We start from the raw sequence: 119,450 nt of genomic DNA on the forward strand, positions 1-119,450 counted from the left end.
GGTTTAATGGTGGCCTTCGCTAATCCCCCTTGAAAATAACCCTCCCCCACGGAGAAAATAAAGTTTTCTAATTTTGAGAATTTTGTTTAAGTCTAGTTTTTTCTTCTTTTTTTTCAGTAGGGGTAAAGAATTTTGGTACTTGTGTATTATTTGCCACTCACTGCTGGGTAAAACTCAAGAACAAACCGGTTTCTTTGTTGGTTTCTTTCAGCTTAGCTTGAGACAAGACAAAGACAAGCAACAGAATAGAGGGAAAATATATAATTTGGGTTATATACTTGTACAGGAGGGGGTGAGTAAAAAATTTGGACAGTTTGGAGTCAGAAAACAATTCTTACTTCCTGATATGCAGAATAATGGTACCTAACACATTTGACATGCAGACCCAATATACTTTACAACCCCCCTAATGTGCCAATATACAGCCCAAATATGTTTCTAAGGTAACGAAGATACTAGTTTGTTCTCGAGCTTTACACAGCGTAAACTTGAGTTTGTGGCGTATAATACACAAGTATCGATATTTTTCATGGAGAGAGAGCCGGATTCCCCGGTATTTCCCAGCATACATTAACAGACTTTACGGGAGTAGAATTAACGTAAAATAAATTTAGACCGAATTACATTTACACGTTGTTGTAATAATACTATATATACAATCATTGTTAAATTTGCCTATTTGGGGGAAATTAAAAAAAAAAACGAATGTTTCAAAAAGTTAGTGCACAAAAACACACAAAACTCACACAAGAACAAAACACACAAAAAAAGCAAAAACACAAAAACCACAAAAACTTCTATCCAACAAAAAGACTAAGTCAAAGATTTATCCAATTGAAGTGAAAGTGTTGATTAAAATATTGAAGATAAATTTGGAAAAAAATAAGTCTGACATGTTTCCTCTTTTCAATTTAGGTGTCCAAGGTAAAATAAAAACAAACGAAAATCTATTTGTTGAACACTTGGATGCTTATTTATCTATTTTTAGAATTATTTAGATGATTTGATTTTACGAATTACTGAGATAATCTTGATTTTACTAAACATGCATGGATACAGAATCCCTTTATTGACAAAAAAAATGAAGATTTGAATTGACCAGTAGTGAGAAAAAAAATTTTTTCTCACTACAAGAAAAACACTACAGAGAAAATGATACTTTTTTTCAAAAGGAAATTTTAGGTCTGGTTTAGATCCCAACTGGTTTAGATCCAAAATTACGATTGGATGCATTTGAGGAAAAGAGGGCTTATTGTCCCCCGATCAATTTTGAATCTTAAAATGGGTACTAGCACTTTCGATTTCCGATCGAATGGGTCTTATTCGAAGTCTGTATGACCACCTCTTGAGGGATCAAAATTGAGAGTCTCTGGGAAAAAAAAAACACGTTAAAGTCTTATGGTATTTGTTTGTATTACCACCTCTTCCATATAAAGAGTCTCTGGGGGAAAAGAAAATTAACATTGAAGTCGTATGGTCTCTGATACCTGTTATTAGCTGCCTACGCTAATGGCGAACTGAGGAAGTCGATAAAACTAAAAGGGATCCTTTTGATTGGTAGCTGCCTTATAAATTATTCAATGCAACATAGGTTGATCTACTTAGACACCCTCCGAAGAGGTCTAGTTTCTAAATGTATTCTTTAGTTTTTATTTACCAAGAGGGTTAGAAGGAGCAGAGGCGTCAAGCATAGCAAGGGAGAGAACACCAATAACGTTTTCAGCCACTTGGTTAAAAAAAATTGATTTGGTAAAACAGTGTTACGAAGTGCCAGTGTTTTACTGGCTTAAAGTTCTTTTTATGATGGTAAATGGAAAAGGAAATGGTAAATAGAAATGTATTACGTGAAATCAATGAAAAAAAATCAGTATCAGTCGCTAAAAAAGAAAAAGTAAATTATATAGCACTATCACCCAAACCAGTCGTTAAAATTACCAGATAGTTGGTAAAAGTACATTACCCCCCCCCAAAAAAAAAAGTTTGTGACCCTTTTAAGTAGGATAAAAATATAAGTACGGAGATTATATACATCTAGTTAATGGTTTCGATTGTAGAGATTATGGTGATTCCCTTATTATGTTTTCCTTCTTTTTCACTAGTTCCTGGGTCAATGATCCCGATTTTGGCAGTAAGCGCATTTTCTAAGATTTTTTTTTTTTTTTTTTTTTTTTTTTTTTTTTAAGAGAAAGGGGATTATGTTAAAATTAGTTTATTACCTTTATGCCACTTTAGATTATGAAAGCAACACGAATTAGTTTAACTAAAAGTGCAATCTGGAGAAGTAACCCAGTTTACTAACTTTATGCCATTTTAAATATTAAATTCTATAACAGATTGACTTTTCAGCTCTTTTATTAGTAGAGTGTAGACACGAGAGGATAGGATAAGTTTTTTTGCGTAGGCCTAGTTTATTTGACAATAGAAAACTTGATCATAAATCGGGTGTTTGTTTCTAGTTCGAAATTTCTTTCAAACTTGTTTTGGACTAAATCAGGATGTATTTACGTTTCTCTCACAAGTACTGTGTTTGTTAATTTCAAAATTTTGGCAATGTTTATTTACAAGAACAATAAAGTTCATTGCTTAGAAGAAATAATTTCAAAACAAATTACGCAGAATTTATTTGAAACATTTACGTTTTGTTTACAATGAACAAGTTGCTAACACTTTTATTAGTTCCCAACGGAAATCAGATATTTATGACTAAAAGTTTTTTTTTTTTGGTTCATTTGTTCCGGTAGATAAACAAGACATAGAAAGTTCATTACTTAGGAAAAACAAATTTCAAAATGAATTGCCGAGAATTTATAAGAAATTTTCGCATTGACCTAATTTAGGGCCTTGTTTGCAATGAAAATCTTGTTAACGCTTTTAGAAGTTCCAAACGAAAATTGAAGCTTTTTCAATAAACCTACTTATCAATCTATTACCTATGACCCACCTTGTAAAGCGGTCAAGTGGTTCAATCTTCCTTCAAGGTATTGATTTATGAAAGCACGAGCTTTTGAACAAGGATTACACGAGAATACCAGAAAATTTATTGACAAAAAGAGACGAAAGAAATTTCGTGCACAGAAGTATTTAAAAGGCTAAATTATATGAGGATATTAATAAAATTTGTTCAGGAATGGCATACTTATCAGGTGCAGTGTCCACACCCTCTGCTAGTTTTAGTATCCGAGGCTCCCGTTACGAGCCAAGGAGAGGACGAGTTTTAATTATAGGGCCTACTTCCGTAGAAGTCTTGTAGGCTATCTCCCTCTTAATAAAAGCTCATATATCAATTCTTCCCATCAGGATAAATTCAGAGAAGTAAATTCCAGGAACTTCCGTTCTTCTTATAATAACCAAGGGAATCGAGGTCCCAGTCAGTCCGGCTACTTTAAACGAGAAATTTTTATAATTCGTTTAATTCTCAATAAATTACGCATGGATACCAAGGCGCTATTTTGGAATCAATTCAGACGACCAATGCTAACGATTTAGGTTCTGATTGTAACAATACTGAGATACAACCAAAAAAACTGTTTTTTGTGTGACAAATGCAAAATAGATAATCATCACATTTGCAAATGTGATATTGTTAAAGAAGTCGACAGGCTGTGCAGGCTGAAAACATCGAACAGCCTGTGCCAGGCTATTAATAAACTTCGGTGAGAGTGTGGGGGGATTCCTGACATAAGTTTAAAAACCTCTTTGACCTAATCAGTTTTGTTTTGAGCAATCTCTTAAGAATCGTTCGCCTAGTCATGATACCCAGCTTCCCAAAAGTTTACTATGGAGACGCCACGAATAGCGGTTGGAGTTGAAACTTTCAGGCACTGCTAGAGCAGGGAAAGTGAAGGCTGGTTTAAGAAGAAAACAAGAGTTTGGGAGACAAGGGAGGAAGAAAGGGTTAAACAAAGTTGTGTACTATTATCAGGTTTAATATTTATGCACGGTTAAGCAGCAAGATAGATTCAAAGGCACTCTGTACTGCCGAGTTGTCAATATTTTTGGAAAGTCTTAGAATCCTTGTACGCATTAATAGTTCAAAATCTAACGAGAAGCTGATTTAAAATAAAGAAAATATAATCATTTACAGTTTTGTTAAGTAAAGTACTGTCCCCTGTTCTGGTAAGGTCCTAAATCAAAGCTGTGAAGTCGCTCAAACGATATTTTCTTCGAGCTGATTTTTAGCGCTTTCCTGGCAGATACGTTAGGACTACCCTTAGGGACCGTCTTAATCTTCCTCAACATTCAACATCTCACAACAGTACATTTTTGTTTCTCTCTTAATAAGGATAACACGTGCAGTGAAAATGTAAAAACAGAATAACCGAGACCCAGGATTTTTTTTTTCACAGTCAAAAAACAATGAACGAGTAGGAAGATATAAAAACAATAAGTTGAACAGAAAACTTTCGTAGGCTAATAATATAGGTTTGATACCAGTAATAAAAATAGGTTAAATACAAGTTTCGTAGGCTACAAAAATAAGGATAAGAAGATTAGGTTTTTTTTTACAGACTAAGAATGATAAATTGCGAAATACTGTGGTTTTGGCCTTCTATTTTGGGCGTCGTCAGATCGTCCTTCGATGGGGTGGAAAGTGGTCGCAAAGAAGGAAAAAGGGCATTGGAAATTAATGGAAGAGGATTAACTGTGAAGCTCCGAATAAATTGTTATGAGGAAAGAGTGTTCGTTGCTGCATTAGCAGTTGTCGTAAAAAAAAAAAACGTATTCCCACTCATAGCTCGAAGTGAAAAACCTTAAAATGGATTTTTTGATCATATTTCTCTTCTATATATTTGTAAAAAAAGGAAATAGAGAAAAGGTAAAGAATACGGCATCTTCAGCCGGGAAGTGCAATGGGGGGCTGGGGACCAACCATCTTGTGCTTTCGCACACCCTTCCTGTTCACCTTCCCCCAATTTCTCCAGGTACCCATTTAGAGCTGAGTCGACTCTAAATGAGCTTACAGAGTCACGCCATTGACCCCCCGTCCTAAACTAAATAATTGGGTGCACTAGGATTCGAACACTCGCCCTCTCAGGCACTCGCCAAGTATATACAACAATAGTGTATATTTTGTAATACACTATTGTTTCTATTTTTATATTACATTTTATTTTAACCTAATTTTATAACTCATGGTAAATGTATAATTAATTTCTTATGTAGACTGGATAAGTTATGATATAGCTACTTAATTCTGAGCACTCTATAATGTGCAACAGTTCAAATACCGCTTGTGTAGTTGTAGGGAAAGAGTCCCAAAGTCTTCAACTTGCCTATTTTCCAAACTAAGACTTTTTAAGGAAACATAGACATACAACAACTACTTAAAATAAAAATCAACAAAGCATTATGAATCTGTATGATTAAAAGTACAAAATTTGGACATAACCCGTTTACTAGCTTATACAATTTTAAGCAATAAAATCTGGTCTATAACTGAAGGATTTTCCAGTTTCGGCACAGTTTTTGCAGCAAGAGAATCAAAGAGCCTGATTATACACCTGATAGTTCGGTCACATCTGGGTAATTTTATTTCAAACTCATTGACTATATTGCGATATATTTACATTTTCTATTTCAACAACTATGTGTAATTAAACATTTTGATAATGTTTATACGCAAGGAAAAGACTTCGGTGCTTAGAAGCAAAAGTTTCACAACGAATTCTGCAGAATTCACAACAATAACTGGGTTTGCTTAATTTACAGCTTGTTTACAATGAAAAACTTATTTATCAGTTTAAATGTTTGATTTTTGTTGTTCAATAACGTTAAGAGCAATAAGTTTAAGTTATAGGGGGGGATGTTAAAGGAGGCGTTAAATGTAGGTAATGAAATTGACGAAACTACAATATCTCAGGAACAGCTAAGAATATAAAGTCGAGGCTTTCAGGGAATGTTGAGAGGGATATTGAAATAAATCGAAAGACGCAAAGTGAATTCATGCTGTCAGAATAATATATCTGCAACGTCTCAAGAATGGCTAAGGGTAATAGATTGAAATGTTCAGTCTCTATGTTGAAATTAAGTAAGTTAGTGTCAAACAGGCTATCTGGGACTATCTGGGGATGTTTGTAATGACCTTTGAGCAAAGATGGGTCTATTTTTAAGAGTCAAAAAGTAATTGGACAGCACTCAGCCCCTGTCTTGTCCCTTTTTTGTTCCAATTCCCACAACGCCAGCACCCAATCAAAATGTCAAAAGGCTTGGGGAAATTTGTCTAGGAATGACGCGACCCTAACACTCTCCAGATAAAGAGTAGTAAATTATGAAATATATCGATTGTTTACAGCCATATTTTACAATGGAAAAAGGAGAGGGGATTATTGGATCCTGGGTGTCCTACTAGTTTAAAAATGTAGGAGATCATTTTTTGGGTCAAAGAAATCATACATTTGTTTACAGCGTGGGTCCTAATTAGTTTTATTTTGAGTAATCCTATGAGAATCGTTCGTCGAGACAAGATTGTCAGAATTTCCCAAAAAATTACTCTGGAAACGACGTGTGTGTAAAAGAATTAAATAAAAAACACGTTTTTTTTTAACCAGAAGTAAGGAGCCACATTAAAACTTAAAACAAACAGAAATTATTCCATATATGAAAGGGGTGGTCCCCTCCTCAACGCCCTGCTTTTTGCGCTAATGTTTGACTCTTTGTCACAACTCTACTTTTTAAAACAGTAAAAAACTTTAGCGTAAAGAGCAAGGCGTTGAGGACGGACAACCCCTTTCATATACGAAATAATTTCTGTTCGTTTTAAGTTTTAATGTCGCTCCTTATTTGCAGTTAAAAAAACTTGTTTTTTTTATTTAATTTTTGAACGTTTTCGAATTAATGCATGTTTTGATTTTGGCTCACCGCACAGGAATAAATAACACAAAATTTGTATATTATTTCTTTTTTGCTAAATTGCTTTCTCGTAGTTTTGATAGGATGATTTTGGTAAATAAAGAGGTGTGGGGAGGAGGCCTAGTTGCCTTACAATTTTTGGTTACTTAGGTAGAGTTCTGAATAAGGTTCTCTGATGCGCTGAATCTGACGGTGTGATTTTCGTCAGGATTCAGTGACTTTTAAAGGGTGTTTCCTCCTATTTCCTAAAATAAGGCAAATTTTCTCAGGCTCGTAACTTTTGATGGGTAAAATCAAACTTGATGAAACTTATACATTTAAAATCAGTTTAAATTCAATTCTTTTGATGTAACTATTGGTTTTGAAATTCCGTTTTTTAGAGTTTCGGTCACTATTGAGCCGGGTCGCTCCTTACTACTGTTTGTTACCACGAACTATTTGAAACGACATGTGTATTGGTGGGTTTGAAATAGCATGTCTGCAATATCTTGGGAACGGCTTGAACAACGGAGTTGAAATTTTCAAGTGCTGTTGGTCAAATAGGAATTTAGCTTGCAGGGAAGGAGAAGGGGAAAGAAGCGGTTTGCAGGGAAGGAGAATGAGAAAGAAGGAGTTTGCAGGGAAGGAGAAGGAGAAAGAAGATGTTTACAGATGAGAAGAAGGAGAAAGAAGGAGTTTACCGGTAATGAAAAAGAATGAGTTTGCAGAAAAGGAGAAAGAAGGAGTTTGCAGGGAAGGTGAAGAAAAAAGAAGGAGTTTGCAGGGGAGGAGAAGGAGAAAGAAGGAGTTCACAGGTCAGGAGAAGGAGAAAGAAGGAGTTTACAGGTGAGGAAAAGGAGAAAGAATGAGTTTACGGAGAAGGAGAAGGTGTTTGCAGGGAAGAAAAAAGGAAAAAGAAGGAGTTTACAGGGAAGGAGAAGGAAATATAAGCAGTTTGCAGGGAAGGAGAAGGTGAAATAAGAAGTTTGCATGAGAAGGAGAAAGAAGGAGTTTGCAGAGAAGGAGAAAGAAATAGTATGAATAGAAGGGAAGGGAAGGAGAAAGCAGTAACTACTTTTTGGTTCCAATCTGTAGATAAATTCTATTATTGCGCTATTAATATTTGAGATGCTTATACACTATGAGAGGCTAACTATTTCTGGATAAGTTCAAAAGCAGTTAAAGCACAGTTAAGCACCAGAAAATATGATATGAGAGGGACAGCTTAAGGAAATAAATTGAAAGTTCTAAAGAAATGGGGGGGGGAATAGAAACTGGTTTGGGGTTTCTTAAATCTATCTGTAATTATTGGCAAGAAAAATTAACGACTTAAGGAGACCAGTTGAAGCTTTAAGTATGTATTTGATGGAGTAGAAAGGTCATATAGATTACGAGTTTTGATTTTGGAGAAGGGAAGGGAGTTTATGAATGACAATAGCGGTTTGACAGAAACTACAGGTCATTTGAACCTTAGGCATTTCTATAAAATTGAAGCTTAGGTGATTTTTCAGCTTAGTTTGGACCATGAAGCTTAACAAAAATTTATAACCAAAGAAAACTAAATTGGGAAACAAATCTGATGACATTTATTCTTAAGTATTTATATCATTTTATGTTTTGAAAAGCAAAGCAAGATTAGATAGTCCTCTTTATATTAAATTATCTCGAAATGGCTCTTTGATACGGGCAAGCAGTTAGAACAGAACCGTATGCAATGGGAGTCTAATGTTAAAATGATTGACTAAGTTTGGTCTATTCAATACGATCTATACAAGGTGTTAATCCTCTGTTTTAAATGGTGTAATAGGATTGGGACATGGTGGTTTCAGTCCAATTGAAGGCTGAATTGTTTGTAGGTTTTAATTTAGTTAAATAATGTTCCCTCATCAATCCATCCAAAGCTCAACGGAAAACTAGCATTAAAGTGTGACGAAATGTTGCCTAGAATATAGATGGAAAACAAATATTTTTATTTTAAAGAAAAAACAAGACGAAAAACTTAAAAATAATCCTTCTAATAAAAGAAAAGAACAGTAAAATACAAGTTAAGAGTAAATATTCATTAATATAAAAATATCCATCAGGAGATTTCTTGAAATTTCTAACTCAATACTCCTTAGGTGTTTCTCAATCATGGCAGATACGTTCCTGTGAAAATTCGATTGTATATAGTGTTATGCGATTTAGACAAACGTCTTCCTCGACATTTTGTAAAACTTTCATTTTAAAAACCTTTGCCGCTCGTTAAATATTTCAGATGTCCCGTTTCTACAACATTGATATCCCTAATGTCTTTTGACAAATCAGTATATTCCTCAGCACCGTTTGAACGTTTCAACTTATAACTGATTCTCATCATAACTGATTCTTCTAAAACTGATTCTTCTAAAACTGATTCTTATAACTGATTCTTATAAGATTCTCGAAAAAGAGGAAGCATTCCCTAAAAGTCATATAATCTTAGTGAAATTCACATCATCAGATTCAGCATATCAGAAAATCCAACTGTAGAAGTTTCAAACTCCTATCTGCAAGAATGTAGAACTTTTATTTTTTTTTTTACCAGAAGCAAGATCATAGATTCGTGTTTTTATATATATTTTTCACCAGGGGTCAATGTATCGACCCACTCGTCATATAATATCAGGAGAGGGATTAAAACAGAAATTAAGAGTTCTAGTGCCCTTTTTTAGTGACCAAAAAAATTGGAGGGTAACTAGGTTAATCCCTAATCCCCCTTTCACGTCCCTTTTTTGCAAAATTGCCCGATCAAAATTTAGAGATGTCCATTTTGTTCATCATAAGTTAAAAGCCAAACAATTATGCATTCAGATATATAATGATCTCCCCCCTTCTATAGCCTGTAGGGAAAGGTCTTTAAGTTACAAAGTATGCCCTTTGTTTACGTATGGTATTTGTTATTGGGAAGTATGCATACATTTTTCGGATAGGCGGGATTTTCTGCTGGTGGGATTTCCCATGGGAATTGTTTTCCATGGGGCTGAAAGTCTCCAGGGGCTTAATTGTTCAGGGAAATTTTACACTAGAGAAATTTGCAAGAATTTCTATGCAAAAATCTTCTAACGTCTCGCTTTATCTTTGCCGATATAGTTTTACGCGTGGAGATGTAAAGACGTGGAGAGTTAATGGTAATTGTCTGGGTTAAATTTTCACTAGGAATGAATTGTCTAGAGAATGAATCCATGGGGAGGAAGGATCTTTCCATGGAGTTGTAGTCAGATTTCCTGGCATTATTTAAAAATGATCAGAAATTAAATTAAAAAAAAACTCAACTGAAGGTAAGGAACGACATTAAAACTTAAAACGAATTGGAATCATTACGTATATGAGAGGGCTGCCCCTCCTCAACACCTCGCTCTTCACGCTAATGCTTGAATTTTATCTTAATTCTTCAGGAAATACTCCTAAAACACTATACTCGTTTAATTAGAACAATAAAAAGCTTTTTTAAAGGGCTAAAAAAACTTTACGGTAAAGAGGGAGGTGTTGCGGAGGAGTAAACCCCTCAAGTACGTAGTAATTTCTGTTTATTTTAAGTTTTAATGTTTCTCCTTACTTTAAGTTTAAAAATTTTGTTTTTATCGCTTAATCCACGAGAAAAAAAGAGGCATAGGCGTAGCGGAAAAGATTCCATTTGTAGTTTTTCTGACGCTTAAAAGAAAAAGCAAGAGCAAAATCAGAAATGCTGTGTCAAAATGGGACATTTATGATTTTGTCGTCATCTCTCTTGCTTTCTAAAAAGTCCTATGTTTTAGATATTGGACACTATGTTTTAGTGTCTATGTTTTAGATATTGATATGTTGGTGTAATATGTTGGTGCATATGTTGGTGCAATAGGTATATTCACCATAATGGACAGATATGTGGTTGTTAATAGCCAACGTACGTAGAGGAAGAGGGTATCATAAGAATTTTCCAACCAATCTTCAACAAACAGTTTCTAAGCCCAAACGTAGAGATGTCTGTGAGCTCTACAATTTTTCAATAGCCTTTTTTTATGGGGTCGTAAGAGGGGATTTACCTACATTCACTTATGAATGCAGGCATGAAGAAAATTCATTGGTTGAGAAGATTTATCCGGCAAGGTTCTGCTGATTGCGTAAATTATTTGCGTAAATCACGTCCACAGTTTTGACGGTTAACGCTTTATCTGTAAAGTCTTGTTTACATTTTGGACTATAAAAAGCAACTGCTTTCAGTGAAGTGAGTAGTCATTTTCTGGATCAAGAACATGAACGGAAAACTTTTTATTGTGCTATTTGCTGTTCTCACGTTCGTCTTAGCAAATGTATATATTTTTCGTCTTTATAAACAGAGTGATAATTTTCTAACTTATATTACATCTAAGATGCCTTTCAGCCTAAATGATATGTTTTTTTTTTCTTAGCTTGATTCACTGTACGTTTTGTTTAGCGTATATTTGGGTTATTATCCCAGCAGCGGCAAGGCTCTGTACAAAGTTGAAATATCATTAAAAGTGCTAATATATTATTTAGAAGCAATTTAAAAGTTGGCATATTAATCGGAGAATTTTTTGAATTTAATTATACTAATATAAATTAAATTTTTTGCTTTTTTCAAGAATTTGAAAAAAGGACATTAGGGAAAATTTTTTCCCTAACGTCCTTAAAACTCTTATACACCCTTTTATACCAATCTAATCCAATATCAAACAGTTCGTGGTAACGAACTGTAGTAAGGAGCGACCCGGCTCAATAGTAACCAACACTTTAATGCTGATTTCAAATATATAAATTTCATCAAGTTTAGTCTTACCCATCAAAAGTTAAGAGCCTGAGAAAATTTGCAATATTTTAGAAAATAGGGGGAAACAGCCCTAAAAGTCATAGAATCTTAACGATTTTTTACTGTTTTAAAAAGTAGAATTAAGAGAAAGAGTCAAACTTTAGCGTAAGGAGCGGGGTGTTGATGAGGAAGCAGCCCTTTCATATACGAAGTAATTTCTGTTCGTTCTAAATTTCAATGTCGCTCCTTACTTCCCGTTAAAAAAAAACTTGTTTTTTTTTTTATTTAATACAAAACTAGAACGTAAGAAAATGTCTGTTTAAGAGGAAAGTAGTTGTTATCCTCTACTTTCAAGAAAGCTTTTGCTCAATCAACTTGTTCTGAAAAACTGTACATAAAGAAAGGCCCTTTTTAATAGGAATTTGACCTGAAATGAAGTTTTATTTACGATATATACAACAACAAATATGTGCCATTTGTGACGATTCTAAATAGACAAAGTCTATGAGTTAAAATGTAAATCATTAAAATGTAAAAATACATAATCTTTATGTATAGAGGCGAAATGTGTATAGAGGTGTATAGAGGTGCTGGTAACAGGTGAAAGCTAGTTGTAAAATCATTGGTTTTGGAAGAAGCATAAGCCTTAAGTACTCTTTCATTCAGTCTGGATTCCACTTCTAAGCTGAATCATTTTTATTTCTAGGATAATTTGGAGTTGCCGAATGATGACTTAGCCCCTTCTTCTAGTAAATGCTCTTCTGGAACATATTGCTACAACGGGCAATGGTTGAGCTGCTGTCCACATCCTGGGGTAGGGTATTTCCTTTGTCTAATAAAGTTATTTGTTTTATTTCATCTAACAAAACAAGAAAGCAGACGTTGATTCTACTCTAAAAATGTGGGAAAATAAAACAGAATCAAAATTAGAAATTTGCACTGGTTCTATTTCAGAAAATTTTCAATTCATATTAATGGAATAGAATCAACATTCAGAAAAGAGGGGGTTCAAGCTTGAATAATACATAAAAAGGACAATAAACATTATTGAAGCCTTATTATATATGACCGTGCTGTCAATCATTGAATTTTTTAATTCTAACGATTCTTAGAAAGGAAGCTACGAGGGTAATAAACTTGATTATGGAACATTGCCAAAATTTCTAGTTAGTCTATAATAAACGTCAATGTGTATTTTTTTAAATGATCAAACAGTTTGTGATAACGAACTGTGGAAATGTGGAATTTTGCATTTTTCGCCAGAAGAAATATCATGCGTATTTATTTGTTGTTGTTTTTCTCCCCAGGGCTGAATATATCGACCCAGTGATCCTAAAATGTTACGAGAAGGCTCATTCTACCGAGGGTAACTAGGCCCCCTCCCATGCTCATTTTTTCCTTAATTCGCCAGATCAAAATTTTAAGATAGCCATTTTGTTGAGCATAGTCGAAAACCGAACAAATATGTCTTTGAGGACGACTTAATCCCCCCACAGTCCCCGGGGGAAAGGCTGCAAATTATGAAATTTGCCCATTGCTTACATATAGTATTGGTTATTGACGAAGCATAATGAGGTTTTCAGGGGGTATTTTCTCTGGTGATAGGGGGGGGGGTACGTGAAAGGATCTTTCAATGGAGGAATTTATCATGGAGGAAGAGAATTTTTATGAAGGGGATGCTGGATTCTCCAGCATCATTTGAAACAACAATGAGAAATTAGATTTAAAAAAAAAGTTTTTTCAACTGAAAGTATGGAACAACATTGTTTCCGGTGTATTTGATGTTAAGGCCAATTTGGTTCCAGTGGATGTAAAGACATGTAAGGGACTTGTTTATTTAAAATCCTTACAGATTAGCAGCTTCAGCGTCAAATCGAAGCGAGGAAACAAAACCACAGTGCTGCTCTCGCAACACTTTGCTTGGCGAAGCCGAACAAACGCTGCCACAAAACCTCACGTTACCCATACAACGTAGATCTAGTTCTTATCAGTTCAATACCCTCCTGAGCATTCCCTGGAAGTTGTATCTTCCTACGCTTAGCCTCAATATCCTTAGCGTTAGCTTTGGTGTAGTCGTAGTAACAATAGCAGAACTAGCAGCAGTAAGATGCTCTGAGTGGCTTTTTGGTTACTTTAACATCACTCTCGCTACGCCCTTAAAGTTTCAACTTAATACTCTAAGTTGTTTCTGAATAATTGCTCATACATCCCTTTGGTATCCGCAAGGCACACAGTGTGTTTATTTTAGCTCAAAATCCCCTTAACCTAAGAAAAATTAGTAGTAGTAACAGTCTTATAGTAACAAAAATGGTAATATGCACATAGCGCCTATTGGTCCGTTCAAAATCCTCTCAATATACACTTTAAGCTTCAACTGAATAATGTAGGCTGTTCCAAAACATTGTATCTATGCCCTTTTGACTGCCCTTTTGCATATAGTTTGTTTTAATTTAGTTCCCTGGAGTTTTCCTGAAAGTTTTACTTTAATGCCATTAGCCTCGCTAGTTGCAGGTATCGTATTAGTATGCACATAGTGGTATTTGGTTAGTTGAAAACCCACCTCAGCAGAACCTGAAGGTTTCAACTTAATAATCCAAGCCATTCCTGACACATTGCTGATAACCTCTTCAACAATCTGTATATTCATTTTGTGGTTTGATTTAGTTCAATATCCTCTTAAGCTTTCCTTGAAAGTCTCACCTAAATACCGTTAGCTTCAACAGCAGTAGCATTAGTAGCATTATGCACGTAGACACCCCTTTAACTCAACCTGAAAGATTCAGCTTATTTCTGTTAACAGTTGCTGGGGGCATTACTGATACGAGATTTGACGAAATGCATGCACATAGTGCTATTTGATCTAGTTCAATTCAGTCTCAGGTTCCATAATTAGGAATAAACTGAAATGATAAACTGAAAAGTGACACTTTCGTGACTCTCAATTACGCATGCATGGCATGGGTACCAAGGTTAATGACTAACCAAGATTAATGCCAGTATCCCTAAGCTTTAGCGATCTTATATGTTGAAAATTACAGAAGTTTCGAGAATACGTCTTTCACGCACCTCTGGAAGCAATATTCCAAAATTTTGCAGTAGATCTTACCATGTACTATTGGTTTATTTGTTGTGCATTAACACATTAGCGCCCAACATTCCCATTTGGGAACGTCTCATTGAAATTTATTTTGGCCCAGAAGATAGCAACTAAGGCACGTTTTATGCTTTCAATAGAAATCTAGGGTTAACTAGCAACATCCTCGAATTTTATGTTCCCTGAACTAGGATCGGGTAAATTGTCAGGTTTTTCTGAAATCTGGTTAACAGTAAGATTTTTTAACCAATAGTTTCAAGTGAGATATAGAATTTTATAATACTCAGTATTTTGCAACTCTATACTTACCAATTTTAGAATGTATGGTGCACTTTTATTAAAATCACCATAGAGTAAGGACACAGTATTGGAAAACTAAAAGTGTTCCCAATGTGGAACATTTGGCCTTTCAGTACCTCATATTGTCTTATAAATCTGGTACTGATGGAATATTATTAATTTGCAAATTCCTCTGAAAATACTCCTATTATAGGCAGCTATCATGTGCGCACTATGTATTATTCTTTTTTAGACCATGGCACTTCAGATAGAAAGAGTTGTCACAGAAAGCTCGAAAGGGGTTCGTTCAATTGGAAATTGAAAGGGCCGGAGACCTTTTAAAAAGTTAAAAGGGATTGAAGGTCAAACAGCCCCCCACGCCAATCATTTCCCCAAACACATTTAATCAAAATTTTTAGATAGCCTTTTAATCAGCGTAGTTGAAAGGTGCAGAAATTATGTCTTTGAGAATGACAACCACCCACAGGTCTCAGGGCAAGGGTTATAATTCTTTTTTGGCAAATTTTTTCCACTGGTGAAAAAAGAAACTTAGGTCCACTTTCTTCCGATTTTCTAAATATTTATTTCGGCTTCCCCCTTGGACGAGAAATACTAAAATGATTAAAATGCATAAGATAACTTATCCTGAGCCATTTCCAAATTGATTAGTAAGTATAATTCAAAAGTATAATCCCACTCCTGGAGCAAAATTATCAAAATTTAAGTGTATATATGCGTACGTATGTTCAGTTGTAGATTGGTAAGTTTTTAGATCATAGTTGTTGCTTTTTTTCTTTTGTGTGGAAGTGAAATGTTTTTTTCCCTTTTTTTGCTTTTTATGCTCCGTCTTTTTTCTCTTGGAATGACAGGTTATAAATCAATAAATTAATACAAAGTTTTATAGAAAGGGTGGTCGTACAAACTTTGGAGGAGACTCATTTTACTGGTATTCAGGGGCTATTCTTTTTTTAAGATTCAAGTGATTGGACGGCTGCCCCGCCCCCTTTATTGGATTTTAAACCAGAGCGCCTTTTATAAAAAGATGTCATAGAAACTTCGAAAAGTACTCATTCGATGAGAAATTGCAACGTTTAGTGTTCTTTCCAATAGTTGATTGAAAGTCAAGCAGCCCCACCTACGCCCATAATCTCCCCAAATCCCCTCATTCCAAATTTTTGATGGCCATTTTGTTCAGCGTACTTGAAAGGTACGCTGAACAAAATGGCCTAATCTTCTAAGACGTAATTTTAAAAAAATTGCCTAATCTTCTAAGACGTAATTACGTTATAGAAGATGACACCCCCAGCAGAAATTAAGTCAAATAATCTACCAAGCGCAAAACTGCCACAAATAAACTTAAAAAATTAAATGAAACACAAGATGAACAGAATTTACAATAGAATAACCAAGTCAAACTCATGATGAGCAAAAATTAATAGGAGTAGTGCTGATAACCCACATGCCGCCTGAAAACCAGATCATAATTCACTCTTTACTGAAGACAAAATACATTTTAAATGTTTTCCCTTTTCTCACTTTAATAAACAGAAAATTCTCAAATCTTTAAAGAATAAATATCAGCATATGTGAATTAAACTGAAAATTGCAAATTATGCTCTGATCTAGAGAAGACTGGAGAGTTGTCAGTAGCACTCATGTTTATTTTTGCCCTTTTTGAGTTTGACTCGGTTATTTACTGTAATTTCTGCTCGTTTTGGGTTTCATCTATTCAATGATGCTGATTTGTAGTAGTTTGACGTTTAAGTGTAATCCATATATGTCCTTAAGTTCTGAGGACAACATTAACGCCCAACATTCTCTTTTGAAAACATAGCACCACGGTTGCAACGTTGGTGCAATAAAACATTTGACACCACGAATCTTTAAGTTAAAACCCTATGTCACTGCACTGACGAAACTATCGCAATATTTTTTTATGGATTAAAGATCTCACCTGAAGAATATTTAAACTTAGATGCCGAATACTGCATGATAAAGTTTTGCCTAAGGAGCTTCATTCCAGTCACATAATAAAAATGGACTTTTGCCATCTAAATCTTACATTGCACAAGTTTGGAGTTGCGCCCTCTTATCAAAGTTTCTAATTTGGTAAGGAATGATAAAAGGCTCTGTTCAAAACTGAAATTCTGATGGATCTCTTCTAGTCCTTTTGATGAGTATACTAAACACATTATGGTTGGAGTAGTAGCTGCAACCTAGTAAAGAGCGAACTACAGCCCATAGTAACCTAAAGTTGAAAACGTTTTTGAAAAAAAAAATCACTAGTGAGAAAAAATTGTCATATAACATTTAATAAGGAATAATAACTAATTTTTCGTTTTATCTAAAAAGTACAAGTTTATTGCCTAAACACTTTGTGGTGATTTTGAATAAGAGCCTGAAACCCCTTAAAATGACGACGAATTGAATATTGGAATCAGCATGGTCGAAAACTTTCTGTCGCATAATTACAGTCCCCATCTTAAAAAAGAAAGATAATCACTTTTTTGCATGTGTAGCAATTGTTTTTTTTTTTTTTTGCCAGGGCTAGTGGGTATCCAGAACATATTAGAGAGATGTTTGATGGCTCATTTGAACGGAGCTTAAATTTACTATTGAACTTTTAAGTGACCAAAAACACCCCCCAAAATCGTCCAAGAAAAATTTCGAGATAACAACTTTGTTCAACATAGTTCAAAGGTCCAATAAATATGGTTTTGATGATGATATGACCCTCGATAGTCCCTGGCGAAGAAATATACGTGGTATCAGGCGTATCGCTATCGGGAGTATCGGTATTGCATGTATTGGTATCAGGTGTATTGATACCGAATGTATCGTATCAGGCATATCGGCATCGTGTGTTTTTTTAACGTGGTCTTATGCCTTCTATCATGGTTGCAGCAGTAACTGCAATCTAGTAAAGAGCAAGCTACAGCCCATAGTAGCCAAAAGTTGAAAAGCGCATTTGGAACAAAAACTACCTAAGGAGAAAAAATTGCATCTGACATTGATTCAGGAATAGTAACTATTATTTCAGTTAACCATAAAAGCAAAAGGAATAAGAAAACAAATTTTAGGTGATTTTGAAAAGAACCTGAAACCGTTTGAAATGGCATCTGACCAAAATCAAAGTTGTACCATTAGAATCAGTATAGTCGAAAATCTTGTATAAATTTATTAGATTCCCCCCCCCCTTGAACAACCAAGAAAATCACTTTTTTGCACGGAGAGCACTAATGTGTCCTTTTTCCTTTTTTTAACCAGGACTAGCCAGTTACCAGAATGACATGAAGAGATGTTTAATGGCTCGTTTGAATGGAAAATAAAATTGCTAGTGTCAATTTTAAGTAACCAAAAATACTGTAAGGCATCTAGCTAGAGATTGGAGGCACCGATATTGTTCTTCCTTCTGCGCCAAGATACTTTGACTAACCACCAAAATTTGAGCTTGATTTTGCTTCTAATAATTTCTTTTTGAAAAATAAAATTCACTTTTAGTTTACATTTTCTTTTAGTATTTCTGAGAAAAAAATCTAACTATTCCAATTCGTCTGTTCATTGCCTCTTTTGGTTCCCACAGTCTTCAATGAATGGGGTTTCATATATAGTCTAGTATTTGTTATTCGGACATTTTCTAGGCCGGGATTTTCGTAAGGGGGATTTTCCACTGGAAGATTTTTCTATGAGAAAGAAAAATTCTGGGCGAGCTTTCCAGGAGAAAAATTTACATAAGGGGATGGGGATTTTCTTGTATTATTTGAAAACCATCACAAATTAAATTGAAAAAATCAACTAGAACTAAGGTACAAAATAAAAGCTTAAAATAAACAAATTATTTTGTAAATGAAGAGGGTTTTCCCCAGTAAAAAATGAAATAGATCATAACAGTGTTTGTTTTAGATTAAATTTAAATTTAAAACAGTCAAAAATTAATTTAAAAAGCAAAGCACCAATTTTCTTCTAAGGAAAGTAAAGAACGAAGTTGAAACTTAAAACGGACAAAAATTATTACGTCACTGCCTGTCTAATATATATCAATAAAACCAGTACAAATAAGCCAACTAATTATGTTTCACTACGTTTCTAAAATTATATAAAACTAGTAAATTACTCAAAACACAAAATAAAATAGGAGTTTTGGTACAATAAAAGCAAGCCGATTAAGGACACTGTTTTACAAAATAAACATAAGCCCTTCTAGGATTGCTGTTTTATTCTGTTTTATTTTTCTTTGTTTAATTTGGAATCACTTCTGCACAATGGCTCAGTTCAATGACTGGCTCTCGTTTCGTTTCTGGATTATATGAAAAAAACTAGTTTTTTTAACTGTAAGGAGCGACATTAAAACTTAAAACGAACAGAAATTATTCAGTATATGAAATGGGTTGTCCCCTCTTCAACGTCTCGCTCTTTACGCTAAAGTTTGACTCTTTGCCACAATTCTACTTTTTAAAACAATTAAAAGCTTTAGCGTAAAGAGCGAGGCGTTGAAGAGGGGACAACCCATTTCATATACTGAATAATTTCTGTTCGTTTTAAGTTTTAATGTCGCTCCTTACTTACAGTTAAAAAAACTAGTTTTTTTCATTTAATTTCTGAACGTTTTTGAATTAATGCATGTTTGATTTTGGCTCTCCACCATAGGACTTGTCCAATCTTATTGAATTTTTTGTATTGAATCAGATTAACAGATTATTAAAATGAAATTTGCATATTAATTCCTTTTTTGGCTAAATTGCTTTCTCTTAGTTTTGATCAGACGATTTTGAGAAATAAAGGGTGGGGAAGGAGGCCTAGTTGCCCTCCAATTTTTCGGTTACGTAAAAAGGCAACTATAACTTTTAGTTTTTAACTAACGTTTCTATTACTGTTTATTACTGTTTTAAAATGTAGAGTTAAGAGAAAAAGTCAAACTTTAGCGTAAAGAGCAGGGTGTTGAGGAGGAAAAGCCCCTTTCATATACGGAGTAATTTCTGTTCATTTTAAGTTTTACTGTCGCTCCTTACTTGCAGTTAAAAAAACTTGCTTTTTTATTTAATTATCGAAAAGCGCTTGCATTGCTATACGCTAGTTTTTGCGACCATTCAATACTTTCCCTATCTGTTATTTCCCCTATCCTGAAAAAAAGACAAGATCTGGCTGAATTGTGTATATTATATTTCCGCTATTGTAAGTTTCTGTTTCATTTACCCCGGTCTTATAGGAAAAAGAAAATAATTCGGTATTTCGGGGCTTCTGACATTATTACTCCTTTGCGGAAGTTAGGCTCAAAATTGGAAAAGGATTATATTTTTTCTCTGGGCCCCTTCCACTTCTTAGTTCGTTTATTTTCCCGTTAGTTTTCACCTGTTTTCGCTTTATAGGTGTGTTATCTCTTAGCAGTTCTTTCGTTAGTTGAGTTATGGTTGTGGTATATATGTTTTATCGCTCGTATAGTTGTGTTATTTTCAAATTATACTCCATAATAGAGAGGCTCCGAACATCCAGCATTGTATATTAAGCTCTGAATTTGACGTTTTTTTTCTAACATGACCAGATTCGTCCTGCGCCCTGCGCCCTTTTCATTGAATTTTTCTTCCCCCATGACATATTTCTCCAAGGAAAGATCCTCCCACATAGCCCCCTCCCCTCAACCCTACCCCCAAAACCAAAAAAATCCCCCTGAAAACGTCTGTACACATCCCAATAACCATTATCATATGTAAACACTGGTCGAAGTTTGTAACTTGCAGCCCCTACCCCAGGGACTGTGGAAAGTAAGTCATCCCCAAAGACATAGTTATTATAGTTTTCGACTATGTTGAACAAAATGGCTATCTCAAAATTTTGATCCGTTGACTTTGGGAAAAAATGAGCGTGGGAGGGGGCCTAGATGCCCTCCAATTTTTGGTAATTTAAAAAGGGCACTAGAACTTTTTATTTCCATTAGAATGATCCCTCTTGCAACATTCTAGGACCACTTGGTCGATACGATGACCCCTGGGGAAAAGAAAAAAAAAAAAACAAACGAACAAATAAACACGCACCCGTGATTTGTCTTCTGGCAAAAAATACAAAATTCCACATTTTTGTAGATAAGAGCTTGAAACTTCTACAATAGGGTTCTCTGATACGCTGAATCTGATGGTGTCATTTTCGTTAAGATCCTACGACTCTTAGGGGGTGTTTCACCCTATTTTCCTAAATAAGGTAAATTTTCTCAGGCTCGTAACTTTTGATGGGTAAGACTAAACTTGATGAAACTTATATATTTAAAATCAGCATTAAAATGCGATTCTTTTGATGTAGCTATTGATATCAAAATTCAATTTTTTAGAGTTTTGATTACTATTGAGCCGGATCGCTCCTTACTGCAGTTCGTTACCACGAACTGTTTGAAAGGACACGTCAGTAGATCGTAGACAAGTTCGAAGTAAAGATATCTTGATAGTATAAGACTATAGACTAACTTTAGAATGTGTATCATAACTTGGAATTCACTGTTGTATAGAGAGAAATGACCGAATTTCCAGAGTTCATATTTTGGCTTATTTGATCTTCATTTCGAGCAGTACTAAAGCATATTTCTTACAATTGAGGCGTGTATATTACTCATTAATCGTATTGTAGCTGGCGAGACCAAAATGTTGCCTTATTAATCAATCAAATATTTTGGTATGCTGTTCAGTGACTGCGGCTATTAAGAAAAAGTAATAATTTTATCCTTATATTTTAAGATAATTTTAATTCTATACTGAAAGTTACTGATGTCACAATTGATGAAAGACTATGAATAGCTTTTTAAGTTAATTTATTGTCGTCAGGTTACGTGCTCACTTTCGACTCCCAAGTTAATATTCCTTTTTTTTATGCTTGGTTTTTGTGCTGTAAAGCCCTAGAAACATAAAACCTAGAACTAAGGCCTATGGTCCTAGAAACATAGATAAACATAAAAATTGGTTTATTTGTACTAGTTTAAGTGAGATAGTCTGTGAAGCAATAATATTTTGTCAGTTTTAAGTTTCAACTTTGCTCTTTACTTCCCTTTGAAAAACCTTTTTTTTATTAATATTCAAGGAATAGTGGCCTTGTTTTCATTTTGCTTAATCCTGAAGATTCCCGAACACTACCTGAAAAAACTCATTTCTGGCCTTGGAAGCTATAATAGTCAATTATATAGATTTTTTTGGCGTACTTGAGAACCTTATGTGACGGCAATGAAAATCTTAATCAAGCGTAAACAAACATTGTTTTACTGCCTAATTTTTTCGATAAATGTAGAAAAAGCTGGTTTTTTGCAACTGCTTTAGTTAATTAAATACAATGGTTTACAAATTGAAAAATCCAGCACATCTACCTGAGTAATTTCTCTTCATTTCAGGGAATATGCTGTAGCATGTATACTTGTTGTCCTCGTGGATATCAGTGCGACTTAACAGGAAACTATTGTTATCGTTTCAACCAAGCCAGTGATTCCAACCCCTTTTCAGACGCCTTATCTATGATGAAGTCATACGAGGAGATCAAAGCTGAAAAACTTCAAAAAGTAATATTTGTGATTATTACCAATATGATGGAAAATAAATGTAAAACTGTGACCCATACTTTATGATTTCTCTGCATATATTTTTTCTAATGATTGAATCATAAACATTCTTACAGTAATTGGAGCAAAAAAATCAAAGCCCGTCAAAAACCCAGTGTTTACTTGTAGATGCTGGAAAAAATGAAGAAATACTATTACTCTGTATCCCAGTGTACCCAATTCTTCAGTTTGGGACGGGGGTCAGTGGCGTGACTCTGTAAGCTTAGCCAGAGTCGATCCAGCTCTAAATGGGTACCTGGAGAAATCTGGGGAAGGTAAACAGGAAGGGTGTGCGAAAGCACAGGATGGCTGGTCCCCAGCCCCCCATTGCACTTCCTGGCTGAAGGGCCAAAAAACGGAGATCAGCACCGCCGGTAGGGACTGTAAAGTCTAATGCCGTATTTTTAACCTTTACCTTTTTTTACTCTGATATAGAAACTAGAATGGTTGAAGTAACGTTAGAAATCATAGCCAATGAGAATTTGCAGAACGTTCAAATAAAGGGTACTAAATTAAAACTTTCTATAATTAATCGAATAATAAAAAATTAGTACCTTATTCTAAAAGCAATTAAAAGCCAAGTTGTCATAGTGGCTAACCAGGAAATCAGTTAATATTCTTTGAGCCTCACCTGCACCACTTTTCGTAACATCTACTGAAGCTAGAGCTCCAAAAAACATCAAAATATTTAGTTAAGCAACATATTCTGTCATATTTTACCAATCTTAAATAGCAAGAAAAATCGGAATAGACTTGTAATAATGTATACCAGTTATTATCTTAATTTTGTATTGAAATATGGATCCGCTATAGTGATTTGAGCATCTATCTTGAATCAAGGTTGCAAATCTGCAGAAACGCGCAACCTTAAGTTTGTCATTATATGATATATCAGCAAAATATATACATGAATATATTAGCTGAGGAAAGTCTAATGAGGCAATAATTTGTAAGAGTCATTGACCAGTGCTTGTATAAACTTTGTTGGAAAAATTCCAAGGGCTCACTTTCAATTGTGTGGCAAGCCTAGTATTGACCATCCCCTGAATAGGCAGAGGCAGAGTTTCTTACAAGATTTCAGAGTATTTGACAAATTTCGACTAAGACATTTATTGTTTTTATTTATTTCACAAATTTAGTAAGTCCTTTTTTACTTTTGTATCCTTTTTTACTTTGAAGTCCCTCTTTTTCCTTTTTTCAAGTCAAAAACAGACCAAGACTTTTCAAGTGTTTACGATTATATATTTTTTTTTTAGATCGCTATATTACCAGCCAAATAATGAAGATGAAACTGGCGTCCTTTTCAGCTTTTGCTAAGAACGACAACGACCCCTTCACTTGTTCTTTAATGTATTTAGTGTTTGTTTGTCTTTTACATGTATTTTGTTTTTAGTATTTGTTTGTATATGTACTTTTGGGTTTTGTGTAGTATGTAGGCAAATCAATAAATTATATTGGTCACACTTTTTTTCTATTGTTTTTTACTTTTACGTAACTGTCCAAACATTTCTCCCTTAAACTCAATGCAAAGGATCCTCTCCCATAAAATCTGTAACGGCGACTATAGAGCTAATTTTGAACAAAAAAAGGTCACTATATCTCTTCTGAGGCCCTGTTAAGCTAGCTCTCTCTGCAAGAGGGAGCTAGCTCCCTCTTTTAGAGTAAATCCTTGGAAAATAACCTGATTAGCGGACTCTTATATTGACGAGCTTATCGTTTCAGATCATCTGATCAGCTTGATCAAAATCCGAAGACTCGCAGTTCAGTTAGTTTCTAGTCTCTCCCAAAATGAACCCACCCTCCAAAATTGCCCTAAAGAAATCCTACAACGGCACAAGAAACAGCCGAGGAAGCTGCTTAAAGAGTTAATTCAAAGATAAATTTTTAGTATAAATCCTACAATGGCAGAAGAAACAGCCGAGGAAGCTGCTCAAAGAGTTAATGCCAAAAGGCTTGCGGCTAATAGAGAAAGTAAGACAAGAAAGTGTGCCAAGGAATCACAAGAACAGCGTGAAAACAGGCTTGAGGCTCAAAGAGATAATGCCAAAAGAAAGCGTGCCGAGGAATCACAAGAGCAACCTGAAAATTATCGCCTGGCATTCATGTACAGCCCGGTCGATGATTATAGTTTGAGTAGATTTGTTCAAATCGGGACCATGTCTAAAATTTGTCCCCATTGCAAGGCCTTGAAATTTAATGGTGAAACAATGGGAATGTGTTGCGCCTCAGGAAAAGTTAAACTTCCTCAACTGGCTGCACCACCAGAGCCATTGAAGACTTTATGACGTTACAGACCGGGACACAAGGAATATAAATAATGACCAGGACACTCAAAGAGAAATTACAGACCGGGACACAAATCACGACCGGGACACAGGAAATATAAATGACGACCGGGACACAGGGACATAACTACAACGGGGACGCCGGGGGATATATAAATGACGACGGTGACACAGGGAATGTTCGATTAGCAATCACCATCAACAAAGCTCAAGGGCAGTCATTAGAAAAATGCCGTATAGATCTGAATACGGATTGTTTTCCCATGGGCAATTATATGTTGCATGTTCAAGAGTCGGTAAACCTGACAATCTATTTATATGCACAGACAATGGGACAGCGAAGAATGTTGTATATTCGCAAGTTTTACGTAGTTAAAAACATATATATATATATATATATCTATCTATATTCACAGGTGGGACACAACTACAATGGCAAGTAACAAATATGGCGCGTAACGACTTACGCGCGAGGGGGGCGTAAAGAACCCTCACCAGCTAGGTGTTGGTGTAGCATGAAGCGCCACACCAACAGCTAGTATGTATATGCTTTATATACATATGTATGTATATATGCTTTATATAAATATTATATTATATATATATAATGAAAAAAGAAATCACTAGTGCAAAAGCACAAATACAGAAAAAAACACACTCTATAAAACCAAACATAAAAATATAAACTATAAAAAATAATAATAAATACCAAAAAAAAGAAAATAAACTACATAAGCAAAAAAGAAAGCAGAAGAAGAAAGGAAGACTGCTTTCCTACTTTAGCAATTAATATACATTAGTACTTGAAAGACGGAGCACGAACATATAAATATAAGAAAATATATAAGAACATATCAGAAGAGGCATAACTAGAAAGAGACTCAACTAATAAAAGGGCAAACAAAACAGCACTAAAATGAATAAAACGAAAACAGATCTATCGTAAAAGGAGATTATACCAATCGTGATCTACTATTTTAATATTGTGTCTTTTGATTAAATTTTCAACTGCAACATGAGGGTCGGTTATGTGATACTTTTTAACGAGGATTGAGTTTCTGTACCAGGGAGGAAAACGTAGGAGGTATTTAGCAAAACGGAAGAAAAGCGCACGGATTTTAGACAGTTCAACCTTCGAGAATAGTTTCCGAAATGGTGCCAGGTACAGAATATGAGGTAAAACAGTAGCGTTGTATAGGCTGGCAAGGAGGGGGCGGCTAAAACGGAATTTAGCAGAAACTATGGAAGCATACGAGCCGGAGATTCGTCGATTGAGGTGTTTGATCAGTAGAAGGCGTGTATGCCTTAGAGACGAGCCAATAGGGACTCCGAGGTAATTTATGTGGTCAGCTGTATTCACGAGATTTTCACCAAAAAGCAGTGAAGGCACGAGTGGTGTTTTTTGCCAATTGACGAGAACTATCTCGGTTTTCTCAGTGTTAAAACTGAGGCCAAGTTTTAGATATTCGGTTTTAAGCGTTTCAAAAATGTCATAAGCTTTTTACAATGTTCTACTTAAGTTCAAGACGTCGTCGGCGTAGCATACTAAGGAGGTGTCTATAGAGGAAAGAATGCATGAGATTGGGCATTTATCTTGTGCTTGAAGAACATAATTATTGAACAAATGAGGGGAGGAGACAGCTCCCTGGCGGGCACCTTTCAAAACGGGGATCAATTTTTCATGAGGCCAGGGAGGCAAATTTTTGTCGGGAGGAATCTTTAGGCGAATGGACAGCCTCGAGTACATATCACGTAGGGATCGAACTATGCAGGGATTCAGACCTCGTTGTGAAGCTTTTAATAACATTGCAGTGTGTATGAGTGAATCGAATGCACGGCTGATGTCATGACTAGCTAAGGCAATGCTCTCTCCAGAAAAATCCGCATCGAGTAGCACACTCACTACCGCCGTCAAGGCATCGGCACAACCAGTGCGGCGCTTAAATCCGAATTGACGTGGCAGGGTGTAGCATTTAGTTTCCAGTTCATTAATGAATAGAAGCTCGAATAGTTTACATAAAGATGTGGCGACTGTAATGGGACGGAAAGACGAGCATTTGATGTCATTTTTCCCTTTCTTCGGAATGGGGGTGAGATCCCCTACGCAGAAGGAGGAGGGAACAACACCTTGCTTGAAGATCACCTGCATAAAAAGCGAAAGATACATAGCGAGAACCGAACCACCATGTTTAATAAGGATAGCGCTAACACGGTCAATTCCGCAAGAAGACTTATTTTTCAACCGACAAATTGCTTGAATAACGGACTCTAAACTGACAACAAAATCACCGTGCGGAAGCTTATCAAGGAACTCATCCAATTCTCTCTCGTTCATGTCTTCAAGCTGGGGGTTAGGAGCAGCAAATTCACTCGCATAATAAGAATACCGACCCTCGACAGGGATTTCAGACGGCAACAACAGAGGGGTAGGCTTTGCCAAAGATACAGACTTGAAAAGAAAATTTCGATCCTGTTTTGCACGGGCGGAATAGCTATCAACGAGATATTTGCGGTGGAGGGAGAGCTCCTTTGAGAATCTACGCTTGGTAGTCAGTCTGATGCTATTAATTATACCAGATCTTGGGCGCCCACAGTCTTTCCATACCGAAAACCAGAATTTTGCTCGATGACAAGCGGCTACCAGCGAATGATTTTCGACCCATTTTTGCACCATCCCTTTACGAACTTTTACTTTAGGTATCGCTAACCTCTCAGCATGAAGGAAAGCGTGACAAATTTCAGTACAATAAATATTGAGACAAATTCGGACTTCTTCTTTAGAGATATCTTTCGGTTTTTGGAGGAGATGAAAGGGAATACGGATTTTATTAAGAATTTCTTCTGTCGCCAGAGCAAATAGTTGCTTAAGCCAATCAAGACGAAATTTAGGCTGTTGGGTTTCCTGGCGGGTTTGGTGACAATTCGAAGAGACAATATGTACAGAAGACGAGACAGGAAGGGGGTCAGAAATTTGATAGTTTGTTACTACCCTAACATTTTGAACAGTTAAGTTATGAGAAATGGCAACATGGTCTAGATTTGACACACTGGAGGAGCTGTGAATATATGTAAAATCCCTATCTTTTCCTACCACAGCAAGGTAATCACCAAAAAGATTCTTAATCAAAGAGGTACAAGATGATTGTAGAGAAGAAATCTCAGAAAGGTTGCAGTTGAAATCTCCAATTACTACACAAGAAAAACCTTGGCGCTTAATTTTAGATATACATGAATTTAGTTTCTCACAAGAAAGGGCAAAAAGACGTTCTGAACGCTCATCTTTATAATATGTTGGCAAATACACGTTAATAAATACACAAATTTCAATTCGTCTTGCGAGAAAATTGTCAGACTTTTCGAATAGACTGGACAGAACACATGACCGAACAAACGTAGCTAGGCCTCCAGAAGGTCTTCCTCGGCTGCAGCTCTGTTTAGCTGGAACTTTGTAGGCCTTCGTGGTATGATTCAGTTCTAGCAGATTTTCACTTTGCACGGTAATAAAGTGCTCTTGAATGCACACTACATCATGTTCGATACTTAAATTACTAAGGATCGGGAGCTTCCATGAAATGAAGCTATACCACTTGCTTATGATTTCTGTAGTTGCCTGTTTTTGGGACAACTAATACTGTAGCAGGTATGACCCGGCACTTTACACTCTACACAAAAAGGGAGTTTTGAGCAGGGAGCTTTATATATATATATATATATATATATATAATATTATATATATATATATATATAAATATTGGAAAGAAGGGTCCATTTGAAAGAAAATTTAAAGTTTAGTGCCCTTTTCAGGTCACCAAAAAGATTGGAGGGCAGCTAAGTCCCCTATCATGTCTTTTTTTCCTAAGTTATTCGGTCAAAATTTTGAGATAACCATTTTATTCAATGTAGATGGTAGTTGTAGTTGTAGTCCATGGGTAGACGCCTGCAAGTCAGAAGGTTTTGCCAATTGTTGATTGTGGATTTTCATAAAATATGCCAATTGTTGATTATATTTGCCAATAATAAATGTGGATTTTCAGTATAATATAAGGCTCTAATATTTGTTCCCTAACAACTAGAACTTCTAATTTCCAACCAAATGAGCCTCTTCTAAAGTCAAACATCCATACCTTCCTTAAAAAACCTTAAATATTCCCGGGGCACAACCCTGCCCCCAAACTTTGACATTTGTTTCAACCCCAAATTCTTTCTTATAGGATATTTGAACTGCCTTGATTAAAATGGCTATCTCAAAACGTCTGTTAGATATATTTCAAGAAAATACGTTGTGTTTCTTGAAGGGGGGGGGGTATTTATCTGCCCTCCGATTACTTTGACTCTAAAGACGGCACTAGAACTTATGATGGACAATCCAATGAGGCCCCTCCAAAAAGATGACGATTTCTGTAAAACCCGTCCCCAAAGCATAACTTACAACTCCTGTACTGAGAACTTTGTGTAGGTGAAGGGGTTATTCTCAAAAATATAATTTCCGGATCCCTCAATACGCTGAACAAAATGGGTATCTCAAAAGTTTTGACCGAAAGTACTTGGGGAAATGATGGGTGTAGGAAGGGGGGGGGGTATTTGAACTCGATCACTTTCAACTATTACAATGGCCACTAGCCATCTTAATTTCCGATTTAATGAGCCCTTTTTGATGTTTTTTCATCAATCCCTTCTATACGAAGTGCCCTGGTATAAAACCAAAAAATAAATATATAATACATCGTGAAAGCATCGTTGTTTACTTGGGTTGTTTACTTAAGCTGCCTATGATAGTCTCTTTAATGGAATCTCTATTAGACTCTGTCATTTTCTATTTTTCTATATACTCCGCGGAGGGGCATTTTCGGAGGGGGGGTATTTGACACGGGGGGCTGATTTCTGAGGGATGGGGTGTTTTTCGTGGGGTTATTTTTTCGGAGGGGAGGGGGTATTTGGTACTTATGTATTGTACGAGGAATTTGTTTGGTTTCGGCTCAGTGGAAAAATAAATTGTAGCTATATTTTAATTAAATATTTAGTAAATATTTGGGTTGGGTTAGTTTAAGTTACGTATTTTTAAAATGCACTCTGGGTTGCCCCTCTTCCATATTTCTTTGTTATAGTCTTTATTAGCCCAGGCTAATTGTCTGGTATTAAGACTCTAAAAAAAACGGGTAAAGTCTCATATTTGCGATGCAAATTCTTGAGTGTCTTTCTCATATAATAGATCAGTACTGGGTACTTTTCCGGAGGGATATTTTCTGCGGAGGGGGGGAGTGTATTTTACATGAGGGGTATTTTCTGCGTGTATCCTCTGGGGGGACACAGCCTGGGCGGACATTGACACAGCCCGCAAAGCCCGGGTCAAGGGTTGTAAGTTATTCCCTGGTGGGGGGCATAAGGATGGGGGGCATATTATGGAAGGGTATGGTCGCATAAACTTTAGGACAGGCTTATTTGATTGGAAAGTCAATGTTATCCATTTTAGAATAAAAAAATGATGAGAAAGCAGCAGTCCCTCCCAGGCCCTATTCTTCCTAAATGCATCTGATCAAAAACTTCAAGAAGCTATAGTCTTCAATTTAGTCCCAAGATTATATATTAACGTCTTCTGGGTTGATAAAACCCCAGGGCCTGGGGAAACGGTTGTAAGTTATGTCTTGGGGGCATTCAAGGTTCATGTCAGAAATATGATCATATAAACTTTTGAGGGGGCTCAAATGATCGAAATTTTAAAGTTCTAGTTCTTTTTTTAAATGTTAAAAATAATCGTTTGGCAACTAGCTCCTCAGCCCCAGTTCAACCCGAATGCATCCGATAGAATTTTCTAGATTTTCATTTGGTTTAAAATAGACCGAAGATCATACGACGAGAATCCAGGGTTTATAAAACTCCTAGAACCTGGGGACAAGTGTTGCAAACTATACCGCAGGGGTATATAAGGTTTCTATGGAAGAGGTGTTGCTAAACGTAAGGAACGATGTTAAAACTTAAGAGCTATATCTAAAATGTAAGGAGGGGGCTGCCCTCTATTCCAAATGTAATTTCTATATATTTTAGAAGGTTTTAATTTTACAGGAGAAATATATAAAACCACTGACTGAAGGGGATAAGGGAAAGGCTTATTCAAGAAAATGACGAATCAATTATACGGTTTTTACTCGTTCTCCATGGATTAAGGTTCTCAGATTAAAGTGGAAGCGAATACAAGATATATCAATTAAAAGCTGTGGTTTCCATACAGTGCTATATTTGGATGTCATGACTATAGTCAAAGTGAATTTGTCAGCATTTATGTAGACAATCCTCGACTGAACGATTTTATAGCTGAAGGTATCCGTTTTCTATTTGTATAATGTTCAACAAATGGAGGTTTCTTTTCTTTTATTTCATCTTGGAAAGATGTCAAATTTACATTTTTTCCAAATTTGTTTTCCATGGCTCAAATTTTCTTATGGATACTTTCATTTTATCTTTTGATTCAATAGCTGCAGTTGTTGCCTTTGTATTAATTTCTCAAAAAAATTACCAAATAGGTAAGTTTAATATTAAAATTGCTATCTATAGACGTAGTTATGTTCCTCATCCATATTTTTTTTATGCGAGTACTACTCTGTGGAGCATGCAATCAATAGCGTAATAAGTAAAAAAACACAGTAAAAGTAGAAATATGAGCCATATAGTACCATTACCATAAAGGTAAAGTTACACTAAGGAAAACACCCGTTTTTGTGGATGCTTGGATTATGCAAGCTTATCTTAGATTTTACAAGATTTTTGAATCAAATAAATTTCAGCTGGGGGGGGACTGGAGTCTGGAGTTGGGACTGAGGTCTAGGAGGGGCAGCCTCCCTGTTCCATAGCTAATTACGCCACTGTTTGTGCTACAACAGAGAACATTGGGTATTGTCTTTTTAATTGGTGCTCGATGGCAAGATTTAGGTACAGACATTAATTGGGTACACAACGGTTGTATAAAACCCAGTGTAGCTATTCCATAATATACCGTTCTAGTTGAAAATAAATAAAAAACAATTTTTTTTAAATGAAAGTAAGGAGCAACATTAAAACTTAAAAGGAACAGAAATTTCCTCCTCAACGCCCCGCTCTTTACGCTAAAGTTTGACTCTTTCTCTTAACTCTATATTTTAAAACAGTAAGAATCTTTAGCGTAAAGAGTGGGGCGTTGAGGGGGAACAGCCCCTTTCATATACGGAGTAATTTCTGTTCGTTTTTAAGGTTTAATGTCCCTCCTTACTTTCATTTAAAAAAACTTTTTTTTTTAATTTCTGGACGTTTTTGAATTAATGCATGTTCTGATCTTGGCTCTCCGCACATAAATAATTAAAACGAAATTTGCATATTAATTAATTGTAGTTAATTGGAAGATCTTGAGAAAAAAGGAGCGAGGGAGGAAGTTTAGTTGCCCTCCAATTTTTTGATTACTTAAAAAGGCAACTAGAACTTCTAATTTCTTAAGAGCGTTTTCATTGGTAAAAAAATATGCGTAACTTACGAACTAACTTAAGTAACGAACTTCTATATTCGTATGTTTTTATTGCGTATATGAGGGGGTTTACCCCCCGTCGATACCTCGCTCTTTACACTAAAGCTTAAATTTTGTCCCAGTTCCTTAAGAATGACCTCTGAATCACAAAGACCGCAGAATAAATAGTTGAAATTACTAAAAATACTTCAGCCTAAAGAGTGAGGTATTACGAGGAGGTAAACCCCTCATATGCGTAATAATTTCCGTTCGTTTTAATTTTTGATGCTGCTCTTTACTTTCAGTAGAAAAAAACTTTTCATGTTCATTTTTTCATTGTTTTTTTTCAAATAATGCTAGAAAATCCTGCGCCCCCTTCATTGAAATTCTCTTCCCCCATGAGAAGTTATTCCATGGAAATATCCTCCCACGTAACCTCACCCCCCTCAACTCTCCCTCTGGACCAAAAAATCCCACTGAAAACGTCTGTACACTTCCCAGTAACCATTACTATATGTAAACACAGGTCAAAGTTTGTAACTTGTAGCCCCTCCCACGGGGACTGTGGGGGAGTAAGTCGTCCCCAAAGACATAGTTATTAGGTTTTTCAGAATTTTGATCCGGTGACTTTTGGGAAAAAATGAGAATGGGAGAGGGCCTAGGTGCCCTCCAATTTTTCGGTCACTTAAAAAGGGCACTAGAAATTCTAATTTCCGTTAGAATGAGCCCTCTCAGGACACTCTAGGACCACTCAGTCGATACGATCACCCCTGGGGAAAAAACCAGGAAACAAAAAAAAAAAAAAAAAAAAAACAAATAAACACGCATCCGTGATCTGTCTTCTGGCAAAAAATGCTAAATTCCACATTTTTGTAGATAGGAGCTTGAAACTTCTACAATAAGGTTCTCTGATACGCTAAATCTGATGGTGTGATTTTCGTTAAGATTGTATGACTTTTAGACGGTGTTTCCCCCTATTTTCTAAAATTAGGCAAATTTTCTCAGGCTCGTTAATTTTTATGGGTAAGAGTAATCTTGATGAAACTTATATATTTAAAATCAGCATTAAAATGCGATTCTTTTGATGTAGCTATTAGCATAAAAATTCCATTTTTTTAGAGTTTCGGTTAATATTGAGCCGGGTCGCTCCTTACTACAGTTCGTTACCACGAACTGTTTGACGAACTGTTTGAAAATGTCGACTTTATAAATAATATTTTACTGTGTGTGGCCTAGTCAGGGATAGATCTGAAAAATAATATATCTTTTATTCTCTTCAACGCATCAAACAAATGCAATTAAAGGGGTGTCTTTAGCTCAGGGGCGTAATTTTGTCAAAATTCCGGGAGAGGCAAAGTTGATGCCAATTTTCCCAAATCAAGTAAAAATGACAGTTATAACTAAAAACATAAGCCGTTTGGTACTATAAAGGTAAGTATGGACTAAAAAACTGATCTTTTTCTGTTGATGCTTGAATTATGCAAGTTTATGCTAGTTTTGGCAAGATTTTTGAAGAAACCAAATTTCAGCTGGGAAAGCAAACTGTGGTCTGCGAGGGCCAGTTATCCCCCTTGTCTCATAGCAAATTACGCTCCTGCTTTAGCTCCCGCATTGGCTTCGTCTACTCGTAAGGCAAATTTTGAAGTGTCCGTAGAAAAAAGACCGTCGGATTCATCATAGATTCGACTACCAACTTTGTTGCCAGCAAGCGGTATTTGTCGCCGCCATTTTGCTTACGATTCACCATTGTTTTGACCGCATTAACAGATACTGGCAAGTCTCCTTTTGTATGCTTGTGTTTTGCATAGCTTGTAATCAACTGTTAAGTGTCATTAGATACTTTGCTTAACTTCGTGAATTAACTTGATTTAACTTTTTGTCAATCCTTGTCTAATGTTTGCACCCCTCCCCTTTAGACTAGTCTGTGGCTCCAGGCTAGAAAACACTGCATCAGAGTCATTAATATAAAAAAAAATATTTAGTTCGGTTTCAGAAATTATTCAGGGCCTTTCAAGCCGTAAGAGTCTAACTGCCTTTAGAGTTTATAATATTCCTTGTCCAAATAGTAATTTAGTTTGGTTTCAGAAGCTATTCAGGGCCTTTCGAGCCGTAAGAGTCTGTCTTTAGAGTTTTCTGTAAGGTTTATAATATTCCTTGTCTAAATATTCTTTTTCGTCATTTCGAATAAATCCAACCTCTTAGAACTGTGGCTTCATTTGGGTGGGGGCCTTTTCTTAACCTCCTAAGACTTTTCCCCCTGCCCCCTAGATTTTGAAGATTTTTTTTTGTATTTTCATTGAAAAAATTACAGAAACACAATTACCCCCACCCTACTTTTTTAAATATGAATTTCTCCTCTTAATTTCCCTGAATTGACACCACTCTTAGGATGTTTTATAGTCTTCAGAATCAAGAAGATTCTACAGTCCCTAAAGTGTTTTAATTTTTAGAGTCTTCAGTTTTAGTTTTTAGTTTATACCAAGAGTATTTTAGAGAACACTCTTCTCTGAGGCTGGGCTAAGATGAGTCATACGAGCAAGTAAATTCTTAAATTCCATTGAGTAATTCTCTCCTTTTCTTACAAATAAAATACTTTGAAAAGTGAGCGGAATTTGAGACAAGTCAGCACAAAAAGTATCATGAACGCCATCTTAGACCAAAAGTGAAAGTAATTATATCGATTTATAAGATGCAAAGCTAAATTTTTCCTTTGGGTAATTTCTCATGCTCCAATTGTAGAACTTCAAAAGACATTATTTGAAGCTGTTAGACAATGCTCACAGGGACAGATTCTCTGTTATTGAATTATATGTTTTAACCTTGGACTTGTAAAACTTTAGGGGAGGCATTTTGGTTTAAAGTGTGTCCAACTCCTTGGATTTAGACGTTGAACTTAGAAGGCAAGGTCTAAGTTTCACTTAGACCTTGTGTCTAAGTGAAAATTTTGAATTTTAGGTAAATAACTTTTTAGACAACATTGCCTTTTCGTTGACAATTAGAACAAAATGCAAATCTTAAAAAACGGGTAAAATTTGAAGTAAAACAGTGAAAAAAAAAAAAACAGTTTCATTCAAATAATGAAATTTTACGTCCAAAATGGCCTATCTATAGGAGAGAAAAAACAATAGACTTCCAAAAACTTACCTTGAACAAACTTATAAAAGATGAGAAAAAATTAAATACTTTCGTTTCGTTTTAATTGCGAATGTCACATGTCATTTAGGTACAATAAGCTAAATATTTCGTTTGCATTGAAGCATATACACCTGCACTTCCCTCGGTCATTGGTATATAAATTAGGCGTGTATCAGGGATGATGACTGTTACCAGTAGTGACGATAACCCTGCCCTTGTTTATTCGCCGGTACTGAATTTTGTACAGAGCAATTTGCTAATTGGTGCAGAGCATGACGTGGTTAAAAGGCACGGAGTAAATTTTTGACCCTAGTTCGGTCAAGGTGGCATATACGTTATTGTGGCAGCTATGTCCGGGTCATGAAGGTTGCCCTATTCGGAAGACAAATAATGCACTGAAATCTCTTGACGAAACTGACACTAATGTTCTGACTTCCGTCATAAAGCGTCCTACGGAAGTACCCTGCCACTGCCTACACCTCTCTATTCTCAAAATTTAACGAGCTCCAGCAAGTTGTTTTGGGAATGTCTTCAAAACTTGACAATTATGGATTGAGCTTCCCACAATTACCCGAGCTTCAGTACTAGATTCACATTCAACCGTTATCGTCTCAAAGATGCCGGACGCCTTATCTGATCCTCTGAAGCGAAAAGCTGCTATAGATCAGATTACTGGACAAGAACTAGCACGTAGCATAAAGCCCATCAATGACAAGTGGTATATTAGCATGGAAAAGTCTGCTAATGAGGACTTCAGCTCCTCCAGAATGTAATCTCCAATAATACAAAAAAAATGGTTTCCAAGCGGGTTTTTGGTATATCACGCAATATTCCTACCGATGTAGATATTAAGGTACTCAGAAGCCAACACGGTATCAAAGATGCAAATAGATTGGGCCTATCTAAGTCAGTGAAACTCAAATTTTTGAAATATTTTGCTCAATCTACATTTTTCAAAAATGGCCTCAGGGTGGGCTATAAAGTTTTTTCTGTTTTAAAAGTTTAAGGACCTACCCAATATCAACAAAAGATGAGCCATGCATTGCCGATCCCAACTGCACAAACTGCAGCCAGAAACACCTTTCCTATAGCTTTTCCTGCCCTGTTATTAAAGATCAGATAAAGTGCAGCTCCACCCTTCAACCATGAGTGCATCAGTCTCAGACATTTCGTTTAATATAAACGGCACTAATGACAAGGATTTTATTATTGATGAGTTGTACGCTTCCTACGGTTTGGTATGTCTCCAGGAGCTTCTTCTTACTTCTTAAAGTTTGAATTTTTTGTGTCGAAGTCAGCATCATACAGTGTTCCTGAGTCAAGCAAAAGTTACTGGCGGTCACCCTTCCGGTGGACTAGCCTATGTCTTTAAACGGGACATTCATCGACCCTCCCCAGTACTCTTCTACTCCGACGAATTTTTTTGGCTGTGCGTGTCGGAAGTCTCGTATTTATAAACTCTTATCTCCCATATGAAGGATATTCGATCAGATCCTTGGCTAAATTTGCAAAGGCTTGTGGTCTGCTGAAGAATCTTGTGAATCAGGTACTGTCAAACTATCTACAGTATATAAAAATTGGGGACCTTAATACTGATATTAATCGATCTTCTGTGAGAAGTGATTCACTTTTTGAGTGTCTTCCATCGTACCGCTTTGTGCCCAAATCCCACAAATTTTCATATGTTTGTCACTCTGGAAGTACAAGTGATATATTGACCACATTATTTGCTCACCTGGTATTATCTCTTCTTCTGCTTCTGTTCATGTTAACGAGCAATATACCGACCACATGCCGATTTCAGATGGCTCCAGATATGGAATGAATGTGGTTTGCCAAGTTTCGGGTGTGTGGCTGATCACAAACGCAAAACTAAAATCGAATATAAACGTTATCTGAGGTCGACACGTTACCACGTTATGGACTTCCCTGTGAGTAGGAAAAATTGGCGAAAAGTAATCAATTCTGACAAATTAAATGAGATACGATAAAAAGTAACTGCCTTCCACCTTCAGCTTGGTATAAACATTATTCTTCAATTTTTTCGATGATTAACTATTCAGTGTATTCTGTATAAACTCCCCTTCTTACCCCCCTCTTTAGTACAACGATTCCACAACGTCATATAGTGCCCATATTATTTTCTTCCGTAATTAATGCTGTGAAAAGTTTAAAATCTGATTCAATAGATAAGGATGGTATTTCTAAGATGCATATGCCGATTGATTGCACCCCCCTTATATCTCATTTTCAGCTTCTTTTTCAAATATGTCTATGTACTTCAAGCGAATCAGAGAGTTTTCTGTGTGGCACTGTTTCGTCAATTTTAAAAAGAGGAAAGTCACCGACTGATTGTTTCGGCTATCGGCCTATTACTGATTTTTGTAATATTACCAAGGTTTTTGAATATATCCTTCTACCTTTTCTGACTAAAAATATTAATGAGGGTGAGAACCAATTTGGTTTTAGGCGTGGGGCGGGTTGTCAGCATGCGCAAAAGATTCTGTTTTCTTTACTGGCTGATAATTCTTCCAAGGGAAATGGTCTTTACATTTGTGCTTTGGATCTTTCGAAAGCGTTTGATAGTGTAGTCCATAGTCAGCTCGTTTTTTCTCTGTATAATTCTGGGGTTAATCTCTCTATTCTAATGCTTCTTAGGTCTTGGTATTCAAATTCTTTTCTTAAATTAAGATCTGCACCAGCGACTATTATAAAGGTACGAAGAGGAGTTAGGCAGGGCGGTGTTCTGTCCCCCACACTTTTTAAGATCTTGTATTTCTAATGTGCTGGCTAAGATTTCAGGTACATACCTTTCTGGTCTTACGGATGTTTCTTATCTTGCGTATGCTGACAACTTGCTTCTGATTATCAGTTCCAAAAAGGGTCTTTCCCAAACTGTCTCTATAGTTTCTGATGCTTTCTCTGATATTGGCCTTTCACTTAAAATAGATAAATGTGAGTTTCTTCCCAATAACTGTACTACTGCTACTCCCCTTCACTGCAATAACTTCACTATCCCTCTTGTTGATTGTATTCGTTGGCTTGGTATCTCTATTACTAACAATCTTTTCTTAGCTTACGTCAGCGTACTGTTTGTGATATAAGTAAAAAGATCCAGATTGGCTGTGGAAAGATTGTTGCAAACAGAGGGAAGTATAATAGACGTGCGCTGGCCCAACTTTATTCTACTTTCTGTGATCATTCTGTCCTTTTTGCTTCAGGTCTTTTCCCCTTTCTTAATAATGGTAATTTAAAAAGAATTCGGACAAATTATTTTAAATTTTGCAAACTTCTGTATCTTCCACCTTGGACAAAAAACTGGATTCTTGTTAGAAAATTTTCAGTTCCTGATATAACTTTCGAGATTCTTCACAGAAAACTCTACAGTACAGCTTCTGCGCGCTTATCTCCTCACCACCATCTTATCCGTTTTTTTTCATTGATTTTGTGTGTGTATTTGTTTCTCTCTTTGTGTTTTTTTTATATATATTCTTACTCCACCGTATTTACTTTATGTACCGTGTGGGTGAAAAATAAAATAAATAAATAAAAATACCTGACCTTGTCTATATATATACTGACCTTGCCTTGTCTATATACGAGCTGACGAGAGACAATACAAGTTCTAAAGACCAATAGAATTGTAAGATAATATTAAAAAGGATATATGTAATTCGCAGAAATTAAAAAGGATAACACTGGCACAATGAGCGTTTAATATTATTATACTATCAAAAATATCTAACTTTAAAGTGGTTTCAAGGATTTTATTGTAATTTAAGCTTATGAAATTTGATCAAAGGATGAGCTCAATTTCCATTTTCAATGTTTTCCTTTTGAAATCCATAGTTGTCGTACTCAATCTGTTTGTAATAGCCGAAATTTCCAGGTGCTTCCGGTATCTGTAAAAAAAAAGATGTAAAGAACAGGCATTATATTGTCGCACGAACAAAATGTCAAAATGGTAAAGCAAAATGACAGGGTTATATTTTTATGTCATTTTACACATTCAGTGCCTTTTTTTCTTTTTTTTTACCCAGCCTAGCAATTGATGGCAGTGTTTGCCTTTTTCAATAATAATCAGGATACTTTCTATAGTTCCATGATTATATACTTTTTCATTCGCTTTCTGCTCATTTTTTGCGCACGTTCCTAATTTTCAAATCTGGCATCCGCTAAGCAGGGGCGTCTCGAGCCTCTTTTCATTGAGGGGAGGGGCAAACTAGATTTTACCGAATCACTACGTGATTTTAATTGAATTAAAAAAAAATATTGACCTTTAAATATACTTTAATATGTGACGATCATATAATAAGTGAAATATCATAATTAGAGAGAAATTTGCCGAGTGTTCATTCCTTTCCACTTTCGAGCTATCTGAGACAAGTCACACTGGTCCAAGAAATCAAAATCAAATTAAAAAATCAAAAGACTGAAAAAAAAAAATCCGAAGCCAGGATTTTTGTTGGGGGAGAGTTTCGGGGAAGGGATTACAAAAGAAACTTTAAAAATGATTTTCCGATGGGGATACTTTCCGCAGAGGGGTATTTTTCGAGTTGGGGTATTTTCCGGGGGGAGGACCACACCAGTCACCGCTGGATTACTGGGGGTAGCTTTAACTTTCTATGATGCACTGATGATCTGATAAATTGTAATATACTTGGACAAGAGTATTCTACGAATTGATTGCTAAAATCATAGCTACAAATATTTTTTGCCTGATATCGACGAATTTAATAATGCGAAGTAAATTGATATTAGTATATATAAGAGGTGATGAACAGATAAAAAGAATGAGGAACGGTAAAAAATGGATGGAGATGGCGGAGTCACTGCAATATTAATGCTCCTTTACGTTCAAATTAATTCCAAAGATTTGGGATACCGTCCCTCCATATTTTGCCCGGGGGCATATTAGGTTTTTGCGGAAGGGATGGTCGAATAAACTTTAGAGGAAGGTCATTTGAATATAATTTGAAAGTTCTAGTTCCCTTTTAAGAGTCACACTGTGATAGAAGAGCAATTGTCCTCCCCCTACCCTGACACCCTCTTTTCTGCAAGTAGATCTAATCGAAATTACGAGACAGCAATTTTATTCAAAATACTTTTAAGAGCATATAACAATGACTTCAGTGTTGAAACAACCCCCAGAGCCGAGGAGCAAGGGTTGTAAGTTATGCTCCGGGGTAAATAAGGTTTCTATGGAATGGGCGGGCGTATAAACTTCGAATGGGACTCATTTGATTGGAAATCAGAAGTTCTAGAGCTATTTTAAAAGTAATGCAAAAGAAATTAGAGTCAAAGTGATTAGAAGGCAAATATCCCCCCATGCCCATCATTTCCCAGAACACATCCAATCAAAATTTTAAGATTGCCAATTTGTTCAGTAATTAAGTAATGTTCAGTAATTTGTTCAGTAATTAAGTCTTTTAGAATTACTCCCCCTCATCCCTTAGGGCAAGGACTGTAAGCTATTCAATTCGTCCGTTGTTTAAATAAAATATATGTTATTGCGAGAGGTGGACAAGTTTGACCTTTATTTTCCAAAAAGACGAAGGGTATTCAGGGTAGCCTTTCAGAAAATGATTAGGAGAGTGTTGAACTAAATCAGTACACGTTATATGCATATGGGTTGTCAAGAGGGCTTAATTCTGGAACGACACCAGGTGTTTATTAATTTGGAACTTTCAGGAAATGATAAGGGAGATGAGTAACATTTTCATAAGCCCTGTTTTATAAGTTGAAAGTGATTCCGACAGTAGTTTTGTCGGGGGGGATTTCCGCAAGGGGAATTTTCCGTGGGGGTGTACTTTGCAGGGAAGTTTTTTCATGGGGTCAGAGGGAGGGGTATTTTCATGGCGGTAAACACCTTGACTCGTTCTTCACTAGGTTGCAGCTATCGCTCTGTTGGGTGTTGTCAAAGACCAAATCCATTCCAGAGTGGCAATCATAAATGTTTCACAGCAGGTATGTTATTTTTCTCACTTGTTTGGGTTAACATTGCGGAACCAATCACTTAGTCGCAATGACGACTAATTGCAAAGTACAGAGTGAGGTGAAAGGGAAGCGGGTATTATATTCGTCCATTTTGTCTAGGAGATATAAGTTGACAGCAACCTAGCTAGGTATCTCAACTCCCTTAAGGTCCTTTATACTGAAATTTTAATAGTACCGAGATTTAATTAGCGCTAATTTCAGCCAACTAGATTTTTCATAGGGTTTTCCGATTGAGTGAAAAATTCTAGGAAAACTTCTTATTGACTTAAATTAACACCGACTAATTCCTGGTAATAATAAAATCTAACTTTAAATGAGCTTTTACCAGCAACCTAAAAGAGTCCCTTGTGGCTACACCTGAAGATACATAGTTTATGTATATGTACGTATATGTATGTATAACGAAAATAGAAATCACCAATGCAACAGCACAAACACATTAAAAAAAAGGGAGACAGAAGGAGAAGCAATGATGTATGGATATTTTAAAAGTCGTCGATTACATGAACGATTACATGGTCTATAGTTTTTTTTTCTTTTATGATAAAAGTGGGAAAGTTAAGTTCGAAATTAAAGAGAACAAAATTAAAGAAGAAGTTTAGGACTAGCAACAAAACATAGAAAATACTGTAAAAAGCAAAATGATGATGGCCGGTTACGGAATAAAAAGTTGCATTTCTAGTTTGCCTTGAAGTAGGCAGAAACTGGATTAATTTTAATTAATTAATTTTAATCAAATTTAATTAATTTTTTTTTAATTTTTTGATTAATTAATTTTCATTTTATATTAAGTCCCATTCAGAATGAAATTGTACTAACACCTAAATTTAGCCCAGTACTGATTCCAAACATTCTTAACTTTTAATAGAAATTTTCAGTAAATGAGAAAACCCAGAGAAAAATCTTATTGGCTCAAATTAACACCAGCTAAATTCTGTATAAGTAAAATTTCATTGAAAATGAGCCTTTTAGAGTATCAGCTAACTATTGGAGCTCGCTTCAGGTAGATATTGTATAGCATCCTATGATTGTTCTTGGAGCAGTAATTGGCTGGGTATTACGGACACTTACTTATTATTGAAAGGACAAGACATCCTATCTTCTTATTACGACTTCTACAGAAATCAGTTAAAAAAAGAAATAAGCTTCACGACTTATGGAGTCGAAAATAACACAAAAACACAAAATTTAGGTACTTGATCAATTATCTGCCTAAAATAAGCACTTCTGCATGCAACTTCGATTTAATCTCCACCCAATAAAGAAAAAATACGTATATCAATTACATTTTGGGATTAAATTCAGATATCCATGAAATTTCTAACCAATTCTTAATACTTTTTCGAAATAAATGCTAAATTACACTTATCGAACAAAAAGCTTACATTTAAGGGTATTCTAACTTGTCGACACTTCGTCAAGGTATCAAGGCTGGGACTAGTATGCTAAAGATTATTGAGATCTTATTAAGATAAATTCATGAAACGAATAGATCCCCCAGGATATTCAGGATTTTCAATTCAAGTATTCAACTCACTTCTGAAAATGTTAAAGAAAAAATGGTGGGATTGACATCCAAGTGCGTGTTTAAAACCTAGACAATAACTTTGACGCTGGGACTAATATTATATAATTTTATGTTTTACTTATTGCAGAAAAACTTTCTAATTGCCTGTAGTTAGACTGTTTAGAATTAAACGTATATTAGAATGAACATACAGAATATAAGATATTATATTTCACCTCCTAGAAGGTGAAATATAATATAGTAGGTAGAATATAATATAGTAGAATATTTCACCTCCTAGAACCACCATAAAAGCAATAACAGCTCTCCGAGAAAGGCATGATTTAACAATTTCATAATAATATTTTCTAAAACATGTTTTCAAATACTTTGCCTATGTTTAGATAACCCCCCCCCCATCTAAAAATATATTCCTAATCACACGTCGCTTCAAGGCAAGCATGCTTATGCAAGCTAATTCAGCCCTGAAATTATGCAAGTTAATTCAGCAAGGGTTCTAGTTTATGCCCATCGGGTGTATAAGTTTTACCCCCCCCCCCTGATGTATTTTCCCAAGATGCATCTTATAGAAATTTTGAGATACCCACTTGTTTTCGTAAAAAACTCCGAAAAGGGCTCACTTGATTGGAAACTGCAAGGGCTAGTGCCTTTTTAACAGTCAAACGGGATTTGAGAGGAAAAGTAAGGGAGACAGGGGCTTTTTCGGACGGGGGCATGATCGGACAAACGATATTGCTCGTTCAGATATCGATACAAAAATTTGACAAAAATGTCAGTAGATGGCGAGCATGTAACGCACGTTCGATCAAATTCTGACTAGAATTCAGTAATAAATGTTCCTTTGAGAGGGTCAGATGCAAATTTGGAGGTAAATTTAAATTTCTAGCTGTATGTTCCTTGTCAATTTTCAGGCGTTCTGCAAGCTTTAGGGGAAAGCAGTTTCGGCAGGTAAGAGAGTGATCTATTGGCTACTTTCTAATTATAAAGTAATGTATATAATTTCATATTTTTTTTTTTGGCAGCCATCTTTTTATTAAAGGTCACTGTGGGGCATTTCCGGACACAGATTACGGGGCATGTACGGACATTATTTCTTGCCTGTCCGAAAATGCCCCCATCATGTGAAGTTCAAAGTGAAGTGTTAAAACTCTTGCCAGAGTTTGAAATAAAGCTGCACAGACCTGCACAAGTTTCACTATTATTCTTATCAGTTCTAATACTTTATTTCTTTTCAGAAAATGGTACGAACGTATCCATTAGATCCATCTATTTCGCTAGTTTTAGATCCATCTATTCATGGAGGCAGAATTGTGCTATTTAGGATTTGTTTTTAGAATGGTTTTAAAATGGTAAGGTGTACCTAAATTTGAAAGTTCGTAATTTTTTAAACCTAAAAGAAATTGCACTATTATTTAATAGTGGAAAAAGATAGGCTGTAAGCTATTCTGATATTAAATTAAACACAAGTTATCTGTATTTAATGAAGTCAAAATTTAATGCACATAATAAAGCTCTTCTATTCTTGAGATAACGTTAAAAATACTTTGCATTCTAATCTAATCGCCCCTGTGCAGTTGTTCTTAAAGCTAAAATTCTGACTAACATCAAAATCCTAACATCAATGCAGTTAGATAATTCTTGGAAGAACAACTGGCAGGACTTTATAGAGGGAGAGGGGGGAATAACATAAAAAATAAAATATATTTGATAATTTGATAGTTTCACTATTATTCTTATCAGTTCTAATCCTTTATTTCTTTTCAGAAAATGGTACGAACGTATCAGCGAAAACGAGACAAACCACCCCCTGATCTAGCAACGTTACAAAGAGCAGTCGCTTCGATCGTCAAAGATGGTAGCTCTATCAGAGCAGCTGCGGAGAACTTTGGACTCAAAAAGTCAACAGTTAATGATGCCCTTAGACGATACCGTGCTGAACTGGATGCCCAGCCCGATATTCTGGAAACTGATAAATCTCCGGCTAAGGTCCTGCCATCTGAGAGACGTGGATTTTGGCAAGTTTTTACTAGAGAACAAGAAAAGCAACTAACCGAATATTTAAAAGCAGCATCGCTGATGAATCATGGGCTGACAGGGCTTTCAACTCGTAAGCTTGCCTATGAGTTTGCAGTAAAGCTTAATGTGAAGATGCACTTAACGTGGACGGAAAAGGGAAGGGCAGGCCTAGACTGGTTCTCTTCGTTTATGAAGAGAGGAAATGAGCTATCAATCCGGTCTCCAGAAAATACTAGTCAAGCACGTGCTTCCGGGTTTAATGCTCCAGTGGTCAGCAAGTTCTATGACAACCTAGCAGAAGTTTACAGCAGGCATAAGTTTCCACCTAGCAAAATCTGGAACTGTGATGAAACAGGTATCCCTACTGTTTTGGATCCCCCCAAGGTTGTAGCCAGGAAGGGGGCTAAGCAAGTCTCACAAATTGCTTCAGCAGAGCGGGGAGAGAACACGACTATGCTAGCTTTCATCAATGCAGCCGGACGGGTTATACCTCCTGTTTTTGTCTTCCCTAGAGTTCATGTGAATTGCCGGATGTATAACCTGGGCCCACCTGGAAGTTTAGGTCTGTCTAACAAAAGCGGCTGGATGACGGATGACAATTTCCTCCTCTCTATCAAGCATTTTCAAAGTGAAACAAAATCGACGAAGGAAGATCCTCACTTGCTTTTGATGGATAACCACGGCAGCCATATCTCCGTTGAAATTGTTCACTTTTGCAGAGAAAACGGAATTGTTGTGCTGACGTTCCCCCCACACTGTTCACATAAACTGCAACCCCTTGATATCAGTGTTTATGGACCTTTTAAAAACGGGCTACGTAATAGTTTCAACGAATGGCTTATAGCACATCCAGGTGGCAGAATATCGATCCATGAAGTAGCCGAGCTATCCCGACAACCGTTCCTAGATAAGTTCTGCCCCAGCAACATTGTTGCTGGGTTTCAAAGGCCCGGTATTTTCCCATTCAATCGTCATGCTTTTGGCGAATCAGATTTTCTCCCTGCTCTCGTTACTGACGTTCCACTAGCTGCAACTACTAACTCTACTACAGAGGCAGCGGATCACGGTGAAGTTATCCAGGACTCTGAACCTGAAGGTCCCGCTCCCGGTACATCCGGGACAGCTCCTATCACCCCCGAGTCTGTAAGGCCGCACCCAAGGATTGACCCAACAAAAAGAAATCCTTCGAATGGAAGAAAAAGAGGAAAAACCCGCATACTGACAGATACCCCTGAAAAAGAACAGCTGGAAAGAGAAAAGCACAACAGAGAAGCGAAGAAAGCCAAGAAAAAAACGCCACAAAAGAAAATCACTAAAACCAAGAAAATGGTCGGTCGTCGACAGACCAAGGTGGGAAATAAGCGAAAACCATCAGCTTTCATCAGGCTTTCAGTTTCGGAGACCAGTTTATCAGAACCCGAACTGCCAGATGACATTTGTGATGATGAGTCGGACATGTCACTTGATTTGGGAGAGGATGATGTTGTGGCGAGCGACAGACCGGTTTCTCCCATCCAAATCGGAAAGTTCGTTCTCGTCAAGTTTGAATTAGGAAAAAGCAAGTCCTTGTGTGTGTATTACGTTGGGCTAGTCGAGTCCATCGATAACGATGTTGCTGACGTCAAGTTTTTGAGAAAGATTGGCCCGAAGTTCGTATTCCCAGAGATTGAGGACAAAGCAACGGTCGACAAAAAGTATATTGTCCTAGTCTTACCAGATCCTAGTTCCTCAGGTGGGACAGCAAGATCCATTGCTGGACATGTGTTTTCACGTGATTTCTCAGCCTTTAATATAAAGTGACGGTTAAGTACCAGTACTTTTAATTACTTTTCTTACTTTTACACAAATATACGAAGTTTGTTAACACTTGTGCAGTACTTTTCTTTGAGAGGGGGGGGCATGTCCGATCATGCCCCGGGGGTGTCCGAAAATGCCCCATGGCGGGGCATTTTCGGACAGCATGACCAAACTTGGGAAAATCTCATTTCTGAAAATGTGGTTGTAGATAGGACAATGAGGTTGTTGGTGTGGATTGCCAAATAGTTTACCTTCCAAAAGGAAGTATAAACACAGTGATCGGTCCAGTACGGAAAATGACACAACCGAAAATCTGAAAAACGTCCGGAATAGCCCCGGTCTCCCCTACTGTCCCAACGTCAATATTTTCCCGAAACACATCCAATCAAAATTTTGAGACAGAAATTTTGTTCAGCGTAGTTGAAAGCTCTGAAAAGTATGTCTTTGAAGTTACCCCCCCCTCCAGCCCTAAGTACTTGAGTGGTAAATTATAACCAGATGGCATTTAAGATTCTTATAAAAACGGTGGTCGTAAAAGTTTCGGAGAGGGCCCATTAGACTAGAAATTGAAGTTCTAGTGCCATTTTTAAGAGTCAAAGTGATAGGAGGGTACTCCCCTCCCCCGGCGTATTTTCTCCAAATGAATCCGATAAAAGTTTTGAGATATAGAAATATAATTGCTCCTTTCGGCTAAAAACGATATTGGCAGCTGGCATCCCCCCTCTAACCAAAAACATAGGCATAAGCATGAAGAAGAGGCTTGGAGCTGACCAAAATGAGACGACAATGGAAAAATAAATGAATTCAAATAAGAAAAATAATATTTTTGTTGCCAGGCTTTAGAATTATGCTTTGAGGCAGTTTTTGAAGCCTAATATTCAAACACTATTTTAAGTTCACGCAAAAAAAGTCATCCTCGCTTAAAACGTTAAATTTTTTGAATGGGAAAGACGAACGACTTCAAATTATTGGACCTAGATCTCTGCGTTATATAATAAAAAAAAAATCTTTGAATTTATAAGTTGTACAATTTCGCTTGCACAATTATATCCTTCTTTCTGTAAAAGATGCAGACTATTACTGTAATTTTGAAGCCCAGCTAATAAGGTGCTTTCCATTCTGTTCCAGGTGGGGGCTGTAACTCTCACATATAAGATCTTGACTAATAAGGTGCTAATAAGGCGCTAACAAGGAGCTAATAAGGTTCTTCCCTTTCTGGTGCAGGTGGGGGCTGTAACTCTCACATGTAAGATCTTGACTATGGTGATTCCAACAGTTAATTCAAGTAATGATCCAATAATGGGTTTTCATTTTGATCTGTCGGTATTACGTTAATGCTTCCCAGTTTTTAAAATCCAAAAATGGCACCACAAATTGTAATGTTTCATGCAACGTGGCACTCTAAAATGACGTTGTCGAAATAAAATTACAAAATCTTTAAAATTACACATTAAAAATCTCTGCGAGGTTTCAGTAGCCTCCTAGTTCGGCTAGTTAGAATACTATTTATCAAACTTACTAACAGGTGTGAGCGAAAGTATATATGAGGGAGGATTGTAAACATCCAGTTGAGGGTGAGTGACTCCTGATGGGTCTAGGCACTTACTCATAAATTGGTCTTAAAAAACCAGTTTTAAAAAGCTAAACTAAAAAACTATTTCCCAACCGCTTAAATGGGTCTTAAAATACAGACAGAAAACATTATTTGACACCGTTAGATAAAGTCAACAGGAAGTACTCCCCCCTAGGAAAGCTTCTGAACACGGCCCAGGTATCATATTTTCTAAGGTTTTCTGTAAAATATCCTTCTTAGAGGTTGCGTCACTCTTCCTCCGAAAACCACTAACCACGTGCCTGAACTAAGTCCAATATAAAAAAATACATTTTTTTTAAGGAATCGTGCCAATTGAATAAGAAAGAGAATCGATTGCACTCCTGCCACAAGATGTTTCGAAAGAATAAAATCACTTAAGTCTGACAAAATCCATTCAATTTAGTTTTGTGAATTTTCAAATCACCAGTAATTAGCTATGCTAATTTGCTCATCAATAGTCTATACAGACTATTAAGATGGTTAAAGTTCAATAATCTCCTGCAATCTAGATTGTTAGAATAGCAGCAATGTTTAATCTAAAAATTGAGTTTATTTTCAAATTTAAGATCATTATTTCAGGGGGACTTTCTTATAACATGGCTGGTCGGATTTTTTTCTTTCGCTTCTTCTCTCTCTCTCTCTCTCTCTCTCTCTCTCTCTCTCTCTTTCTCTATGTACTCCTTGTGAGTTATTGAGGTGTAATTCCTTCTTCTTTTCTCTCTCTATACTGTTAAAGGAGACAAAATGAGCTGCCTCCATGTCTCCTTTGTATAAGATTTATGTATATTGTTTCTTGTTTAATAAAGTCAAGTAAAAGTCTAAGGTCTGATGACATCAATACAAGTGGTTATAAGAAGCTATTTTTACTCTTTTTTAAATAAGATTAAATAATGAAATGTTTTTTCAACTTTTTAAGAAAGAAAGAGCAACATAAAAATTCAAAACGAACCAAAATAATATCGTGTGGAGGGGACGGCTGCCCCTACTCAATCAATCGTTCTTCACGCTAAAGTTTATTAGTACTTTAAAAAAGCTGCTGGTTCCGATGAAACGACCCTTGTGATCATTATTTTTAATTTTTTTACATTTTCTATATAATTTCAGTGGCGTAATTTCTTCAAAATCCAGGGGACAGAGCTGTAACGAATTCTCCAAAAAAAGTGAAAACTGAAATATTAGCCATACAGTACAATAAAGGTAATGATCAAACAGTTCGTGGTAACGAACTGTAGTAAGGAGCGACCCGCTCAATAGTAACCAAAACTCTAAAAAATGGAATTTTGATACCATTAGCTGCATCAAAAGAATTGCATTTTAATGCTGATTTTAAATATATAAGTTTCATCAAGTTTAGTCTTACGCATCAAAAGTTACGAGCCTGAGAAAATTTGCGTTATTTTAGAAAATAGGGGGGAAACACCCCCTAAAAGTCATAGAATCTTAACGAACGTTTATCCCCCCCGAAAAAGCAACCCACGGAAAATACCCCCCCCCCAGGAAATATCACCCCACGCAGCTGGTTGGTCTCCAATCCCTTTCGACTTAAAAAAATGACTAGAACTCTCGATTTCTGATCTAATGAGCACTCTTTGAAGTTTCTTTGACCTTGAGATGGAGGTGTGGATAAGGAAAGGGCATCCTGTATGGAATAAATTCTTCTCATTTCCGGGTTTAATGTTATTCTCTACTTTCATAATAACAGCGTTGACCAAAAATATGCCCAGAAATCATCACGGAGTCGATAACAATTTCACATTTTGATGCGCTTTTAAAAGTTCCTTTTGTACCCACCCCTCAAAAAAAATTGCTGGAAAATACTCTTTTGCTGGATTTTTGTTGGGGAGCTTTTCACGGAGGGGACTACCGGCATGATTTTAAAAACAATCAGAAATTAAAGTCTTTTTCCAAATGGAAGTGCGCAAGACACATTTTCACCTGAAATCGTCCACGAGAAAGTTTCTGGTTGGAATTTTCAGTTAGAATGGAATTGTATTAAGGGAATTTCTCTGGAGGGGGGGGGATTTTTATGTGAAAAGAGCTTTCCACGGTGGAATTTTGCCGTGGGGAAGGAATTTTTCATGGAGAAGAGCCAGATTTCCCGGTATTATTTGAGACAACAAATAGAAATTAAATTTTTCCAAAAAAAAGTTTTTTTTAGCTGATAGTGGACAGAAATTATTACGTATGCTTTAGTATAGTTTAGTATATATTATATGTATATAGTTTAGTATGCAGTATACGCATACTTTAGTAAACGTATGCTTTTAATTGATCGTAAGTTTTGACTTTCTGTCCCAATTCCTTAAGAGCAACTCGTGAAACAGAATGGATGTTTAATAAGAGTAATAAGCTTTTTTTAATTTCCAATCAGTAGTTATGAAAGAGTGTCGGTGGATGCAGAGTGGGAACAGGGGATGGTACCTGAAATAACCATGAGGGAGCATGATCTAATTAACCATCAGAACTTAAAAGTTATAAAACAAGCTTTTGAACAAGAAAAGAACAAACAAGATATGAATAAACAAAAGATATGAATAAACAAGATACGAGCGGGACCGCATCCCTGTAAATCTCTTTAAACTAATACTCTTTAAACTAAATACTTTACTTTTATACTTTAAATACTTTACTTTATAAAAAATACTTTACTTTAATACTCTTAATACTACTTTATTAAGAGTATTAAACTTAATTAAGTACTACTTAATAAATACTTTATTAATTAATACTTATTAAATTAAACTTAATTAAGTACTACTTAATAAATACTTTATTAATTAATACTTATTAAATTAAACTTTATTAAGTACTACTTAATAAATACTTTACTTTAATACTCTTTAAACTAAAGTCTCTATTGATTTGACAAAACTTTTATTCTAATTTAGCGCCCCTAATGTTTGTGGAGTCTTTCTTAAAGAATTGAGAGAAAAAGTCAAAATTTAGCGTAAAGAAAGATGGGCTTAGGAAAGGGAAGCCCCCTCATATATGAAAAACTTTTATTCTAATTTTAATACAGGTCCTTTTTTTTAGTTAAAAACTCGTTTTTTCTCATAAAATTTCAATAAATTGTTAATTTTATAAGTGTTACTGTATTGAATATTAAAAATATTTTAATAACAGCTTTGTATCCAATCCTTTACGATCAGCAAGTGAAACACAAGGTACGTTAAATTAGAATAAGAAGCTTTTTGAAAATTCTAAAAAAGTTTAGCGTGAAGAGCGAGGTATTCTAGGGGGTGGACAAAATTAAATATCTCAAAACATTTGGTGGGGGGCAAATTTAAAGTTTTCTGCCATTTTTTTTTAATGAAAATACTGAAAAAAGACATTTTCAATGAACATATCCCAAAAACTATTTTGAAAATCTGGGGGGCTAGCTTCCCCCTGTCTCAGAATTGACGCCAGTGTGATAAGCTATATAAAATATTGGAGATTACGGGAAGGACTTTAGATTAGGGGATAAAGTCACAATACCTCCTCCCTTCTCTACGCGCCTGCTTTATCAGTCCCTTTTTTGTTCCCACTATACTTTCGTAAATGAAAAATAGGCTTAGGGTAAATAATTATTTTCTGAAAAAACCTTCTTTAGCATTTTTAAGGAAAGGGTGGGGATATTTCTGATATAAGAAGGATTCTACATTAGGGTATATGGTTACAATACCTCCTCCCTTTTCTATGCGCCTGCTTTATCAGTCCCTTTTTTGTTCCCACTATACTTTTGTAAATGAAAAATAGGCTTAGGGTAAATAATTGTTTTCTGGAACAACTTCCTTTAGCATTTTTAAGGAAAGGGTGGAGATATTTCTGAGATGAGCTCCCGAATTTTTTTTTAAGTTTTCATTTACTACTTCTTAGCAGTTGCTCAACTGCTTTCTTAGTAGTTCAGCTCGTCTGGAAAGAGATTTTTTATTTTCAAATATTAGGGGTGGCAGAGTATTCTATCAGACAGACTATTAATACTCACTATTTTTTGGATGGCTTTTAACGTGTAACTTGGATCTGAGCCAGTCCGATTTGGGCTATATCGTTCTGCTTCGGTTTTCAAAATATAAAACGGGCTTACAATTATGTTGGCCGCCAGATTTGATGTCCTCTTCTGATCTCTTGTCTGAAAAAAAAATGATAACACCCGTTAATAATTGAAAATCAAAAAAATTCCGAGAGAAGAAATGTATTTCTTGTTTGGATCAAAACCAAACAAGTCACAATACTTGTTTGAGCAAACAAGTACATACATTCCTTATCCAATTTGTGTTTTATGTACTACTCATGGCTGGAACCTGTATTTTATGCAATGAAATCAGTCAAGAATACTGAGAAAGTAAGAGAAGAAATAAACCAATATCTCAAGGATATTTACAATTTTAGACATAACTCTTCATATAATCCCTAATTTTTTCGAAGCCCCCACCCCTCCCGAAAAAATAAGAATATATCCAAGCACACGTACACACACATAAAACTCTGAAACACAAAAGAGAAAAGTTGTACGCTGCTAATACCAAAATAAGCACCTATTATCATTTTATTATATAATTATTATATTTGATAAAAAATCACTCTAGAGAATTATATAAAAATTATGTAATTAAAAATTAAAAATTATAATATAATCAAAAATTAAAAAAAATTATATAATTATATAATATATAATAGATTTATAAAATATCAATCTAAATTATATAATATTATATAATATTATATGCCTATATAGGCATCCCAGGTTCACCAATTAATTTCTTAGATGAAAATTTTGAGAAAATAAAATATCACTCTTAGAGGTATTATTTGCAAAATAGAAGGAATAGAATACATAGAAATAGGAATAGAATGGGATGGAATAGAGAGAATTCAAAGATTAGAATAGATTTAGAATAGATAGAAATTCAAGATTAGTGAAATATCATTTCACTAATCTTTTGGTTAATTTTTCATCTTATTCCTTATACATATATATATATATATATGTATATATATATATATATATATATATATATATATATATATATATATATATATATATATATATATATATATATATATATATATATATATATATATATATATATATATATATGTGTGTGTGTGTATGTGTAATAATAATAGTAATATATGTTAGTTGGCGAGTTCAATTGAGTGTAAATAATTAAAAAAAATGGTTGATATAGCTATTCGCATTATTTTTTTTTCTTTTTGTTATTTTTCTCCTCTCCATTTTTATTTCCCTTATATTGTATTACGAATCTTGATAGATATGACTGTGGTGTTTTTCCCTATGTTCACAGGCCATGGAGCCTTTTGTGGGGATGTTAAAAGAGATGCATGTATTGTTTATTTGATATTAACAAAGTTGAGTTGAGTTGAATAGAATAGGATAAATAGAAGGAATAGAATGAGATAGGATAAATTTGACAACCTCCATGAAAAATACAATGGGGAAAATTGATAAAATAGTTCTGACTATTATAGCGTAACAATCAGGTAGTCAGGAATCTGTGATCCTCTACAAATGAGTTTAGCGCTTTCGTTATCGACAAAAACAATGGTATCAGATTTTAGTTTCTTTTTTTATATTTAATTTTTTTTATATATTTTATATTTGTTTTCCTATCGAGCACCTAAATCTATCCTTCAGCAATTCTAATGAAAAACACCTTAAATAATTTTTCACAACATTCTTTGGTGTTCATGTTTCAGAATCGTACTTTATAACCGCCAATACTGTTGATTTTAGCATGTGAATATTATCTCTGAGATTTTTTTTCCTATTCTTCTATCAATTTTTATCGAGTACCATTCAATTTGGCGTACCAATAAAAAAAAAATATAATGTTTAGAGAATTTTATGCATTTTCCCCGGGCACCGAAAACACTAGCTACGACTCTGCAGCCAATAGTGCCCTTAAACTTATTTTTGCTATCTTCCAAAATATGAACAACTATCTGATAAATCTTGTAGTTTTGATTACAATATATTTTCTTCTAACTAAAAGCTATAGGAATTTCTTATATTTATTTTAAGTTTTATGAATGAAGCTACTTGACTGTGGATTACTGTTTATTTATCTTCGTACTTTGGCACATTTTATGGATCGTATTCTAATGTATTTTTAACCTTCAGATTGTTGAACCTTCAGGTCCCCGTTGCGGATCAAAATAAGCCCTAAGGCATGTACTAAAGGGAAGTTTCGATCATAGATATTTTTATTTAAAAAAAACGTCCCTTAGAAAATGTATATTCATCAATTACAATTCTATTGCATGCCTAGATAAGAAATCATTTTTGACCTGTTCGTCAACATTTTTGGCCTTGGTAGGGAGGGTTCATGTCATCCCCAGAGGAATAGTTATTTGACCACTCAACTATGATGAATAGACTGTCTCAAAATTTTGATTGGATGTCTTTTAGGAAAATGGTACATTGGAGGGGGACTAGCTGCCCTTCAATATTTTTGGTAGTTTAGAAAGAGCACTAGAACTTTCAATTTCCGCTCGAGTGAGCCCTCTCCTGATTTTATAGGATCATTGGTAGGATACCATATTCTTGGATTTCGGATTGTGGATGACATGTTAGGGAAAATGCAAAAATTTTTCTAAGGGCAGGGAAATTTTCTGCAAGGGGATATTTCCATGGGGAGAATTTTGCTTAAGGAGGAAATTTTCCGGGGGGTCAATCGATGTTGAACTATTTTGGCTTATATTGTGGTTTCCATTATTCTCTTTGTCGTTCTATTTTTTTTAGTTAGAGAAGTCATCAAACAGTTCGTAGGAACAATCTGTGAGTAAGTAACGAATCGGCCCAATTGTCGCTGAGGCTCAAAAAAGTTACTTTGATAGCAATTAATACATCAAAAGAATTGGCCTTTATGGTGATTCAAATATATAATAATTTATTAAGTTTTTTCACCCACTGAACGCTACAAGCCAAAAGAAAAATCATGGAAGCTTATTCATTTTTTTTTCCAGGAATATGGTATCGAACCAACAATCCTATAAGATCAGAAGACTGCTCATTTGAACGGAAATTGGATATTCTAGTCCCCTTTCTAAGCTACCAAAAAGATTGAAGGGCAGATAGCGCCCTTCAATGCACCATTTACCCTCAAAGACATCAAATCAAAATTTTGAGACAGTCATTTCATTCAGCATGGTTGAATGGTCAAATAACTATGCCTATGGGGATGACATACCCCCCTCACTAATCCTGTGGGAAGGGTTGTTTAACTTGTGCAATATATCTACTTTTTTATAAATAGTAATTGTTTTTAGGAAACGCAAGAAAATTTGTCAGGAGCGGGAAACTTTCCGCGGAGGGGGGACTCCCACGGGGAGAATTTCCCGTGAGGACGAAAGCTTTTTGAGAAATTTTCAAGGAGAAATTTTACACGAGGGAAAGAAGATTTCTCTGGCATGATTTGAAAACTGGTAAGAATAAAAAAAAGGTATATTATTCTGTGTATGAGGAGGACTACCCCTTCCTCATCGCTCGCTCCATACTCAAAAATTTCACTTTTTGTCCCAATTTCTTAAGAACGACTCCTGAAACACAAGGGCCAATGAATTTAAATGAGAAGTACTTTCGAAGAACTTAAGAGTTTAGCATAAAGAGCGAGGTTTGAGGAAGGGCTAGTCCAAGTCATATACGAAATACTTACTTTTAATTTCAAGTTTAATGTTACTACTTATTTTCAACTGAATTTTTTTTTTAGCTACTTAAGAGCTGGAAAATTTTATTAAATGCATCTTTCAAAAACTTGTCTCTAAAGGATTTTCCGTTGGCGGTTGTCACCCTTGTTAAGATCTGCAACAAAGCTAGTAGATGCACTACGATTATTGCTAGTAATTAATTGGTCAATTTACTTACATCTTTAATTTTTGAACAAAATTTACGCTCAGTTTTCTAAGTCCTCCCGGTAAAAGTCTTCTTCAGCTTCTTTAAAAAAATACTAACAAGACAAGACCTCTTACCTGCTTTTCGAGCGTTTGAAATCTTAATTCAGTTTTTTGCCTCTTATTTTCTACATTTTGTAGATCAATTCCGACGGGTTGGGTTGATACTTTAGAAGAGCTCAAAGTAGCTATTTCGATTAGACTGGTTTTCTCATTTTGTCTTTTCTAAAAATAAAATACAAAGTGAAGGGAAAATTGACTTTTCTTCAAAATTAAACAAAAGGAAAAAAACACATTAAACATACTTATCAAACGACAAGTTTCTGCTATTTTTGAAAATCAAAGTAAATTTCACCACACAGAAATAGAGAGTGCACTTTTAAAAAACTGTCATGGAGTAATATCTTCTGGCCATTTTCAACGGATTATTAAAAAGATCCAATAAAGTTTTAGAAAGGTGGGGTTACATGTAGAGATTTGGGAATATGGTTGGCTTACAAAACTGTGTCACAAAATAAACCAATAGGACTACACGGAAGTGCAGAACAGTTTTTTAACCTCTCTTTTCTTTCTTTGGCTAAATAAAAAAAAAAAGAAAAAACAAGTTTTCCAATTTAAAGTAAGGGAAAGCATTAAAACTTAAAATGAACGGATATTAATCTGTACATGATAGGAAATACCCTTCCTCAGCCCTCGATCTTTACGCTAATGTCTTAAATTTCCTTAGAAATACTTCTCATTCAAATCCAACTTCTATTTAAACATAACATCCAAATTTTGTGTTTCAGGAATCTTTCTTAAAGGATTGGGATAAAAAAGTGAAACTTTAGTGTAAAGGGCGAGGAAGGATGTACGGAATAATTTGTGTTTGTTTTTAGTTTTAATATTGCTCCTTACTTTAAGCTGAAAAACTGTTTCTGTTTAATTTCTGACCGTTTTTCATATTGTTCAAGGAAATCCAGCCCCCTTTCCTCTTGTAAAACTTCTCTCGGAGAATTTCTTCAAAAATTTTACTCCCCACGGAAAAGTACCACCCCCTCCGAAAGATTTCTGTATCTTTCCTAACAACAAAAACCATATGCAAACAATGGGTAAATTGCATAACCTACAGCCCTTTCCCCAGGGGCTGTGGGGAGGGGGCCGCCACACCCAGAGGTATATTTATTGGAACTTCCAACTGTGCTGAACTAAATGGCTACCTCGAAATTTCGATTGGATGTCTTTGGGAAAAAGTGCGTAAAGGGGGAATGGCTATTTGCCCTCCAATCTTTTTGACTACTAAAAAAAGGTACTAGAATTTTTAATTTCTGTTTGAATGAGCTCTCTCCTCACCATATAGGATGATTTGATTGATACGATTGCCCTTAGAAAAAATTAATAAGAAACACATAATCGTGATCTTTTTTCTGGCAAAACACAAAATTCCATGTTTTTGTAGATAGAATCTTGAATCTTCTGCAGTAGGGTTCTCCGATATTCTGGATCTCATGGTGTATTTTTTGTTATGATCGCTTGACTTTTTGGAGGAGTTTCCCCCTTTTACGGTAATAAGACGAATTTTCTCAGGCTTGTAACTTTTGATGAAAAACCATGTATAATTAAATTTAAGCAATTTGCAATTAACCACCCTCTAGTCATCTTAAGCGTTATTATTCAATTTTGTTACTGAAAAACTTCTGTTCCTCGAAAGTTTCTCCCATCTTTTTTTGTGTACAAAATATTATCATGACATAAAAGTAATTATGCGATCCCAAACTTTATTTACATAAATTTGATTATCAAGGTAGATACAAGTAACTACAGGTATATACAATTAAACTAGGCCTTACTATAATACAAGATCAGAATCATTGTACAAAACGTGAACATTTTTTAAAACTAAACCGGTTACATACAAACTAATATGACCTAGCTATGGTTACAGGGACTATATTTCTGCGGATCCCTCTTCGCATAGGGTAAATCAGGTATATTAAGATATTATCGATCTCCTATGATTATGTCATCAGTTTCTATTTGACTAGTTAGAATTCCAGCACTTTGCTACCCCAAGTTGCTCCGTAAATTGTAAAAAAAAACAAGCAAGCTAATATGTACAAAATATTTCAACTATTAAATTAATTGCCGTTAAAAGCGAAAGAAAAATATAAAATACAGACAAAGATCTCAGCTCCTTATGTCAATATGTTCTAGAAACCGATCGTTTTTAGAAATCATATTTGGCTCTCAAGACGCTGACTTTTTTTCCAGATTGCCTTATATTTCTTTTCTTCACTGGCTATATTAGTTGGAACACGATTATAATCATTGATTAATTTTTGTGTTCGTGTTTTGTTTTCTTATGTTGATAGATCCTTACTACTATCATTACGAGAAACTGGGAATGAACAATCCATATTCCTATTTAGAGCATAATTTTGACTTAATGTGCGCCTCACCATCTTTTCTTTTGTGATTTCATTAAAATTTAAACTATAGATAGATAGATAAGTGTATTTTAAAGCCAAATACACAGCCATGAACACACAATAACATAAACGAAAGACACAAATAACATAAACTTTGATCAGCGATGATCATAAAACACTTAAATGAACACTGTATTAACCTAATACTAGCACTTAATACTTCAAAAAAAAGTCCTTGAACAGAACACTTAACACTCAGAAAAAGACATAAATAAAACATTACATTTACTTTATACTGAGATTTTTTTTATTTGTTTATTTATTATTATTTTTTTCTGATTTAACAAATTTCCAGATACCTTGCTACTCTACAAATAATTTAATATAATAGTTAATATATTAATGCAGAGAAAATTAAATGGCACACAAAACTTAAAAGAAAATCAATTGACAATGCTTGCAGCAATCTATGCAGTTTTCACGGAAGCCCAGAAAACATTCTTCAGTGGGGTTCAATTTCTCTTCGTTTAAAGTTTAACTTAGTGTTTATGGTAATTTCAATTCGTTTCGGGATAGATAAATAATAATTCCTTTTCAATTCAAGTTCAGTTTCGTTATAGAAGTTAGTTTCTGCTTGTTTAAAGCGTTAATATACCTTTTTAATTTTCGATGAAAATCTTTGTTATTTATAAATTAATTTCAGTATAATAATAATTGATATATTAGTTAGCTTCCTTACTTTATTTTTAATAAAAAAAGATTAAAACGTTTTAAAGATTTTTTATATATTAAATAAAAAAAACAAGTTTTTTAAAATGAAAGTAAGGAGCGACATTAAAACTTAAAACGAACAGAAATTACCCCGTATATGAAAGGGGCTTTTCCTCTTCAACGCCTCGCTCTTTACGCTAAAGTTTGACTCTTTCTCTTAACTCTACTTCTTAAAACAGTAAAAAACTTTAGCGTAAAGAGCGGGGCGGTGAAGAGGAAAAGCCCCTTTCATATACGCAGTAATTTCTGTTCGTTTTAAGTTTTAATGTCGCTCCTTACTTTCATTTAAAAAAACTTGTTTTTTTTTATTTAATTTCTGGACGTTTTTTAATTAATGTATGTTTTGATCTTGGCTCTCCGCACATAAATAATTATAACGAAATTTGCGTATTAATTTTTTTTTAGCTAAATAGCTTTCTCATAGTTTTAATCGGAAAATTTTGATAAAAAAAGGAGCGAGGGAGGAAGTCTAGTTGCCCTCCAATTTTTTGATTACTTAAAAAGGCAACTAGAACTTCTAATTTTTTACGAACATTTTCATTAGTAAAAAATATACGTAATTTACGAATTAACTTACGTAACGAACTTCTATATTCGTATGTTTTTAATGCGTATATGAGGTGGTTCACCCCTCGTCGATACCTCGCTCTTTACACTAAAGCTTAAATTTTGTCCCAATTCCATAAGAATGACCCTTGAATCACAAAGGCCTTAGAATAAATAGTTGAAATTACTAAAAATACTTCAGCGTAAAGAACGAGGTATTACGAGGAGATAAACCTCTCGTAAGTAAAACAGTTCAAAATAGGGATGAAACCTTTTTATTGACAGTGAACAGATATAAAATTTAACTGGATATTTCGAACAGATATATAGTGTTCATCATCAGCAGTAAAACTGTTTTACTGCTTTTTGCAACCCCTTCCACGGGGACTGCGTGGGAGTAGGTCGCCCCCAAAGACATCGTTATTAAGTTTCTCGACTATGGTGAAGAAAATAGCTATCTCATAATTTTGATCTGGTGACTTTGGTGAAAAAATGAGCGTGGGAGGGAGCCTAGGTGCCCTCCAATATTTTTGGTCACTTAAAAAAGACACTAGAACTTTTAATTTCCGTTAGAATGAGCCCTCTCGCAACATTCTAGGACCACTGGATCGATACGATCACCCCCTGGGGAAAAAAACAAATAAACACGCATCCGTGATTTGTCTTCTGCCAAAAAATACGAAATTCCACATTTTTGTAGATATGAGCTTGAAACTTCTACAATAAGGTTCTCTGATACGCTGAATCTGACTGTGTGATTTTTGTTAAGATTGTATGACTTTTAGGGGGTGTTTCCCCCTATTTTCTAAAATGAGACACATTTTCTCAGGCTCGTAACTTTTGATAGGTAAGACTAATCTTGGTGAAAGCTATATATTTAAAATCAGCATTAAAATACAATTTTTTATGTAACTATGGGTATCAAATTTCTATTTTTTAGAGTTTCAGTTACTGTTGAGCCGGGTCGCTCCTTACTACAGTTAGTTACCACGAACTGTTTGACACCGAGTGAACAACTAAAACAAGGTTGGTCAAACGCGAATGCAGTTAAATATCTCATACAATATAAACTAAATAAATGTAAACTAAATAATATATAAACTAAATAAACTATATAAACTAAATAATATAAACTAATATAATAATAAACTAAATAAATAAATAAACATAAACTATAATATAAACTAAAAAATGACAGCGTCAAAACCTTTTTTCTCAGTGATTGAACAAAAAACTATTTGAGTAAATTTACTTTTTTTCTTAGTTTAACTATATAAAAAGAAGCACAAAACAAGATGAAGTAGTTAAATACTTACAAGATCTTGCGCAATGATACTAGCAAAAATTTCAGGTTCTAAATGTGGCCGTATTTTCCCTAAGGAATCGATGTCGAAGCTTGGTTGCTTTGATGAAAGTCCTGGCAACATCGAAGTTGGACTTATTGAAATCGCTTTTCTGGGAGAGCTAATGCTGCCCTATAATATAACAATGGAATGTAGTGGACACGGTGGCATAAATTAGCTATTTTGCAGAGGAGGAGGGAGCAAACAATTTTAATCTAGGGGGAAGTAAATTTGCCTTTTTTACTAAAACTTTAGACTAAGATTAATTCAAAAAATCATTCACAACCCCTTTAAAAAGATATTTTTCAAAATTTAGGCATCTGGGGTGACGCAGAAATCTCCGTGGGTAAGAAAAGACGGGGGGGGGGAGGGGTAAAATCGTCTAAGTATTTGAAGTCACTAGGTGGATAAAATACAAAACTATATGATATTGACAAAATCAAAAATTTGTTAGATTTTAAATTAACAATATACACCTTTCCTTATCATAAAAAAAGTTTGGTCATTTTTTTTTCTCCAAACCCTCTTCTGGTATTCTAGGGCGATTGATAAAAAAAAAGGTAAATTCAAAAAAATCATCTACAACTCCTTAAAAAGGTATTTTTCAAAATCTAGGCATCTGGGGGGGACTCACAAATCTCCGAAGGCAAAAATGGGCGAAGTGGGGGTAAAATCTTTTAAATAATCATTTTTGCAGATAGGAGCATGGAATCTCTACAGTAGGGTTCTCTGAGACGTTGAATCTGATAGTGTGGTTGTCACACCACACTATTTAAGATCTTTTGACGTTTTGGTGTGGTTTCTCCTCTTTTGAAAATCAAACACATTTTCTCAAGCTCATAGCCTATGATGGATAACACTAAGCTTAACGAAACTTATATGTTTAGAATCAGCATAATAAGCCAGTTCGTATTATATATGTATTGGTATCAAAATTCCGTTTTTAGAGTTTCGGTTACTATAGATCCACATCGCTCCTTACTTACAGCTGGTTACCACGAAATGTTTGAAAAAGTAATCTGGGGATACATTGGCTTCATAGGTCAACCTAGACACAAGATTTTTCTTAACCCACTAAAACTGGAGAATTCCTGGCCTTTAAGAGTGAGAGTGGTGATATATGGTTTTAGAAAAGCCAGTTTTTTAGAGCTCGGCTTTTTAACGCCCTTCTGGCCAAAATGTCACGTCATGCTTGTACAATCTGAGCCACGGGATTGTGCAAGAATTGTAAAAAATGTGGTATCCAACCTGCTGAATTGGTAGAAATTAGCCAAACTGGAAACCAGTACCTTAATATTAAAAATAAAACAAAATATTTGGATTTATAACTTACTGCTTCACAAAGTGCATTGTCATATTTCCTCTTCCCAAGCTGATCAACGTCAAAACCCGCTGGTCTAGTAAAAACTTTTGAGGAACCAACAGAAACAGCTGTTGTTGTTCCTTTTTGCTCTTCTTGCTTTCTTTGTCTTGCTTCTTTTATGGCAACTCCGACAAGGCCAAAAAGGAAGAATGCAGCTATAACACTGCAGAGTACACCTCTGGAAAAAAGCAAAGGACGCTCAAAATTCAGTCCATTAAACATGGGGAAGTTCAACTCGTATTTACAAACCAAATTGCAAATTCGAAGGATGACTGTGTATATTCTTAGAGGAGTTTTGAAGTTTTAGAGAAGTTTTAAAATCTGACACTGAAACTTTTCCTTCCCCGGGGGTACAAATTAACATTCATGATTTTTTTAAGACCATTTTCAGGTACGGAGAGGTTAGTTTAAATAATGTAAATTCTTATCATATTTACCAAGATGATGCAAAAACCAAAAGATTATTTCTCGTTTTGGACTTGCTGACGCGTCAATGCTGTTTGACGAGGGCTGAAAAAAAGATGAGCACAAGTGGTCCTCTTGGTTAATTTTTCCCTAACTTATAATCGGTGCACATAGTTATGCTGTTTAAGTTGTACTTTCATTTTTATTCCTTGCTGGTTATATATATTTGGTAATATATATTTCACTTACTAAAGAACAAATATATATAACCACCACGAACAATGTATATTTGTTCTTTACACACTAATTTTTCGATATTACGGGTTATAAATATATTTTCTTATTACTTGAAAATCACGATTTCCTGAGATTTTCCTTTTGTTTCTTTAAGAATTATTAAATTTTTAGGGCAGTACCGCATCTCTGTATCTGTTTCCACACTGACACGTGACAAAATATAGGCAAAACTAATTTGTTATTTTCTCATTACTTGAAAACCACGATTTCCTGAGATTTTCCTTTTGTTTCTTTAAAAATTATTAAAATTTTAGGGCAGTACTGCGTCTCTGTATCTGTTTCCACACAGACACGTGACAAAATATAGACAAAACTAATTAGTTAAGTTTGCTAAACTCTTGGTCCGTAAGAATCAAGCATGAACAATTTGTTTATTCCCAACACCTTCAAACTGCTTGGTGCCATGTCTTTTACCCACGTTCCTTTTTTTTTAATTTGGCGCTCGACAACAGCAAAATAGTATTATGGCATATGGAGGTCTTTTTGTTAAAATCAATGGGTCGTGGAAGTATCTCCTCTTGATTTGAGGAGGTCATATTTACAAAAACAACAAGGATATGGAAGACAGAGCTCGCATTTATTGGACACGTTTCGATTTTGATTTAGTAAAGTTTTGGTACCCCATAATTAATAGCATTTTCAGTTTCTGCAAGAGACAAAGGTTTGCCACCTCTAGTGATTTATCACTATTTCTAGTGATTTTTTATATTGCCTAAGCAAAAAATCGCTAAATTAGCACAAAAATCACTAGATTATTGAAGAAAATCACTAAATCAACCAAAAAATCCCTAAAACCTAGTTTTTTTTCTCACCAGGTGGCAACCCTGACCAGACTGTTAAGTTAGCAAGGAAAGGAGGATGGATCCATGTCTCTAATTTAACTCTTAAAATTTTTCTCTTGTATTTCTACTAGAATTCACCAACTCTCGTTTCTTCAAAATTATGCTCCGTCTCCTGCATACTTGTTTAACCTAAAGTATGTATGTATAAACTATGTCAAGTTGCTTTTGATGTGTTTTGTTGTAAAACACGTTTTCTGCGCTTACCATTTATTTTTAGTGAATAGTCATATTAATTTCTAATGCCGGATTCACATACATGAGATTTCTCAGCGAAAAACCAATAGAAAAAGGACGGAACTTTTTCATAAGGGAAATTTTTACATTCACCTCTTTTAAATATTATCTGCATAAATTTCCCTTAGTTCAAAAACTATATATTTCTCTATCTATTTCCCTTTGTTCTATATTTTCCCCTTAATTCACAATAGTGTAATTATGTACATTCTTCCTTGAAAGTAATTACATAAAAAAACTAGTTTTTTAACTGAAAGTAAGGAGCGACATTAAAACTTAAAACGAACAGATATTACTCCGTATATGAAACGGGTCGTCCCCTCCGCAATCCCTCGCTCTTTACGCTAAAGCTTTTGATTGTTTTAAAAAGCAGAATTGTGGCAAAGAGTCAAACTTTAGCGTAAAGAGCGAGGGATTGCGGAAGGGACAACCCATTTCATATACGGAGTAATTTCTGTTCGTTTTAAGTTTTAATGTCACTCCTGACTTTCAGTTAAAAAACTAGTTTTTTTATGTAATTTCTGAACGTTTTTGAATTAATGCATGTTTGATTTTGGCTCTCCACACATAAATTATTAAAATGAAATTTGCATATTAATTCCTTTTTTGGCTAAATGGCTTTCTCTTAGTTTTGATCAGACGATTTTGAGAAATAAGGGATGGGGAAGGAGGCCTAGTTGCCATGCAATTTTTCGGTTACATAAAAAGGCAACTATAAATTTTAATTTTTAACGAACGTTTTTATTAGTAAAAAATATACGTAACTTAAGAATTAACTTACGTAACAAACTTTTATATTCTTTAATTTTATTATGTATATGAGGGGGTTTGTACCCTCGTTAATACCTTGTTCTTTACACTAAATCGTATGTTTTGTCCCAATTCTTTGAGAATGACCCCTGAATCAGAAAGGCCGTAGAATAAATAGTTGAAATTACTAAAAATACTATAGCATAAAGAGCAAGGAATTTATCTCCTCCTAAATACCTCGCTCTTTATGCTAAAGTATTTTTAGAGCCCCTCATATGCGTAATAATCCCTGTTCGTTTTAAGTTTCAATGCTACTCTTTTCTTTCAATGAAAAACTTTTCCATGTTTATTTTATAGTAATTTTAGAAAATTCTGCACCCTTTTCATTGAATTTCTGTTCCCCCATGACATATTTCTCCAAGGAAAGATCCTCCCACATAGCCCCCTCCCCTCAACCCCACCCCCAAAAAATCCCCTGAAAACGACTGTACACTTCCCAATAACCATTATTATGTGTAAACACTGATCGAAGTTTGTAACTTGCAGCCCCTCTCCCAGGGACTGTGGGGGAGTAAGTCATTCCCAAAGACATAGTTATTATGGTTTTTGACTATGCGGAACAAAATGGCTATCTTAAAATTTTGATCTGTTGACTTTGGAGAAAAAATGAGCGTGGGAGGGGGCCTAGGTGCCCTCCAATTTTTTTGGTCACTTAAAAAGGGTACTAGAGCTTTTCATTTCCGTTAGAATGAGCCCTCTTGCGACATTCTAGGACCACTTGGTCGATACGATGACCCCTGGGGAAAAGAAAAAAAACAAAACAAAAAACAAACAAACAAATTAACACGCACCCGTGATTTGTCTTCTGGCAAAAAATACGAAATTCCACATTTTTGTAGATAGGAGCTTGAAAATTTTGCTATAGGGTTCTCTGAGACGCCGAATGCAATGGTGCGATTTTCGTTAAGATTCTGTGAAAACTTTTAGGGTATGTTTTCCCCTATTTTCTAAAATAAGGCAAATTTTTTCAGGCTCGTAACTTTTGATGACAAAGACTAAATTTGATGAAACTTACATATTTCAAATCAGCATTGAAATCTGATTCTTTTGATGTATATTTTAGCATCAAAATTCCGTTTTTTAGAGTTTCGTTTACTATTGAGCCGGGTCGCTCCTTACTACAGTTCGTTACCACGAACTGTTTGATCAGGTTTTTCCTTGCAGGGAAGAGGAAAACCAACAACCTTAGATTTTTCTAAGACAATAGCCAAGCTAGATATCCCGTCATGTCTAAAGGGCTGGACATACGTAGCGTTTTTCGGCAACGATTTACAAAATCGGCACCAATTGTCAAATAAAACAGAGGTGATGTAAGATCGAATTTTTTCTTTCTAGTTTTCAGTGCCGATTTATAAGAACGGCGCCGAATTTCATCGTAATTATATAAACAAGAATCCTCAAATTGTTTACTTCTCTTTAGTAGGTTAATCAAAACAACTGAATAATAATAATATTAATTCAATAATTAATAATAAAAGAACTTCGCAATTTTATAATGAAAGAATTTAAAATTAAATTAAAATATTTAACTTATTTATGAAATAAAAATTTAAACATAACGAAAAATCTTAATAAGAAAAGAACTTGACAGTAATAATTAAAATAAAAATAATTATAAGTTGAGACCAGTCATGCAACCTACCGATAATCTGCTGTTGACGCATGGTGTCCACGATTTTAGTTTTGAAAATCCCGCGGAAAGGGCTTTTTTATGGGACTTGGTATTAACCAAGTGACATATAGCGATCGCAAATTCTGTCGGTCTGTCCGCCTGTCGGTCTGTCGGTCCGTCGGTCCCGGTTTTGCTACTTTAGGCACTTCCAGGTAAGCTAGGACGATGGAATTTGGCAGGCGCAACAGGGACAATACCAGATTAAATTAGAAATAGTTGTTTTCCCGATTTGACCATCTGGGGGGAGTGATGGGCCAGTTAATTCGGAAAAAATAGAAAAAATGAAGTATTTTTAACTTACGAACGGGTGATGGGATCTTAATGAAATTTAATGTTTGGAAGGATATCGTGTCTCAGAGCTCTTATTTCAAATCCCGACCAGATCTGGTGACATTGGGGGGAGTTAGAGGGGAGAACCTAAGATCTTGGCAAACGCTTAGAGTGGAGGGACCGGGATGAAACTTGGTGGGAAAAATAAGCAGAAGTCCTAGATACGTGATTGACATAACTGGAACGGATCCGCTTTGTTTGGGGGAGTGGGGGGGATTAATTCTGAAAAATTAGAAAAATGAGGTATTTTTAACTTACGAAGGAGTGATCAGATCTTAATGAAGTTTCATATTTAGAAGGACCTTGTAACTCAGATCTCTTACTTTAAACGCCGACCGGATCCAGAGTCATTAAGGGGAGATGAGTTGGGGGGAACCGGAAATCTTGGAAAACACTTAGAGCGGAGAGATCAGGATGAAACTTGGTGGAAAGAATAAAAACAAGTCTAAGATACGTGACAGACATAACCGGAACGGATCCGCTCTGGCTCCGGTGACATATGGGGGAGTTGGAGGGGGACCTAAAATCTTGGAAAATGCTTAGAGTGGAGGGATCGGAATGAAACTTGGTGGGGAAAATAACCGGAAGTCCTAGATACGTGATTCACATAACCTGAACGAATCCACTCATTTTGAAGGAGTTGGAGGGAGGGTTAATTCTGAAAAATTAGAAAAAGTTAGGTATTTTTAACTTACGAAGGAGCGATCGTATCTTAATAAAATTTCATATTTAGAAGGACCTCGTAACTCAGATCTCTCATTTTAGATCACAACCGGATCCAGCGCTATTTGGGGGGCGGAAATCTTGGAAAACACTTAAAGCAGAGAGATTAGGATGAAACTTGGTGGGAGGAATAAATACATGTCCAATATACGTCACTGACATAATCGGACTGGATCCGCCCTCTTTGGTTGAGTTGGGGGGGAGGGAATAATTCGGAAAAAAATAGAAAAAATAAGGTATTTGTAACTTACGAACGGGTAGTCAGATCTTAATGAAATTTGATATTTAGAAGAATCTTGTGCTTTAGATCTCTTATTTTAAATTATGATCAGATCCGGTGACATTAGGGGGATTTGGAAGGGGAAACCGTAATTCTTGGAAAACGTGAAAATTGAGGTATCTTTATTTAACGAATGGGCGATCGGATCTTAATGAAACTTGATATATAGAAGGATATCATGTCTCAGATGTTCCATTTTTAATTCGAATTAGATCTGGGGACATAGGGGGCTGGAGGGAGGAAACAGAAATCTTGGAAAACGCTTAGAGTGGAGAGATCGGGATGAAACTTGATGGGAAGAATAAGCACATGTTATAGATACGTGATTGACATAATTGGAAAGTATCTGCTCACTTTGGAGGAGCTGGGGGGTGTTGATTTGGAAAAATTAAAAAAAAATGAGGAGTTTTTAACTTAAGAACGGGTGACCAGATCTTAATGAGATTTGATATTTAGAAGGAAATCATGTCTTAGTGCTCTCATTTCGAATCCCGACCAGATATGACATTGGGGGGAGTTGGAGGGGGAAACCAGAAATCTTGGAAAACGCTTAGAGTAGAGAAATCGCGATGAAACTTGGTGGGTAGAATAAGCAAATGTTGTAGATACGTGATTGACGTAACCGTACTGGATCCACTCTTTTTGGGGGAGTTATGGGGTGGGGTTCAGTGCTTTGGCGACTTTGGCGCTTCTGGACGCGCTAGGACGATGGAAATTGGTAGGTGTGTCCGGGAGCTGCATTAGTTGACTTGATAAAGTCGTTTTCCCCGATTAGATCATCTGGGGGGCTGAAGGGAGAGGAAAAAGTAGAAAAAATGAGGTATTTATAACTTACGAGTGGGTGATCGGATCTTAATGAATTTTGATATTTAGAAGGACCTCGTGACTCAGAGCTCTTATTTTAAATCTCGACCGGCATTAAGCATCCGATTTTCCTTTTAAATCAATCTATTGATTCTTAGAATTTTGCTAGAGCTCATGCCATATGAGCTCTTGGCTCGTCCGGCCTCGTCACAAGTGTCATATAAGCTCTTTTTTTGTTCTGCTATCATTTGTCCATTGGGCTAGTGAAATCGATGCCCGAAAACCGCTACGTATGTCGGGCTGTTAAAGGAAAACTAAACGGAAAAATGAAGGGTCTTTGTGAAAACCTTTGGTTTTCTCCATTCGTGTGAATTATGCATAAACGATTTTTGGTTCACATACTAAATTAACCACAAAATGAGAGGTTTGACGTTTCAGGTAATACAAACCGCTTATGAATAAATTTTGTCTTTCCAAGAATCCTTATGGAATTCTGCATCTGATTAGGAAACTAGATCTATGTTGCATGGGCAACGTGGGGTGTTGTGGCAACCTTTGTTCGGCTTCGCCGAGTAAAGTGTTGCGAAAGCAACACTTGGGTTATGTTTTTTTCGCTTCGATTAAACGCTGAAGTTGTTAATCTGTAAGGATCTTAAAATAAAAGCTCGGTACACCAACTCGCAAGACTTGTAAACCCCTCATTGCTGAACATGATTGTAGTCTAAAGCCGATTATTACTTACAAGTCCCCTACATGTCTTACCACTGGAACCAAATTGGTCTTACCATCAAATATACTGGAAACAAATAATAGGTAAACCAAAAAGCAAAAATTGCGAGCCCCTCACTGCCGAAGATGATTATGAGCTAACAGCCGACTGTTGCTTAAAACTCCCCTATATGTCTCACAATTGGTATCGGTCTATTCTTAGTTTCAGTTTGTACCTTACTACTGAAGTTGTTAACCCCTTTAAACTTTTAAAGCGGTATATTTAATGAAGGAATTTTTCTACCGAAAAATGGATGAAATATACTTTGGTTAGCTCATCAAGAAATATCGACAGCCGTCGAAAAAAAACCTGTCAGTCTTAGTCCAAAAGTTGACCTTTTTGCCGTAGGCCAAATTTCTAACGTCATCATTTAGAAAGGAGCAAATGATAAACTCTAATTTCTTTAGCAATGAGAGAACTTTTAAAGTTTAAGAGGCACGTATGATACCATTTCTGTATCGGCATATTTTTGGTTTCAGTGTGTACCTACTGAAGTTGCCAACCCCTTTGAACTTTCAAACTGATATATCTCATAAAGGAAACTTAACATAAACAAAAACTCCAATTTCTTTAGAAATGAGAGAACTTTTTAAGTTTAAGAGGCGCATCTGATACCATTTCTCTACCGTAATTACAAGTGCGAATGATAACAGAAATGATAAACTCAGCTGAAATCACGGACAGAAATGGGTAGAAATAATAGATTTTTGGCCCCAGGCGAGAGTTCTGCGAAGCTTTCCAAATTACATAGTCATATTGATCGATCCAGCCTAAGGTCCACACTTTCTGTAAAAAGTGCATAGGTTAGACACTTATTATTTTCTAGAAATAAGCTGAAATTGCTAGGAAAAAAGCACCCTAGCACCCTAGGGGTGCTAGGAAAAAAACAATATAAACCAAAGTGTTGCACTCACAATACAATAAGCTGGATATTAATAAACTTACGCAGTGTACGGTAACGTGTCAAGCTCTTCAAGCTTAGCTTCGTCAATTCTGACCTTTTCATGTACACGGGCAGAAGGCTGTGGCAGTTTATCAGATAACGCGCGATCTAGAGAGGAATATCCCGTGGCATTTTGCTGATGGACACCTCCAATATAATAGCCACGTGGTGGTATACCTGAGGGTTCAGTTTGTTTTACAGCTTCCATTACGGCAAATATCCAGTTCTCTTACGTAAAATTTCACCTGAAAATCAACCTTTCAGTCATAAATCATATTTTAAAATGTGATTATTTGAAATTGTCAGTTATAAACGAAACTTATTTATAAATATGCCTGAAATTAGTTTTATACTTTGTAGAGTATTATAGTGGGCACTCCAGTGGCGTAATTTTGTCATAATCCAGGGGGCTGGGGACAAGTTCACGATAATTTTCCTAAATCAAGTGAAAATGACAGTGAATAATGAAAAATCAGCTATATTAAACAGTTCGTGGTAACGAACTATAGTAAGGAGTGACCCGGCTCAATAGTAACTGAAACTCTAAAAAACGGAATTTTAATACCAATCGTTACATCAAAAGAATCGCATTTTTATGCTGATTTTCAATATATAAGTTTCATCAAGTGTAGTCTTACCCATCACTCATCACTTACTGTTTTAAAAAGTGAGGTTGAGAGAAATAGTCAAACTTTAGCGTAGGAGGGAACAGCCCCTTTCATATACGGAGTAATTTCTGTTCGTTTTAAGTTTTAATGTCGCTCCTTATCAGTTATAAACAATTTGTTTTCTTATTTAATAGTACCATAAAGGTAAAGATACACCATACACTAAAGAAAACTGACCCGTTTCTGTGGGTGCTTGAATTATGCAAGCCTATGTTATCATTTACAAGATTTTTGAAAAAAACGAAATTTCAGATGGAGAGTGCAAACTGGGGTCGGGAGGCAAACCGAGGTCTTGAAGGGACAGTTTCCCCCCGTCCCATAGCGAGTTGGATAGGGGAAGGGGTCAATAAAATATAAATTTGATCAAACAGTCGTTGAAAAATAGAAAGTATTATCCTTTGCTGTTATCTTTTCCATACAAAAAAAATCCAAAAACATTAAGTCTTTAAGTCCAAAAACGACTTAGTAAAGACTAGTAACTTAAGTTAGACTATTTACTAGAACTCGAAACTGGTATTAGAAGATTAAACAATACGACTGTAAAAAAAATGAGAAATTGAAAGTGAGAGCTGCAAGATAATGTTGGTTGTGACATGACAAGTTTTAAAAAGGCCTGTCAAGGATAAGCTGAAGTTCCTCTGGGAATTTCGAAAGTTAGGGTATCAAACAGTTCGTGGTAACGAACTCTAGTAAGGAGCCACCCGGCTCAATAGTAACCAAAACTCTAAAAAATGGAATTTTATACCAATAGTTACATCAAAAGAATTGCATTTCAATGCTGATTTTAAATATATAAATTTCATCAAGTTTAGTCATACCCATCAAAACTTACGAGCCTGAGAAAATTTGCCTTGTTTTAGAAAATAGGGGGAAAAATCCCCTAAAAGTCACAGAATCTGAACGAAAATCGCACCAACAGATTCAGCTTATCAGATAACCCTATTGTAGAAGTTTCAAGCTCCTATCTACAAAATTATGGAATTTTGTATTTTTTGCTAGAACGGATGCGTGTTTATTTGTTTGTTGTTTTTTTTTCCCAGGGGTGATCGTATCGACCCAGTGGTCCTAGAATGTTGCGAGAGGGCTCTTTCTGACGGGAATATAAAGTTCTAGTGCTATTTTTAAGTGACCAAAAAAATTTGAGGGTACCTAGGCCCCCTCCCACGCTAATTATTTTCCCAAAGTCAACGGATCAAAATTCTGAGATAGCCATTTTATTCAGTGTAGTCGAAAAACCTTATAACTATGTCTTTTGGGACGACCTACTCCCCCCCACTCAGTCCCCGTGGGAGGGGCTACAAGTTACAAACTTTGACAAGTGCTTACATATAGTAATGGTTGTTGGAAAGTGTACATACGTTTTCAGGGGGATTTTTTGGTTGGGGGGAGGAGTTAAGAAGAGGGGGATATGTTGGGGGAACTTTCCATCGAGGAATTTGTCATGGGGGAAAAATTTCCATGAAGGGAGCGCAGGATTTTCTAGCATTATTTAAAAAAAAACAATGAAAAAATAAATCTGAAAAAAGTTTTTTTTCAACTGGAAGTAAGGAGCAGCATTAAAACTTAAAACGAACAGAAATCATTACGCATATGAGGGGGCTCACCTCCTCCTAATACCTCGCTCTTTACGCTAAGGTATTTTAGTAATTTCAATTATTTATTCTACGGCTTTTGTGATTCAGGGGTCAGTCTTAATGAATTGGGACACAATTTAAGCTTTAGTGTAAAGAGAGAGGTACTGACGAGGGAGTCCCCTCATATATATAATAAAAAATGAGAATACAAAAGTTTGTTACGTAAGGTGATTTATAAGTTACGTATATCTTTTACTAATAAAAATATTCGCAAAAAATTAAAAGTTCTAGTGGCCTTTTTAAGTAACCGAAAATTCGGAGGGCAACTAGACTTCCTCCCCCGCTCTTTTTTTCTCAAAATCATTCGATTAAAACTATGAGAAAGCCATTTAGCCAAAAAAAGATAAATATACAAATTTCGTTTTAATTATTCCTCTGCGGAGAGCTAAAATCAAAACATGCATTGATTCAAAAACGTTCAGAAATAAAATAAAAAAAACTAGTTTTTTTTAACTGAAAGTAAGGAGCGACATTAAAACTTAAACGAACAGAAATTACTTCGTATATGAAAGGGGCTGCTTCCTCATCAACGCCCCGCTCTTTACGCTAAAGTTTTTTACTGTTTTAGAAATTAGAGTTTAGAGAAAGAGTCAAACTTTAGCGTAAAGAGCGGGGCGTTGATGAGGAAGCAGCCCCTTTCATATACGAAGTAATTTCTGTTCGTTTTAAGTTTCAATGTCGCTCCTTATTTTCAGTTAAAAAAACTTAGTTTCTTTTTTATTTAATTCATGGTTAAGGGCCATAATTCAATAGGCCACTGTATTTATTCTGAATGACAAAGGTGAAGAATTTAACGGTAATTACAAAAAATAAATGAAACTATGGAATTTGTAGGCCTCTGTAATACAACCAGTGACCTAGATAGGAGGTCAAGCTCCCCCAAAATGTGAAAAATACACGGGTCGACTCGGGGTCAATGTTCCTATTACCTGAACAATTGTTTTGGGTCATGAAACTATTGTTAATAGATGCATTTTTACTTTTTGAACATCTTTTCTCTCTTGCAAAACTACCGCAAACTCACCGTTATGGAGTTATTCTGGCCCAAATATCCTGTATTTACACATATAGAATTGCAATCATTTCCGTTTTCGTTGATCGGATATTTGAAATCGCGAATCTGTAATAGTTTAGAAACAAATTTGGGCTATCTATTTGCACATCAGGGGGGTGGGGGTAAAGCATAGCATATAGAAGAATCTACTATTGCTACTATTGCTACATAGCAAGAATCTACTATTGCTACCTTAATATAGCGGCGCACTCTTCTCAATTTGACAATAGACTAACACGCACCCCCCTGCATAACCAAAACACATATTGGATATTTCGCTGGGATTTTAAAAATTAACTTATGATATACATACCAAAAATGGGAAAAGCTTTCAAAATAGGAACCTACCCAGCTTTGCCCCTGCCATTCAAATAACTAGCTGATGCCCCTCCCCCCCCCAAGGATGTCTTCATATTGGAAACAATTTCTTCGCCGTTGCACCCAGTTTTAAAGGCTCAAAATTAGCAAAAAAATTATAATTTGGGTAAGAAGTGCCAAGAATTGTGTCATTTTGGGGGGAGCCGAGCCCGGAGGCCCCTCCCCCTGCGCAGACAGTATTGTTTTACTCCATTATTTCAAGTGGAAACAGTTCAATATTTACCTGGAATGAATCCAACTCCTCAAATATTTCACTGCCTAAACTACAACTGATCTCAGTTTAATTTGTGGATACTCAATCCCTAGATCACTTCAGAAAGGATGCCAACTCCAAACTCAAATGATGACATTATGTACGAAGTCCGTATTTCTCATCATAAAATGAAATTTATAAACAATTCAAAAGTTACGATCTGAACTTGACCAGAGTTGGACTGAAACTAATCTAAGATGTTTTTTGCCCGTTATTTATATGACCTATTGTATAACTTACTATATGATAGATACTTTTGTTTTTACTTGTCGTACTGGTATGGGTTGTTTTATTATCTTGATGGAATTTTGAATAAGCGGCTGAACCTAGCCATCCAAATGAATTAGTACGAGAACCTTTTTTTTGTCAAAACCTAGTCGAGCTTTGAGAGATTTCTACATATAGTAAAGCTTGAAGATATAAATTGTCTGTCGATTCGATGATTGTTTTTTATAATTTTGAAAATTATTGAAATAATTATTGTTTAAAGATTTTGGTTCTAAAATTACTGTTGATCACAGTAATTTTAGAGCTAGATATCTTTTGGTTCATTTTTTGGTACATATTTTTTAACTTTCATTCTTTTTTATTAAAAATCCCTTTTTTTGGGCCTTGATTTGCATTCCATTGAGACGTCGGCAGCCGGCACCCTAGTTGATAGTCCCATCCTCCTTCTCCGTTTTTTTTAACATAGTGAATATAGTAAAATTGGTCGACCCAATCAGGGGAGGAGCTAAATTCCCCCATAGCCGAAACCATGGACACCCACAGGGGCGGTAGGGGTCAGACTTTAACCTTTGCCTACCTCCAAAGGGCCAAAAATGTAGAGACGGCAATATTCTTCAATATTTGGGAAATGCTCGAAAAAAGTTAAAGCGAAGAAAATAATGTTTTTCTAGCATTTGTACACATATCTCCTCCCTTAAAAAATATTAAAAAGAAGCCCGTGCCTACATTCATTTACGTACGCAGGAACTTCTTTCACAAGATCCAGGAGGGGGGGTATTTATTCAGAAATCTCTATTCAAGTCACCTCGGAAAATTTAATCCACACCAGTGCCCCCCTCCCCGTTGTAATTACCGAAGGTAACCACGTTCAGGGCAGCTGTATTTACAACCTAAAGTTGCGCCACAAGTGACGCAGAATATTGTTTATTTCCAATTTTTTTAATAATAATATAATAAATCATCCTTTGTTTTTGCTGCGGTAGAATGGGCCCCATATCAATCCCTGCGTATATGCGTTTATCTACGTTTCAAATGTTACAAAATAAATAATAATTGACTGCAAACTCAGAGAAGGCCAGGGTGGGGGGTTAGGGGGTTTGATCTCCCAAATGTTTGTCCAACTCGTAAAAACGTAACAAAAATGAATATAAACAAATTTTTGATGCATTTAAAAGTTTTTTTGTAACCCCCTCCCCAAAAAAAATCGTGGATAAAACCCTGGACTTGGAATTTATTTTAGCTTTTGCAAGAAAATCCTTTTAAATTTCATTGGTTGTATCTGTTCGTTTTATTGGCATTGCGTGTTCTCTGGAGCAACGGGGCACCATTTGGTGCACCAGCGAAGTAGGGACGGTTAGAAGGTCAACGAATTTGCAGAATCAGATCCCCTCAGAAATGTAAAAAAGGTGTTCAAAGCTATACTGTCTTATCAAAAAATTGCGCTAAAAACACGAAGAAGGTATTCATTACCTCTTATAATTGATAAATTAGTTACATATTGTGCATGTAACTGACTTTCAGTTCAGTATTTTGCCTCTAATAATGACCAAAAGACCTTATGTTGATACCAGCTTTAGACTCTTATGCTTAGGCAATGTGTATCCCTAGTCGGTTTTACTTAGTCACCATTCGTTAGTTTCTTCTTTACTTAGAAACAAATTTGGGTAATGTATTTGCACGTTGGGGGGGGGGGGTAAATTATAGTGGGTCTGCATGCAAAATGTGTTAGGTACAATCATACTGCATATTATGAACAAAGAATTGTTTTCTGACTTCAAACTGTCTAAATAATTTACCCCCACCCCCTTATGTACAAATATATAGCCCAAATTATGTATTTCCCACCTATTCTGTGACTTGTCTTTGTCTTGTCTCACTCTAAGCTGAAAGAAACTAACGAAGAAACCGGTTTGTTCTCGAGTTTTACACAGCGTAAACTTGAGGTGAGTGGCGTGTAATAGACAAGTATCAAAATTTCTTCCCCCTATGGAGAATAAAAAACAAAACTGAAATAAAATTCTCAAATTGGGAAAGTCTTATTTTCCATGGGGGGCGGTATCCACCGGGGGTATTTTCCACGGGGGAAGGGGGTATTTTGCGCAAGGGGTATTCTCACGGGGGTATTTTCCAGGGAATAAATGCTTGGGGGGGGGATAAACGCCAGCCACCCATTAACAGATAGTTCCAATCATGGAAAAAAAACAGCGAAACTTTATATATTGTTTAGGGCTATGGCTTGACTCTAGGGTGGTGGATGGCAGTTGTGTGATTTCGTCAAAATCTAGGGGGGAAGTTGGAACCAATTTTCTCAATTCAAGTGAAAAATGAAAAATATGTCATACAGTAACATAAAGGCAAAGGTGTACTGAAGAAAACTGATCTTTTTCTGTGGATACTTTAACTATGTAGGTCTATTTTAGTTTTGACGAGATTTTTGAAGAAACCAAATATCAGCTGAGGGACTGGAGTCTGGGTGGGTAGTTGCCCCCCCTCCCTTCTCCATAGCAAATTGAGCCCCTGGAGGGTGGGAAGCAGTTAAACTGGAAATGTCTCTGATAATATAATAGTATATAATATAATAGCAATCAATGCTTCAGTGTGAGGGAGGGTGGATAAACTAGAATGTTGCGTTCTGGTCTCTTGTAAAATTTGTGTCCTGTAACATAAGAGCTTTTGAATTATCAAAAGTAATAATTGGTCAAAAGTGGTCAAAGTAAGTAATGGTCAAAAGACCATTATCAATGGTCAAATTACCATTACCAATTGACCAAAATAATTGGTCAAAAGTAATAATTAGCCTACTTACGTATGCTCTTTGAATGATAATAGTTTTGTTTTTTGGCTGTAACCACCATTAAACATAACTATCGATAAATTCATATAACTTTTTAGTTTATCTTCTAGATTCACAGTCTTAACAAAATTCCTGATATCAGCTTCTCTTGATTAAAGGTTAATAACTGATCTTGACGAATAAAGAACCTACTTATAAAGGGTCCAGGCTCAATAACCCGGATTTACGCAACCAATGATGAAGGACTGTCATTTAGTAAACAGTTCTTGCGAATCTTAAAGGGTTAGAGGTATATCTTTAATGATATCTCAGTTGAACTAACTCAAAAGATGTTACATGACAAAGAAATTTATCCATGACGTAAGTCCAAAAAATGTTTTTTATTCTGATTATATAATTTAATTTTTTTATTATTGCGCCGTACCCCACCCTAGAAAAAGATTCTGCATAATTGCCTGATGAGACATATCTATTAAATAGAAGTTTACAGACTTTCCCTCTGGAAACTAAAACGATTCACTGATTCGCCCATCCACTTACTCCGTATCTTATTTCCTTTTCAAGATACTGTATTTAATGCTGACTTAAAAAAAAAAAACAATAAAAAAAAACAGGCTTCCAGAGGCTTTATCTACTTTTTTCCTCTTTGAAGAACATTTGGAAGTTTGAAGTTCTTATAGCGTGATGAAAGCTTTTCATAATTTGTGAAATTCCACAAAGTATTCCTAAATAAAACTAGACCTACGTTGCCCGGGCAACGTGAAGTGTTGCGGCAAGCTTTGTCCGGCTTCGCCGACTAAAATGTTGCGAGAGTAACACTTTGGTTTTGTTTCTTCGCTATCGATCAGTAATCACATGATCAAAGGCTATTCCTCAGCGTTAAAAAAACACACCAACAAAATAGTATCGAAAGAAGGGACTAAGTCTACTTTGCAGCCAGTTGAACTTTATCCTTTTCAATCGTAGACATTGTGACGGATGAAAACTCGAAACAATATCTTTTATAATCTAGTTGGTATTATAAAGCTATCCTTAACTTTTCAGGATCAAAATACCATAGATGACATTCTATAAATTATTACGAAACTATCTCATTGTTTTACATTCTCGTTTATGCTTGTTGTGCTTGTTTTCACTATCGGTTAAATGATGAAGTTGTCAGCCTATCGAAGTTTTTAAAACAATATGTTCAAAAAAGAACGCAATCAGTTATCACATGACCAAAGGCTATTCCTCAGCGTTGAAACAACTTCAAAAAAATACCGAAAGAAGGGACTAAATTGACTTTGCAGCCAGTTGAACTTTATCCTTTTCAATCGTAGACATCGTGACGGATGAAAACTTGGAACAATATATTATATAATCTAGTTGGTATTATAAAGATATCCGTACCTTTTCAGGATTAAAATACCATAGGTGACACTAATTATTACGAAACTACCTCATTGTTTTACATTATCGTTTGTACCCGTTGCGTAATCACTAAATTCTGTCAGATTTAAAGAGATCGAATACAATGTGCACCAATTTGCACAAAGTTCTAGCCCAAAGTGAACAGATCCTTACTTCCATGTCCCTCTCCCGTGATAGACATCAAAGTTCACCGGAAACAAATAAATGGGTACACCAACTAGAAAAAGTTGCAAACCCCTCATCACTGAAGATGATTGTAGCCCAACACCCGGTTATTACTTACAAGTCCCCTACATTTCTTACCATCGGAAACAGATTGGCTTAACCATCAAATACACCGGAAACAAATAATAGATACACCAATTAGTAAAAGTTGCTAACCCCTCATTGCCGAAGGCGATTATTACCTATCAGCCGACTGTTGCTTACAAGTCCTCTATATGTCTCACAATTTGTATCGGCCTAGATTTCGTTTCAGTGTGTACCTTATTACTGAAGTTGTCAACCTCTTGAAACTTTCAAAATGGTCTACCTCATGAATTTGGCAGTATTTTAGTGAACCTCAGAAACTATCTCTTCGTAGACTATTTTTTTGTCATGCTAAATTGCTTCTCAGTTACCCTCCTTGGAATAAAAATAGTTACTTAATGAATAAATTCCGCCTAGTTTCGCCTATATGCGTTATTGATAAAATGCTGCATGATTTTCGTTCTTCTATGTCGATAGTACCTCATCCTTGGTCTGTATTAAATAGAAAAAAGAAACTATTTTTTTAAATGAAAGTAAGGAGCAACACTAAAACTTAAAACGAACAGAAATTACTCCGTATATGAAAGGGGCTTTTCCTCCCCAACGCCCACTCTTTACGCTAAAGTTTGACTGTTTCTCTCAACTCTACTTTTTAAAACAGTAAGAAACTTTAGCATAAAGAGCGAGGCGTTGAGGAGGAAAAGCCCCTTTCATATACGGAGTAATTTCTGTTCGATTTAAGTTTTAATGTTGCTCCTTACTTTCATTTAAAAAAATCGTTTTTTTTTTCGATTTAATTTCTTGACGTTTTTGAATTAATGCATGTTTTGATCTTGGCTCTCCACACGTAAATAATTAAAACAAAATTTACATATTAATTAATTGCAATTATCGGAAGACTTTGAGAAAAAAGGAGTGAAGGAGGAGGCCAAGTTCCTCTTTAATTTTTTGATTGCTTAAAAAGGCTAGTAGTACTTTTAATTTTTTACAAACGTTTTCATTGGTCAAAATCATACGTAACTTACGTATATGAGGGGGTTCAACCCTCGTTGATACCTCGCTCTTTACACTAAAACTTAAATGTCCCATTTAAGCTTTAGTGACTTTGAGATTGAATCTTTAAGCTTTAGAACTTAAATCACACTCTGAATCACAAAGGCCGTAGAAAAATAGTTCAAATTACTAAAAATACTTTAGCGTAAAGAGTGAGGTATAACGAGGAGGTAAACCCCTCGTATGCGTAATAATTTTTGTTCGTTTTAAGTTTTAATGCTGCTACTTGCTTTCAGTAGAAAAAAACTTTTCATATTTATTTTTTCATTGTTTTTTCAAATAATGCTAGAAAATCCCGCACCCCCTTCATTGAAATTATCTCCCCCATGAAAAGCTCCTCAATGGAAATATCCTTCCTTGTAACCCCCCCCCCCTCCTCAAATCTCCCAACTAAACCCCAAAAATTCCCCTGAAAATGTCTGTTCACTTCCCAGTAACCATTACTATATATAAACACCAGTCAAAGTTTGTAACTTGCAGCCCCTCCCACGGGACTGCGGGGGAGTAAGTCGTCCCTAAAGACATAGTTATTAAGTTTTTCGACTATGGTGAATAAAATGGCTATCTCAGAATTTTGATCCGGTGACTTTTGGAAAAAATGAGTGTGGTGGCCTAGGTGCCCTCCAATTTTTTTTGGTCACTTAAAAAGGGCACTAGAGCTTTTCATTTCCGTTAGAATGAGCCCTCTCGCGACATTATAGGACCACTTAGTCGATACGATCACCCCTTGGGAAAAAAAAACAAACAAAAAAACAAATAAACACGCATCCGTGATATGTCTTCTGGAAAGAAATGCGAAATTCCACATTTTTGTAGATAAGAGATTGAAACTTTTACAATAGGGTTCTCTGATACGCTGAAACTGACGGTGTGATTTTCGTTTAAGATTGTTTGACTTTTAGGGGGTGTTTCCCCCTATTTAATAAAATGAGGCACATTTTCTCAGGCTCGTAACTTTTGATGGGTATATCTGATCTTGATGAAACTTATATATTTAAAATCAGCATTAAAATGCGATTTTTTTAATGTAACTATTGGTATCAAATTTCCATTTTTTAGAGTTTCGGTTACTATTGAGCCGAGTCGCTCCCTACTACAGTTCGTTACCACGAACTGTTTGATTATTTATTTGATTTTTCTTGGCGCTGATTTGATTTGTATTTATTTATAGCTTTTTTTATTTTATTTTTTTATTGCTTTATTTAAGGGCGCTTCGCCCTCTTTTTGTAAAAGATGGGTTATGAATAAATTGAATTGAATGTATTTCAACATCAGAAAACGCTATAGTGGAGGTCACGATGGCTTCAGCCACGTAGAAATTTACGAATATCTTTTTTTTAGTATGTTTCTTACTTTACTAGCTTCATCCAGTTTAGCATTTTTTAAGAGCTTTAATTTATTTCTAATTCGTCTTAGCATAGATTGATTGATGTGGGAAACAATCCATTTCTCCAGTCAGGCTGAATCTTGGGCGTTCAACCCTAGAAAATTTGTTGTAGCTTCACTTTGTCTGCGGTTTGGGCTTGCAGTTTTGGAAATACCCCATCAGTTTGGAATGCATACATATGGCTCTATCAAACCGTTTATGGTAACTAACTGTAAGTAAGGAGCAACTCGGCTCAATAGTAACCAAAACTCTGAAAACGGAATTTTGATATCAATAGATAAATCGAAAGAATTAGATTACTATGCTGATATCGAATAAGTAAAATTCATCAAGTTTAGTGTTAACCTTCAAAAGTTACGAGCCTGAGAGAATATGCCTGATTTTTGAAAAAGGTAGGGAACACCCCTTAAAAGTCAAGGAATCTTAATGAAAATCATACCGTTATATTCAGCGTATCAGAGAACACTACTGCAGAAGTTTCAAGACCAATATACAAAATATGGAATTTTGTATTTTTTCCACAAGAAACTTCACGGATGCGTGTTTGTTTTTTTTTTTTCAGGTGTGATTCTATGGAGCTAACGGTCCTGAAAGATCGGAAACGGATGCTTTCAATCGGAAATTGCAAGTTCTAGTGACTTTTTTAAATGGCCAAAGTAACTGAAGGGTAAGTAACCCCCTCCCACGCTCCTTTTTTCTCAAAGTCGTCTGATCAAAATTTTGAGAAAGACATTTCATTCATAATAGCTGAAAAATAGAATAATTAAGCCTTTAGGGGTAACATGACCTCCCACGGTCCACAGGGAAAGAGTTGTAAGGTAAAAAATTTGCTCATTGCTTACTCATAGCATTTTTATTGGGAACTATACCGACATTTTGCGGAGGGATTTTGTGCTTGGATTGGATTTCCATGCGGAGCATTTTCTGTGGGGAGGAAAATTTCCAGGGAAAGTCTTACGCTGGAAGGGGGGGGGGAGGGTTGAAAGAATTACTGTGTGAAATTCTACTTATTTGTCTTACTTTCTCTTTGCCAACTCAGTTTTTCATATGGAAAAATTCCTGGGGGAATTTTTCGGGGAAAATTTTCAGCGTGTTTAGATTTCCGGGGAAAAGGATCCACTGGTTTTCCGAGTGAAATGATACAGAAAATGATATAGGGGGAGGTTGCTTTTTACACTGAAGGAGCTTTTCTGGGAGGAGTTCCCTTGAGGGGAGGGAATTTCTCTTAGAGGGTGAGTCCAATTTGCCAGCATTATTTGAAAAACTATCAGTAATAAAATAAAAAAACAGGTTTTTTCAACTGGAAATAATGAGCAATATCCAAACCAAAACGAACATAAGTAATATGAAGGAGTTGCTCCCCTCCTCATTACTTTTTTCTTTAGACTAAAGTTTGACTGCTTGTCCCAATTTTTTAAGGAAGACTCCTGAAACACAAGGGCCATTTAATTAGAGTAGGAAGCTTTTCTAAAACTGCTAAAGACTAGTGTAGAGAGCAAGGCATTAAGGAAGGAGACAGTCCCTTCCTTAATGGAATATATAGGGAATAAATTCTGTTTGTTTTGAGTTTTAATATTGCTCCTTACTTTCAGTTGACAAAACTTGGTTTTTTGTTTAATCTATTCATAGATTAAATACTGACAAATCAAACTAATACAGGTTTTACAGCGGTATTATGATTTGCTATACCCTAAGGTTCTTGTTAGACTGCATTATAAAGACCTACGACACTATAAGATTAGGCGATTTTGGGTTTAATCCCTACAACTGAAAATACACACCTGCACCTACAAAAATTGCGCAACATTTTACTAACGTACGTAACTTTACGACATAATAGACAATAGAGTTGGGGCAAAAAACGAACCTACCGATAGATAAGGGGGGTCAACTTGGGGGGTATTATCGACGTTATACGACATATTTTATATGCTTGAAGTGTCTTTCCATGCTTATAGAGGAACCTAAAACTAAGTATGTGAGTAAGAATTTATTTCTGAGGAAGCAATATTTCGAGTGGCCAGAGATAAAAACAAGAGCTAAGAGCTCATATGGCACTTGTGACGAGGCAAGAAGAGCTAAGAACCAAGAGATCATATGGTATGAGCTCTAGCAAAATTCTATGAATCAATAGATTGACTTAAAAGGAAAATAAAAGGCTTAATGCCGGTCAGGATTTAAAATAAGAGCTCTGAGTCACGAGGTCCTTCTAAATATCAAAATTCATTAAGATCCGATCACCCACTCGTATGTTATAAATACCTAATTTTTTCTAAGTTTTCCTCTCCCTTTAGCCCCCCAGATGGTCGAATCTTGGAAATCGACTTTATCAAGTCAATTTCTGCAGCTCCCTGACACGCCCACCAATTTTCATCGTTCTAGCACGTCCAGAAGCACCAAACTCGCCAAATCACTGAACCCCTCCCAACAACTCCCCTAAAGAGAGTGAATCCAGGACGGTTCCGTCAATCACGTATCAAGGACATTTGCTTATTCTATCCACCAAGCTTCATCCCGATTCCTCCACTCCAAGTGTTTTCGAATGTTTTCCCCTCCAACTCCCCCCAATGTCAAAAGATCTGGTTGGGATTTGAAATAAGAGCTCTGAGACATGAATTCCTTCTAAATATCAAATTTCATTAAGATCCGATCACCTATTCGTAAAATGAAAACACCCCAATTTTCACGTTTTCCAAGAATTCCGGTTTCCCCCTCCAACTCCCCCCATTGTCACAGGATCTGGTCGGAATTTAAAATGAGAGCTCTAAAGCCCAAGATCCTTCTAAATATCAAATTTTATTAAGATCTGGTCACCCTTTCGTAAGTTAAAAATACCTCAATTTTCAAAATTACCTCCCCCCCCCCAACTCCACCAAAGAGAGCAGAACCGGTCCGATTATGTCAGTCACGTGTCTTAGACAGGTTCTTATTCATCCCATCCAGTCTCATCCTGATCTCACCGCTTTAAGTATTTTCTAAGATTTCCGGTTCCCCTCAACTGCCTCCCCTTCCCAATTACGTTGGATCCGGTTGAGATTTAAAATGAGAGATCTGAGTCAGATCTCTCAGATCTGACTCTGAGTCAGTCCTTCTAAAGAGATCTGAGTCAGTCCTTCTAAATATGAAGTTTCATGAAGATCCGATCACTCCTTTGTAAGTTAAAAATACTTCATTTTTTCTAATTTTTCAGAATTAAGTCCCCACCCCCCTAATAGAGCGGATCTGTTCCAATTATGTAAATCACGTATCTAAGACTTCTGCTTATTTTCCCACCAAGTTTCATCCCGACCCCTCCACTCTAAGTGTTTTCCAAGTTCTAGGTTTCACCCTCCCAACCACCACCCCCCACATGTCACCAGATCCGGTCGAGATTTAAAATAAGAGCTCTGAGACACGAAATCCTTCTAAATATCAAATTTCTATGAGATCCGATCACCCGTTCGTAAGTTAAAAATACCTCATTTTTTCTAATTTTTCAGAATTAACCCCCCCCCCCCAACTACCCCAAAGAGAGCGGATCCGTTCCGGTTATGTCAATCATGTATCTAAGACTTATGCTTATTTTTCCCACCAAGTTTCATCCCGATCCCTCCACTCTAAGTGTTTTCCAAGTTTTAGGTTTCCCCCTCCCACTCCCCCCCACATGTCACCTGATCCGGTCGGGATTTAAAATAAGAGCTCTGAGACACGATATCCTTCTAAATATCAAACTTCTTTGAGATCCGATCACCCATTCGTAATTTAAAAATACCTAATTTTTTCTAATTTTTCATAATTAGCCCCCCCCCCCCAACTACCCCAAAGAGAGTGGATCCGTTCCGGTTATGTCAATCATGTGTTTAAGACTTGTGATTATTTTCCCATCCAAGTTTCATCCCGATCCCTCCGCTCTAAGTGTTTTCCAAGATTTAGGTTTCCCCCTCCCAATTCCCCCCCAATGTCACCAGATCCGGTTGGGATTTAAAGTAAGAGCTGTGTGACACGATATCCTTCTAAATATCAAATTTCATTGAGAAACCTCATTTTTACCTCATTTTTTCTAATTTTTCAGAATAAACCCCCCCCCCCCCCCCAACTACCCCAAAGAGAGTGGATCCGTTCCGGTTATGTCAATCATGTATCTAGGACTTGTGCTTATTTTTCCCACCAAGTTTCATCCACATCCCTCCACTCTAAGTGTTTTCCGAGATTTTAGGTTTCCCCCTGCTGAATCCCCCCCCCCCAATGTCACCAGATCCGGTCGGGATTTAAAATAAGAGCTCTGACACACGATATCCTTCTAAATATCGAATTTCATTGAGATCTGGTGACCCGTTTGTAAGTTAAAAATACCTCATTTTTTCTAATTTTTCAGAATTAACCCCCCCCCCTCCAACTACCCCAAAGAGAGCGGATCCGTTTCGGTTATGTCAATCATGTATCTAGGACTTGTACTTATTTTTACCACCAAGTTTCATCCCGATCCCTCCACTCTAAGTGTTTTCCAAGTTTTAGGTTTCCCCTACCAACTCCCCCCCCCCCCAATGTCACCAGGTCCGGTCTAGATTTAAAGTAACAGCTCCGAGACACGATATCCTTCCAGGCATCAAATTTTATTAAGATCTGATCAACCGTTCGAAAGTTAAAAATACTTCAATGTATTCCGAATTAACGGGCCCCCTACTCCCCCTCCCAGATAGTCAAATCGGGAAAACGACTATTTCTAATTTAATCTTGTCCGGTCCCTGATACGCTCGCCAAATTTCATCGTCCTAGCTTACCTGGAAGTGCCTAAAGTAGCAAAACCGGGACCGACAGACCGACATAATTTGCGATTGCTATATGTCACTTGGTTAATACCAAGTGCCATAAAAAGGTAAATAAGTGAATAATAACATAAATATGGGAAAACATGGAGAAACTCGTTAACATATTAAATCCCTCGAAAGGAGGATTGTGTGGACCCAAGGGATCACCTGTGCACGTTTTGAAACAGTCCCTCTTATAAATAATTTTTTAATTATAAAAGTATAAAAATTAATAGCTTAATTATAAATGATGTGATATTGTCACACAGTTGTCCTTGCAAATCCTTATACGTCTCAATTATCCTTACTAGTAATCGACGAGTTACACAATATTTCTCTCTGGTGCACGTAGTCCCCCCCCTGCTTACTTATTGTACCTAAAATGTTACCCGCAGTTCTACTCCCTTGCCTCTGGTCCTACATTTGCAGCTTATACGAATGCTGCTCAAACCTTTCTTCTCTGTGGTCATAGCACGTTTATAACTGGGAGCGGGAAGAGGCTTGTGCGTGCGTAAAGGGGAACTTGGAAACCAACACAAAAAAGAGCAATATCCAGCACAAAAGTTATACAAAATTAAATAAAAAATCGTAAAATGTCAACTTTAGTGGAAAGAGGCCTGTTGCCGCCTCCTCCCACGAAAAAAGTCCACTTCATCAACCTGGTCTGGATGTTCATTTCACCGACCGGGGTTTCTGACTTATCCTGTATGAGTGGACGCAAACTTCGGGGAAAAGAGTTTTTATTAGTTTTTTATTAGTTTTTATTAGATATTTTTATTAGTTTTTATTATACATTATTTTATTATATTATTAGTATTATTTTATTTATTAGTAATTTTATTATTAGTAATTATTAGTAATTAGTATTATATAATATTTTTATTTTATTATTAGTAATTATTTTATTAGTATTTATTTATTATATTTTTTATTAGTTTTTATTAGAGTTTTTTAAGACGCAAACGGAGAAATAGAGTTTTTTATTGTCATCAGATTTAAGCTTGTGGGTCAAATTTATAATAGAAACTTAACCTAGACGATATAAGCGCCTACTGTGAATTAATCTGGATACCCCCCTTCCACCCTCGATTCTTCACTACCACACAAAAAAACATTTTTTTATGAAAGTCAAATTGCTAGCTTTACGAAACCGCCTGTGGAACGGGGATAAGAAAGGCAGCTCTGTTGGCTATTAATTAAAATTAAATATAAAAAAACAAGTTTTTTTAACGGAAAGTAAGGAGCGACATTAAAACTTAAAACGAACAGAAATTACTTCGTATGTGAAGCGGGGCGTTGATGAGGAAGCAGCCCCTTTCATATACGAAGTAATTTCTGTTCGTTTCAAGTTTTAATGTCGCTCCTTACTTTCAGTTAAAAAAAACTTGTTTTTTTTTTATTTAATTTCTGAACGTTTTTGAATCAATGCATGTTTTGATTTTGGCTCTCCGCAGATGATTAATTAAAACGAAATTTGAATATTTATTTTTTGGCTAAATGGCTTTCTCACAGTTTTGATCGAATGATTTTGAAAAAAAGGAGCGGGGGAGGAGGCCTATTTGCCCTCCGATTTGTTGGTTACTTAGAAAGGCAACTAGAACTTTTAATTTTCTACGAATGTTTTTATTAGTAAAATATATACGTAACTTATAGATTAGCTTACGTAACGAACTTCTGTATTCTCCTGTTTTATTACGTATATGAGGGGGTTTACCCCCTCGTCAGTACCTCGCTCTTTACACTAAAATTTAACTTTTGTCCCAATTTCTTAAGAATGACCCCTGAATCACAAAAGCCGTAGAATAAACAGTTGAAATCACAAAAAAAACTTTAGCCTAAAGAGCGAGGTATTAGGAGGAGGTGACCCCGTCATATGCTTAATAATTTCTGTTCTTTAAGTGGTTTTAATTCTGCTCCTTACTTTCAGTTGAAGAAACTTTCATATCTATTTTTTCATTGTCTTTTTTTGAATAATGCTAGAAAATCCTGCCCTCCCTTCATGGAAATTTCCTTCCCCCATGATAAATTCCTCCAAGGAAAGTTCCCCCAGCATATTCACATCTTCTCAACCCCCCAACCAATAAATCCCCCTGAAAACGTCTGTATACTTCAAAATAACCATTACTATATGTAAGCACTGGTCAAAGTTTGTAACTTGTAGCCCCTCCCACAGGGACTCTGGAGGAGTAAGTCGTCCCCAAGGAAATAGTAATAAGATTTTTCGACTACGCTGAATAAAATGGCTATCTCAGAATTTTGATCGGGTTACTTTGGGAAAATAATTAGCGTGGGAGGGGGCCTAAGTGCCCTCCAATTTGTTTGGTCACTTAAAAAGGGCACTAGAAATTTTCATTTTCGTTATAATGAGCCCTCTTGGAAGATTCTAGGACCACTGGGTCGATACGATCACCCCTGGGAAAAACAACAACAAACAAACAAACAAATAAACACGCATCCGTAATCTGCCTTCTGGCAAAAAATAAAAAATTCCACATTTTTTGTAGATAGGAGCTTGAAACTTCTACAATAGGGTTCTCTGATACGTTGAATCTGATGGTGTGATTTTCGTTAAGATTGTATGACTTTTAGGGGGCATTTCCCCCTATTGTCTAAAATAGGGTAAATTTTCTCAGGCTCGTAATTTTTGACGGGTAAGACTAAACTTGATAAAACTTATATATTTAAAATCAGCATTAAAATGCGATTCTATTGATGTATGTATTGGTATCAAAATTCTATTTTTTAGAGTTTTGGTTACTATTGAGCCGGGTCGCTCCTTACTACAGTTCGTTACCACGAACTGTTTGATCATTACCTTTATTGTACTGTATGGCTAATATTTCAGTTTTCACTTCTCTTTTTTAGAATTCGTTACAGCTCTGTCCCCCTGGATTTTAAAGAAATTACGCCACTGAAATTATATAGAAAATGTAAAAAATTAAAAATAATGATCACAAGGGTCGTTTCATCGGAACAAGCAGCTTTTTTAAAGTACTAATAAACTTTAGCGGGAAGAACGATGGATTGAGTAGGGGCGGCCGTCCCCTCCACACGATATGATTCTGGTTCGTTTTGAATTTTTGTGTTTCTCTTTCTTTCTTAAAAAGTTGAAAAAACATTTCTTTATTTAATCTTATTTAAAAATGAGTAAAAATAGCTTCTTATCACTTCACATGTATTGATGTCATCAGACCTTAGACTTTTACTTGACTTAATTAAACAAGAAACGATATACATAAATCTCATACAAAGGAGACAGGGAGGCAACTCAATTTGTCTCCTTTAACAGTATAGAGAGAGAAAAGAAGAAGGAATTACACCTCAATAACTCACAAGGAGTACATAGAGAAAGAGAAAGAGCCGGGTCGCTCCTTACTACAGTTCGTTACCACGAACTGTTTGAAAAAATTCCACAAGACAAGTTTTTCAATGAGAAGTAAAGAGCTTCATTAAGCCAAGAATAAGCAAAAATAAAGTCAAATAATCTTCCAAGCGTAAAACTACCACAAATCAGTATCAATTAATAAATAAAACTCAAAACGAACATAAATTACAATAAATAGCCGAGTCAAACTCAAAACAAGCAAAAATTAGCATGAGTATGGCTGATAGCTCCTATGCCTTCTCAAGGGTAGCAGTGTTTAACGCCACAGCGGTTTTCCGCCAACATATGTTTTCCGCCATCTTTTAATTCAGGTAGGTCAGAATATACATAGACATAGGCATAAGAACAGACATAGAAGTAGACATAGACACAGATATAGACAAAAACACAGACATAGACATAGACATAGACATAACCTAACCTAACCTAACCTGTCTGTTCTGACCCCACTAATCCTCTTGATGATGCAAGATTTCCTGGGAGGCGCAAAACATACGGTGGCAGAAAACCGCAGTGGCATTAAAACACCCAATTCTTCTCAAGACTAGGTCAAAATTTCCCTTTGCTGAAAAAAACACACAAACAAATGACCATTGATTGTCAGTTAAATTGAAACATACTGACATTTCTTCGTTACGGTTCTTACAATTTTTCATTTATGAAAGTAAGACAAGTGAAAACATTTCAGACGTGTTTTGTTTTCAGTAAAGCACAAATTGTGCTCTGGTCTCTGGTATCAGGTATTTTACCCTTCCAATTTCCAATCGTATGAGCCTTTTTCGAAGTTTCAGCGACAACAAGTGGTCATATCAAAATTTTTATCAGAAGCATTCCGGGAAAACACGAGGTGTGGGGGCGGGGTATCCACCCTCCAATCACTCTGAACCTTAAAAAAAGCACTAGAACTTCTGATCACCAGTCCAATTTGCCCCCTCCAAAGGTTATACGATCACCCTTTCTATATATACCTTATATGCCCCCAAGGAGCAACTTACAACACTTGCCCTGAGGGCTGTCATCCTCAGAGACATAATTTCCGGACCTTTCAACTATGTTGAACAGTATGGCTGTCTCAAAATTTTAAATGAATGTGTTTGGGGAAACGGTGGGCGCTGGTGGGGATTTAGTGGCCCTCCAATCACTTTCGACAATTAAAAGGGCACTAGCAGTTTCAATTTCCAATAAAAATAGCCCTTTTAGAAGTTTATAGGACAACTCCTTCGATACAAGTGCCCTGGCCTAAGACGAAAAAATAACATATTGTGTCCACATCGCTCTTTACCTAGGCACCGGTATTGCGCTGCCTATGATTAAATAAAAGAAAACAAGTTTTTCCAACTGAAAGTGAGGAGCAACATCAAAACTGGAAATGAATAGATATTATTCCGTATATGAGGGGTGGAGGCTTTCCCTTCTTCCTCCTCGCTCTTTACGCTAAAATCTTGAAGTTCTTCAAAACTACTTCTTATTCAAATTCAACGGACGTTGTGCTGAGCAGTCTCTCTTAAAAATTGTGACAAAAAGTCAAGCTTTAGCACAAAGAGTGAGGATTGAAGAATCAACAGCCCCCCCCCCTCATATAATCCTACTGAATAATATCTTTTCATTTCAAGATTTAATTTTGCTCCGTATTTTCAGTTGGAAAAAACTTTTTTTTTTCAAATTTAATTCCTGGCCATTTTTTAGATCATACCAGGAAATCCCCCCCTCCGCAAAAAAATTACCCTGGAAAATTCTCTCCGATAACTCTCCTCCCCACGAAAAATTCTCCCCGTGGGATCCCATACCCCGCGCAGAAAATATCCCCCACAAATACCGTATATTTTCCAATAGCAAATACTATAATTGAACAATGGACAAATTGCGTCACTTACAGCCCTTTCCCCAGGGACTACGGGGGTCATCTCATATCCATAAGCATTAGTTACTGGGCCTTTCAACTAGGCCGAATCAAATGGTAATCTCAAAGTTTTAATTGGATGTCTTTGGTGAAAAAGTGGCGCGGGAGGTAGGCTAGTTACACTCCAATCTGTTTGATGACTTTAAAAAATACGCTATAACTTTTGGTTTCGGATCAAATGAGCCCTCTCCCAATCTTTTAGGGTTATTGGTTCAGTACGATCACCTCTGGGAGAAAAAAAAAATAAACACGCACCCATGATCTTTCTTCTGGCAAAAGATACAAAATTCCACATTTTTATATATAAGAGCTTTAAGCCTCTAAATTAGGGTTCTGTGATATGCTGAATCTGGTGTTTTAGTTTTCATTAAGATCGCTTGACCTTTGAGGGTTCCCCCTTTTTTCAAAATTGAGCAAATTTTCTCGGACTCTTAACTTTTAATGGGTAAGTTAATGAACTATATGCATTTGGAATCAGCATAAAAATTCTTTTGGTATAGGCCTATCTGTTGTTATCAAAATTCTGTTTTTTAGAGTGTTGATTATTATTGAGCCGTGTCGCTCCTTACTTACAGTACGTGACCATGAACTGTTTGACTTACGGATGTAAAATCGAAATATACAAACTATATTTGCATAATTTATTCACTATCTTGATTAAAAGTTTCACTCGCATTTACATTTTTTTTCTTCTTTTTTTTTAAATGGAAAGACAGTTTTAAATCAGGACTTAAGCAGTTTTAAAGCAGGACTTAAGCAGTTTTAAATCCGGACTTCAGCAGTTTTAAAGCAGGACTTAAGCAGTTTTAAATCAGGACTTAAGCAGTTTTAAAGCAACGATCGATGCATTCAAGGAAAGAGATCTTACCCTTCATCGTCTTAGGTTTCATTGAATTTAGCCCACTCGCAACCGGAGTGAAATTGTCCTACTGCTCGAAAACCCACTTCGAGAAAAACGCGAATAAAGGTTTTGAATCGTTCTTTTCCAACATACCATAGTATAGTTAATAAAATTCTATCCTCTTGACTTTTTGATCACCCGTTAATGATAGTGAAAACAAATAAACGAGATCATATAATTTTGTTCTTAGAAAAATTCATAAAAACTTTCTATTGCTAAGCAACAGAGTAGTAAAGAGCCCAACATAGTCCATTCAGAATAGCAGAAAATACTAGTTAAATTTCTCCAAAATTTTGATTCCTTATGGAAAGGGATAGTTTCATTCCCAGGCCTGGAAATGCTTAAGTTCAACGATATTTCGATGTTTTATTAGCTTATGTTTATGAATAAAAAAAAAAATACTGACCTTTGATTCTAGTTACCAAAAACAGGCTGTATTTTGTAGGAATATCGACTTTGCTTTCTTTCTGGAATCGTTCCAGAAAATTTACTATTTTTATGGGACAGATAAAGATTTCTCGATAAAACAATATCTTCCGGTCAGAAACCGTGCTCATGTTTTTGTGTTTATGGCCTTTTTTTAATTCTTTCACGTCAAAAATTTTTCAAAACACCGATCTCAAAAACACTTATTTTATTTACTGTTGGTTGGTATCGTTCATATACATAACTCCAGGAAAGGCGAATTTTCGCTTATGTATTTTGGCTTTCAACAACTAACTTTCTTCTAGCAAAAACTCAAAGATAATTTTTTATTATTATTATTTAACGGGCAGTAATTTTTAAACAAAATAAAACCCTCCCATTAGATATAAGTTCATCTACTGGAGAGTTTTTAAATATCGCCATCTTTTTTTTTGAAACGCCGACAGATTGCATTTTTAAATATCGTGTTTTTAAACGTGTTATCGTGTTTTTTAAATATCGCGTTTTTAAATATCGCCATCTTTTTTTTGAAACGCCGACAGGAGATTGGCATTTTTTGGCATGCATCGCTGGCATTTTTGGCATGTATTGCGGATACTAGTGATATATCACAAGATTGCATTTCCTTAAAAAAGAGCTTCCACATTGAGTTTCTGATTTTGACAAGACATTAGCGAGGGACTAAAACTCAAGAACTCCATGACATGGATTCTTAAATTTATACATTTTGTACACCACCAGAACGCAAGAGGTAGACGAGACTTGAACTCTGGGATCTTAATCCCCTATTCTCTAATTCTGGAGACCCCACACGAAACCTAGTAAAAACCAAAGTAGCTGTTCTTTTTTCAGGGAGCGTAGCACAATTTGTTTTGAAGATAATGATTTTCAACATTTAGTAAAAATGAGTTAAATTTGACAGTAAACATTTATTACGTTTCATTACTTTTTTTCATTTTCAGTTTCTTTGTTTTTGTTTTGTGTTTTTTGTTTTTGTTCACAAAAAACAAAAACTCTTGGCACTTAAGGCCTCAAATTGGAAAAACATCTTTTCAGGTCTATTTTCAATGAAAAGTGCATTTTTTTTTTAGTATTGTCATTGAAAAATGACAAATTCTCTAACTACACATTGAAAATAAATTTCCGCCCCTCACTTTTGGTGAACGTCCCAACAAAGTTGTAAGCTAACAATTGCGTTTCCATAAAATTGTTAGAGAACGTCAATAACAATACTACTAACGGACAGTCGTCAGGTAAACCATGTCAGTATAAAACCATAAAAATCTTCTCCTCTGTTACCAACTATATAAACACATTAATTGATTCAGATTTTATTTATCAAGACTGACAGTGCAATCATTATAAAAAATAACAACAAAAATACTGCTACAAAAACACACTAAGAGCAATAGCCAAAATTTCCAGAATAGTACCAGAATTTAGGATTTTTATCAATTAAGCTAGCTCATGCAAATTAATTCCAAGGAGTAATTTTACTATACCTCTCCAGGGCATAAAAAACCTACACGTACGATTTAGCCAAAAGGTCTATCATGTGGGTGGTAAAGTCTTTGAACAGATCAATTTTCAACAAATGTTACTTATGACCCTAAGGTGTCATATTAACGTTCTGTCCAAAGAGTACGGGTAGCTTATGAGAGTTGAAACTGGCCCTAGTATCGACAGAAAAAAACTGTCAACACCATCTAACGTTTGGCGACACTTGACAGTTTTTTTCAAGCTCTGTAATCATTTTTCTGTCGGGAACTGAGATCAGATATACTTGTTACTACTCTAAATTTGACCAATTAAATTAATTATTCTTATTGTTACCCTGAAAAAAAACTTACAAGTTACACATACTCTTTGGTTCTGTCGTAGAACAATAAATTCCACTTAATATACATATATATATATATATATATATATATATATATATATATATATATATATATATATATATATATATATATATATATATATATATATATATATATATATATATATATATTAATTTTAGCGCAATTTACAAAAGAATAAGTACTGCCAGATCAAAGGTTGAGCGAAAAACACATATATTGCTGAAAATACAAAATGAGGCAAACTTCAATTCTGATGTACGTTTCCTAAATCATCGCCGAATTAATAAACTTTAAGTTACCCGAAAATCAAAATATTCTCGACGTAGTATCTTAAATTTGGTTAATTTTTTTTCCAAAACCACACTGCCTTTCTATGACGACCAAGTAAAGGTTCAAATGGGTATAGTCCATTTACAAGACAGTAATAACAGATACAAAAATCTGTAAACGGACTTTTGTATCTGTTTTCACTGTCTTATAAATGAACTTATACCCGTTTGAGCGTTTATTTGTTCATCAAAATAGTCTCCATCAAAATTTGAACTACTATGTTAAATAATAAGCGAATACAAACAGTGTATTTAGGCTGGGCTTAGACAACTTTCTCATAGTATATTCTAAAGCAGAACGAATACTGATTAGATAAGAAACCCAATTTGTCTCTTGATACTAAAAAAGCGTTACACAGTAATATCTGAAATTTAATTATTAATATGAAAATGTTACAATTGACTTTTTTATATTTATTCTACATTGGGCTGGAAAATAAAAGAACCACCTCAGGCATAAACGCGCAATACCAACTTAGCCCAAATTACTTTACAGTCAAGAAAAATAGTTTAATAACAAATCCAGGATAATTAACGATTCAGTTTGAACTAACAAAAATAATTAAGCTCACTTTTTTTTTATTCTACTGAGTAAAACCCACCTATCAGTGGCACTAATATTCCTCTCATATTAGTTCTTAATACTCATCGGTTATCACAAAAAACATATGTTTACATGAAACCAGGCGTGACAAACAAAAACATATTTTTTTATTTGGTTTGTGGTTAAACCGCAACTTTTTGTTTGTTTGTTTGTGGTTAGAGGTAGCAGAAAAATTAAATGGAATCTATTTAATTTTTCTGCTACCTCTAATCACAAACACAGAAAAAAACTTGTTTCATTTGACTGATGAAAATCTCGCAATTACAAAAAAACGGAGATCAATTGGTACAAAGAAATAATTCTTGCAATACTCAGATAGTTATCAGAGATTCAAAGATCCTTTTTTATGTAGGCAAATATTTATAGGGAGCAGAGCTACAAAAAATACTCCATTGCTTTTAATAATTTAACTCTATTGGTCCTTAATTTTGTACTTGGACGTTTATTCCAATATTATTTATACATCTTAGACAGTAGTATCTAACAAGCCATTTTACATTTCAAAACCTCTCCCCCTAACGATATTTTTAGATTTGTTCATTAAATAAAGCTGTTAATGTTAGTTGGATTGTAATTTTTTAAGGCAATAAGCAAGACTCTCTGCATTGGAAAATACTGATGTAAAATTGACAAAATATAAAACACAAGTAGCACTAAGCAAATGTCCAACAAAAAAAAAAAACAACAAATTATTACAGATTATTACAGACAAATGTATAAATGTATTACAGACATTATTCACAATATTTATTTAGTTTATTATTAAAGATTATTACAAGAGTTATTACAGACAAACAAATCACCTAGATATACTGACAATAGTTGTTCTTAGTTTTTAATTTTTATATAGTATTTAACCAGTTTTAGAAACAGAATTGAGCGTTTTGTCTTTTTTTTCTATCTATTTTTGTTTTGCTTCCATTCCACCTATCTATTTTTGTTTTCATCTATTTTTGTTTTGCTTCCGTTGTTGTAAGATAATCAATTTATCAATTGATCTAAAATAGTCTCTTAAATAGAGACTATAAATAGAGACTAAAATATTAAAACTATTAAATAGAGACTAAAATAGTCTCTGAAATAGAGACTAAAATAGTCTCTTGCTGGTTGCATTTCCTTGGTACTAACTTTCTTAGGCTCGAAATCCAATATAGCAGGTACGGTGCTGGGACGATCAAGAACTGTTTCTCATAGAGACTAACTGTCTGGACTTTCAAGTTGAGTTTGCCTGGAAGTCTAGGTTAGAAACTGCCAAGGTGCCTAGGTTAGCAAGATTTTCGGAGACTGCCTAAGGCAGTGGGGGTTAGCCTAGCTTTTCCTAGAGACAGACTGTTTTGACTTCGTCAAAAGTTTAAAAAGGCGCTCAGTCTGGGGCAAAACAAGCATTTCATTGACAAAATACAGATTAGCAATGTTTTAAAGAAAATTTTATACTCTCCAGGAAACAATCCAAAGAAAGCATAATTTTTATAAAGGAAAGTTGATTCTCAATTTTTGCAGGTAAGGTTGTTCTTTCTGTCATGGATGAAGAATTAAAGCCATGAAATATGAGAAGGAGGAGATGAAATATGAGGAGGAGGAAAATGACAAGGAGGAGAAGGATTTGTTACAATAATAAGTCCACATAACAGCATGGAATTAGAATTATTTTTTTTAACAATTAATATGATTTTAATAAAAATTAAATCAATCAAATTAAAAATGGTTGTAAATTAATTAAGTTTAAATTATTATTTCAACTTAGCAAAATAAATTATATTGTAAACAATTAATTTGATAATTCCTGTTAAATTTGAATTAGTATTTTTGTTAATACTAAACAGATGCCCCCTAATTTTCAGATCAAAAAGATGTACTACTCTTCTATTTTCTTTCAGGCCTAGGAGATTCACTAAAAACAACACTAAGGGGGAAGGGTATCAGATTCTCCAAAGGTTCAAATATGAACACAATTAATATGTCATATATTTCTATACTAGAAATGACAAATTCTTTGTCTAGACAATAATGCCAAAAAGAACTCTAGGCATGATTCTAGTCAACATCATAGATCGACATAAAACAGTTCGATATTTGCCTTTCAATTGCTTGCAATGCTTGACTAGAACCTATCTCGACAACAAAAATTCCGTTTTTCAATAAAACGGAAACCATTTTTCACACAAAATCCAAAATATTCAACATTGTCCAGGGATTGCCATGTAAATTATTTTAAAGTTAATACTCAGTCCAATTAAATTCCTACCCGTTCCACAAATTACGGCCCATTAAAATAATGTTTCATTACCTTATTATCAAATGACTGCCCCCCCCCCCAGTTCGTGTATACGTTTAATATTTAGGTTACCAAATGTTTTATATAGCTTAATCATATTTCAGCCAAATTGAAAAATTACAGCTACTTTTTAAATTCTAATTAAACAGATCTCCAACGCCTATTGCTCTGTGTTAGAAACAGGAATGTGCAATGAAAAACCGAGCTAACAGCACACATTAAATGACTGTCATTAAACCTAACATAAACGAAGCCGCGATTGAATCTGCATTACAAAGTCGATAGACAATCGGTACCATGTCGAAATTTTGCTCGTTACTGTGTGATTGGTGCTTTTTATGGCAACTGAGCATAGCAAATCGAATAAATTTTGTGTGCATCAGTTTCGAATTCAATATTTTAATGCTGTTTAGTGCTAATTAAGCTGGGGCGTCATTAGGGAGGGGGCGTCGCCCCCCAATGATGTGGAAAAAAATATTATATGTCCATGCCCCTTGACTATCCGGATATGGACCCCTATTGCCCCCCAATAAAAATACTAGAGATTCGTCCCTGTAATTAACCAACCCTTACCTTTCGTTCAGTTGGTTAATTGATTCTATGTTCCTTGGCATTCTTGAACACAAGCAAACATTCATTTGCCGATGTCGTCAAAACACCCTCCAATTTGAATTTGGTCCTTGAATTTGTTTTTATGAAGATAAGGAAAAGAAAAATCGTTTTTTCTTCAACATAAAAGTCGACATGATGCCATCGTTTTGTAAATCGAACGACCGCCACCGTCGACAAAGATTAAAAGAAAATGTCAAAATTCATCATCGTATCGACAGAAATGCCAATTCAACCGCGGCTCTGGAATCGACAAAAGTGATTCACAATTCAGTTGAGAAAAATTCAGATCAAGTTACACACATTGTGCTTAAATTAGCGAGCTATACATAACTACTACACACTGGTCAACAGAAAAGTCGATTAAGCAACCGGGGTTTGGATAGTAACTCCTGGAGGCGGGGCACGAGGTTGAAACCAAGCTGTTTCTTTGTAAACAAACCATAAATTAGATGCCCAGAGGAAGAAGTTTAAGAATCCCAGAAGCTGAAAGAAAAAAAACAGTAAGATACAGAAGTTATAGAAATTAGAAACAACAATTTTAAAACAGCCATCAAAGCTGCATGTGAAATTAGACTTCGCTGATGCTGAATATAAACCTTTACTCATTGTATTTTTTTAGAAAACACTTTTATTCATAAGATTTCTTACCAAACAATTCGCGGTAAAAAATTGTAAGCAAGAAATGACTTGACCCAATAGTAACTAAAACTCTAGAAAGTGGAATTTTGATAAAAATCGATACATCAAAAGAATTTGTTTTTACGATGATTCATAAAATAAAGTCGTTTTTATGAGACATGGAAGATTTACCTGATTTACGATAAAGGGAGAAAGTATCCCCCGAAATCCAAGGAATCTTATTGAAAATATCACCATCAGAGTCAGCTTATCAAGGAGCCCTACTGCAGAGGTTCTGAGCTCTCAAAAATGTAGAACTTTGTATTTTCTTTTCTTTTCCAGAAGAAGGATTACGGATGCGTATTTATTTTTTTTTCTTCTCCAGAGTAATCGTACCGATCCAATGGTTTTAGAAGATTGGGGAATGGCTCATTTGAAGGGAAATAAAGAGTTCTAGTACCCTTTTTAAGTGATCAAAAAATCGGAGGTCAACTAGCCCTCCTCCCACGTCCTGTTTCCCCAAATTCGTTCGATCAAATCTTTGATGCAGTCATTTTGTTCAGCATAGTTAAAAGATCCAATAACTATGCCTTCGGGGATAATATGACCCCCACAGAAGGGCTGCAAGTCATAAAACGTGTCTGTTATTTACATACAGTAGGCTATACTTTTAAGATCTCATAATTATTCACCATACTTTTATGAGAACAACATTAAGAGGATTCAATACTTTAAACTTGTGAGACTCAACGTCGGTTGATTGTCTCAAAGGCAAAGACTCCATTAGCGAATTCTCACAGGGAACACCTTATCATTGAAACCTATTGAGAACTTGTGATTTGATTATGAAATAGGATTGAAAAGATAATGGAATTGTGTTGGCAAAGTTTTTAATCAAAGCGGGTTGTACCACATAAAATTCGAAGGGCTGTCAAATAGATCAAATGAAACTTCTTTTGAGCTGTTTTTAGCCGTTTTCCTAGAAGGGTAGAACGTTTTTAGGGACATCCCTTTCCCGAATAGAAAAAAGTGATTCTGCTCCATTTGGTAAAAAAAAAATAATACACTTTCTAATGATATAAGTTTCTCTAAAACTAAATATATCTATGAACTTCACAAAACAAGAGAAGTTACGAGGTTTTTCGAAAATTTCAGGGAAATATCCATTTTCAAACAGTTCGTGGTAACGAACTGTAGTAAGGAGCGACCCGGCTCAATAGTAACCAAAACTCTAAAAAATGGAATTTTGATACCAATAGCTACATCAAGTTTAGTCTTACCCATCAAAAGTTACGAGCCTGAGAAAATTTGCGCTATTGTAGAAAATAGGGGGAAACACCCCCTAAAAGTCATAGAATTTTAACGAAAATCACACAATCAGATTCAGCGTATCAGAGAACCTTACTGTAGAAGTTTCGAGCTCCTATCTACAAAAATGTGGAATTTTGCATTTTTTGCCACAAGGCAGATCACGGATGCGTGTTTATTTGTTGTTTTTTTTTCTCCAGGGGTGATCTTATCGACCCAGTTGTCCTAGAGTGTTGCAAGAGGGCTCATTCTAACGGAAATGAAAAGTTCTAGTGACCTTTTTAAGTGACCAAAAAAATTGGAGGGCACCTAGGCCCCCTCCCACGCTAATTATTTTCCCAAAGTCAATGGATCAAAATTCTGAGATAGCCATTTTATTCAGTGTAGTCGAAAAACCTTATAACTATGTCTTTGGGGACGAATTACTCCCCCACAGTCCCCGTGGGAGGGGCAACAAGTTACAAACTTTGACCTGTGCTTACATATAGTAATGGTTATTGGGAAGTATACAGGTGTTTTCAGGAGGATTTTTTTTGGTTGGGGGGAGGGGTTGAGAAGAGAGGGATATGCTGGGGGAACTTTCCATCGAGAATTTGTCATGGGAGAAGAAAATTTCCATGAAGGGAGAGCAGGATTTACTAGCATTATTTAAAAAAAAATAATTAAAAAATAAATGTGAAAAAGCTTTTTCAGCTGGAAGTAAGGAACAGCAATAAAACTTAAAACAAACAGAAATTATTACCCATATGAGGGGCTCACCTCCTTCTAATACCTCGCTCTTTACGCTAAAGTATTTTTAGTAATTTCAACTATTTATTCTACGGCTTTTGTGATTCAGGGGTCATTCTTAATGAATTGGGATAAAATTTAAGCTTTAGTGTAAAGAGCGAGGTACTGACGATGGGGCGAATCCTCTCATATATGTAATAAAAACATGAGAATACAAAAGTTCTTTACGTAAGCTAATTTATAAGTTACAGAAATCTTTTACCAATAAAAATATTCGTAAAAAATTAAAAGTTCTAGTTGCCTTTTTAATTAACCAAAAAATCGGAGGGCAACTAGGCTTCGTCCCCCGCTCTTTTTTTCTCAAAATCATTCGATCAAAATTATGAGAAAGCTATTTAGCAAAAAAAAAAAAAAATATGCAAATTTCGTTTTGATAATTCCTCTGCGGAGAGCCAAAATCAAAACATGCATTGATTCAAAAACGTTCAGAAATTAAATAAAAAAAACAAGTTTTTTTAACTGGAAGTAAGGAGCGACATTAAAACTTAAAACGCACAGAAATTACTTCATATATGAAAGAGGCTGCTACCTCATCAACGGCCCCGCTCTTTACGCTAAAATTTTTACTTTTTAAAAAAGAAGAATTGAGAGAAAGATTCAAACTTTAGCGTAAAGAACGGGGCGTTGATGAGGTAGCAGCCTCTTTCATATACGAAGTAATTTCTGTGCGTTTTAAGTTTTAATGTCGCTCCTTACTTCCAGTTAAAAAACCTTGTTTTTTTTATTTAATAAGAAACAAGACAGACAACCAAGCAATGAAAGAAAACTTCGAAAAATATAATCAACTTGCAACTTTAAATAATACAAAACACCCAAAAGGGATTAGCAAAACTACGCCTCAATTTCATTGGGATCTCTTTTTCTGCAACAGGCAGTATCCAATTATATGAAATATTTTTTTTACCTTTAATATATTTATAATTATATCAAAAATAATTTTTTAGAAGAAAGCAAATACGAGGAAATTTACACCTCGATAATTGATTGGCAAAGAGAAACTAGAAAGAGCGATTTTAAATCTTTCGGAGCACATTAATTCTTACGAGCATTACGTGAATTACGTATTACAAGTGATGTTAGCGAAAATTCTTGTGGAAATTTAATAAACAGCAATTTCACTATTCTACTTATATAGTACTAAACAACATTTTAGCCACGAACGGAGAAAAAAAAAACTAGTAGTGGAGATCTAGATACTAGACAACTGAACGTAGAGCCATTTTTATAGTCGCTTTGAAAACCAAACACTTGAAGCCCGATTTAGAATTTGGTCCTCAGAATTTTGCATTAGATTAGAATTTGAATAACTAGATTAGGATATGATTGAAGCAGTTTTATTAATTGGTAATTAATAAATAATAATAATAATAATAATAAAGTAATGGTACTTTAAAAAGTAATTGGTTATTAAAATTATCAAAATAGCAAGCTTGCATGTACCATTAGCATAATTCTCCATCCATTGGGAGATTCCTGAGTAACTCCTTTTCTTTAGATTTACCCTTGTTTCTTTGGCCATAAACGTCTCAATAGTACTTGTATGATATAGCCCTTACCGCTCAAGTTGTTTATCCATTGATGCACTATAGAGCCAGTTTTTATTCGTTAGTTTCTTTCAGCTTAGCGTGAGACAAGACAAAGAAAAGTCATGGAAAATATATAATATGGGCTATATATTTGCAGATTAGGAGGGGGATAAAGTATTTGGACACTGTGAAGTTAGAAAACTATTCTTACTACATAACATGCGGAATGATTGTACTAACACATTAGGCATGCAGACCCACTATACTTTACCCCTCCCCCCTCGTAATGTGCAAATACACAGCCCAAAAGTATTATATTTTTATCTTATTTTGGTACATTTCATTAGGATTGAGTGTCAGAGAAACATATTAGAAGAACATCAGGTAGTAATGTTCTTCTAAAAGTAATTAATGATAATATTAAAGTAATTAATAATGTTCTCTTCCAAAGTAATAAAAAAATAATAAATGATTAGATTAGGATATGAATAAAATGATTTTGGATTAAAATTTTATATCCTCTAGCTTCATGTGATTACGACATTTAATTCACCAGCAGGACGATTTTACGAATATGGTTTATATCAGCATTAAGCAGTAAACCAGGTGAAGTATCAGCGTTATATAAACAGAAGGCACTTCGAACGCCTTCACAACGGTAATGCACCAAATGATCCTGAGCCTTGAAATAATAGCTTTTCTAAGAAAAGCTATCTTAGATAATTTTCTAAGAAAATTGTCCAGGAAAAATATGAACCAGTTTCTTTCAGTTTTAAAAAATGAGGAAAAAAGTAACAAGGATTTCTCCAGTTAATCCTAACCCACGAGTCAAATTTTCCGTCTCGTGCTTTCATCGAAGAGAGAAGACACCTCCCTCCTCTAAATCGTGACAAAATGAAAACGCGTATATTTTCATATGTTAATGCATCAAAGGCATAAAAGCCAATTTAAAATGCAGCCGGCTCTGATGGGAGGACATTAGACTCTCAATTCTGAGGTCAGGGTTTCAGGCTCCTGATGCAAAGTTTTCTGTAAAATATATTCGTTTTTAGACAAAAGTTACTTTGTGGAAGAAAGGACATTAGGCTATGTTTTGTACAAAGAATTCGACTAAAGGAGAGGTGGTGACCTTTTTCTTTCCAAGAGTATCTACGAAGCTTTAATTTTGATAAACCTACTCTATTTTGTCTCATGGCAAGGCGATTGAGTTGAAACGTTCAAGGACAGTTTTTTTGGTAAAGGCGGGAGAGGTGTTAGACAACTTAAAACTTTTTGGGTGGGGGAGGGCAATTTGCCTCGAATACCTACAACAGAATATGCACTACATTTTTATATGTCTGTTTTTCGACAGGCTCTTTGTCTAGTTCAGATGTTTTTATGTTAAGAGGTTTTCAAAAAGAGAAAATTTCTGATTATAATTAGCTTATAATTTCTTACAATTTCTAGCAAAACCCTGACAAGGTTCGACACGTCCTCTTGTTTTGAGACTGATGCTGAGCCTCTCGTATTATTGTGGCAATATCCAAGAAAAAACAGTCATTTCATTAAAAAAAACTGAAAATTCAATAGAAAATATAACAGGGCGTCTCAGCTGTAAGTACACCATGACAGCTTTTCAAAAATTCAATAAGTAGACCCATTATTATTATTTCAAATTTTAGTTCTTCAAAAAATGACTTAGAATGAATTTAAAATCACCGAGGACAAAACCTCGCAAACTTGATAATATATCAATAATATACCTAAAGATCAAAAAGACATTTCAAATAATCGCCACAAACTTAGATAACACGGTTTTGTATTTTAAAGTACACTGCTAGCTTAAATTATTGTTTGATCTTCCGACTTTCAAAAAATAAATAAATGAAAGTCGAATATAAAAATGAAAATAAAATGAAAATCCACTCCGACTTTTAAAAAAAAGGAATAAAAATTACACGAACTTGCACAAAATTTTCAAAATGGAAAAATAACAAGAAAATCGTTAAATACACTTAGAAAATAGAAGTAGTCATAGCAGATAGCAGAGAATACTTACAACTGATATATCCAAGGAGGCGAAGTTTCCATGAAAAACTGTGGCACATTCGTTCTCTTTACAATATGGCACTTTTGGGAGCCAGTTGTCTGGATTCGATGTGTACTTTAGACCCTGAAGCCCATTGGCCCATGCAGAGCTCCCAGAAAGCCAAAACACAGCAAGAACAGTACAAACAATGAAATCCTTAAATCAACAGATCTTGATCAACTTAAAACTCATTACTACTACTACTACCAACAGCTCACCGCAGCACCAAACCGCCTGAAGCCAACACAGGTACGTACGCTTCTCCTCCATCCCAATCTATTCAAAGCCTCCCTATTTACACACTCCCAGGAAGCTCCCATTTCCTTTAAATCTTTCTTTATGGCATCCCCCCAGGCGAGGACGACCTGCTTTTTGTTTAGCCGTAGACGGTTGGCCAAAAAGGACAATCCTTTGGCAATCTGTCATTCTTCATCTGCAGAATGTGCCCCTGCCATCTCAACCTTTCTTTCATTATAGCCCTAGAAAGCAGAACTGAACCAAATTTTTCGTACAGACTACTGTTTGATATATGGTCAGTCAGGCGTGTACCCAGAACAATCTGTAGGCATTGCGCTTTACCAATACCAACATAATATTCATTTTCACACGGATCCCATCTAGCGCACGTCCACCACTTTCCATTACACACACTCAATTTTTCTTTTCTATAGTAAACAACTCATAAAATCATTCCTCATCTAAAAAAAAACTTTTAGTGGTAAAAATAAACAAGAGAAACCCAAAAAAGGCAGAAGTGTTAATTAAGTGACAAGAGAGGGGGGTAGGGAGAGAGAGGGAGAGCAGAGAGAGAGAGATAGTCCTACCTTGACAAAATGGTTTGCTAAAAGTGCGGTTTTTCGAATTCTACCCCATGTCTTCCTACTAAGAGTCAAATATGCATGGATATACGCTTACATGCGTAAATGTAACACAAAAAGAACAGTTAAACAGGCTATGGTCAGAAAATAGAAGCATAGGAGTGTAAAAATAATTTATAATTTCTTCCGTAAAAATACTAATTAACCTTCGTTTATTTGTTTTATCTATTGTCAGCATACAGGAAGAGCTCACTGTGTTTATGCCAACATAAATATACTACTGCTACTAACAACTCACCATAGCACCAAGCCACCCGAAGCCAACATATCTACGCAGACTCCCTCTTTACACCTTCTAAGGAAGTTTCCATCTGACTTAAATCTTTCCTTATGACATTCTCCCACCCCAGCCGAGGACGACCTCCTTTCCGTTTAGCCCTAGACAGTTGGCCAAAAAGGACAATCTGTCATCCTTCATCTGCAGAATGTGCCCTAGCCATCTCAACCATTCTCTTATTTCAGCCCTAGAAAACGACATTGAACCACGCTTTCCATGCAGACTACTGTTTGAAATACATAAATGTGCCTTGCTAATTCAATCCTAAGTAACATTAAATGACTATTTTCATTCATCCATTTATCCTCATAAATGATATGTCATTTCAAATACAAATTTGACAGTCTGGTCAATTGATAGCCATGGCAACACGTAGGTCCAAATAGGAGGAGCCAAAGGGATGATATTTAATCCTGCAGAACAGTTTTGCCCCATAGTTACTTGTCCTGGACATTATGGGAAAACATACCAGCTTATTTTTGGAGGGCAGTTTATTTGACATAAAACTGCGAAATAAAATCAAAACAAGCATGACTTCCTTTTTTGGATAGGAATAGGAAAAAAATACGAAACTACACATTTGAAGTTTAAACCGGCGGTGCTAATCTGATGATTTTTTGAATAGAGTAATGTTCAAAATCATCATTTTCAACATCATTTGCAGCATTCAAGGTCATATGACTTTTCCTCACAACATAGTTTATAAAACTTTATCATAATTCATACTTTAATTATAACTCTATTATATATGCTTTCTATTTGGATGAGTACAATTAAAAATACTGAAACAAATTCAGAATAGTCCATGTCTATACATGAAATCGATATAACAGGGGGAGCGTTTTCAAAACAGAATCTATACCAAGCAGAATACAAGATTTATCATCTTAAAATGCGCCAGTTTTATTACGAAATTTCAAGTACTTAGCTAAGCATTAATCTTTGGTACTCAATAAATCATTTGCACATTTAAACACAAGTGCGAAAGTAGAAAATTGACAAAGTAGTTCAAGAGAAGAATTAACTTTTCAACATATCACCTTTCGATTAATGTAGCCGAGGAGTGAGTGGACAGGGGTCCTCCAACCAATATTGTTCCAAAGTATCTGTTACCCATAAAAACCAGCACTTATGAGAAGTCAAAATTTGGGATACTTCAACTTTAACTTTATAGTAAAAAAATGTTTCCAAAATGTCGCTACCCACCCCTATTTAAATCTATTAACAAACAATAAATTGCTCAAATTTCTAAATAAAACCACATTTCTTTATTTGATTAACTCTATTTTTATTAGATTTTTTGGCACCCTTTGACAAAGGTCAATTAACAGCAAAAGTAACAAGTTGAGGAGTAGAAAATGCATTTTCGTTCTTTTGACTCCTTTAAAAAAAATCTCTTACATTAAAAATCCAGCCAAGCCAAGACTCCAAATGATACTATGGACTACAATTCATAACATCAACTATTGGAATTGGCAATTTAGATGCAACCAAACTACTTTGAGCAGCAGAGGGCTGTTCCAGTGACAATAAAGATTGGTATTTGGCAGTAAAGATTTGGTATTAGACAATTATTTCGGCTGTACTTCAGACATTTTTATTTTGGAGCAAGAGGGCCTTCAAAAGCGACCCTCTCCTGACCAATTTATGTTTTAATGACAACCTTTAAAGATTCGTCAACAATATAGATAGTCACTTGAAAATAATTCTGTTAAAAACATACATTTTTTGTGAAAATAGAAAACATTAAAAGTTTCTTACTATAAGTGGATAAATTTTATTGTTAGTATAAACGTCATCACACATCAAGTAGAAGGCCAAAGAGCCCAAGGCATACAACATTGAGAGAACCCCAGTAGCAACAAAAAATTGAGCATCTGAAGAAAAATCACCAGAATAATCATAAGTGAATGCATCTTTGCATGCTTGAGCTGTGTGAATGTGATCCAATCTAGAAAACCAAAATTACGTTAACCAAAAATAATATCTACCCAACCATGATGAGCACATATTTGCATGCTCTAAATGTGTAGGTGAACTCATCTTTTCATGCTTAAATGGAGTAAATGTGATCCAGCGTGGAAAATCCAAATTATATTTTGCCAATACTAATATATATCCAAGCTGAAGTTCAAAATATCCATTCATACACAACAGTTTTTGTTTGTTTTATTTTTTATGGAAAAAATCACTGAGAATTACTTAAAAGGAGTTACCTGATCTTTTATAATGCTAAGTAAAGTCTTACAGAGGCCCCCCTGCCACCCTCCTAATGATTGCTGCAATTGTAATGACAACAAGAGCAATATATCTAAAGGTTAATATCATATAAATACATTAAAGATGAAACACTAATCATAAAAATTTTAAGCATTTCAGTATATTAATGTGATGTATATATATATATATATATATATATATATATATATATATATATATATATATATATATATATATATATATATATATATATATGATGATTGTATGGATGAGTAGGGTTAAGGCCTCATTCAAGTGCTGGTCTATATTAATCACTAATTTAGGAAAACAGTCTTCCTTTTCTCCTTCTGTCTCTTTTTTTTTTTATGTGTTTGTGCTGTTGCATTGGTGATTTCTCTTTTCATGATATATATATATATATATATATATATATATATATATATATATATATATATATATATATATATATATATATATATATATATATATATATATTTTATTTCTAACCCGTCATACAATACAAAGTAAACAGAGACGGAGTATACAGACAAAACGACAAAAAAAAGGAATATGAGAAAAAAAAACAAAAAAAAAAACATCACAACAATGGAATAATTTATAAAGAACATTCGATGAAGCACCGAACCGCTTTTGCATACATACAACTTTAAATATCACTGTACAGCAATACATACATACATACATGCATATTTAATTCCCATAAAAAAAAAAAAAAAAAAAAAAAAAAAAAAAAAAAAAAAAAAAAAAAAAAAAAAAAAAAAAAAAACTCACTACAAAAGAATACACAACACACAAGAAAAATAAAGAACACATGAGTATCTAACTACAAAAAATAAAAAACCTATTGCCTCAAAATAATTGCCCAAGGATGAGTAACAATATTAGAGTTATATCTGGCGATCTGGGCTAATATTGCTTCATTAGGGTTGATGATCCCATACCGACTTGTCACAATACGGTTACTTGTCCATGGTGGAAGCCGTAAGAGGTACTTTGCATATTTATAATATGTAGACCGCAATTTTTTCTTATCTTCCTTTTGGAAAATCCTCCAAAAGGGACTTAGATACAGATAATGAGGTAGTGCCATTGCATTATATAGATGGGCCAAAATCCGCCGATCAAACTGACGCTTATAAACTACAACACGGCTATACGCTAAAGAGATCCGCTTCTGCAGATGACTCTGCAAAAGATGACGTGTTTCAAGCACAGACCGACCAATAGGGATCCCCAAATAAACTATGTGTTCGGCAAGCCGAACAGTAGCACCACCCAGCCTAACATCAACAGCAGACCCTTGCTTAGCATTAAATAACAACACATCAGATTTCTTTTCGTTAAACTGAAGGCCTATTTTTCCATATTCTACTTGAAGCTGGATAAAATTCTCCTCTAAACCGTGAAGGAGGCGGCTCAAATTAAGTACATCGTCTGCATAGCTTATTAACGATAGATCAATTCCTCTCAGAATGTATGTCAGATTTGACTTAGATTGTGGTTTAACGATGCTGTTATTAAATGCGGTAGGTGATGTCAATGCACCCTGCCTTACACCTTTTTCAACGGGGAGTACCGGGTTATATGTCAGGTTTGGTGTTATTGGTAGCTTAAGCCTAGCTTTTAAATTTTTATACATATCATATAAAGGGTTTAACATACTTGGATCAACACCTACTAGGCCCATATCTAAAATAATCTGCTCATGAATTAGTGAATCAAAGGCCCTTCTGACATCATGTGCAGCGAGAGCTATGCTCTCACCGCTTTTCTCAGCATCTATCAAAGCCGAAACAAGAGCAGAAAGAGCGTGACCACTACCAAGACTAGGCTGAAAACCGAATTGATGGTCTGGGACTGTGCATTTCGACCGCAGTTCATCGACAATAAGTGCCTCAAATAACTTACAAAAAACTGTAGCCACAGTTATAGGTCGGAAAGACGAGCACTGGCTAAGTGGCTTTCCCTTTTTAGGCACAGGTGTTAATATAATATTCCTATTGAAAAAGAATCAGGCACTATACCCAGGTTAAAAATTATTTGAAAAAGCAGGGCAAGGTGCTCAAGGAGCAGCTCGCTGCAAGACAGCAGGTGCTGAATTGATATACCATCACAACCGCGCGATTTCTTTTTTTTAGTTTTCTAATAGCAGAACGGATAGAACACCTCGTAATTTTAACACCCGGACTGTTTTCTTCTCGCTTTCGTGAGAAGAAATCATCCAGTTTCACACCGAAGCTTTTTTGTAGCTTGATATCAGGAGCCGAAAATTCATTTCTATAATGCTGAACCCAGTTATCTCGAGATATTGAGGTCATTGTTACATGAGATCTTTCTTTAAACAATGAAGACCAAAGTTTATTTGGGTGGGTAAGGATAGTCTGAGATGAAGAACGAATATTTGCACTACGGTGTAGTGAAAGTTCTTTCACGAATTTACGTTTACTATGAATTCGAAGCTTATTCACCCACCCGTCTCGAGGACATCCAGCCTCACGCCAAACCGAAAGCCAGAATTTTGCCGAACTACACGCGTTTTGAAGATTAACATTTGCAGACCAGCCTGGTACTTCGGTACCAGGCCACACCCGTCTAAATGGTACAGCTGACTGTTCAACGAGACGTAACGCGTGCACAAGCTCACCACAATAAATATTCAACTGAATTCGTGATTCCGCCGGATGGTTCTTAGAACTAACCATCAGCAGATCAAAAGGAACGCGGATTTTTGAAACAAGTTCATCACAAGTCGACTGAAATGAACTCATAGACGCACGTTTCCAATCACAAACAAAATAAGGACGCTTCTGGAGCCTTCCAGGAGGAGGCGGAACACTACTATTTAAATCAATATTGAAAAACAATGGAAAATGGTCAGATGTAAAATTTGAATCAGAAACAAGAACCTCACTCGGTGTAAGTGATTGAGTGTGCATAACATGATCTAGGTTTGACATTCCCGAATTATGAATATATGAAAAATTCTTATTCTTAGACGCGAGTATAAATTCATCACCTAACATACCGAGTAACATATTAGCACGATTAGAACTTGAACTGTTGTTGCCGCTCGGGTTTTCAAGATCACAGTTAAAGTCACCTGTTATCAGACACGAAAGTCCACGTTTTTTAATTTTATCAATACATTTGGATAGCCTTGCAATACTTATGGCAAACTGTCTATCTAATCGATCATCACGATAGTCCGTAGGGAGGTAAACATTCACTATAACAATATCATGCATTTTGATAGCGAGAAAGTCTAATGCCGAGTCAAACATAGAAGTTGATAGAGAGGATCTAACGTAAGTCACAAGGCCACCAGATGGCCGGCCATGAGTGCGAGAGCGTTTGGCTGCAACTGTAAAAACTTGATGGTTTGGTGACAGGTTCAATAACGGAAGGCTGAGAGAGGTTGCAAAATGTTCCTGCAAACACACAATATCATATCTTGAAAGAAGGTCCTCGATAAAAATAGACCGGTTAAGGATATTTCCATTTAAATTCCACATTGCAACTGCATGCTTAGCACAAGCGGGTTCTAGATTCATTTTGGTAGGGAATTCATATTGATTATCGCTTTATTAGCCGGACATCTTATGTTATAGCATGTATGGCCTTTCTTTTTGCATATAATGCAGTACATATCTTTAGTGCACAAATTATCCTTCGTGGATGTGTGATCAGAAGCACCACAACGACCACATATAGGTGTCAATACGCAATTAGTCGCTAAGTGACCAACTCTATGGCACGAATAACATCTTTTTGGGAGAAATTTGAATTCTTCAGCAGGCAGCTTCTCATAACCGATTCGGACTGAGACTGCAAGAAAGTCTTCGAGATCCTTACTGGTCCCGAAATACAGCTTGAACACTTTGGAGCGCTCAAAGCTACCGATTTCTATTGCTTTTAATGCACATGGAACAAGGGATTCTATATCAGTTTGGGTCATACTAGGTGGAACCTTTTTCAAAACAGCAATAAACATTTTCTCTTTGAGCATGGCAGAGACCTCAGGCTTACTAACTTTCATTTTCTCAACGATCTTTTCAGCAGAAGATTTGGACTTGACGAATAATTTCCAGTCCTATCTCACCTTTTTTAGCTCACTTATTTCGGCTGAGTTGGGGCAGATGGTATCCAAAAACTGCTTGCGAGCAATGGGATTATCAAGAGACTTTGGCATTTTAAGAACAACAGCATAGGATGTCTGGGGATTGACTGTTACAGGATTGGCAGGGCCTGGGACAATACACGCTGAAGGGCAACATAGGCTCTGTGCTTTAGCCATAGACACAAAATTCTTAAATTCTAGACATAAATCATTTACCTTGCGGGTTAACGTAGCGCTTGCCTTGCCAGGAATTGTGGGGACTTCGTCCGGTTCGTATATAAAAAACTTCGGCAGTTCCACTGAATTCTTATCACAGTAGTCTAAAAAGTAGCATAATTCGCCACAGACCAAATTGTTTTCTTTGCTTCGCTCACCAAATCGTCGGCGAAAAAATTGCAACCAGTTTTGATAATATCGGCATTTGCATTTCCTTTTGATTTCGCCCGCACGGCAAAATTTAATATAGCGTTATGTACTAGTCTATTAGGCTGCATCCCATGAAATGAATCCAGTTCACACACAGTTCCAGACTCAACGTCAGATAATCCATTATTTAACAAAACAAACAAATCCAATCTTTTTTGCACAATTTCTCAGCAAACACAGGTAGATCGGTATTTGTACGAGTGATGTAGATAATGAGATTCAATCTTTACACTTTCATAATAGTTTATCCTTGTAACTTGAAAAAATAATCCGTCTAATTTAGCTTATGTTCACGCTTCAAAAGCAAGGTAATTTCCAGAAAAATGTTATTTTTTGTTCGTCCGCACTGAATGAAAGCTAGTTGAAGACTGATATATATATATATATATATATATATATATATATATATATATATATATATATATATATATATATATATGTATGTTATATTTTATATGTAACATATATGTACATAACATAATATATATGTCATGTTTTATAATCTAGCAGGTGTTGACTATTTAATCTATTTTTTCTCTTAATACACACTTCTGAAAGTGAAGCCAAAATGTTTGGACTTTCATTTATATATTTTTTGTAATTTAAATTTGTATATATTATATATTTTTTAATTTTCAGTGTCTTAATTAAAATTTCAACCATTTTTCTATTATAATTTTATTTACATTACAAATAGAAAGGTATTGAAGTGTAGGAAATTATTTTAAGGTAGTTCTTCTAATTTTTTGTTTACACTGGTGACATGTACATTGCAATGTAGTTTTCACCAGGATATATATTGTTACCATCATAATTGAAAGTACAATCTGACATTTTGACCTTACATTTTTTTAGTTTAAAACTTTGGCTGCTAAATTTTTGCTTTGTCCACACTTGTTTTATTTTCTTTAGCTAGTTTTATTTTTTTACATGTTTTTCTCTTTCTTGTAATTTTGTTATTTGCTTTTGTCTGTTTTTTACATGTTTCGAAGATGACTTCAGAGATTGATATCTCTGAAACATTGTGATATCTGAAACATCAGATATCTGAAACATTGTGTCTTTTTTTGGTTTGAAGCCTGAAATAGCCTTAAGATCATCCTTCAAAGCAAATTCACATAAAACAAATTTAGTTATTTTTCTGAGGATGGTTATTGGTTGCATAGCCGAAACACCTGTATACAATACTTTTCCATCATTGTCTTGGTAATAAAATTCTTACAAGTATTTTGTAATATCATCTAAACAATAGGCCAACTAAATAAACTTACCTAAATGGGTAGACAATTGACACTGGATGGACAGTTTCACTGCCATTGTCCTTGCATTTAACCATGAATTCAATAACTGTAGAGAAGCTAGTAAGGCAAGCAAAAGCAAAAACAGCAAAAACCTGGAAATTAAAGTAAAGCATGCAAATAAAATGGCTTACCCTATGTTCAGATGAAAGAATATTGATAACTTACAAGAGTAGAAAACTGCCACAGGCATTAACAACACTGGCAGATTCAAGGGGTGGGGGACCCTAATTGACAAAAAAAAATCAGCAACAACATGTAGAATTAAGTGTTTCTTGGCATTTTTCCATTGTAATAAAAAGAAAAAATTAGCCAAATTGGTAAAATTAGTGGAAAAATAAGTATGTCATCTCAGTCTCTGAGAATGTCTCTCAAAAAATTATGAAGCTTAAAAAAAAAAAAAACAAGAAATGCCAGATGATTACCTTAACCTATCAGAGACAGCATATTCTGACATTCTAAAGGCTGGTGAAAATAACTGATTTCTCTGGCAGAGTCTGTATTACATCTTAGACAGTTTCTTTGAGTGACATCTGGTAGAAGAGGTGGTGGCAAACAAGAATAAATCAGGGACAATGTTTGTTAAAATAAATTTGAAGGTAGTTATGACATCCCTGCATGTGCATCTATATGTTAGGCTTAGTAGTTTGAGGCAACAGAGACGTTCACAATATGGGACTGTTTGGAATTTGCTAATGTATTTTGTTGCTAGCCTTTGGACTACTTCTAGGATGAATTTGTCTTTTTTGTAAAAATGGGATGAAAGTGTCATGCCAACTTCAATTTTAGGTCAAACAAAAGCTTTATATAGGGTTGTCATGGCTCCTGGAGAGTGGCTGCTGATGGTTCTCTTTATTGTTCCTAGGGTCTGGTTAGCTGATGAAGAAGCAATAGTAGCATGAGAATCAAATTTAAGTTTTTCATCAACCCAGATCTCTATCCTTGGGAACAGCCTCAATGTGTAGGTAATTGAGAGTGTACCAAAACATAAGTTATTTTCTCCAAAATGAAGGACATGGCATTTAGATGTGTTGAAGCTCAATAACCATTTGGGCATTTGCCCAATTATTAAGCTCATTTATATCACATTGAAAAACACCTGAATCAAGTTGTTTTCTGATACCACCAATAAGTTTGGAATCATCTGCATACAAAGTTAAATATTTGTTAAACTCACTAGGGACATTGTTAATAAAAAATATTGAAGAGTGTAGGACCAATGATAGTACCATACAGCACACCACTCTTGACTAGCAATGAATTGGAATAAATCAGCATTCCATGAGATGCGAATATTATGACTTATTGAGTCCTTTCAGCAAGAAATGCCTTAATCTAGCCAACAATATGGTTGTTTATTTCTGCAGCATGTAACTTGACAATCAGTCTCCTATGGCAGGCCCTATCAAAGGCTTTGGCTAGGTCAAAGAGGGCAACATCAACAGGAATTCCCTTGTCTATTAGATCTGTAACAAGATTGTGAGACTGTAGTAAATTTGTGTCAACAGATACTGAGGATGAGTATTGTCAAGACCCTTAGATTTATTTACATTAATTTTTAAAACTCAGAATTTCTAAAGTCATCAAAGGTCAATGTCTTCTAGAGGGAGAAGGATTAAAGGTAGGTACTTCAAATTACCTTTTCTATTACCCTATTAATGTATTTTTGTTAGATGGTAGTGATGGTGTTCAACTTTCATGCATAGACTATTTGAAAATGAAGCAACTAACTTGTCAGTTTAACAATACCTGGGACCATCAGAGGGACAGGGTACATTGTCAGAAAAGCAAATGTGATATTGCATAGAGCATAAAATGAGCAATTTTCAAGTTTTCCTTTAGAAACATGTTTTCTTATGGATAACCTCTAAAATACAACGCTAATAGGCACAATAACTGGTTTTACAGACATTTTCAAATCTGAATAATTAGGGAAGCACAACCTAGAGGTAGAAACAGAACATATTCAACCCTATCAAGCACAGGCTCCGTATTTAGTCCCCATTAAAAATTTTTTTGTAAACTGTATGTTCAAAGAAACTTGCAAATACGTACAAATTGCAAAATTCTGATAAATCCTCTTGGGATTTTTAGAATATCTAAATCCAGCTCCATTCTCAAATTTTAAAAAATTATTTTTTTAACGCCACCTACGTAACAGATTTCGCCGATGCAAAAAAGCTATGATCGAATCAGCATACACAAAAAAATATTTAATAATTATTTTTTTGTATACCTTTTGAAAAGACTTTATGAAATAGTCAATTATATTTTTATAAAGGACATTTTATGCTTTTATTTTTTTTAAGTGACAAAGTTTCTAGAGAATCTGAGATAACAGACAATGTGAAGATGGATCCTCACGCACCATCCTTTAGATTCTGCTAATGACAGCCATGGGAGAAATGTTTAATAGCTTATATAGCAGTGTAAATTTGGGGAGGGGGTTGATTTTTCCCTCTAGATCCCCCTAGATTTTGAGAAATAATTTGTTTTTAGTTTTCATTAAAAAATGAGCTTTTTGGTATTTTCTTTATAAAGAAATTCAATTGACTCCCTATATTCAGATAAAATTTACCTCCCCCCCCCCCCCTACATGTACACGCATAATAGTTTCGTCAATTGGTACTACTGAATAATTTGAAGTCAGCATTTGTTTTCTTGAGCTTCTTGCAGTTTTTCTTCCATCCCAGCTTACCCCTTGCCAGCGGACAAAACCAGTCATTCTGGTGGTGGGTGTTTTCCTATTCGTGAATTACAGTATTTTTCCCATACTGTGTGATACTAATTAAATAATAAATCGTTGCTTGCAACCCTTAAACTGTGTTTTTCATTATCGAAAGGTACTTATATTTCTCTTTAGCTCATGAAATATTAGATTTTAGTAAAAGCTCATTGGGAGAGCTCCTACTAAAATCTTTTTTATTTATATCATCCTTATACATGAAAAGAGTACTAGCATTGCTTCTTATCCAACTTATCAACCGATGTTGATGGCCAGTTTCTTCTTCTTCAATGCCTGTATGATGTTCTCATCAAAAATCCATTTTTTTGCGCTTACGTTTTCGCTCTGAAGGGTCTTTTCGGCTGCCTCTTTTATATTTTCTTTGATTGACTTTCATTTGTCTTCGGTACTTCTCGCTAACCATGGCCAGGATGCTATACAAACTATAAGTCTCTAAGTGGCATTTTTCCAGAATTTGTTTTGTCTCCTTGGCTTCCCACATAGTTTGCTGAGGGAATGACTCTTTTTCACACGTCTAGATTGAGGAACACGATGTACTTTACTAGTGTGTGGTCAGACTCGTTTTTAGAGCCAGTATTAGCGCCTCTAAGGGGTTTACAGTTAACCCTAGAGCTTTTCCAGCACCCAGATATTGTAGTCTAGTTGAGATCATTCTCATCCATTTCGGAATCTCCAGGTAAGTCTTTGAAACGGTTTGTGCCAAAACAAAGAGTGCGCTATGACTAGGTTTTTCTATTAATCAAGCTCCACGAGTATTCTCTCTCACCCACAAATATGATTTATTCCAAATATACTTACAGCTCATTTATTATGGTCTTCATGGCTACCGACGTAAGCATTGAAATCGCCTACAATGATCAAAAAACGTCCTGATATGAATCTTTCTAACTCTGTTAGAATAGGAAAAAACTATTTTATTAATAACTCATATTAGATTTTTGTGGGAGTATTTATATGACAACAATATCTATATTAAGTAAGTACTCTTAAATCAGGCCAGACCCAATTGCAAGGAGATATACCGCCATTCTAAATGGCTGATTGCGGATTTATTATTCACGAGGAGTCCTACACCAGTTTGAGCTGAACCATTGTTTGGGCTGGACTCAAAGAAGAGAAAAGAGTCGTGTCCATCAGGAGTAAAAACAAGTTCATTTAGATGGTTTTGTTTGACCTCATTTTAGAAAGACCAATCGTGTTCATGTCATAGCGCTTGAAATCTCCAGCAATAAATGTTCTTCTTGTCAAACGCTACATTGAGAAAATATTCCAGCACCCTGTACCAAGGCATTGTTGTCGTTTAAATAGTTTTCGGATGGCTGACTTTTCACCGGGGTCACCAAAACCTCCGGCGTATCGCTGGATGGGGATACTGTAGATGTAAGATTTTATTACTTTTGTCTGTCCTTTCCAAACGATTCAAGAAAATAATCATGTTTAACCGCCTGGTTCCTAGTCCCGAACGGCATCCACTCTGCGTGATAGCCCGTATCTGTCAAAAGAAAGGAACCATTGCCATCCTTCTGCCAAGGTGGGCCAACGTAGTTGGATTCCTCATTGAGGTACTGGGGACAGAAGCGTATACTTTGGCTTGTAGACGCCTGGCGTCAACAATTCTTAACTGAGCCTTCACCTCCTTACGGTTGTGACAAGAGGACTACCAACAAAATTTTATTAGACGTGTGTGTGCGTGTGTGTTTATTGTATATATTGTATTGTTTAATGCTTTTTAAATTAACCGTGTAACACCTTTGCTAGATGGTAACTTTTCTCCATTACTGCTTGAAAACAAATGTGCTATTAAAGACTAAAGGCAGGCACACACCACCTTTTATTTTTTACCGTTCGGCATCTATTATAAAATTATTTTCCAAAAATAAGTTTTCAGACAGGGAACTCCGTGGTAGGTACCCCGGAGACCCTTCTTTATAAAAGCTATCCCAGACCCATCACACTGGATTTCTTCTTGTCCCCAATCGGAATTTTAATTGATCTTGACTTACCAAGTTATTAATTGACATATTTTCAGTGCAAGCTTTATTTATTGAGAGGTCAGTATTGGTTGAGGGGTTAAAATTGTAAAGATTGCCACTAATATCTGTTTCACACTGCCATTCTGTAACGGAAGTTTCTTACCATAAGGAATTTAAAAATAGCCCATGATCCGTCAACTAAAA

At 35.4% G+C, this 119,450-nt stretch overlaps 4 protein-coding genes across 7 annotated transcripts; 1 reads left to right on the forward strand and 3 right to left on the reverse strand.

Annotated features, from left to right (window-relative positions):
* The first annotated feature begins 10,984 nt into the window (after positions 1–10,984).
* Positions 10,985–23,999, forward strand: LOC136035544 (progranulin-like). Its single transcript, XM_065717397.1, has 4 exons — positions 10,985–11,138; positions 12,303–12,410; positions 22,333–22,497; positions 23,793–23,999. The coding sequence occupies exons 1-4, from the start codon at positions 11,082–11,084 to the stop codon at positions 23,814–23,816; spliced, it is 354 nt and encodes a 117-aa protein (XP_065573469.1). The 5' UTR covers positions 10,985–11,081; the 3' UTR covers positions 23,817–23,999.
* Positions 24,000–26,322: 2,323 nt separating this feature from the next.
* LOC136035774 (uncharacterized) lies at positions 26,323–37,191 on the reverse strand. Its single transcript, XM_065717746.1, has 2 exons — positions 37,160–37,191; positions 26,323–28,369 (listed from the first exon to the last, which is right to left on the reverse strand). Exons 1-2 carry the CDS (start codon positions 37,189–37,191, stop codon positions 26,323–26,325), a joined length of 2,079 nt encoding a protein of 692 aa, XP_065573818.1.
* A 1,887-nt stretch (positions 37,192–39,078) lies between these two features.
* LOC136035545 (uncharacterized) lies at positions 39,079–96,173 on the reverse strand. Of its 3 annotated transcripts, none has more exons than XM_065717399.1 (7): positions 96,093–96,173; positions 70,792–71,034; positions 62,651–62,858; positions 61,291–61,449; positions 56,328–56,474; positions 52,324–52,467; positions 39,079–39,326 (listed from the first exon to the last, which is right to left on the reverse strand). In XM_065717399.1, exons 2-7 carry the CDS (start codon positions 70,995–70,997, stop codon positions 39,234–39,236), a joined length of 957 nt encoding a protein of 318 aa, XP_065573471.1. In that variant the 5' UTR covers positions 70,998–71,034; positions 96,093–96,173; the 3' UTR covers positions 39,079–39,233. The 3 variants fall into 3 exon arrangements, with proteins under 3 accessions (XP_065573471.1, XP_065573472.1, XP_065573470.1); XM_065717400.1 differs by lacking the exon at positions 96,093–96,173 and adding an exon at positions 77,811–77,833; XM_065717398.1 differs by lacking the exon at positions 96,093–96,173 and adding an exon at positions 74,747–74,952.
* An 835-nt stretch (positions 96,174–97,008) lies between these two features.
* On the reverse strand, positions 97,009–116,673 carry LOC136035546 (synaptophysin-like protein 2). 2 transcript variants are annotated; one of them, XM_065717401.1, is made up of 5 exons: positions 116,583–116,673; positions 114,501–114,622; positions 108,207–108,396; positions 105,261–105,446; positions 97,009–99,464 (listed from the first exon to the last, which is right to left on the reverse strand). In XM_065717401.1, the coding sequence occupies exons 1-5, from the start codon at positions 116,640–116,642 to the stop codon at positions 99,342–99,344; spliced, it is 681 nt and encodes a 226-aa protein (XP_065573473.1). In that variant the 5' UTR covers positions 116,643–116,673; the 3' UTR covers positions 97,009–99,341. The 2 variants fall into 2 exon arrangements, with proteins under 2 accessions (XP_065573473.1, XP_065573474.1); XM_065717402.1 differs by lacking the exon at positions 105,261–105,446 and having other exon boundaries at positions 99,118–99,464.
* Positions 116,674–119,450: the final 2,777 nt, after the last annotated feature.

This window comes from Artemia franciscana, chromosome 14 (genome assembly GCF_032884065.1).
Source record: "Artemia franciscana chromosome 14, ASM3288406v1, whole genome shotgun sequence".
Lineage (NCBI taxonomy): Eukaryota > Metazoa > Arthropoda > Branchiopoda > Anostraca > Artemiidae > Artemia > Artemia franciscana.

Excerpts from the sequence above, each read along its gene's own strand:
- LOC136035544 (XM_065717397.1), top strand. The coding sequence starts at position 11,082 with ATGAACGGAAAACTTTTTATTGTGCTATTTGCTGTTCTCACGTTCGTC. Across the intron at positions 11,139-12,302 it reads TCACGTTCGTCTTAGCAAAT|GATAATTTGGAGTTGCCGAA; the intron begins GTATATATTTTT and ends TTTTATTTCTAG. Across the intron at positions 22,498-23,792 it reads AAGCTGAAAAACTTCAAAAA|ATCGCTATATTACCAGCCAA; the intron begins GTAATATTTGTG and ends TTTTTTTTTTAG.
- LOC136035774 (XM_065717746.1), bottom strand. The coding sequence starts at position 37,191 with ATGAACAGAAGCAGAAGAAGAGATAATACCAG. Across the intron at positions 28,370-37,159 it reads AGAAGAAGAGATAATACCAG|TAATTTAAGTATCGAACATG; the intron begins GTGAGCAAATAA and ends CCCGATCCTTAG.
- LOC136035545 (XM_065717399.1), bottom strand. The coding sequence starts at position 70,997 with ATGGAAGCTGTAAAACAAACTGAACCCTCAGGTATACCACCACGTGGC. Across the intron at positions 61,450-62,650 it reads ACAATGCACTTTGTGAAGCA|GGCAGCATTAGCTCTCCCAG; the intron begins GTAAGTTATAAA and ends GTTATATTATAG. Across the intron at positions 52,468-56,327 it reads TTCAAACGCTCGAAAAGCAG|ACAAGAGATCAGAAGAGGAC; the intron begins GTAAGAGGTCTT and ends TTTTTTTTTCAG.
- LOC136035546 (XM_065717401.1), bottom strand. The coding sequence starts at position 116,642 with ATGGAGCTGGATTTAGATATTCTAAAAATCCCAAGAGGATTTATCAGA. Across the intron at positions 108,397-114,500 it reads TCAATTGTCTACCCATTTAG|ATTGGATCACATTCACACAG; the intron begins GTAAGTTTATTT and ends TTGGTTTTCTAG. Across the intron at positions 99,465-105,260 it reads CCTCCTTGGATATATCAGTT|CTTCTGGGATTCTTAAACTT; the intron begins GTAAGTATTCTC and ends TTTTTCTTTCAG.